General features: G+C 42.8%; 3 protein-coding genes and 2 non-coding genes across 5 annotated transcripts in view; 4 read left to right on the top strand and 1 right to left on the bottom strand.

Moving 5' to 3' along the window:
* Positions 1-1821: 1821 nt before the first annotated feature.
* Positions 1822-45807, top strand: eif4g1a (eukaryotic translation initiation factor 4 gamma, 1a). Its single transcript, XM_060906548.1, has 32 exons — positions 1822-2248; positions 4602-4676; positions 9099-9218; positions 9606-9689; positions 13194-13376; positions 13626-13725; positions 15597-15739; positions 16075-16167; positions 16596-16680; positions 16793-17433; positions 17584-17641; positions 27689-27777; positions 28115-28304; positions 28550-28683; positions 28852-28968; positions 29983-30351; positions 31089-31235; positions 31504-31740; positions 33299-33403; positions 33841-34083; positions 38001-38115; positions 38268-38373; positions 38874-39115; positions 39734-39855; positions 39936-40108; positions 40961-41086; positions 41239-41320; positions 41593-41691; positions 43881-44015; positions 44313-44394; positions 44484-44624; positions 44756-45807. The coding sequence occupies exons 3-32, from the start codon at positions 9144-9146 to the stop codon at positions 44935-44937; spliced, it is 4698 nt and encodes a 1565-aa protein (XP_060762531.1). The 5' UTR covers positions 1822-2248; positions 4602-4676; positions 9099-9143; the 3' UTR covers positions 44938-45807.
* On the top strand, positions 38710-38786 carry LOC132872003 (small nucleolar RNA SNORD66). The gene has a single exon (XR_009651368.1). It is a non-coding gene; the product is annotated as a small nucleolar RNA SNORD66 (small nucleolar RNA).
* Positions 40517-40592, top strand: LOC132872006 (small nucleolar RNA SNORD66). The gene has a single exon (XR_009651371.1). It is a non-coding gene; the product is annotated as a small nucleolar RNA SNORD66 (small nucleolar RNA).
* Positions 45808-52943: 7136 nt separating the features above from the next.
* fam131aa (family with sequence similarity 131 member Aa) lies at positions 52944-69128 on the top strand. The gene is made up of 7 exons (XM_060905450.1): positions 52944-52983; positions 59623-59834; positions 63992-64042; positions 64641-64728; positions 65432-65617; positions 67697-67834; positions 68631-69128. The coding sequence occupies exons 1-7, from the start codon at positions 52944-52946 to the stop codon at positions 69035-69037; spliced, it is 1122 nt and encodes a 373-aa protein (XP_060761433.1). The 3' UTR covers positions 69038-69128.
* Positions 69129-77018: 7890 nt separating this feature from the next.
* The window catches only part of clcn2a (chloride channel, voltage-sensitive 2a), a 99832-nt gene continuing 64329 nt past the window's right edge, over positions 77019-112521 (bottom strand). The window contains exons 3-24 of the mRNA XM_060906547.1: positions 109648-109779; positions 108058-108186; positions 107108-107241; positions 102237-102323; positions 100600-100623; positions 97741-97819; positions 96034-96159; positions 95288-95372; positions 94015-94116; positions 93759-93843; positions 93463-93618; positions 92934-93003; positions 90420-90530; positions 89101-89311; positions 84797-84930; positions 84091-84272; positions 82163-82271; positions 81764-81810; positions 81322-81360; positions 80393-80497; positions 79664-79750; positions 77019-79418 (exon numbers count right to left, since the gene is read on the bottom strand). Of these exons, the coding sequence (XP_060762530.1) occupies positions 79008-79418; positions 79664-79750; positions 80393-80497; positions 81322-81360; positions 81764-81810; positions 82163-82271; positions 84091-84272; positions 84797-84930; positions 89101-89311; positions 90420-90530; positions 92934-93003; positions 93463-93618; positions 93759-93843; positions 94015-94116; positions 95288-95372; positions 96034-96159; positions 97741-97819; positions 100600-100623; positions 102237-102323; positions 107108-107241; positions 108058-108186; positions 109648-109779 (2645 nt within the window). The 3' untranslated portion in view covers positions 77019-79007. The remainder of the gene's footprint in view (positions 79419-79663; positions 79751-80392; positions 80498-81321; positions 81361-81763; positions 81811-82162; positions 82272-84090; positions 84273-84796; positions 84931-89100; positions 89312-90419; positions 90531-92933; positions 93004-93462; positions 93619-93758; positions 93844-94014; positions 94117-95287; positions 95373-96033; positions 96160-97740; positions 97820-100599; positions 100624-102236; positions 102324-107107; positions 107242-108057; positions 108187-109647; positions 109780-112521) is intronic.

Raw genomic sequence — 112521 nt, 5'->3', positions numbered from 1 at the left:
ACCACTACACCACCGTGCCGCCCCTGTTCATATTATTAAACAGTATTTCAGTAGAAACCCCATCCACACGCAAAGTCGAAACCTGGAAGTGTGTTCTGTGTGTGTGTGTGTGTTTCTGTTTAAATTCACTGACCATTTTAGCATGAATAAATACCATATAGATATATCACTGAGATGCTTAGCACAAAGTATTGGCACCCTTCTAACACATGCATTTCCCAGTGGAGTTAGATCATCATGGAGCTCCACAGAGCAGATATCATTTAAACAGTGGTTTATTCTCAGTACAGCAGTGGTGTAGATTGGCTGAAATGATGATGATGGCTGAGATTAGCAGGAGGTTATTAGATCTCATTACTGTGCTAGTTAATCATGTGACACTTGTTATAAAGCTATTTTTACTTTGTAATTACAATCTTGTTAAGACTCATTTCGCTGTTATGTGAAATAAAGTGCAACTGTCTTAAAACTGAACTAGTTTTGGATGTAGTTGTTTAATAACTGGTGTTGTTGTTATAAATTGAACATCGTGTTCTTTTTTTCTGTCCAAATCATTTGTTTGCTGTCAGTTTTCAGCAGTCTGGCACAACGACACTGGTGATTTATTTACATTTAGATCACGTGATCTTATACAGAACTGTGTGGCGTTTATAAAAACCCACACTTTGTGAAAATCCGTTAAACATAAACTGAGTTATAAACGATTAAATCCGTAAAGAGCCGCATCTCTCTGTTCACGCGAACGGGTTTATGAGTGAGTTTAACCCTTTTCAAAATGGCGGATACGCTGACGTATAGGGGTGGCGGCAGGGGGCCTCTAACCCGGAAATGCTCATGTGACTTCCTTAACCTGACCCAAATAACCCGGAAGTACACATGCAGTTTATTCCGTCGCTTTATCTTATCTCCCACCTGCATTCTGACAAATCCCGCCCTGCTGTTTCCAGGATTGGCTGAGAGATCAGACGCACTAGGAGCGCGCTGATTGGGCGGTTTTGCGAAACGAACACGTTTTTAGCGATTTAAACGATTTTCTCAAACCTTTAAGAAAACTGGAGAAATAAAAGAATGTGTTGTTTTAAATAATAATAATATATTTCATTACAGTGTTTACCTGTATTTCTCTATATGATGTTTGATTTGTGCTCAATTTATTTATTATTATTATTATTATTATTACATCATAAATATATTTTTCTTTTCTTGCTTGTTTGGAATCTGTTTTGAAAGGTACTATTAATTAACATTTTATTTTTACTGTAAATCTTAGTAAATAATTTAATATTTATCTGATATTTTCATTTATTCTATTTATAAAATATACATTTTATTCCAGTATTTTGTAATATTTAATTTATCATGTTATTTATGTTTATTTTATTCCGAGTTTTGATGATAGTCACCTATATTCTAATTATATAATTATAACTTAAACACCTAATTTTTACTTTCTAATATTATGACGTAAAACATATATATGATAATAAAGAAAAGCATTCACTTTATGTTGATTATATTCCATATCCCTTAAAGCTCAGACGTTTTGTTAATATTTAAGTTATATTTTGAATTTACTTTCAACTCAGGATTTGAGAACATTTAATTATAAATTATACTTTATTGTTAATTATAAATTTCAATCACTGCATTTCGTTCTTATCTGATTTACTGACGGTCATCTTGGTTATTTTATTGCTGATTAATTTATTTATTTTATTTCCGTGTTTGATGACGGTTATCTTTATTGTCCAATCAGCGGAGCGCTCGCGATATGACCCACTAGCCAATCCTAGAGCTGGAGGGCGGGGCTTGTACGAATACGGGTGGAAGGAGTAAGCCAGCAGCTGGCCGCCCGGTGTATGTGTGGGATTGAAGGGGAGCGAATGGCTCGTGCAGTTCTGGGTGTTTGATCCGAGCAGCGTCTGTTTCTGTTTCCCGGCAATCCGACACCATCCGCGCCTTAAACATGGAGCTCCGGCCCACAGGTTCGCTCCGGAGGAACCCGACATGTTTGTAGCGACTCATGCCAACTGAATTGATCAGTTTTTTAAAACCACACCGTCACTTTTTGGCCTTTTCCCCTGCCAGTGATTTCGGGGATTTAAACGTTAAGTGGCGGTGAAGCTGAAGACCGGAGCGGCGGCGGCGGATTCTCTCTCTCGCTTTTTTTTTTTCCTCTCCTTCAACTCTGAAGCTTCGCGCCGTCCGTTTAACAACCGTTTGATCAGCGCGTGCTTCCCACACGCCGGTGAGTTCCTCCACACTGCGCTACACATGCTAACACATGCTAACTGAGCTACACATGCTAACTGAGCTACACATGCTAACTGAGCTCTCCTCCCGAGGGCCAGCTGGGCCCGAACCTCCTGCTCCACAGCCCTCTGGGCCGGTTCTGTCCGCTGGAGCGGCAGCAGGACAGACAGGCGGGTTTCATCGCATCCTCAGCCCCGGAAGGTTTTCTGCTCTAAACTCAAACCCGAGTCTCAGTTCTGAAAGTTGCGGCGAGCCGAGCCGGTGGAGTTCCGCTCAGAAACCCCGCCGGACAGCTGGTGTTATTAGTCTTATTGTTGAGAAAGAGCCGCAGGTTTTTCTCTGTGGAGTTCCGTGTGCACCGCCGCCTGAGTTCCGGTGAATATTGTTGACGGTGTGAAATGGAAGCTCGGCGTTCCTCGCTCACGAGTTCCCTCTGCCTCACGCGCTCAGTCCGCATCCACAACACGATCCAGTCCGCGGTTTGAGCCCGACCCGACCCGACCCGGCGCGCCTGCGTCATTGCGTCATAAAGGGTGTCGCGGTCCGCTGAGGCAAACGAATAAATAAACGCAACTCTTCTTACCGGTAAAGTTAGCTCAATAACAAAAGCAGATACTTCGCCTCACAAAACGCCTTTTTTGTTTTTCAATTTTGGATTCGACAGAACTGAAACCAAGTATCCATTAACGAAAGCGAAAATTAGCCGAAGGCTAACACGAGTAGTTTTGCCTTTTTAATGATTGGCAGCAAAATAGTTCTAAATGCGCTGAGGGTTGTTTTTTTTAAATACATATCAATAATGCAGAATATAACTTAAAAATAAGTATCTAGTACGAGCTGTACGTCGACTTGCACGCTACGGTTCAAAATAAAAAATGGCAGGGATCCACTTCCGTTGTCGACGTGACGTATAAGGAAATGGAAGTAGAAGTGGAACCTAAATACGGACTGGACTCGTAACCTCGACTGAGGTAATCGGTTTGCTAATCTGGGCTAGCTGATTAGCATTAATATGAATAAGGCAATAATGTAAAAATATATATTTAAAAATTGTACATTTTAAGGAGTTTGTGTTAGGATTCGTGCCAAATGCTGATAAACATGAGCGCAGGTGAGGGGCTGCCATTGAGCACAGCTAATCAGTTAGCATTAGCGTCAGCCCGGTGAGTCTGAGGCCTGTCTGTAGGCCGCGTCCTAATTTTTGACTTCCAAATGAGCGAAACAGCCACGTAGTGAAATGAAAGTGTGTGAAAGTTCGAGAGGGACATGATGTGGCTGTGAGTTCACCCCTCCGCCGCCTCACTGCGCGCTCGCTGATTTCTCAGTGTGAAATGTTCAGGAGAGTCTGCTGAGGGCCATATGGGCGCTGAGTGTAAAGTTTCTGTGGTTAAATCCCAAATGGATGCCAGCTCACTACACATGTGCACTCCGTAAAGCCTACAGATCCAGGCCAGCTAGTGCAGTGTGTGTGTGTGTGTTAATCCAGGGCAGAGTTCCCTGGGCTTTGTGGCGAATGTGAATAATTTGGGACTGTTTGAACCTTGAAGGTGACATTCTGGGACTTGAGTTTTGTTGAATTAAATCTGTTGCTGTGTTTTATTGGATTTTGGAGGTCGGTTTTTCCCCCTGTTTTTCTGTCTAATCTCTTGGTTATCAGAGAGAAATCTCAGTCGAGGTTAAATCTTTAGAGGGAAGAAATTTACTTTAGTGATTAATCATTGATGAACACGAGGCCGATATCGGAAACTTAAACACACACACTGTGTGTTTTTCCACCCGAACGCACCGTTACTGAGAACTGACTTTAAAATAAAATGATGGTGAAATTTACAAAACTCCACCACTGTGAAAGCCATAAACGCGCACACACTCACTCGATCATACTCTCTGCTTAAACAGCCACAAATGGGAAAAACTGAACAATTTCAAGGAGAACAAAATGTTTGAGGTAAAGAAAAGATGCACAAAAACCTTGTAACAGATAACGATCAGGAAAAATTGATGACATCTCAAAATATTGGCATCCAGTTTACAATTCCACTGTTTAACCCGGAATGTTCATTTTCTCAGAAATTATACGTCTGTCTTTATTAAAGTAAAATCATGTTGAATGAGCTGGTGTTCGATGTTCATGTGCTTCCAGACCTCATTAGTGTCGGGGGGGATACAGTGTGTGTGGACGCAGTGAGGGTGGGGTTTGTGTTATCTGTGCACACAGTAAACCCCACCCTCATTACTACAGTCTTGCATGTCTCTTTATTGTCCTACAATGACTGTTAATAATCTGTTTTTCCTTCTAGATTTAAATGTTATTAAAAGCTGTTTTTTGTTTCTTTTCTCTCCCTTAGAGTACGGATTAAGTGCGCACTACATAGGGTCCCTGCTGAGTCTCTAACGAAGAGATAAACATCACTGATTCACAGGTACTTCACCCCGTGGCTTTCTCTTCATTTCTACATTCTGTATCTTTCTGGTTTGTAGATCTTAAAATTTCTTGTTTCTAGATTCTGGATTTTCTACGTTCTGTATCTAGTGTTTAGTTTCTTCTTCTAGTTTCTGTATTTTATATTGCTTCCAGATATTATATTTAATTTTATCTTGTTTCTAGATTCTGTGTTTTATTTCCTGTACATTCTGTATCTAGGGCCTGAGCACTGCAGGTGAACCTTTTGGCTGTGTAAGCGCTTTTTTTTTTTTTCCCCTCCAAGACTTTACCATTTTTGAGGTGGTTCCTGTGGGTGAAAACTGAAATTTGGAATGCACACCCACCAGTGATTGACATTTACTGAGGGACAGAGTTTTGACCCAGTGACACTATAGCACCACCATCTCAAATTGAGTTATGTCCAGCATATAGTTAGTCTCTCTCTCTCTCTCTCTCTCTCTCTCATACACACACGCACAGAGAATTTGGTACGTGTGTATCCCAAAGATGAACACATGGTCTTAGCCACACCCAGCAGGAAATTTGGATTTTGTGAGTTTTGACCCGTGTTAAGTTTTGAAACCCTTCTCCAAGGTGGTTCATCAGTTCATGTGGGATGTGAAGTCGCAGGTTTCCTGATTTTATCTTGTGACGGGATTTTTGGGATGTGGATCAGTGGCTCAGTGTTGCCATGGAGACAGAATGAGTTTGAGGAGATTAAAACAGATTTTTCAGATGGTTTCATGAGTTTGGTGACTGACTGAAATGACAGTGCCCTACGTGACTATGCTGGTTATAGCATGTTGGCTATATGTGGGACCATAAGGTCACCTGTTTGAGTCCCTGGAGCAGCAGGAATGGCTGAAGTGCTCAGAGCTCCATCACTAAATGCTGTGAATGTAAAATAATATCTCCCCCAGCCGAGGGGGTTTACCTGCCCCAGAAGAGGGATAAAGCTCATAGGCAACAGTTTTAATTTTATGCACATTTGAAACTTTTATATATTAAAAAAACTCTCTATAATTTTCTTCTGGTCCCAAGAAGTATTGTCAATAAGTATTAATTAAAATGAGTTAGTGCGCATCGCAGCAAATTTCTGTTCGGCTATTTTCATGACCACTTGACGCATGATGTCATTTTAAGCCAAACAAACCGCTTGAGTTGAGTCCACTTCCGTTTATTTACATTGCCGTTCGGCTTGAGTGCAGACGTGCGTTCGGGAATTTCCAAAGAAAAACCCCCATGCCTTATTGTTGTGCAGTGAACTGTAACAACGGGACCGGTTCGGGAAGAAGTTTTTACCTTTTCCCGAGAGAGGAGAAGAGGCGGAGAGAGTGGATTGGCTTTTTCCGAAAAAGAAGAGGCGGCGCGAGAGGGTTGGTTTTTTCCGAAAAAGGAGAAGAGGCGGAGCGAGAGGGTTGGCTTTTTCCGAAAAAGGAGAAGAGGCGGAGCGAGAGGGTTGGCTTTTTCCGAAAAAGGAGAAGAGGCGGAGCGAGAGGGTTGGCTTTTTCCGAAAAAGGAGAAGAGGCGGACCGAGAGGGTTGGCTTTTTCCGAAAAAGGAGAAGAGGCGGAGCAAGTGGATTGTGCGTGTGAAACAAAATCAAGCAGTCAAAGAAGAAACGGAGCAGCAGCACTCAAGCAAAAAGAAGATTGGAGATAAACATTTTTACTTTTGCTTGCATTTGATAACTCGAATCCTGAGGGATCCTGTACAATCATTGTGGAAATGAGACAAAGGGATATTTTCTCGCTTAGAGTCGGCTATAAATAGTATAATGTCGCGGATGGCGGGCTAATGTGGCCTACCGGCGCACTGTCGTTTCCTATATCCACTACAGGGGTCGAAATTAACTTTTGAATGTACTTGCCCTCAAGGCAACCAACCCCAAAAATTTACTCGCCTGCATGCATGTATCAGTTGCCCTACTTTTTTGCAGGTTGACTGGGTAAGTAATTTGCATAAAAAGCAATCTGGATGTATATTATAGAGTATGCAATAAAATATTTCAACTTGTTTTGCCATTGTTTGATTACTGATTGATAGAAATAAAGTTATAACACTCATGTGTTTGGTGTTTATTTCATCATGATGAACAGTAAAACAACTAGGTATAACTACTAGTATCTTCTGTTAAACATGTTAAACAGTCAAAAAACATCATGTCATCATGGTCAAGTGTAACTGATCAAATCAGAATTAAAAATCAGTCCAAAAAGACGCTTCGTTCGTTCTAGCCTACGTGACAGTGGCGCCTCGTGTGAATCATCATGTAGCGCCATCTCGCGAATGGAAGCATCAACTACTGCAACGAACCAAAGTCAAGGACAAACGAAAGAGAAGACGGGGAAAATAAAGTTTTCGTTCTGTTTCTGTTAGGAATCACAACAACTTTAATTTTTACTGGTAAAATAGACATTCAAACAGTTGTCCGACGGCTAATTTTATTGTTGCCCGAGTATGAGAATGACTTGCCCATGTCCGTCGGTACATGCTTAATTTCGACCCCTGCACTAGGGAGGGCAGTTTAATTATTCTTAAAAAGGGCTCTTACGATGAAAGTAGGAATTTACGGCAGCACGGTGGTGTAGTGGTTAGCACGATCGCCTCACAGTAAGAAGGTTCTGGGTTCGAGCCCCGTGTCCGGCGAGGGCCTTTCTGTGCGGAGTTTGCATGTTCTCCCCGTGTCTGCGTGGGTTTCCTCCGGGTGCTCCGGTTTCCCCCACAGTCCAAAGACATGCAGTTAGGTTAACGTGGGGCGGCCTTGGGCTGAGGTGCCCTTGAGCGAGGTACCGAACCCCTGACTGCTCCCCGGGCGCTCTGGTGTGGCTGCCCACTGCTCTGGGTGTGTGTGTGTGTGTTCACTGCTTCAGATGGGTTAAATACAGAGGATGAATTTCACTGTGCTTGAAGTGTGCATGTAACAAAGATTTCTTCTTATCATAACTACCAGGATGAATCGTTTGGGCGCGAGTCTTGTTGAGGTCCGGGGTCATCGCGATCAGAGTCGGCCGAGTCACTGTCCGATTCCGAGGCCGCACGGTCAAACCAGTGAGCCACATTCACTGATTGCTTCGCAACTGCCATAGGGTCATACATATACGGTTTCACCTCTCGATATTCAATTTGGAGAGTTCCTACTTCAAAATCGCTCTCGCTTTCAGACATTTTACACAACCTCTCACGACCAAAGTCCGTACACGTGTGCTCGGTTCGCAGGTGAACACGGAGCTGCTCCCGGTTTGTTTGGCTTAAATGTCGTCATGACGACGCCCCCTGGCGGTGAAAGTGCGCATAAGTGAGACTTAAGCAAACCTTTGGAAATTGGGCAAAACAGTTTTTAACCGTTTTATTCAATTTTAGGGTGCGAATTAGACACCAGGAAGATTGAATTTGCTTTTTGGGTCGTTCTTCTAGAAAATAAAGTTGATATTCTACGTTTCACCTCCAACCGTTGCCTATGACCTTTAAGAGGCAAATGTTTAATTGTGGTGTTAATTCAGTAACTGTCAGGTAGATGAACTGATGTCTCGTGCTTAACGTTTCACAAGCCAGCTCTGAAAATTTAAACTATGCAAAAAATTTCCATTAATATTTATGACTTGAGTAAGAAAACAGTTCTGCCTTTGTGTCCCATTCCTCCCCACTCCCCAGAATACCTGATACTGCTAATGCTGAACACCTCAGGACCTTTCCTCCACACACCTAAACAAACCACGCACACGCGCACACCTCGATCATTTATCGCGCGCACACAGTTGAGTCTGCTGGATGTAAACATGGCGAGAATTGAAGCGTTCGCTGTGAGATGATGGAATGAATGTGGTGTGATGTGGCACATGAGGGGTGTTGGTTCGTTACACAATCGCTCATGAAGGTTCACTTGAACAAAGTGTTTATAATTTGAGAAATGAGTTCCACCTGAGCCGTGTCCTTGTAGTCGATGCACTGATGCAGTGTAACCGCGCTGTAGTTAGTGAGCTCCTCAGAGACGGGCAAATAGTTCGTTATACCGAAATGGAGCCACTCGTCACACCAAACACTCTTTTATGTAAAACAAGACCGACTGTGTGTTTAATTTATATTTACATTTAATTCACTTAAATATTTATGAAATGAATCACTTTTGCTGTTGTTTCCTCACAGTGTTGTCTTTCTTTTCAGCTCGTCATGTTGATTTGGTTCATAACGACAGTCTCGGAGCTCTCTTCTTCTTTTGCTTTAAAAGTTGAATTCTTTTGGACAAAATATTCTTTAGATAAATTCATTTCTTTCCTAATGCTGCATTTCCATCGTGGTCATGTGACCAAATCACTTTATCCATGAGTGTCTGAATCAGAGTCTAATCCAAAAAAAAAGTCAAAATATTTTATCAGATGAAATGTTAGTGAGTTAAAGTGGTGTGTGTGTGTTCTGTGCAGTTTGGCAGGCAGGTTCGAGATCCCCCTCATGCAGAACCACGGGAAATGAATAAACCGCCTCAGCCTATCACAGGACCGCCCTCTGCCCCTCACCCCGCCCCTTCACCCGGACTGACGCAGGTGAGAACCAATCACATTACAGGATTAAATTGGACTAAAGTGAGCATGTTTGATTGGCTGAGTATCGTTATTATTTTGCATTTATTAGAAGAAATTATCATTTCTTCTGCACGTCCAGCACATGATGTTCAGTGGTGATGATCTCCACTTGGATATTTAATTTGATTTAGCGCCGAATTAGCGCTTATTCCTTGTAGCGATCTGATTAGTATTGAAGATTAAATATGCTAGCTTGCTGTAACTATGGTAACAGCTCCTGGGAAGCTGCAAGTCGAACAGAAAAGGCTTGCTTTCCCTCGGAGTCGCTCGTGATACCGCTGAATATTTTATGGTCCGTTTTCCTTGTTCCTGCACCTGACTGACTTTTGTCCCTTCACCTCTCTGTAGGCTGTTTATCCCCCTGGTCAGCCTGCCTCTGTTGTTTTTGCCACTCCGCCTCCACCAATGAGCTCTGCACCTCAACCCAGACAGGTATCACTGAAATGGAACTGACAGGGTCCCCCCCCCCCCCCCCCCCCCCCCCTCTCTGTTTAATTGAAGGATGAACTAATAATCGAGATGGATCTGTTAAGTAGAACATCTGTGATTTAGTTTATCGTCAATTAACAATTTTTAGACTTGAGTTAACCAACTATTGATCACTAATTATTTATTTATTTATTTTTGTGAAAACTCTGTATTCATGTGTTTGTGTTATTTATGCTGGTCTTTAATATCTCTCAACCTTTATTTCTTTTATATTATTAGTTTTAATGTTTTTTTTTTTGTTGTTGTTCTTAAAGTCTTTAGTCAGTTATTTACTTTTTGTTTGGTTCATTCATTTACTTTCGACTTTGTCTTGATTTCGGCATCCTGAGTGTTTATCGGGACATAAAATGGCTGAAAAGTCCAATTTTTATCAGGCTTTATTTATTAAGAATGATTTACACTGAGGCTTTTTAGACTTTGAAGCTGTATGAAAATTATTTGCCCCTTTTTGTTTTTAAACTCAGTTTACGACGGTGAGTGAAGTCAGAACATTAATTTCTTCATTTGTCTTGTTTTTTGGAAGAAATGTCATGAGTGAATCAGGTTTTCAGCATCAACTCCATTTCACTAAATTAGTGTCTGGATTCCTTGGGGGGAAAAAATCAATTTAATTAGGTGTTGTTGTTTTTTTTTGTGTTTAGTTTGAAGGTTTTCATTAGATACACTCGTGTGTGTGTGTGCGCGTGCGTGCGCACTAATCAGCTGATGTTATGTTGCTAAGCTAACTGTTTGTTCTAACTTGTGCTTCATGTCAGAGTGAGAGACGTCACATGAGCTCGTCCTCGTTACAGTAATGATCGTCGTCTTCAGTGTCCTGTTCGACTTCCTCCTCAAAATAAAATAAAAAAAGGAACCGTAAACATGAGCATTTATTAGAGATGGAATGATGCCACTTTCATTTCTGATCCTCAGACTCTGAGTTTGTTTCCCGAAATGACTCGGCTTTAAGATTATTATTACCTGAAGCTCTTTACAGGTGAACTCTCTCACACTAAAATCACTGACAAATATAATAAAGTATAAATTATCATGAAGTTAATCCAATGAGAGAAAAGTCGCTTTTCTTTGCAGAAACATTTGCAGCTCCAGAAATTAATTTCTTTTCCAAATCCCATTCCAGTCTTTGCTGTTTTATAGCATCTGATGTCCGGTGTGTTTTCTCTGGTATCTGATCACACTCTTTCCTGGCATTGGGCCAATACAGGAACTGGGTATACTGGGTATCGATTTGGTGGCATCACTAGCCATTAAAACTAGAATAAAAGTCTGAGTAAGAACAGGAGAAATCAGACTTTTTTTTTTTTAAATCAATAAAACATTCTCGTGTTTGATTGCTGAACTAAACAAATAATTATGTAACAAAGTTAAACCTAATACTGTAATCAGGTTTGTAAGGTGTGTGTGTGTATACTCGTGTAAATCTGAGTCGTTGCGAGGACGTCCTCAGTCCGTTACTGGAGCGGGGGACTCAAGTCTCTCCTGTTTCTCTCCCCGTCTTGACCTTTGATCTCTTTCTCTCCTCTGCTGTCCCCCAGTTTGCACCAGGGCCTCGCGCTTTACATCAACAGGTACCAACACGTTTTAGTGATGCACACACTTGCGTGCGTGCATGCGTGCGCACACTTCACTTCAACTCGGTGTTAGTAATTCCATATTTGGGAAAAACAGTTTTGCTTCTCAACTATTGAGATGACTATGGATCTCGACCCAGACACTGTTCCTGCAGCCGCTCCTCCGTCTTAATGAGCTGATGAATTGGATCAGGACCTGATGTTCAATTATTAATTTATTAATCATGGGTTTGTTTGTTTTAAGTTTATGAAAATTGGCTATGAAATTGGAAACTTCATTTCACTTCTGTAATTTTAATTGCTTTAATCTCAACTATTGGAATTTCGTTGGGGAATAAATTGATTTTTAAAGCTAAAGTTTAAAAAAAAAATGCCTGGACTAAAGCTTGTTTTTATTGTACTCGTGGTGTTTTCATTTAAATGCCATTTTTGGTTACGTTTTATGAAAAATTATTTTTGTACTGTACTCATTTACAGGGTTTTTTTTTCTTGTTTTTTTTATTTTAAAAAGTGACCATTTTAGTTTGAAGGCGCGGCTGCAGGGTTACTCTTCCTCATCTACTCTTTGAAATTTTCTCAGATCAAAGGATAGATGTAGGAATTTCACTTGATTTGTAATAAACCTTTAAAAAAAAAAACTTCAAAAATGAAACATTTTGAAGTAAATTTGCTTGGATCTCAAGTTAAAGTGCTGATTTATTGGTGAGGTTCTAAAAACACGAAGGTGGTGTGTAAGGATTTTAAAAATGACACCAAAGAACCACCAAATCCAAGTATTTTTTTTTTAATATATTATAAATAAATACAAATCTGCTTGCTGAGCGGTTGCTGCTCACACAGCTCTGTAATTAACCGCTGCTCCGTGTTGTCCTCTCTCTCTCTCTCTCTCTCTCTCTCTCTCTCTCTCTGTGCGCTCTGTCTTCTGCTGTGTGGTTTGCGGATGAAGGGTGGATTCAGGTCACTGCAGGTAAAAAAACCAAATAAAAAACAAAAACCCCGCTTCCTTTCCTTTTTTACTTTCCTCTTGTCCCATTGACGCGGTGCCACGCCCCGGACGCTCGCTGTGACGGGTTTTGTGCATGCAGTAGAACTAGTGTTTACAGAAGCCCAGAACTGCAAGTTATGAAAGTGTAATTTCAACTTAACAGTGGACTAAAATTGATTTTAGAAAAAGTATTAATGTTTGGAGGAGTGGAGTGGGGGGGGTCGTGTTTCAGTCGGAGTAACGAGAGAACTCGGGAATGAGTCGATCCGTTTCTCTTGTGCTTCAGGGCTTCTGTACATGAGACCGGTAGAGGGAATTTATATTCAGGGTTACAAAAAATCAAATCTATATATTGTGATAAGTTTTGTGCTGTATTTTTTCCTTGAATGTTGCCGCCACCCCCCCATTTTTTTAAATATTAGATGATTGATGAACTCTAGCTAAAGACTTTACTACATGCTGTGAAGTTACCGCTGGACCGTACGGTGTAGATTTTGTATTTAAAAAAAAAAAAAAGGATCAAAAGTAAATATATTCCAGAGATTAAGATTGCATTTATTGTTTTGCATGGTTCTTTTGTTTTTTAGTAAAAATTCTTTAATTTACCTTTTCTGTAGTCTCCCTGTGAGCACAATGAAACGTCCTGATGTCTGCACTGAAAACATTTCATTTATTTATTTATTTATTAGGTACAGGTTTAAATTTATTTTTGTATTTCTAAATCCTGCAAATTTCTTTAAAGTGCAGACCTCCAGCTTTAAACACTTTTTTTTTTTAAATTAATTTAAAAAAAAGGGGTATTTAGACAGTTGATCAGATGTAAAAACCAACCCCCCCCCTTCTCTCTCTCTCTCTCTCTCTCTCTCTCTCTCTCTCTCTCTGTGTGTGCAGTCATATTACCCCCGGGGCAATTTACAGAGTAACACCCCACGGGTGGCGACCAGTAACCCGCCACGCCCCGTCCCGCCCCCTCACGTCTACCCCTCGTCCTCGCAGATGGTGATGATCCCCCAGCAGCAGCTCCCGTTCCCGCCCAACTCTCAGGGCCACACCTACTTCATTCAGTCTGGACAGGTAGGACACGCCTCCACATATATGGAGATTTGTGACCAGAGCACTCAGGGTCCTAATGCCACTTTTTCCTGCATGGTGCTAAAGTGAGCTAACCATCTAGCTCACAGCAGCTGAACCGTATCTTCAGGTTTCATGCATCTTGTGACATTTGTGTGCATCAGTTTCGTGTTATTGTGTAAATTAACCCGTCTCTCCCACTCGTACACCTGCTGAAATGGATTGTAACTTGGCGTTGTTTCCGTGTCGCAGTACCGCGCACCGTACGTTCACCAGACGCAGCAGTATTCGGTGGCCAGCGCACCGACAGGCTTTTACCCCGGAACCAACCCTGACTACAGCTCCACGTATGGTAAGAAGCTCTTCAAACCCCACCCCGTCCTTCATTCCTCTCATCTAAACCGGACTAACCAGCGCCGCCCTGCGCTCTTCTCTCTCTCTCTCTCTCTCTTCCTTCCTTATTTATTTCTTTATTTTTATTGTGTTTTTGTCTCATCTGTCTCTCGCAGGGTTTCTAGCCGCCGGTTGTGCTGTTGAAATATTTTTAATATTGTCATTCACTTTCTACTCTTTCTTCTATTCTCTCTCACCTTTCCGCTCTGGGCGGAGTTCAGAGGCCGCTCTGGGAGCGAGGGAGAGGCGGGGGGGTGGGGGGAGAGGCGCGGTTCGAGAGAACAGCCGTCTCTCTCATCACGCCGTTCCTCTCACCTCCCACCGCTACTCCGGTGAGTGTGGAACGCAACGCAGGGCTGTTTGGGTTTTGAGGATTTTTTTTTTATTATTATTTATTTATTTATTTATTTATATATTTTTAAATTTATAATCCTCACGGCATGGACACCAAACCCTAAACTACTGAAAATGTTCTGGCCGCATTCACCCGCCGTCTGACTCCCGTAAGACACATGAGGCTGCACTAATTTAAAATTTGAAGGTGTTTGTGAATTTTTGCGCTGATTTTAGTGACCCCTGCTGCCTGTGAGGTGAATTACAATTGCAAGGAAAACCCAGGCCGACCCGGTCCCATCCCCCAATCGTGTAAAAAAAAAAAAAAAATTCTACATATTCCTGTGCCTCATGAGTCATTGTTTGGAGTCATAGCTTTTATTTATTTATTTTCTATTTTATTTATTTATTGGCATGCTCTTGTGTATGATTCCTGTAGCCAGTTGAACCGGCGTTTTTGCAGATCAGACAAATGGGACTTTGGTGTATAAAGTCGTCATTTTCATCCTGTGACCTGTTGTGTGGTTTTGTTTTTTTTCGCACGCACGTTCCGGGACGTACTGTACAGCTTGGACTTCAAAACAACCCATGCACGTACTCCTTAAATATGTCTATTTTTCAAATTTGTATGTTTTAGATTCTTCTTATTTCTTACTCTGTTTTACTAATTGTGTATTTTAAAATTCTTTAAGCTCATTCACAGGGACGTGTACCGCAGAATCTCCACAGATAAAACAGAGTTAAATAATTGTTGGTGTTGTGAAGTTTTCTTAAAGTAGGGAGATGTTTGTTAGGTTTGTGGATGGAGTCTCCAGTGTCGGAGGTAAGGCTGGAACTAAGTTTTCTGACCTCTTGAGGATGGAGGAGCTTCCACTTCTTTATCCAAACGGGGTTTATTGGGTTCCTTCCCCTCCAAGACAGCAGAGAGAGACTGGTGAGGGAACGACTGTTTATAGATGCTATAACATGAGGGACAACAGGAACTAACTCGTTTCCCAGAACAGGAACTGTAACTATAAACGGATTAAAAATTATACTGTGTTCTTTAATAAATAAAGAATTGTAATTGTTCTGAAATCACTGAGGAATAAAGCGCCGCTGTCATGGGAAAGTCCTGCGATTTTTACTACACAGGCTGCGTTCCGGTTTCACTTCACTGGTACAACTGGCTACACGTTCTCTTTCACCCCCGACTGATTTTCACTGAATTGAGTTGAATCGTTCGACTTCGCCACTTGCATGTGGTTGAATCCATGATGCAGGTGGAAACAAACTTCTCTACTAATTAAAAAAAAATTAAAAATTGTGCCCCCAAACTGATTTTGAAAAGCGAATGAGCAACCCTGCATTGTGGACTTGGATTGAAGCTGAACCTGTGTAAATCTTGTTTATTTAAAATGGCACTGAGAGATTTTGGGGGAAATGGAACAAAACTGTCGTGTTTCTGATCCGGGATGTATGTTTTTGTTTTTCCTTTTTTCTTTCTCCCTTTTCCAGCTGGAGCGTATTATCCTGCTCAAGCTCAGTACCAACCTTCAGTGCCCACCGCACCTGTGATGATGAACCCTGCCCAGCAGCAACAGGCTCCACCTCCTCAGCAGCAAGTCCCGCCCCAACAGCACAAAAGGGAGCGCAAACAGGTAATGAATTTGTGTTATTTAAATAACTTATAATTTTAGATCTACTTCAGCGTGGATAAAAAATGAAAAAGGGCAAAATGTGCAAGTGCCAAAGGATAATTTTTACTAAGTTGGTCATTTCTTATTCTTTTCTCACACACTCGTAATTTAAAAAAAAAAAATTTTCCCACTTAGGAGTGACTTTAATACAAAAAGTCTGTTATCCTCTGAATAAGGGGCGGGGTTAAAGTAGAAAAAAAAAGTTGTATTTTGTAATCTAAACTTCATGCTTTAATTCCAGTGTTGTGATCCTGGATTATTTATGAATGCTAATAAAACGTTAAAATGTCCTCCAGATTAGAATACGGGACCCGAATCAGGGAGGACGTGACATCACGGAAGAGATCATGTCTGGAGGAAGGACCACGTCTACGCCCACACCTCCTCAGGTAAGATTAGATTTTAATCCACATTCAGCTTGCACTCGGGCATTTCTTCTTACATAAAGCCTAAAGTATTGGCACCCATGGCTGCTATGCTCAAACTGGACTCCTGCGTAGCTCCGCCTCCAAATCGTTTTTGAAAGTGAAAATGTGAATTTAGTATCGTATTTAAACCTGGCTATCGATCGTTTAATACAGTTCATCCATCCTGGAGCGGTTGGTGTTTAAACCTTGCAGGATGAAGTTTATTTGGATGTTAAATCTGTTCCATTTTTATTTAAATTTAATCTGTAAAATGTCACGTGTCAGTTGTGCACTTTGTGGTGCTTTGGTGAGTTTGATTTGTCCTGGAAAATGCAGCTCTTCAGGTTTGTATTAAACCAGAATCTTGTAGTAGAAGAGTGACGATTCCTCCCCAAATGTTCTCTCATCAGTCTGTAGGTGTCGAAGTCAGCAGTTCTGCCCAGACAAACGGTGAAAATGTGACTCCTGCAGCTGTTGCTCCGGTCATCCGATTCGGTAAACACGCCTTTAACGCTTTAAGAATAAATTCCTGCTCTTTAATTCTTCCTCTGGATTGCTTTAATCCAGCTCCTGTAATCCAGACTTTCTCCTCGTGTGTGTTGTTCAGATGATCATGTGAAGTCCTCGAGCCCTGCGGCTCGTGCCTCGCCCACTCCGCCTTGTTCAGATCCTACCCCCGAGCCTAAGTCCGTCCCGGATATCCTCGCTGCCCCGGCGGTTCCAGTGCCTCCAGGACAAAGCGAAGACGCTGTTTCCACCCCCTCTCCATCCTCATCACCTGCTCCTACAGCTCTCCCCACAGAGCCCACAACGAGTGACTGTGTGGACACCCCTGTGCTTCCTGAAACCACACCCCAAAAGGAGGTGGAGGAGGAAGAGGAGGAGCCTAACTCCGCCCCTGCTGAACAGTCCTGTGTTCACGTTGAAAATGCTGAGCCAGAAAAGGAGACCGAGCCATGCATCGACACGCCACTCCCTGACTCCGCCTGTATTGTTGTGCCTGCCGAGGAGGACACGCCTCCTGCAGCAGCAACCAACGGGGAGACGGACTCTCACGATGTCGAGCTCACCCCAACGGCCACACCCATTTCTGAGCCTGAGATCATCCCGGTGGTCAACGGTCTGCCTCAGGAACCTGAAGAGCTGCAGGATGAGAAACTCGAGGCAGAACCGGAGCTGATCGCTGAGCCTGAAGCAGCTGAGGTTCAGGAAATTGATGCAAAAACATCTGCAGAAGAGGAGGAAGAGGCGGGGAGAGTGGAGGAAGAGGCGGGGAGAGTGGAGGAAGAGGCGGGGAGAGTGGAGGAAGAGGCGGGGAGAGTGGAGGAAGAGGCGGAAGAGGAGGGGAGAGTGGAGGAAGAGGAGGGGAGAGTGGAGGAAGAGGAGGGGAGAGTGGAGGAAGAGGAGGGGAGAGTGGAGGAAGAGCCCGCTCCTGCTGAGGAGACGACTATGCGTGGTGAGCGGCCATTTCCCCCCAATATGTTTAAAATAAATGTTTCTTTTATTGCTAATTATGCATTTATCATTTTAATTATTTATAAAGCATCTTTAGAATGAAGAGTACTTCTTATATTAATGTTAATTAGATGGCAGTCTAAAGGGAGCATGAGAGACTGACAATTTTATTTTTAATTCTAATGCCGCTTTTCCACTACAAACGCGGCTGAGCCGTGCCATGCCGAGTCGAGCTGAGTCGAGCTGAGCGGGGCTGTTGGAGTTGCATTTCGACTACAACCGCGCTGAACCGTGCTGGCTGGAAGTGGGTGGACACATTGGGTGGAGTTAGCGAAAGTGGGTGGACGTCATGTAATGTCGTTAAGCAGCGCAAACAGTGACATCAGTGACAGTGGCGGAACAAGTCAGAGCCGGGCCGGGGGCGGGGCAAATGACCGGGCCCTTTATTAAAGCTTATCATAACATCATTTTAGGCTACAAAATGTCCGCAACTGCGGTGTTTACCAATTTCAACACTACCGGGTGCAACTATGTTATTTAGTACATCAAGTCCTTCAAACGAACATGTAACTCAGAAACAAAAAACATTAGGATACTGTACATGGCTCATAATAAAACATCAATAGCCTATACTGCGCACATTATTTGAAGGGCATACGAATGAGCGCTCAGAGGTTGCAACGGTGACAGGAAGAGTCAGAAATAAAAGGAGGGCGGTGCAAACCTCACTGAATGCACTGTGTTTACCAATTTCAACACTACGGGGTGCAACTATGTTATTTTGTACATTAAGTCCTTCAAACGAACATGTAACTCAGAAACAAAAAAACATTAGGCGACATACTGTACATGGCTCATAATAAAACATCAATAGCCTACTGCGCGCATTATTTGAAGGGCATACGACGAGCCTTGCGCTCCGCGAACTCGTCCACGATGCTCTGTATGTCACTGATTCAGTGATCTTTTCAGCGGTAGTCTCACGACCCGAATAGTAAACAATAAACATGGAGGACATGGAGTCGTTAGTGTTGCTGGTCTTGGTGCTGTGACTTGTTGTCACCGACAACGCGGACAGATACTGGCAAGAGCGTATAGATGAGGCGAGGCACATAAGGCTTCAGAAATTCTCATAATTCGTAATTATTATTTTTCCGGGTTTGCGGTGTTTACAGATCCCAGCGCGCTCGCGGGGCGTGTGAGGACACTCCTCCTCACCAATCAGTGCACAGGGGAGTGTCTGCTCACGCCCCCAGCCTCACTCGGCACGGCTTGGCTCGCTTCAGCCCCACTCCAAAACGGTGCGAGTTTTAGGGGCTAAGCAGGTCTGAAGCGAGCTGAGTCGTGCTGGTTTTTGGTAGTCGAAACGCGAGCCGTGTCGGGCTGAAGCGAGCTGAAGTGAGCTGAAAAAGGGTAGTGGAAAAGGGCCATAAGTGTGATTAAATGAATTATGCTAGAGGAAATTATGTTCATCTCCCTAAAGGAGCGTCTTTATAGTTTTTAGCTTGTACTGTAGGAATCCTGTTGACACCATGATGTATACTGGTGTGTGTATTTTAGTGCTTAATTACCTGTAATCCTTGGTTTGTGGTGTTTATCTGCAAATTAGTACTTGTATAACCAAGATGGCTGCTTCGGTGTGGCGTTTTGTCTTTTTGTTTGTAAACTCGGTTCACTGCTGCAATATTCAAAGCTCTTTCAGCAGAGAAGAGCTCTTGAACATCAGGGGAACAATGCCAGTGTTATTGGACACCTGGTCAAAGGTGGAGGAGAGGGGAAACGTGCTCGTGCACCTCCATCAATATGGACTTCGCACTCTGTGAGCTGTGATATTTCTCTCAAGCGTGTGGTCATTGTGCAACAAACTGTACGAACTCCAGCTGCTGGTGGGGAGGAACAGGGACTTTTCTACATCTTCTGTTTTATGCTTCGGCGGCACGGTGGTGTAGTGGTTAGCACAGTCGCCTCACAGCAAGAAGGTTCTGGGTTCGAACCCAGCGGCTGGCGAGGGCCTTTCTGTGTGGAGTTTGCATGTTCTCCCTGTGTCTGCGTGGGTTTCCTCTGGGTGCTCCGGTTTCCCCCACAATCCAAAGACATGCAGTTAGGTTAACGTGGGGCAGTCTTGGGCTGAGGTGCCCTTGAGCAAGGTACCTAACCCCTGACTGCTCCCCGGGCGCTCTGGTGTGGCTGCCCACTGCTCTGAGTGTGTGCGCATGTGTTCACTGCTTCAGATGGGTTAAATGCAGAGGATGGATTTCACTGTAAAGTGACGAATAAAGGTTTCTTCTTCTTCACGGAGGTGTGGCTATGCGGACTCGTACCGGGCTCTGCGCTGGCTGGCTTCCAACTTTTTCATTCGTTCTGGTCGGTGTTTATATTCCACTGCAGGTCAACGTGCAGGATGTGCAGTGTCTGACGTTATGTTAATGGCCTTTAGCAGACGCTCTTATCCAGAGCGATGTACCATTTACCCAGAGCAGCTGGGGGTGACCCAAAGCAATTGCCAAGATCAAGAAAACTGAGCCATTCCTGCTGGTCCAGGGACTTGAGCTAGTGACCTTCTGGTCCCAAAGCTGCTTTTCTAACCATTAGGCCATGCCTTCCCCATGATACTGGGTGTGGAGCAGATTAACCCAGATTCCTTAGTTTTTGTCCTTGGTGACTGTAGTAAACCCCGGTGTGGGTGGAGCACAGAAGCACAGCAGGCGAGAGTTGGTGTTTACACACGCACTTTATTCGGCTTTTCAGCTTTTTCTTATTCACTCACTCACACAAGTGTTGTGGTCGGGGAGAGACTCTTCTCTCCCCCTCCCTTTATACTCCATCCCTGCAAAACACACACACACACACACACACACACACACACACACACAAATTGACATCAGGTGTAATGACCTAGCCACTTACCTTCCCCGATCCCGCCCTCCATTCACAGACTGCTGCTTGGCCACGCCCCCGCTGCCACATACCCCCACCGCCCGACTCAGGCCAGGGAGCCGTCCGACCTGAAGCTGACTCCCACCCCCCACCCCCCCCAGATGGGCCAGGAAGTCTGCCACCACCATCTGTGTCTCCGGCCTGTGGATCACATCGAACTTAAATGGCTGGAGCGCGAGATACCAACGGGTGATCCGTGCATTGGCATCCTTCATGCGGTGGAGCCACTGGCTGGGCGCGTGGTCCGAACAGAGAGTGAAGGGCGCCCCAGCAGGTAGTATCGGAGTAGTCTGGCTAATGCGACTTCAAAGCTCTGCGAGCATTTGGTCTGGCAAAGATATTAAGCCCAACCGTTTCCCAAAGTGCGTGGTTGACCTGCCTCCCTGAAATGCCTCAGTTTGCTACTGGTCGAAGCCAGAAAAGGCTGTAACGAAGCTTAAACCAATCACATCACTCTTTCCTCTGACGTATGTGACGCGACGGGGCTAACTGGTAGATTAAACTCTTACCGAAGCCAGTCGGGAGCAAGGCGAAAATGGCCTTCCTTTCAATATATACCTCCAGGGCTGCTCTTTGCTCCGTTTTCAATGAGAACTTGCTCCATGTTTGTAATGTTTCTAGTGAATGAAGCGCTTCCGGCATAGAGTCTGTAAACAATCTATGGCTTCCGGTCGCAGTTCTACTACGTCACTGCCTTGAACACGCCTCTACCCAGGGCCGTTGGAGATGCTCAAAGTTGATTGGCTCCCGATTTTTCGGGAGCTTGGAAGAGCTGTAGATAGCTTGCCTGGCCAGACTAAGCTCGCAACAGGCCCTCGTGTTGCGTCACGCTTAGGATAGGCGGGCCCAGGCTAGTATCGGAGGGCGAGGACCGCACACTTGATGGCGAGACACTCCTTTTCAATTGTGCTGTATTTGCTCTCGTGCATCGACAGCTTCCGGCTGATGTACAGCACCGGGTGCTCCTCCACCTCCTGGGACAAAACGGCCCCCAGCCCCCTGTCCGATGCATCAGTCTGCAAAATAAAGGGGAGAGAGAAGTTAGGGGAGTGTAAAAGTGGCCCCCCCGCACAGTGCAGCTTTTACCTCCGAGAAGGCTTGTTGGCATTGCTCCGTCCACTGGACCGGATCTTGAGCCCCCTTTTCAGTGAGGTCGGTTAGCGGGCTGGTGACATCCGAATAGTTAGGTATAAACCTACGATAGTAGCCAGCCAGCCCCAAGAACTGCCTCACCTCCTTTTTGGTCTTGGGCCTCGGGCAGGCCGCAATCGCTGTGGTCTTGTTAATTGGGGACGCACCTGCCCATGACCCAAGTGGAACCCCAGATACTGTACTTCCACCCGCCCAATCGCACACTTTTTCGGGTTAGCTGTGAGGCCCGCTCGCCTCAGCTACTTTAGAACAGCTCTCAGGTGTTCCAAGTGCCACGGCCAATCATGACTGTAAATTATTATGTCGTCTAGATAGGCGGCCGCGTAGGCAGCATGAGGGCGGAGGACCCTGTCCATAAGCCGCTGGAACGTAGCGGGCTCCCCAAACAACCCAAAGGGAAGCGTGACGAATTGGTGTAAACCAAACGGTGTGGAAAAGGCCGTTTTCTCTCAGGATAGAGGAGTCAAGGGGATCTGCCAATATCCCTTGGTTAGATCCAGTGTCGAATAAAAGCGAGCAGCGCCTAACCGATCAAGCAACTCATCATTGCGAGGCATTGGGTACGCGTCAAATTTAGACACCGCGTTGACCTTGCTATAGTCCACACAGAACCGGACCGACCCATCAGTCTTGGGAACCAGGACCACTGGGCTGCTCCAGTCACTGTGGGACTCCTCGATTATGCCCATTTCGAGCATGGCCTTGAGTTCATCCCGAACCACCTTTTTCTTGTGTTCGGGCAAGCGGTAAGGGCGGCTATGCACTACCACCCCCGGGGGCGTTTCAATGTGGTGTTCTATGAGGTGGGTACAACCCGGAAGGGGCGAGAACACGTCGGAAAATTCCTTCTGCAACCTGGCTACCTCCGTGAGTTGGGTCGGCGAGAGGTGGTCTCCACAAGGGACTGGAGTGGTCTGCGATGTTATCTTTTTTTACCTCTGGCCCCAGCTCCGCCTTCTCTGGGATGGCCAACGCCACGGGGACCCCCTCATTCCAACGTTTTAAGAGGTTGAGGTGGTATACTTGCAGTGCCCCACCCCTATCCATTCGCTTTACCTCATAGTCGACGTCCCCGACTCGCCGTGTGACCTCGAAGGGCCCTTGCCACTTGGCGACTAATTTAGAACTCAACGTGGGCAATAATACGAGTACTTTTTCTCCCGGCGTGAATTCTCTAAGGCGCGTGCCCCTGTCGTACAGCCGACTTTGACGTTCTTGTGCCTGCCGTAAATTCTCCTGTGTTAATTGCGTGAGGGTGTGGAGTTTTGTGCGCAGGTCAAGAACGTACTAGATTTCATTTTTACTCAGTGAAGGTCCCTCCTCCCAATCTTCCCGCAGCACATCTAGAATGCCACATTGCTTACGCCCATATAATAATTCAAAGGGAGAAAACCCTGTGGAGGCTTACGGGACCTCTCGTACTGCGAACAACAGGAGTTCGAGCCACTTATCCCAATTACGCGCATCTTCACTAACGAATTTCCAGATTGTTTGAGTGTCTGGTTGAATTGCTCTACTAATCCATCCGTTTGTGGGTGATATACACTGGTGCGGATGGACTTAATCCCCAGTAACCCATACAGCTCGCGCAGTGTGCGTGACATAAACGAGGTGCCTTGGTCTGTCAGGATTTCTTTCGGAATCCCAACCCGGGAGATAATGCGGAAGAGTGCTTCCGCAATACTGCGTGCTAAGATATTGCGGAGAGGCACTGCCTCCGGATATCGCATTGCATAGTCCACCAGAACTAAAATAAAGCGATATCCCCGTGCTGACCGATCTAATGGCCCGACGAGATCCATCCCAATTCGCTCAAATGGGGTCTTGATTAGAGGAAGAGGGATTTACTAATTGGGATTCACGGCACGCCGCACACCACCGACGGACATCCCCGCGAATCCCAGGCCAATAGAACCGGGCCATTATTCAGGCTAGTGTTTTTTCTTGCCCCAAGTGTCCAGCCATGGGATTAAAGTGAGCCGCATGGAATACAAGTTCCCTACGGCTCTTTGGGATTAACAACTGGGTTACTCGTTCCTTGGTTTGAGTGTCCTGCGTCACTCGGTACAATCTATCTTTAATAATGGCAAAATAAGGGAAGGTTGGCGCCGTGCTTGGCTGAAGAGTTTGACCATCGATTACTCTCACTTGGTCAAACGCATGCCGCAGAGTCTCGTCTCGCGACTGCTCTAACAGGAAATCCCCGAGAGAGGGAGGAGGAGCGGAGTGCTCCTCACTCTGACGCAGTGTTGACGCAGACAGCTCTGACAGCTTCTCCAGCCAATGCCACACCAGGATCTTCCCGTGACCTACTAGGGCAGGACCCACTGCGTGTTAAATACCCCATTAATTCTTTAAATCCCAGCCAATCAGTACCCAAGATCAACGAGTGGGTAAGACGAGGATTAACCGCCACCTTCATTTTATGCGTTTGGCCCCGGAATAGAATATGGACAGACACTAGAGGGTAATGGTGAACATCCCCGTGCACACACACAACACTTTCACCGCTTGTGCTCCCCCCAATGCCTCACCTTGCACCAGGCATTGATGAATTGAGGTCTGATTGCAACCGGAATTCACCAAAGCGTGATATGTATCCCCTTGAATACTCACCGGTACGCGATACGTTCCGGCGTGTCGGGGATCCGGATGACAGCCCCCACCTCCCTTGTGGGGCTCTGATTCGGGAGACGCTCCAATTCCCCGCCGCGCCAGCACACCGGCCCAGGCTTTCCCTCTGCACTCACCTGAGGGGGAGACAACACTGACACAGAAGCGGGAGATGGGAGGACACCACGGGTGCGACGGGCCGGCTGGGGAGGAGCCAGCCGCCGCCTTTGTGGCAGGGGAACGGGGTGGGGAGGGGGACAAGAGACAGGAGAGGGGGAAGAGAAGCGAGGGGAGGCGCCTCCAGATGGTCCTCCGCCAGCTCGATGGCTCGTTCCAGCGATGCCGGGCGGTGACACTGGACCCATTCCACCATTCCTTCTGGAAGTTGAGAGATGAACTGCTCCAGTGCCACCAGATCGATGATCTCCTCTTCCGCCCTCAGCCACCGCCGGCAGGCGTCCCGGAGTTGCTGGCCGAATGCAAACGGCCGGCCGACCTCCTCCAGTGTCAGTGTCCGGAAGCGCTGACTGTGTTGCTCCGGGGAGCGGCTGAGCCGCTGCAGGATGGCTTTCCTTGGGTCTGCATAGACCAGCCGGCTGTCAGCAGGGAGCTGCTGCGCTTCGCCAGTTAGGAGCGGGAGGAGGTGCACCACGCGCTGCTCCAGCGGCCACCCCCACACCTCGGCTGTTTGCTCAAAGAGAGCGAGGAACACTTCCGGATCATCCTGCAGTCCCATCTTCGTGAGGGTGGCGGCGGCTCTGCTGATGTGAGCCGGTGCCGGAACGCCTGGCGATCTTCCCACTGGGCCAGCATCAAGGCTTCGAAGCGCTGCTGCTGCTCCTTCCGGAGGGTGATCAGCTCTTGATGCTGTTTCTGCTGGGTGGTAGCGAGGGCAAGGATGAGCTCTTTGAACAGGGAGGACTCCATGGGGCGGTTCCCTTCTGTGCGTCCTGGGTTTCAGCACCACTGTAGTAAACCCCGGTGTGGGTGGAGCACAGAAGTACGGCAGGCGAGAGTTGGTGTTTATACACACGCACTTTATTCGGCTTTTCAGCTTTCTTTCTTACTCACTCACTCACACGTGTTGTGGTCGGGGAGAGACTCTTCTCTCCCCCTCCCTTTATACTTCATCCCTGCAACAAACAAACACACACATGCGCGCGCACAAATTGACATCAGGTGTAATGACCTAGCCACTTACCTTCCCCGACCCCGCCCTCCATTCACAGACTGCTGCTTGGCCACGCCCCCGCTGCCACAGTGACCTTTAACAAAGGTAACCTCAGCCACGGGCTATCCAAATACAGACCATTTAAATACATGACCAGAGAGGAGAATATTTTGTATCGCTGCTACACTACAGTCAGCAGTGCCCATCATGTCGTCCCCTGTGCTGCACTGGGTCACACTGACCACGTCATCGTCCACCTGATTCTTGTGTACAGGCAGAAATTAAAACTGAAACTTGTAGTGAGGACATCAAAGATGTGGAGCAATGAGGCTGTGGAGAACCTTCAGGCGTGCTTGGACTGTACAAACCGGGATGTGTTCAGGACTGATACCAACAGTCTGGATGAGTACACAGAGGCTGTGACGTCTAACATCAGCTTCTGTGAGGACTGTTGCATTCCATCACAAACCAGGGTGAGTTAGAGTAATGACCAACCCTGGTTCACAAATCAGCTCCGACAGCTAAGGTTGCAAAAGGAAGTGTTCAGAAGTGGGGACAGGAACAGGTTTAGTAAGGTGGTGAGAGAGGATAAACGACTGTACTGAGAAAGTCTGACACCAGTTCTCAGCCAGTGACACTACGTCTGTCTGGAAAGGGCTCAGACAGATCACCAACTACAAACCGTCAACCCCCCACTCTGTTAACGACTTGCGCCTGACCAACCACCTGAATGAGTTCTACTGTCGCTTTGAGAGACAATGGTACTGTCCTGATCTCATCCCCCATGACTCCATATTCCAGCTCCTGCCCACCACCCCCACCTCGACTGCTGCCAGGGCTTTTTTACTATCTTGCAACCTGGAGGGCCCCCCACCCTCCACCACAGTATCAACTCTCTCCGTTCTGAAGAGGGACGTCACCAAGCTCTTTAAGGTGCAGGTTCCCCACAAAACAGCAGGTCTCACATCTGCCTCACGATTTACCCTGAAGCACTGTGCTGATCAGCTGTCTCCGGTGTTCAGACATCAGCACTTCAACTGGAGACGTGCCATGTGCCGGCCTGCTTCAAGGCCTCCACCATTATCTTCATCCCCAAAAAGCCAAGGATCACAGGATTAAATGATTACAGACCCATCACCCTGACTTCTGTGGTTATGAAATCCTTCGAGTGCCTTGTGCTTTACCACCTTAAAGCCATCACTGACCCGCTCCTGGACCCCATGCAGTTCGTCTACAGACCCAACAGATCTGCAGATGATGTCAGCATGGATCTTCACTTCATCCTCCAGCACCTGGACTCCCCAGGAAGCTATGCTAGGATCCTGTTTGTGGATTTCAGTTCCACTTTCAACACTGATCCTGGCTCTTCTGCAGGACAAGCTCTCCCAGCTGAGAATGCCTGACTCCACCTGCAGGTGGATCACTGACTTCCTGTCTAACAGGAAGCAGAGCAGGAATCTGGGGAAACACGTCTCTGACTCCCGGATCCCCCCCCCCCAAGGCTGTGTCTTCTCCCTGTACATCAACAGCTGCACCTCCAGTCATCAGTCTGTCAAGCTCCTGAAGTTCGTAGAGACACCACCCTCATTGGACTCCTCTCTGATGAGGATGAATCTGTTTATAGGTGGGAGACTGCAGCAGGATGCCAGATGGTCAGGCAGAACATCTTGGAGCTTAATTTCCTAAAGACAGCGGAGAGGATTGTAGACTTCAGGAGGAGCTCTGCCACACTCTCCCACATCACCCTGTTTGACTATTTATTTAACCCACTGCACAGATTCTCTTCCTTTCACACTTTCATGTCATGACTCTTCTTCATCCTGTGACCTGGCTGGTTTTTTTGCACATTCCGGGACACACTGTACAGTTTGGACTTAAAACACCCCAGGCACAAACTCCCTTAAATATCTCCGCTTTTCAAATTTGCATATTTTCATATATATATTTTTTAATTCTGTTTATTTTACTTTTTGTCTAGTTTTAAATTTTTATCTTAACTGCTCAATCACCAAAGCAAATTCCTCGTATGTGAGGACAGACTTGGCAATAAACTCGATTCTGATTCCGATTCTGATTTGTTGGGAGTCCCCGCCCCCATGAATTTATTGTGGAATATTTTTGATGTCGTTGTTGAGCTCCTGAAGGTCTGAGCTCTGCTCTTCTGTGTGTTCTCAGCTGTTCCATCCGTGCCAAAGAAGAAAAAGCTGAAGAAAAGTGATTTGAATAATAAAGCTGTCGGAGACGTGTTGGATGCCTATAAAGAGGTTTGTATGTTTACACTCTTCATCTTAGCTCTGTAAACAAAACAATCACTGATCTCAGAAATATTACATTTAAAGGAGTATTGAACTTGCGCTTTGTGCAAAAAAACGCCCACTTGAGAAGTGTGTTGATGAAACAGGCTTGAGATTCCTACCATGTGACTCTCTTCCTGATCCCAACACTTTTAATTGCTTGTGTTGTAACCTGAGAGGGAAAATGGAGACGTGGTGATGTTCGGAAAACTGAGGAAGCCCTGTGGTGTTCCGTATCTCTGCCGCAAAAAAATGATCAAAATCCCTGCTCCCAGTTGATTTTAACACTGATTCTTTATTTCCTTAGCCGGAGGAGAAGGAGCTCACTCCTGACCCGGCTCCTGTTGAGGTCCAGCCCTCGGAACCTCATCCTGCTCCCTCTCCCTCCCCTGAGGAGATGGAAGAGACGTGGGAGGAAAAAGAGGACAAACTGGATACCGAGAACATCGAACCCGAGACGGCAAAACCTGTGGAGCAGAAATATCAATATAAAGAGGGTGAGGGAGGAATTACTTATTAAAGTTGACAATGTTTTGATAGATGATCATATGGATTTTAATTGAAGCCTTTCGAAGGTTATTACACACCTGTGGTTTGTGGAAGTTGAGTTAGAGATCTTGTATCCATGTTTGATGTTTCAGATTCATGGTGTGTAGCTCCAGCTTGGGATTTTATCAACTCTGAGCTTGATTGATAGATATTTATTTATCTCTTTTTCTCCCTCCCCACTTCCTGTTTTTAGAGCACTGGAAGCCCATTAATCCAGAGGAGAAGAAGCAGTACGATCGGGAATTCCTCCTGCGCTTCCAGTTCATCAGTGTGAGCATGCACAAACCCGAGGGTCTTCCGCACATCACTGACGTTGTTCTGGACAAGGTAGGCGTGACCTGTGTTTGTGACGGAATGCTCTGTAGGAGCGCAGTGTTGGACTCGGTGTGAAGTGCCAGGACGATATTTAACTGCTGTTTGTGTGTGTTTATTTTTATAAATTCTCTTCCTTCCAGTCCTCATCTTTTTTTTTTTTTTCTCTCTTTCGCTCTTCAGGCTAATAAAACACCGCTGCGGCCGTTGGACCCGAGCCGCCTGATGAACTGTGGGCCAGATTTCACGCCTTCATTCGCTAATCTGGGCAGAGCTCCACTTTTAGGAGGACGAGGACCTGTAAGTGTCTCAGAGGAACTTTTTAAACACCTGTTAGTGTTGTTAACTCTCTGGAGTGTAACACTACGTTCAGACTGCAACCTGAAACGACCCATATCCGATTTTTTTGTTAGGCCGTTCACATTACCAATTATATGAGAGTTGTATGCGATCTCCAATATGAACGGAAAACGACCCAAAAGTGTTCCGCATGCGCAAATTGACACGTAATAAGCACATCTACGTAATACGTAAACAAAAAAAAGCGCACTCTTCAAGTTTGCAAGTAAAGCATGGAGATGAGGCGAGACCTGGCGATGTGGTTTTTGTGGCGGCGGTGGAACTCTCACAATCTGATTAATGTGGGCAGCAGACTAATGAGACCGAAGGTGTCAAATTACTGGAAATTTCCAGAACAATCTTATAATCTTGTAATACAGGATGGTTTAAGTTATAAATCAGTTATAGAAACTGTTTTATTTAATCAGGCTAACAGATCAACATCCAGGTCCCTACCAAATCCACCATTAGCTTGATCAATTCTATAAAAGTCTATTTAAATTCTGAAAACTGTACAAATGTTGTTTTCCACCAAAGAGGTGGGATTAGCCAACGCAGAATAGTGACGTTTGTCTCTTGTTGATGACGTGTAGGTCGCATGAATGCGACCTGTCCGGTCAGACTGCAGTCGCATGTGAAAATAACGGATATGCATCGGAATTAGGACCACATATCCAAGCGGCCTGGGTCGCATGTGAAAAAAATCGGATCTGTGTCGTTCCGATTGTCAATAACAAATCGGATACAGGTCACATATGGGCAAAAAAATCGGATATGGGTTGTTTCAGGGTGCAGTCTGAACGTAGTCTGCTAGTGCAGGTAAGAGTAGCTGTGCTTCTTTTATTTACACTGACTTTGGTTCAGTGTGTAAAACTAAGAGTTTGTCACCATTTTTGTTTAAATAGCTTTAGTTGTGCTGTGGATTATTTTCATTTATTTATTTATTTGAAACGCCTCATTTCTGGCGTCTCTCAGCCCCCAGGGCCGCGGCGGTCTCAGCCGGGTCAGCGCAAAGAGCCACGCAAAATCATCGCCAGCGTGTCTCTGAACGATGACGTGCAGCTGAACAAGGCTGAGAAAGCCTGGAAGCCAGCGGTGAAGAAGTCTCGCGCTGATGATGATGACCCCGAAGCGGTCAAAACTCGGGAGCTGTTCCGGAGAGTGCGCAGCATCCTGAACAAACTGACACCGCAGATGTTCCAGCAGCTCATGAAGCAGGTCACGGAGCTAACCATTGACACCGAGGAAAGACTCAAAGGAGTCATCGACCTGATATTCGAAAAAGCCATTTCCGAACCCAACTTCTCCGTCGCTTACGCCAACATGTGCCGCTGCCTTATGGGGGTGAGTCGCCTCACTCAGTCGCTCTCGCTATGAACTTATTGATTTAAGGTTTCTTTAATGTTTTATGTACTCTTTTAATCACATCCAAACCTACGCTTTATTCTGTTTTGCTCTGTACACACACAGGCATTGCTAATTTCTTCAAGAAAATTCTACCTGTAAGATCTACAACAGTGAATATAACACTACACACAGCACCCTCAGTTTTTGTGTCACTCGTGAGGACACAAAACATGGATCTATCGAGTATTGTCACTCCATCACACTTCTGACGTGATAGCGCTCCACCTAGTGGCTCTTCCTGATATGACACTGTCTGTGTGGTTGTGTGCTTGCACTGCAGCAGTCAGTGTTAATTTAAAAATTACAAATAAATCACTGATTGTTGAGGAAATTTTATGATTATTGATGTGTGAAAAAGCTTTGATCACAAACCTACTCCCTTGGTGATGGATGTTTGATATTCTTGGTTTGAGAGTATAATTAAGTTTGGGACACGACCACAGGGGCTGATGGTGTTGCGCTGCCTAATAGGGGTGTGTGTGTGGGGGGGCTCTGAGTTTTGTGCCACTGAGGATCTGAAGTGTTGAAGCTTTGTTTACACTGAACTGTGACTTGACCCAAAAAAAAGTTATTTTTTGGAAAAGATATGTTGTGAAGCTGAATGTGACGAGAATATTACTTACAAGGGGTGTCTTTTTTTTTTTAAGCACATAAATGTGTGTTCACTTTTCCAGCTGAAAGTGCCCACCTCAGACAAACCGGGAGCCACTGTGAATTTCCGTAAACTGCTGCTGAACCGCTGCCAGAAGGAGTTTGAGAAGGACAAGGACGATGACGAGATCTTCGAGCAGAAGCAGAAGGAGCTGGACGCTGCCACAGAGGTGCTACACACACTACATTTTCTCTCTCTCTCTCCCCAAAAATGGAAACATTTGAGTCTAAAAGGCAAATTTGAGTTTCTTTTCACTTGCAATGTGAATTTCTAGCAAAACAAATTTTCTAATGCACTCAAGCAGAGATGAAGTTTTTGTGTTGGTTCATGTTGTAACAGTGTGACTAACTTTATGACACCAGTATGGACTATCTATGGACAGTTGCGCTTATATCGTCATTAGTGTACCATAACTGAGCGCTGACGTTTTCCTGCAGGAGGAAGTTCGGCAGCGGTTGAACGAGGAGCTGGAGGAAGCGAAGGACCAGGCCCGCCGCCGTTCCCTCGGCAACATCAAGTTCATCGGAGAGCTGTTTAAGCTGAAGATGCTGACGGAGCCGATCATGCACGACTGCATAGTCAAGCTGCTGAAGAACCACGACGAGGAGAGTCTCGAGTGCCTCTGCAGGCTCCTGTCCACCATCGGCAAGGACCTGGACTTCGAGAAGGCTAAGGTAAAAAAAAACACCACACACTGTGCCTAATGTTTTTCAGTCATGTTAAGTGTTGAAGTTGTAGAAGTTCCTGCTCTTGTATAGATAGTTTTCACTGACGTCACGGCATTCCGGGGAACGCCCCCCAGCCGCCATCTTGGTGGGCAAACAAAACGGACCATTGCCACTACTGGCTACGTTATCTCAGACGAATTTATGAAGTTTTATATAGTCAGTTTTCTAAAATAAAGATCAATGTTGGCAAAATCAAGCAAACAGAAGTATATACATACACATCTCACGGTATGCAGCCAAACTGGCCTTGATTGGGGGAATTGACCCCTACGAAGTGGACAAAGATGCATTTTCAAGTGACTATGCAGGGCTGCCAAAGCCTGAAACTGACTTCATCAAACTTTAAAGGCTGTCTGATATATACAACTTTTATATATTCACAGCGCGCCTTTTGGCGGATGCCGCCTGAATCGCGCAGATCCGTTTGGTTTTTTTTTTTTTAGGGGGGGCGTTGGAGTGTCTGATTATAATTTCAAAGTAAATTCTGTATTAAAATTACTAAATAAGCAAATCCGTTACAGTCCATGAAACAGGAAGTATAAGGATGAGAAAAAAACAGTTTAAATCGGGAAGCTGCGCACATTTGCGCAGCGTGAGCGGTGTGCAGGACTGCGCAAATGTGCGCAGCTTCCCGATTTAAACTGTTTTTTTTCTCATCCTTATACTTCCTGTTTCATGGACTGTAACGGATTTGCTTATTTAGTAATTTTAATACAGAATTTACTTTGAAATTATAATCAGACACTCCAACGCCCCCCCTAAAAAAAAATCGGATCTGCGTGATTCAGCCGTGAAAAAGGCGGCATCCAACAAAAGGCGCGCTGTTTGCATCCCAAACACAAATCAAATCATACAGAATAGACCTAAAATGTTTTTCAAAAATGACTCTTGCATGAGTGAAGTGACAAGTTTCAAATAGAAACGTGACAAACGAGCGATATTAAGTGTACATTACAATGTAAACGTACACTCAGCGGTTCCAGTTAGGCATTCTCCAGAGATTGTTCACATGATGTTTTGGTTTCCAAAAACAAACTTGAACACAATTGATTGTTTATTTAAACAACTTACCACTTATAAAATGATCGGAGCAGACTTTGCTGTGTTTGGAAGGCTGATAATCCTTGCGGTTGATTCTCGCAAGCCATAGTTTTCTCCTTTGTATGCTGAGTTTGTTTGCTGCCTTCGTGCTCCCGTACAGTGGGAATTCCATAAAAGCTCCGCTTGACGTCATCTGACCTATTACGACAGCCGTGAATACAACAAGTTTGCACCATTGCTAGCTTTAAATAGTAGTAATGTAACTATAAATGTAAATAATATATAAATGAATGTAACTCGCGTGCTACAATGTGTGCTCAGTGACCCGTACAGTAAGCTAGCCCTCCAAGATGGCTGCCACCAGGGAATCCCCGACTCTGTGACATCATGTGAAAACTATCTATAGGCTTTGTCATTTCTGTAGTGTGTATTAATTGTGTGTGTGTGTGTGTGTGTGTTGTAGCCCCGTATGGACCAGTATTTCCACCAAATGGAGAAAATAATAAAAGAGAGAAAAACATCATCGAGGATTCGCTTCATGCTGCAGGACGTGTTGGACCTGAGAAGAGTAAAGTTTCATTTTCTTTATTTAACCTCGTCTACAGGGTTCCACCTTTTTTTTGTTTTAATTTGTCCTGAATGTCCTCTGTAATATAAGACCTTTTATTTTCTATATGATACGCATTAAATAATTTCAACGTATTAATTATTTTAAACTTGTGGGGTAAAAAGAGAGAAGAGCATGAGTTTGATTCTGTGATGGATGGAGAAGTTTGGAAAGAGGTTTTGGAATTGTAACTGTTTGCCTATAAAGAGATTTGATCGTAATGTTTTTGGATCGTGGCCGTACTTCAGTATCCGGTTTGGATTAATACTCCGAGCTGTAGGAATGGAATCTTTTCTCTTTAAATCCTAAAAACGTTTGCGTTCTGTTGCCGTCTGGTCCTCGTGCTGCTGTCGCTGCTGTCCTGCCTCTGATCCTCCTCGTCTTTTCCGTGTGTACAGAATAACTGGGTTCCCCGGCGAGGTGACCAGGGCCCCAAAACCATTGACCAGATCCATAAAGAGGCAGAACTGGAGGAACACAGGGAGCAGATTAAAGTGCAGCAGCAGCTTTTGTCCAAGAAAGACTCGAGTCGAGGAAGAGGAGGCAGACTGAATCAGCCTCAGGACGAGGGCTGGAACACGGTACCGATCACCACCAAGAACCGGCCCATCGACACGTCCCGCCTCAGCAAGATCACCAAGGTACTGAACGCCTGAGCACTGAAAAACAAAACCATCTCAATTTACTGCGAGCTTTAGAGAAACTGAAATGTGGAGATTTTAATTAAAACTGAAGACTAATTGCAGACCTGCCAACCTTTACGCATTTTGCGTAGCAGATACGCATTTAGACATCAAACTACGCTGCTACGATTTAACACTTCAAAATACGCAAAAAGCCATTGATGGCTTTGAGTTCAAAGTAGAGCCCTGCACTCCCGCGGGACCCGATGCAAAGCAGTGCGGTGCGGGGCAAATTTTGAAAGCTCACTGCGGGCGGGAGGGGGAGGTGATAAGCTGCAGTCCCGCTAACTAAAAACGTGTTTAAAATAAAATTCATAAATTATTAATTTATGTCTATCATATATAATTTGTGCTGGATATTTTATTTGGCATTAATAAAAACATTTTAAGATGCCTAAATTTGCGGATGTGGTCTAATCTCGCGTACGTTTCCGATTCCTTTCCGCTCTTCCGTGTTTGAGATCTCCGATCATGGCAGAAGAGCAGAGCTCCTCTAGTGAAGCTCACAGTGCTTCAGAAGTGCTGCTTTAAAAAGAAAGTGCAAGTGCGCAAAGTGAGAGCTGTCAATCATGAGCGCATGCAGCACTCAACTTGGAATGTGTCAGCAGAATGTCAGAGTCTAAACAATAAACTTACAATAAACCTAACAATGCCACCTATAAATACACAACATGTAGATCTACATAACGTTATCTGTGCCATCTCACAGCAGTTTGCTTAGCTATTTTTAATCAGGGCAAATAGCCTTATAGCCAAAACTAGTATATGATGCTTTAATTTATGGAGATGCCTTTTGTTTACACGTGATTTCCAAATGAGGGGTATTGCAATTTTATATTAGTCTAAATGAACATCTACACCAAGTTGCAAGCATCAGGGGAAGATTATGGACGCACCAAATTTGGCTTAACGGTCATTTAATGGTGAAATGCCGTTCGCACTGTCAGCCAACTTCGGGTTGTTTCTCTGAATTCCGACAATAAACGAGACCATCCGAACACATCTGAAAACATCGTGGTTTGAACTGTGTTGGTTCAGACCAAGTTGGTACTACAGCTTTGGGAAACAGTCGTTTTTTGGATGTTAGTTAGTTCAAACTTGCATCGTACCATATTGGTTTAATGCTAACTTGGTTGGTTGTTTGGGAAACGCAGCCCTGAACGTGAGCTGTAGATATTTATGCTCAAATCCACTCAAAGTAGGGGGCGGGGCACCATCACGCTGTGTCTTTAAATTATATTAATTTCTTATAGGCCTACTTGTATTTCCTAGAATGTAAATGTGAGGAGTGACATATAAGCTATGTACAATATTCTTAATATCCACTGTAGATGTTGGTAGGTGTGTTGGGTATCTCTGTAAAGCCTCAGCTGCGCTGCATGCCGCCTGGCAACGCGCACCCTCGCTCCGTGCGCTAGGTGAAGGATCGGTCAGTGGAGAGCTCAGCTAAGCTCAGCATGTTTAATTCCCCAAGCCAATGACAAGAACTTTCATGAGAAATAACGCGAACATCTGCATCATGCGGGATTTGCAGGCGGGAGCGGGACAAAATATGGCAGGTGGGAGCGGGACTGAAAATCATAATTCTTTGCGGGAGCGGGACTGAAAATTCTGTCCTGCGCAGACCTCTACAAAGATCTTTAATATTCCGGTTCAACTGTCTGTGCATTCGCGCACTAGGCAACTCGTCTGTGGGTGTAACCGCATTGACCAGCAACCTGTAGAGAAAAGAAGACTTCGACCAATCACAGCGCTAGTTTTAAACTCTTCAAATAGGCCTAGGCTATGAGGCGAAGCGGAGAGCCGAGGAGCCGTCAAAACGAAAGTAACGACATTGATTTTCATCCCTCTCGGTCGATCTTCATACTGTGACTGGTTTTACAAGGGAGGACGGTGCTAAACACCGTTTTGAAGGTAAATGGGCAGGGCAAGGGTATTGTGAATAAAGCAAGGACAACCGTTCTAACGTCAGAGTTCAAAGCACAGTGTTCCGCCTTATCTGAAGGAAACATTTGTTCCAGCTTGTTTTGATATTTGACCCAGGCTTCTCAATCCAAAAAATATTGCATAGCCTAAAGTGAAAATGTAGTAGCCTACTGACGTTTCCATCCAGTCAACCGATAGACGCGTTAAAATCTTCTGAACTAGGCTACTCGTGCATGTGAGAGTCAATGAGCAGCGCACGAAGTGTTTTCACGTAAGTGCGTGTAGTGGATGATGTGTGTTTCGTGTATGTGCGTGCCTTGCAGTTAATAATACACGTGACGTCAGATGAGGATACTGACAGAGAGAGAGAGGTTAGCAAATCTAAAAAGAAGCGAGTCTATGCCCCTCAGAAGTTCCTAACGAAGTATCAAGATCAATGGCCATGCCTCCGCCCCCTAAACTGCCTAATCATGCGTTTTGCACAGTGTGCAATTATGATTTTGACATTAGCCATCAAGGAAATACAGGTAATAATATTGCTAACATAGAAATGCTTGCATTTATATACATAGGCCATTATTTTTTTCCAAATTAGGCCAGGTCAGTGAATATTATAAAGGCTATGTTATTGGATAGGCCAGAGTAGCCTATAATTTATTTTCAGTAAGTTTTTCTGTAAGTGTGGTTATCAGTTTGCATTTACTAAATATTAATATTGAAAAAAATATATTTATATAGGTACTCTGGAATATTCACTTTCTATGTTTAGTGTAGCGAGGAGCAACAGAATCTCTTTTATGGTCAAAACTAAATTTATGAAAAAAGGATTTAGTGTGTGTGTGTGTGTGTGTGTGTTTTGCAGACTGCCGGCGTCTGTTTTAAAAGACATAGGCTATAGCCCTTTGGTTTTTCTGTTATCTATACAATATAATGCTAAATGTCAAAAGGGACATAGCATGCTATTTGGGATTCTTTGTTGTTTATAATTCCCAATGTATTTAAGACACAATATGCCAAAGGCAGTATATTTATCCCTTATCTTTAAGTTTAAGGTCTGTATAAAGGACATATTTTTGGGGCACAGTTGCCTTGTGCCAAATGTCTTGGTGAAAGCATTGGAAATATATTCATGCCTTTTCATTAAGAGTTCTTGTTTTCTTCATAGTCTGCTTGTATGTTGAATAACTAGATATGGTGGTGAGTGGGAACTCTGTGCTTAGTAATACATTGTTCACATGCTCCCTCATTACAATCAATACTGATCAGCAAATGTGCCTGACCTCACGCCGTGCTGCGCTGCACCGCCACGATAAGTTGCTACTCAAAATTTTTTTCCAAGGTTGGCAGGTATGTAATTGTGTCAGAGACGATGATCACATTCTTTATGAGAACCTCAACGACATTAATGGCCCACGTTTAACGTTAACCAGCACTTTACCTGAAGTTTGTGTACGGGGCATGAGGGTTCGAGAGTGTTTGACTGGACGAGTTTTTCCCAGAGTTAATTAATCATAAAAGAATATCTACAGTACATGCTGCGATTTAAATAAACAAACATTGGCTTGTGTGTTCATAAGACGTACAGAAATCTCTGGATTTCGGATTCATGATTTTTGGCACTTCATTTTGTTCCAGTTGTTTATCTGAAGGATTTTGACTTCAGGCCAAATGGCTCCAGTTACAGCGCCACCATGTGGCCAATCAGGGTAATTTTTCTAACCTGAGGAGCGGCTGAGCCGAGCACGTGGCTGCCAAGTTTGGCTCCAACATGCAGGTTTTGCCGTGCAAACACTTTTAGGGAAGGAAAAGAATGAATAATAAAATCAGAACAAGCGGAATGAGGTTCCAGCCGGTTCTCTGCTTGGACCCCAAAAACCGTTGACGGACCGAAGAGTGCAGTTGGTTTGCGATGTTTAAAACACCATCCTCTATTTATTTTACTCCCACAGCCTGGTGCTTTGGATTTCAACAATCAGCTGCTTGCTCCTGGAGGAAAGGGATCATGGGGCAGTTGGGGTAAAGGGAGCAGCGGTGGATCTGGAGTCAAAACGAGCACCGAACAAGGTCCAGCTTCGATTCGATCTTTTATTTGATGTGTGCTTGTGAGCTTTTATTTTTGCAGCTCTTGAATCAACACGACTGCTTGTTTATTTATTGTGTAACTTTAACATTCCGCAGTCCAGCGTGCTAACTTCTTCTTTTTTTTCTTTTTAAAGATACAGGAAGGCCGACGACGAGCACCCTGAACCGCTTCTCAGCTCTTCAGCAGTCAGGACCTTCATCCACATCTGCACTGGACTCTGAGCGCAGAGTTCCTCAAAGGCAAGTGGGCAAAAGTGTGTTTAGTGTGTTGTAACGTGCTGAGATGCTCCTGAGGGGGTGTGCAAACTTTGGTCTCTGGTTTCCTAAACTTCACACAGGTTTAAAGAATTCTAGCCTCACTCCTGGGGATAAACTTTCATCATAGATCTTGATGCTTAGCTGCAGTCAGACTCCATGTTAGTTTTAACACGTACTACTTCAGCTCTGCTCACTGGAGTGTGTGTGTGTGTGTGTGTGTGTGTGTGTGTGTGTGTGTGTGTGTGTGTGTGTGTGTGTGTGTGTGTTTTATCGTGCTGTAGAAGGAAAAAATAACATTTGAGGTTAATTTGGCCTCTGCTCTGATGATGATCTCAGTTTTGTGCCACGTGTCTGGGCCACTGATTAAACCCTGATGGAACTGAGGATCTGAGGAGCAACGAGTTTCATCTAATATTCACAGTTTAATTTTTAACTTCTGTGATTTTGATTTGAACACCTTTTTTGTGCGCGCGCGCGTACAGGAGCAGCTCGAGTCGAGACCGCAGCGAGCGAGACCGGGAACGCTTTGATCGATTGGACCGCCGGGACAGCCGCGAGGACCGAGACCGGGGGCTGGACAGGACGCGTGTCCCCGTAACTAAGCGTAGTTTCAGCAGGGAGAGCGAGGACCGGTCTCGAGGCGGAGATGTGCGCCGTGTCTCCAGCATGACGGACGAGAGGGAACGCAGGAGCCGAGACCGAACCGCCAGCCGAGAGACCGCAGGTAACCACAGGGCTTTTACACCACCTACTGTTGATCATAAATGCTGTAGATTATCATCTTTATCAAGGTTACACACTCTAATTTTATAATTACTCAACAATTTAATACAAACTGATTCCTGATAAAACATCAGGCTTTACTGCAGTTCCTTCTTCCAGCCACATGGTGGCGCCTGCTGTAGAACCTGTACTGTGCTGCTAAAACTGACCTTTAACAGCATTGCTAATTAGCATATGTAGAGTTGGTATTAATATCTTCGTCAGAAATTTATTAATTAAGCAGTAATCATCGTAATTCTGTAGCATGTTTTATAAAAATGTGATTTTAACTCGTTTTTAAAAACGTTGTGGACAAATTAGTTTTAAATAAATGTAGAAGATGTAAAATTTTTAGGTTTCAATAAGTTGAGAAAATAAGATTCTTTTTCTTTAGTTGCTCTGGATCATTAGTTATTTCAGTCTAATTAAAATAAGGTGGGGATGATGTCATAAATTATTATAAATGATTTATAGTCATGTGAGTCATAAAGGCACATTAATGTAAAATAAAATGTAAATAAATAAAATCCAGTTAGTTATTGCACGCATAATGGAACTTTTATTTATTTGTTTATTTTAGCGAAGCGTGAAACGGCTTCGACGCCACTGCCGGCTCCAAGCAAACCCGCCCTGAGCGAGGAGCAGCTGGAGAAGAAATCCACCGCCATCATCGAGGAGTACCTGCACATCAACGACCTGAAGGTTCATAGCGCAGACAAAATTCTATACAGCACTCAGTTTAAGTGGAGGAGTGTGAGACATTCTCTCTCTCTCTCCTGTAGGAGGCAGTACAGTGTGTGCAGGAGCTGAACAGCGCGTCTGTGCTCTTTGTGTTTGTGCGTAACGCCGTGGAGTCGACGCTCGAGCGCAGCACCATCGCCCGAGAGCACATGGGCCTTCTGCTGCACAAATTAATCAGCGCCGCCATTTTACCTCCTGAGCAGTACTACAGAGGGTGAGTGTTCCTCAAACGCCGCTGACGAGCGCGAGAGTCTGGCGTTTTACTTTAATTATTACTCGTAGGAGTGGACGATATAACGATATCTCACAATGTATCAGTTTGCTAATGTGCTACGCTCGCGAAACAGTAGCGTTGTCTTTTATAAATATCTTTATTTTTGTAGCTGTTAAATTACTGAACACGGAAAAGGATTAAATATAAAATCACGGGAGGAAAAAATAAATAACCAGTTTACCAAATTTGAGGACAGAATGTGAACATCTCTGTTTGCACTCGGAGTTCATCATCATTTTCAAACACGTTCTAAATGATGCACTTTTTCAAAATATCACCAAGGATCGTAAAATCTTTATCGCGATATCTCTTCTGTCTCCGTGTGGTCCAGCCCACAAAAGCGTGACCCTGCTCCGATGACCTCAGTTTTGTGCCACGTGTCTGGGCCGCTGATGATCGCTGATGGTGTTGAGGAACTGAGGCGCACTCGGCCTCCGTTTTTACCCAAACGTGACGTTACAGCAGATCACGCGCGTCTCTGTGGCTCAGACGCATCACCGCTTTATGAGCGAGAGTTCAGAGAATCGGCCTATAAAGCCGTTCCGCTGGACAGCGCGCACCTGAGCCTTAAAAATGACTTCCTTCCTGTTCAGATTTCTGCTTCACTTCATTCAGAGCGCTGATCCTGAACTCGGTGACTTCACTGATGAGTTAATTATAGCTCACGTATTGATTAATCACTGCGCATTAATCCCACCTCATTAACACTCGTTACACTGCGTTTGAGTGTTTACAGACACGTGCACAGAGTAAAAAGCATCTGTGTGTGTGTGTGTGTCTGTCTCCCTTCAGGCTCCGGGAGATTCTGGAGGTGGCCGATGACATGGCCATCGATATTCCTCACATCTGGCTGTATCTGGCGGAAATCATCACACCCATGCTGCAGGATGGAGGAATCCCCATGGGGCCGCTCTTCAGGTGAGCTGTGTGCCACCGTGCCGCCTGCTCTGGGCTTTTCACCTGTTTATTTGCTAAAGTCAGGACACTGCTGTGTTTTCATACGCAGCTTAGTTTTAAGAGTGAAATATAATCTTTCCAGGTAGTAAACGTGTGTGTGTGTGTGTGTGTAGGGAGGTGGCGAAGCCGTTGCTGCCGTTTGGAAAAGCTGCTGTGCTGCTGGTTCACATCCTCAACCTGCTCTGTAAAGGACTGGTGCGTCTCTCTCTCTCTCTCTCTCTCTCTCTCTCTCTCTCTCTCGTATATAAAAGTCCAAACTGATCTGAAATTATATCTGAACACTTGACTGATAAACACATTTTCGTGTCCTTTATTATTTAGAATAAAGTAAAGACGTGACCTCTGATCGTCTCAGTGCTGTTTATTAGTGCAGTTTTACTACTGACTCCACACTGTGTATAAAATAAGGTCGCATGTGAGGCGTGTTTGAAGTGTAAATGTTATTTTTGTCCTCGTTTCATGTTTAGAGTCACAAAAAAGTTGGCGCCCTGTGGATTGATGCCAGACTCAACTGGAAGGACTTCCTGCCCGAGGATGAGGACGTCAACAAGTTTGTGACAGAACAGGTACGGAGTATGTGTTTATATCCAGATGGTGTGTGTGTGTGTGTGTGTGTGTGTTCGTTCTTGCCCACACACAGTCACACTGAGGCGTGACTCAACTGGCAGGGTCTCCGCGGATCCTTAAAAAGTCTTAAAAAGTCTTATTTTTAATATGTGTTTTTTAAGGTCTTAAAAAGCATTATATTTCGCTATTTTTTGAGCTATGGTATTAAATTTCACATGGGAGGTATTAAATTTCATCCGGGTAGCCTACGGTAAATGGAAAAAAAAAAAAACATATGTCTGGATTTTTTTTCCGCGCTAACGTTATTTATTCAGCCAGTGTCGTTTGTTATCAAGATGCTGAACAAGTAGCACAAGAGCCGTTGTGTGTCTAGCACTAGTTCTAATAGCGCAGGAACCACGCCACTGGGGGCAGTGTGTTCTTTTATCCATGTAGTAGAACCATTGAGAGTAGAGCAGACGAGGAAGAAGTGGTTGAACTTGAACATGAGCGGAGATGGGGAAGTGTAAGTTTAGTAACAAGTGGCTTGAGGAGCCAAAATACAAAAGTTGGCTAACAACAGCAACTTCAGAATATGAAGCGAGATGTAAGGTATGTCGGAAAGACATCAAGTTAACAACAATGGGCCTTAAAGCCCTTGACGCTCACTCGAAAGGGGAAAAGCATATGCGCTATGCTGCTAGTCGGGCAACAACAGTCCCCATGCCAATGTTCGCCTCTACGGTCACAAAAAGTGCAACGCCAGCTTTAGCGTCTCCGGGTCCCAGCACAAGTGCTTTCGCGGCATTCGCCCCAACCGCTACGCTGAAGGCAGAAATACTGTGGGTTCTGCAGACGATTACCCGACACCACTCATACACTTCAAATGAAGGTGTGGGCGCAGTCTTCCAGGCAATGTTCCCCGATTCCGAGTATGCCAAATCGTTTACTTGTGGGAAAGACAAGACATCATATCTAGCGCGATTTGGTCTGGCTCCATTTATCAAACGTGAACTTCTGGCTACCGTCAATCAAGGCAGCTTCATTGTCATGTTTGATGAGTCTATGAATCAAACCACCAAGCGCAAGCAGCTCGACATTCACGTGAGGTATTGGGTGACGGATGAGACTGGTTCTCGAGTGCAGTCCCGGTATCTCGGATCACAGTATAGGGGCCACTCAACTGCTGAGGACTTGCTGGAAAACTTCAAGGTAGGCTTCCACCAACCTAACAAATTAAGATAAGGAGGTGGAACAAAAATGGCAACTCTAATAACAAAATCCAACACACTCAGACGTCGAGCCAAAGAAAAAAGGGAGGAGTTGGTTGGCCTGAAGGCTGACATTAAGGAGAAATCCGATGCACTGAGGCAGTTTGATCAGTAGTCAAACTTCCTTGCTTCCTCACTGTTTGTTCATGGCAGTACCCTACTATTAAAATATCAAGAAGGCAGTTAATGTTCTGTTTTGTTAACTGAAGATCAATTTGTTTCCTCACTGTTTGTTTACAGCAGTACCCTACTATTAAAATATCGAGAAGGCAGCTAATGTTCTGTTTTGTAAACTGAAGATGCACTTATTTATTAAAAAAAATGCTTTGAACTTAACCTAGAGTGTGCTTTTTTTTTTTTTTTACTGTACGTATTTGTTCCGCGGTAGTGGTCTTATTTTTTATACTCAGTGGTCTTAAAATGGTCTTAAAAAGTATTATTTTTGCTGGTCAGAAATGTGCAGAGACCCTGAACTGGGGAAAGTGATTGGACTCTAAATCGAGTCAAAGTGAATCAAGCGGGTCAGTGTGGCGTTCTTTTTTTTTTTTTTTTTGTGCTAGCTGTAAGCTGCCGCATGGCGCTGGAGCGCTGCAGAAATGCCATGTGTTTTTCTGGAGATTTGACCAATGAGAAGGAAGAATAAACTCTGGATGATGTACAGTGGGTGTGGTGTTTAGCGCTGCAGCCGTGTTCTCTAGAAATACACACACACACACACACACCCCCGGTGGTAATTTCTTGGTGTGCAAACCCCCCGCACACACACACACGCAGTATTTCTGACCAGTGAATGAAGGGTTTGTTCTGTTTGAGGACCCTTTCAGCTGTACTCGCTCCTCAGGCAGCATTTGTTGTTTGGGGATTCAGTGTGAACACGAGTCAAAAGAATCCGATTCAGATTGGACAGACGGACTCACGTGTGTGTATTGTGTTTGTAGAAAGTGGAGTTTACGCTGGGGGAGGAGTCTGAGAAGCCGAGTAAGAAGGAGCTGAGCGCTGAGGAGCTGAGCAAGAGCCTCGAGCGACTGATGTTGGACAAAGCCAACAACCAGAGGATCCACGACTGGGTGGAGGTAAACTGGGAGTTCTGGCTGTGTTTCAGTCCTCGTTAAAATATAAGGATTTTCCTTTGAGGTTTTTGGGGGCGGTTCCTCAGTTCCTCGACTGCCCCACCCAGTAGTTTCATCTGTACATGATGACTGATGCTGTATTCCGCTAGCACGTTATAAAGATGGCTAATTAGCATGCTAGTGTGCTTTTAGATGGTGGCATTTGAACAGTCAGTATGCAATTAACTGGTAATTGGAAACGCTAATTAAATCGTATCAGAAGCTGAAATGAGGTTTGCTCTTTATTATAATTGGTTCCAGGCGAATCTCGATGAGCAGCAGATGACCTCCAGCTCGTTCGTCCGAGTGCTGATGACCTCCGTGTGCCAAGCGGCCATCATCTGTGAGCACCGTCTGTTTTAATCGCGTTCAGTTTTAAAGTCTTTATCCACGGCTCAGAATAATTGTGTAATGTTTCGTGGCCAATCGCAGGCGAGAACCCGTATAAGGTGGACGTGGACCAGATTACCCAGAGGGCCAAGCTGCTGCAGAAGTACCTGGTGGACGAGCAGAAGGAGCTGCAGGCGCTTTACGCTCTCCAGGCTCTCATGGTGCGACTGGAGCAACCGGCAAGTGAGTACAGTTCCGGATTCTGATTGGCCAGAAACTGTTCTTGATGCATTTTCAATCACAGCAGTTCTCATGTGAGCAGTTTGGAATGGTGTGAGGTAACACTGTGCTCTCGTTTTCTCTCTGTCTCCCAGATTTGCTGAGGATGTTCTTCGACACGCTGTACGATGAGGACGTGATTAAGGAGGAAGCGTTCTACAAGTGGGAGTCCAGCAAAGACCCAGCTGAGCAAGTGGGCAAAGGCGTGGCTCTCAAATCTGTCACGGCATTCTTCACCTGGCTGCGAGAGGCTGAGGATGAATCGGATAACAGCTAAAAACAAGAGTGCCCCCTTCAGCCCGGAAGCTGTACTGCGCTGAAGGAAAGGACTCCAAACTGTACTGAACTTTAAACTCATGAAGACTCGAGACAGTTGATGGACACCGACTACAATCATTGCTCCTCTTTTCTTCCCCCACCCTTTCAATTTTGAAAATAAATAAAGGATTTCTTTTCTGAGGGGGAAACACAAATGATTTTTATGATTTTGCTTTATGGCAGCGTGCCACGGTTGACGAGGATTTTTTAATTTTTTTTTCTCTTTTTCTGGAGACAATGCAACCTCCCCTCCCCCCAAGTGCTGCTCTTATTAACCTGTCAGTGTAGATTTATACGCAGCGTTTGTAGACGAGGTGGTGACGTACATGACGCTCTGGAGGCGAGCGAGAGATCAGGCTGTGCTCTAGCTCTGCGTTAGGAACGCCTTTTCTCTCTCTCGTGTGTATGTGAGAAATGTTTTTTGTTTTTAACATGTAAGAAGGAGGATGCAGGTGAGGGTCGAGGATTTACTGATGGAGCTGGGGTTTCTTTTTTTTTTTTCCTTTCCCCCTTCCTGTTTGCTGTAAGAGCAGGCATTGATCAGATCAGGGTTCATGGGGATGAACTTTGACCTTTAACCCTTTTTAGCTGCTGGAAAAGGGTCACCATGCTTCCTTGTAAGTCTGCCCTGTGCCCCCCCCGGCCTTCATGACATTTCTGCTCCTTTTTATTTTTAATCTCTCGAGGGAGTTCCCCCTTGCAAAAGCCCCTCCACCCTGTTCAAGCAAAGCCTGCACCTTTTTTTCTTTTTTTTCTTTCTTTTAAATATAAGTAATTCGTTACAGAAGAAAACTTGAAGACTAGACAATAAAATCACCTGAGACAGGAATGATCTGAAAAGCCTTTTCTACTCACAGCGAAGTGGGAAACACATTTCAGGAGCGTTCTGTACATATATATAATATGAAAGGAGAAAAAAAAATTTTTTTTTCTCTTCAAAAAACTACGTTAGCAAAATGCCGTTTAATGCCATGCATTTTTCCCAAATAGAAATGGCAGGTTTTTTTCTTGTTGTATTCTATATTTAAGATTTTTTTTCTTCTTCTTCTTCCAGGTGAGAGGTGCTTAATAATCCATTGATTGATTTAGTTTTACTGAAAAAAATGTAAATATTTTTTTTTTTTTGCTTTATTATTTAAGGATTAAATGCTTCTTTCACGTCAAACTGGAAAATGCTGAAGAAACACATTGAAAATAAAAGACTATAAACTTGCTAATGGATGTGTGCTTTTAAAGCAGAGGTTTCTAGAAAACTTACCCTCACTGGTTTCATGTTTAAGAAGAAAAATCACTTGTAAGATTGAGAGATTCTTATTTTCTTCTTGGTTTCTGTTTTGGAGGAGCCGCATCTTCACCTGTGAAGGTAAATTTCCTCCTGTTCATGAGAGGAAACTGTACTTCCTTTACTTACTGCACCTAAAGGTCACAATGTAGGATAAATGATTTTTTTTTTTTTTAAAGATCCTATTCAGCTATTTTTAGTTGATGGAAGTTCGAGCGTATCTGGACACTTGACGTGCACAGACCCAATCACAAGTGTGTGTTTGTGGGGTTTTTATTTTTTATTGATTTTCACAAAAAGTAAGCAGGAAGTGAAAAATGCTTCTGTTATCAGTTTACTTATTTCGTGTCGCTTTATCTAGACGAACTTCATGAACCTTGGTCTTGTGAGCCAACAGAAATCCAGCTTCATGTGAGGAGGTGTGGCTACAAAAGACACACCCATCCTAACTAGTATTGTGATTGGTTGGTTTAGTTTGCGTCCTTGGTGTTCCCGAGTTAACGTCAGACATGTATCATGGGCTGTCAAGTTTGTTTGTATAGCACTTTTACCAACAGACATTGTCCCAAAGCAGCTTTACAGAATCGACATCATTAACCCTGGGGCGTGGCATATTTGATTTAATGAGCTGAATGTAACAAGAGTATGCAAATATTTAAAATATTCTGATTACTTCAAAAAAAAAAAGTTCTGCTACCGGGGAGATGCTTGTGTTCAGGGTTCTAGTAATAAGTGCAGGTTCCAGATCTGCCAACCTTAATGCGTTTAATGTCCGATCTTGGATTGACGTTTAACTCTAGAATGATTGATGATTGCCTCGGTGATGTAACTCTCTGGCGTCCCCTCCGTGGTGTCTTCCCACCTCATCCCTCGTGTTCCTGGGATAAACTCTGGAAAGTACTCAGTTAAGTACTGGAGTGTGAGCGAGAACCTGCGTTCAGTACGCTATACGCAGATTGTGTTCTAATCATGCCGATTCTTCTGCACTCCAAACAAACCTTGAACTCTAAGTGACAAACCTTACATATGTGGCCTAAAAGTATGTGCACCCTTAACCCTCACATCCATATATCCCTGTTAAATATATCTGTCCAGATGTATTCCCCTTTTCCTGTGATGAGCTCCATTCTTCTCTTCTGGGAAGGCTTTCCACTAGATTTTGGGGCATGGCTGTGGGGATTGGTGTTCATTCAACTCAACTACAAGAGCAGTAGAGAGATCAGACACTGGTGTTGGGTGAGAAGGTCTGGGGTGCACTCTCTCAGTGGGGTTGAGTTCAGTCAGGGCTCTGTGCAGGACACTAGAGTTCTTCGCTCCAACCTTCACACACCACGTCTTCATGGAGCTCACTGGGTACAGGAGCATCATCATGCTGGAACAGGTTTGGACTCTTGTACCCTCTTTCCATTGACATGAACTAGGTGCTAGTTCTGATTCTGAGATGGTTCAACTTGCAAATCCTCGCAGACCCAGTTTGTGGTTGGAGATCCACCACAGATTCATGTCCTTGCTGTATGCGACTCCGTTTTCCCAGCAGTGCCGAGCATGGCGATGGTAGACTATTGGATTATAGTCGGGCTCCACGCTACACTAGCTGGGTGTTTTTTTTTGTTTTTTTTATTTTACATGTTAGTCACAAACTTCCAGTTGGTCTTGTTGGTTAAAATAATCCCACCCCCAGCCCCTGATGTAAGCCAGATTTCCTGACAGCTGGTTCTTTGGCTGTCAAAACAACATGAAAAACTGGTTTGAGATTCAGCACTGGCTCTGACCCAGCCCTCATACTGCCCAATACCTCTTTTTCCACCAACAGGGAAGGGTATCAGTTCTGGTTCATGCACCAACTTTTGAACCACTCGGAGCTAGAAATCTCTTGGTTCCAAACCAATTTAGAGCTGTTTTTTCCAGTGCAAACTGTGATGACATCAGTGGGTGTGTCATTAGTTTGGACAGTTTCTCCGTTTTATCATTTGTAGTTGGTCTGTGCTTGTGTTTTGGTTTTTAGGATGAAAACAGATATCTGCAGTGCAAGTCATTGCTGCATTCTGCCATCTTGCTCCTACTGTTTACTTCTGGTGTGTATTATACAGTGCCCACTGTTCACAACCCATCCTTCATTTACACTGATGCTGCTCAAAACTGGTAGAAATGTGGGCTGGTTCACTACCTGACACCAAGGCTCAAAGAATCCTGACCGGAACTGGGTCAAGTCAAGTTTATTTGTATAGCACTTTCAACAATAAACATTGTTGCAAAGCAGCTTTACAGAATTTGAACGACTTAAAACATGAACTAATTTTATCCCTAATCTATCCCCAATGATGTGGCAAGGAAAAACTCCCTCAGACGACTTGAGGAAGAAACCTCGAGAGGAACCAGACTCAAAAGGGAACCCATCCTCATCTGGGCAACAACAGACAACATGGCTATAACAGTCCTAACAAAGTCAGCTTCATTGATGCTATAAACCCCCCACCGATGGAAACCCGAGCGCAAAACCGTTCACGACAACCGCAGTCCCAAAGTCAGCAAGTCAACCGCAGTCCTAAAGTCAGCAAGTCAACTGCAGTCCCCAGCCACAAAAGCATCACTGCAAGAGTCCAGAGCGTCCTCGAGGCGCGACCCCCAACTGTCCACATGGGGCCGTCCTCCACAGGAGCGATGCGATGAGACACCAACCAGACACAGGGCACCAGGATGGACCAGGCAGGTCCGAAGAGCAGAAGAGGTTCAGCATCTCGATCCCAGGACCGACATGTAACTCAGAGGGACAGATTTGAGGGAAGAAGAGAGAGAAAACGCAGGTTGTTGGGTATGCCCAATGTTACCTGAATAAGTAGGAACAGTATACATATTGGGGAGAGCCAGAAGGTAACACAGGCATGAGGGGCCCCGGGACATAAAGCAGCAGCCACTACACCGTCAACAAACTCGAGTGAGCAAGCAAGTGGGGACTGACAGCATCCATACATCTCAGTTTACCAAAACACTCTGTCTGAGGACCCTCCAGATCTACACCTTTACCTCATAAACACCATTAACACAAGGCTTGACTAAACAGATATGTTTTCAGCTGAGACTTAAACACTGAGACTGTGTCTGATTCCCGAACACTACTTGGAAGGCTGTTCCATAACTGTGGGGCTTTGTAAGAAAAGGCTCCGCCCCCTGATGTAGCCTTCACTATACGAGGTACCAGCAGATAGCCTGCACCTTTTGATCTAAGTAGGCGTGGCGGGTCATAGAGGAGCAGAAGTTCACTCAGGTACTGTGGTGCGAGACCATTCAGTGCTTTAAAGGTCAATAGTAGTATTTTATAATCAATACGAAATTTGATTGGGAGCCGATGCAGTGTGGATAAGACGGGTGATGGGGTCATATTTTCTAGTTCTAGTAAGGACTCTTGCTGTTGCATTTTGAACTAACTGGAGCTTGTTTATGCTCTTATTGGAACATCCAGACAGTAAGGCATTATAATAATCCAACCTGGAGGGAACGAAAGCATGAACTAGTTTTTCCGTGTCATGTAGTGACATTAAATTTCTTATCTTAGCAATATTTCTGAGATGAAAGAAAGCTATCCAGGTAATGTGATTGATATGAGTTTCAAATGAAAGACTGGGGTCAATAATCACCCCGAGGTCTTTTACTGCTGCATGTGAAGAAACAGAAAGGCCATCCAGAGTCACTGTGGAATCAGAAAACTTACTTCTAGCTGCATGTGGTCCGAGTACAAGTACTTCAGTCTTGTCAGAGTTAAGCAGAAGGAAGTTAATAAGCATCCAGTGTCTAATGTCCTTCACACATTCCTCAATTCTATTAAGCTGGTGTCTCTCATCAGGTTTTGCAGAAACATACAACTGTGTGTCATCAGCATAACAGTGGAAACTAATACCATGCTTACGAATAATATCACCCAGAGGGAACATATATAAAGAAAAAAGCAGTGGACCCAAGACAGAACCTTGTGGGACACCAAACTTTACCTCAGTATGTCTAGAAATATCACCATTTACATCAACATACTGATAGCGATCAGTTAAATAAGAGCTGAGCCAGGAGAGGGCCGTTCCCTTAACTCCCACAACATTTTCTAGTCTATCCAGGAGAATGGAATGATCAATGGTGTCAAATGCTGCACTAAGGTCAAGCAACACAAGCAGCGAGACACAGCCCTGATCAGACACCAACAGTAGGTCATTTACTACTTTAACCAGAGCTGTCTCTGTGCTATGATGAGGTCTAAATCCTGACTGATACATTTCATGGATGTTATTCCTATGTAAATATGAGCATAACTGCTGTGCCACAGCTTTTTCAAGGATCTTGGAGATAAAGGGGAGGTTTGATTTTGGCTGATAATTGGACAGCTGACAGGGATCAAGGTCAGGTTTTTTAATCAGGGGTTTCATAACTGCTAGTTTAAAGGATTTTTTGTACATAGCCGATCCTAAGAGAAGAATTTATTATTTTTAGAAGCGTTCAAGAACCCATTCCCTGTTGGTGGAAAAGGGGTATTAGTTCCAGTGAAGGGAAACTGTAATGCTTATAAAAATAATCCCATCAAAGGTGTGTAAGCATACAATTGTGGAGAAGAAGCACTGGGGGGATGACTGATGGTCAGGTTTCTGAAAACCTTTTGGCCATTTTGTGTTCTGTTTAACCTGTAAGGTGAGCGCGGGCTGTTCGGATAATTAACATATTAAAATGAGTGTGTTTTGTATAATACCAGCATTGGTGTGTAGGATATTAATGTGATTGATGGTGTATAAGGGGTTAAGGGTGTGTGTGATGGAGAGAAGGTGTTGCTGGAAGGACTGAGCATCACATCAGTGTGTTGTGTCTTTAAGGAACAGGTGGCTGTGAACAGTGACGCGTTTCTGACTCTCACAGAGGACACATGAAGCCTCTCTGAACCTTCACCGCGCTCAAAGCCCTCATTAATGCTTCCTTCCCAGCCGTCTGGACCTCAATCAGGATTAACTGTGCTGTTTGGAGCCGTGCGTGTGTGTGTGTGTGTGTGTGTGTGATGAGTGTGTGCGATGCTCCTGACCGCTTTACCCCAGCTCAGTTTAAAGGTACGTGCTCGTCTTCCATCTTTCTCTATTTCATTTTCTTTTCTTTTTCCCTATCATTGTTTATTTCTCGTGCTCGGTGATTCATCTTCATCACCATCATCACCTCTATCTCCTCCTCCTCCTCCTCCTGTCCCTGGTGTTTCTGTTCGGCTCTGGATGAATCCGCGGCTCTCACACACCTCTGATGGGATTATTTTTATTAGCATTATTATTAATATTAGACTGTGTGTGTATATTTATATTTTTCCCAGAAGGCGCAGTTTGTTCGCCATTAGATCAGAGAGATGATGCGACAGCGGCCGCCTTGTTGCCTGGATACAAACCTGCGGCCGCGTCTCAATCCGCCGTGCTGTAGGGCTCTGAACACATCAGCACTGCTTTATCAGAGGCTTCTGATTTTGATTTCGATACCTGATATAGTTCCACTATACCTAATAATAATAATAATAATAATAATAATAATAATAATAATAGGTGCATGCAGAATTCTCCCTGGTGGAAAGGGTTCTAAGTTGAACCCTTTGTAGAAAGCTAGAACCATTATTCAGGGAACAGAGTCTTAAATTAATCATACTCGCAAAAATATTTAAACACTGATATACTGTGTGTTTAGCTGATATATTACATTTATGTATTCATACAGTGGCCTGTTAAATTTCTAGTCCTTCAGGGGTTCTTCAGTTGTTCCTCTGGGGAATGGTCCTCTGTAGATCATCTACCAAAGTGTGTTCTTTTCTTTTCACTAAGATTTCCAACTCCAACCCATTTCTGGTACCGAAGTAAACCTTAAATATTCAAAGAACCCTTTTCTCGAACAGTGATCCAAGTACCAAGAACCTAAATGTTAAACTCCAGACAGGTTCTAGATATGAAGAAGAAAAAAAATAAGCAATAATTTGGAGTTTGTACTCCATGAACACATCTGCTCCAAAAGTAGAGCCCCCCCCCCCCCCCCCCCCCTTTATTTTTGGATGTTAAGAACCTTTAATTATCCACTGAAGCCCTAAACAAGTGCATGTTTGTGTATGAACTCCAAATTATTACATTTAATATTGCATTTTATCGGGGATTCTTTTGATCTTTCATTGGACAATTAAGAGTTATACTGAAAGGGAAATGTTTGATGGGGAAACAAACAGAACTTCCTTGAAGGGTTCTGCCAGTGAGATGATTTAAAGAGCCCTGGAACTGAGTTCCTTTGGCAAGAAGGGTTCCAGTTCAGAGAACCTGTAATTAGGTAATCCAGTGAAGCCCTGGAGAACTTTTTTTTCCTCTATAAAAATGTGTAAAATGAAAATGGTTTCAAAAAGAATGACTACGGTTTATAAAGAGGAATCAAAGGTTTTATCTAGAAGGTCATGTGATGTTCCAAGTCCCAGGTTCTCAAACTTTTTACGGTCATGGATCAGGGAAAGGAAAGAAAATCATGGACTCTAAGGACAGATTGATTTTAAGAAAATGTATTTTAAAAAAACAAGCAAAATATTTCTGTACAATAATATTTTTCAATTTTTTTTTATTCTGAATTTTCCAGCCTTAAACCCTGTTTTTATTCAAATTGTCATCAGATTGGATTTGACATTATTTACAGGTGTAAATTTACTCATGGTGAGTTTCTTCACCTGCACCACACCTGAGAGAACCTGTTTGTGTTTGTCTCCATGATGGTGAGATCAGGGTTCTATGGAGATCAAACCATCTGGAGCTTGAGTTGTTCTTCAGCTGAAAGTTTTGTTTCTGGTTGTAAAACGAAATTAGTTGAATCTGCTGCTCATCTGTTTTAGTTATGATGTTGACATGTTTACATCAGCACTTTATTATGGATTACAGGAAGCTACGTCACAGTTTTCTGCAGAAATCTGATCAGTTAAAACGATCACTTTTATTTAAATAGTGTTGTGTACAAAATAATCAACATGTCAGTTCTAATAATTTACAATCACTTAAATAAAATAAATGTATTATTAGTTCACTGTCACGGTTCCAGAAATGATGTCAGGAAATAAAGTCTTCAGTAAAACTCTGAACACGTGATCTATTTTATCTAGTTATTGTTTAATTATAGATGTGAGATGCTCGTGGTGTTATGGAGTGTTACATTATTTACATCACACTAATTATAGAGCGCCTCATGTAAGAGCATTCTGTAAAAGGAAAGTGTTTCTAAAAACCTTTAGTGTCCAAATTCAAACTAAAAACAGACGAGTGGCAGCTTTTTCCTCTAAACGGCTGATGGTTACAGTGAAATCCTGCACACACACGCACGTGGACTATAGGATGCCAGTCCTGACCATTTCATAACCGTATTTTTCCCAGACTTCCGGTCTGATGTTGACTCCGCCCCTTCATATGACCTTAGAACTCATAAGTCCAGTCATTTCTTTAATTCACCCTTTACACCCGTGTGGACTGCGCTCTCTCTCTCTCTCTCTCTCTCTCTCACACACACACACACACACACACACACACACACACAGGGTGCTAATACTTTTGCACAGCTCTGTATGTAGAATCCCATATAAATATTAGCTCATGATTTATTTTTGATTAGCTTTATCTGTTCCTTTCTGAGACCCGGATGTTTATTTGGTGCCCCCCCAACATGAAAGCAGAGCCGGATGTCGTGCTGTTGCTCCGCGCGCTAAATGGAGGTTAATGACGTGTTTTGCAGCAGGACCAGCTGTTTCAGCTTCTCACCTGTTGCCATAGCGACGCTAATTGCATTGCGAGCCGAGCTCAGGTGGCGGCGCGCGCCGATCTCAGCCTCATTTGAATCCCAAAGCCGTCTCATTTTTTTCCCCCCGCCAAAACACACACACACACACACACACACGCGCATATATACACACGTATATACAACCCCGATTCCAAAAAAGTTGGGACAAAGTACAAATTGTTAATAAAAACAGAATGCAATAATTTACAAATCTCAAAAACTGATATTGTATTCACAATAGAACATAGACAACATATCAAATGTCGAAAGTGAGACATTTTGAAATTTCATGCCAAATATTGGCTCATTTGAAATTTCATGACAGCAACACATCTCAAAAAAGTTGGGACAGGGGCAATAAGAGGCTGGAAAAGTTAAAGGTACAAAAAAGGAACAGCTGGAGGACCAAACTGCAACTCATTAGGTCAATTGGCAATAGGTCATTAACATGACTGGGTATAAAAAGAGCATCTTGGAGTGGCAGCGGCTCTCAGAAGTAAAGATGGGAAGAGGATCACCAATCCCCCTAATTCTGCGCCGACAAATAGTGGAGCAATATCAGAAAGGAGTTCGACAGTGTAAAATTGCAAAGAGTTTGAACATATCATCATCTACAGTGCATAATATCATCAAAAGATTCAGAGAATCTGGAAGAATCTCTGTGCGTAAGGGTCAAGGCCGGAAAACCATACTGGGTGCCCGTGATCTTCGGGCCCTTAGACGGCACTGCATCACATACAGGCATGCTTCTGTATTGGAAATCACAAAATGGGCTCAGGAATATTTCCAGAGAACATTATCTGTGAACACAATTCACCGTGCCATCCGCTGTTGCCAGCTAAAACTCTATAGTTCAAAGAAGAAGCCGTATCTAAACATGATCCAGAAGCGCAGACGTCTTCTCTGGGCCAAGGCTCATTTAAAATGGACTGTGGCAAAGTGGAAAACTGTTCTGTGGTCAGACGAATCAAAATTTGAAGTTCTTTATGGAAATCAGGGACGCCGTGTCATTCGGACTAAAGAGGAGAAGGACGACCCGAGTTGTTATCAGCGCTCAGTTCAGAAGCCTGCATCTCTGATGGTATGGGGTTGCATTAGTGCGTGTGGCATGGGCAGCTTACACATCTGGAAAGACATCATCAATGCTGAAAGGTATATCCAGGTTCTAGAGCAACATATGCTCCCATCCAGACGACGTCTCTTTCAGGGAAGACCTTGCATTTCCCAACACGACAATGCCAAACCACATACTGCATCAATTACAGCATCATGGCTGCGTAGAAGAAGGGTCCGGGTACTGAACTGGCCAGCCTGCAGTCCAGATCTTTCACCCATAGAAAACATTTGGTGCATCATAAAACAGAAGATACGACAAAAAAAGACCTAAGACAGTTGAGCAACTAGAATCCTACATTAGACAAGAATGGGTTAACATTCCTATCCCTAAACTTGAGCAACTTGTCTCCTCAGTCCCCAGACGTTTACAGACTGTTGTAAAGAGAAAAGGGGATGTCTCACAGTGGGAAACATGGCCTTGTCCCAACTTTTTTGAGATGTGTTGTTGTCATGAAATTTAAAATCACCTAATTTTTCTCTTTAAATGATACATTTCCTCAGTTTAAACATTTGATATGTCATCTATGTTCTATTCTGAATAAAATATGGAATTTTGAAACTTCCATATCATTGCACTCCATTTTTATTTACAATTTGTACTTTGTCCCAACTTTCAAACAGGGGAGGCTGGTCAGTTACGATATTTCCAGATTTTAAAAGAAAAAACACATCAATTTTGCCCATACTCTTGCCTCTGATCTGGCTGATTGTTGGCAGGGTCACAAACTGTGAAATAACAGGTTCTTTTGGCCCATTAGCCTACTGTCCAATATACATGATGGTGGTGTTGGGGGGGGGGGTATATTTTAACATTTTATATTTAAAAATTGTGGCATGTTGTTTAAAAATTGACCTCGGCTGTGTTTTTGTTTAAAAATGTTTTCCAAATTGTAGCTGTGTTTAATTCATATCCAGAGAAATATATATTCCAATATAATATACTCAGCATAAACATTTTAAATAGATTCTATATTTTTGGTCCATCCATGACATATTACTAAAGTAGCCTATTTACTGTTGTTGATGTGGGTCACTTGCTGTTAGCCAATTCACTTTCTCGTACCAGGAGAGCTGAAAGGAACGAGTATTATTCCCTACCTTTTTCACCAAGTCAATTTGAGGCGTTGGTCTACCCTGCTCTTTAATTTTAATTTTTTCCTCGAAAGGAAGACTGGCAAATGGCTTCGCCAAAATTAAATCAGCAATGCTTGGCATCCGTGCGCAGCTTTCTTGCTAGCTGACTAGCCCCCTCAAGTTCAAGTTCAGTCACTCAAATAAACAAAATTTCTGGAACTAAGATAGCAAACTTGACAACACTATATTTACACTTTATTTACAATGAAAATATATACAAACTAAAAAAGCTGGTAGAAACCGTATGTAATGAATGTAATCGAAATGTAAGCTGATCTCTTACAATACACCACAGCACTTGCAAACCCGCATGGGACTGAACTGATGTTGCCAGATACTGCTGACGTTATCCAGCCCAAAATATGTTCAAAACCCGCCAAAATGCACTTAAAACCGCCTAATTGGGCGGGAAACCGCCCAATCTGGCAACACTGTACCGCTGCCTGTCTATAGTTGAAACGAGCTGTCAATCAAAGAAAATATCCGGCCGCTTTCACCAATCACCAGTCTCCTCGCGGAAACTGCCATGTCCCTCCCATGTGAGGCTCGGAGTCCGTGGGCGAGCATTTTCGCAGTATTTGTCCAATAACCGTCTTGCATTTTGAGATTGAAAAGCGCATCGCTCCCAAATGCCGTTGAAGTCCATTGAGGCTGGGAGTCCGTGAGACTCCGTGGGCGGGCGTTTTCGCAGTATTTGTCCAATAATCGTCTTGCATTTTGAGATTGACAAGCACATAGCTCCCAATCCACTGAGGCTGGGCTGCATCGCGCTGTCACGAGGGGGAAAAACTCACGCACACATTAGGCGAACTGGGGAAAGTTATAACGGAATGATTTCGCACTGTAGTTGGGTTGAGCACATATATTTCTATGATTCTGGATCTGAAATAGCAATGTTATAAGGTCGGCTATAACATAAGCCTAGCGCAATTCATCCTACACGATGTTCGTCATTTTTAGAGGAGGCTGAGCCTCCCTCGTTGTCTTAGAGCAATCGCCCGTGATACATACACACACACACACACACATACATATATATACACACACACAGAGACACACATATATATATATATATATATATATATATATATATATATATATATATATATACACACACGCCTCGTCTTTAATCCCCTGATCGCAGCACATCTCTCCTTCCCCTCCAGCTGAAACCCCACGGTGTTGCGTGCGTGAAAATGATGACCGGATGCGGTTGTAATTTTCCGTGCTTCAGATTTTTCACATGACGATTTCACACAGTGATTTAGTGTTAAAATCTGAAATTCATGTAAATATTTCAAAGATTCTAATTTTCACTGAAATTATAAATAATATAATTTGTAACAGAAGTCGTATTAAATTAGAAAAGAAGGTGAAAGGAAAGCATTTTCACTCAGACACTCAGGACTCTCAGATACTCACTCAGATTCCCAGACACTCGCTCAGACTCTCAGACACTCAGACTCTCACTCACTCAGGCTCCCAGACACTCAGATACTCTCTCAGACTCTGGCACTCAGACTCCCAGACACTCACCCAGACTCTCAGGCACCCAGACACCCAGACTCCCAGACACTCACTAAGACACCCAGACTCTCAGGCACCCAGACTCCCAGACACTCTCTCAGACACCCAGACTCCCAGACACTCACTCAGACTTTCAGATTCTCAGGCACCCAGACTCCCAGACACTCACTCAGACTCTCAGATACTGAGTCTCTCAGACACCCAGACTCTCAGACACTTACTCAGACACCCACTCAGACTCTCTGGCACCCAGACACTCAGATACTCTCTCAGACTCTGACACCCAGACACTCACTCAGACTCTCTGACACTCAGACACCCAGACACTCACTCAGATTCTCAGACACTCACTCAGACTCCCAGACACTCAGATACTCTCTCAGACTCTGACACCAGACACTCAGATACTCTCTCAGACTCTGACACTCAGACTCCCAGACACTCACCCAGACTCTCAGGCACCCAGACTCTCAGACTCCCAGACACTCACTCAGACTTTCAGATACTCAGACTCTCAGACACTCATCCAGACTCCCAGACACTCACTCAGGCACTCAGACTCCCAGACACTCACTCAGGCACTCAGACTCCCAGACACTCAGATACTCACTCAGACTCTGACACTCAGACACCCAGACACTCACTCAGACAACCAGGCACTCAGACTCCCAGACTCCCATACAATCACTCAGACTCTCAGATTCTCAGGCACTCAGACTCCCAGACACTCACTCAGACACTCAGACATTTAGACTCCCAGACTCCCAGACATTCACTCAGACTCTCAGGCACTCAGACTCCCAGACACACTCTCAGATACTCAGACTCTCAGGCACTCAGACTCCCAGACACTCACTCAGACTCCCAGACACTCAGATACTCTCTCAGACTGACACCCAGACACTCACTCAGACTCTCAGATTCTCAGACACCCAGACTCCTAGACACTCACTCAGGCACCCAGACTCTCAGACACTCACTCAGACTCTGACACTCACTCAGACTCTCAGATACTCAGACTCTGACACTCACTCAGACTCTCAGACACTCACTCAGACTCTCAGACACCCAGACTCTCAGGCACCCAGACTCCCAGACACTCACTCAGACACCCAGACTCTCAAGCACCCAGACTCCCAGACACTCACTCAGACTCTCAGACACTCACTCAGATTCTCAGGCACCCAGACTCCCAGACACTCACTCAGACACCCAGACTCTCAGGCACCCAGACTCCCAGACACTCACTTAGACTCTCAGATACTCACTCAGATTCTCAGGCACCCAGACTCCCAGACACTCACTCAGACTCTCAGGCACCCAGACACTCAGATACTCTGACACTCAGACTCCCAGACACTCACCCAGCCTCTCAGGCACCCAGACTCTCAGACTCCCAGACACTCACCCAGACTCTCAGACTCCCAGACACTCACTCAGACTTTCAGATACTCACCCAGACTCCCAGACACTCACTCAGACACTCAGATACTCTCTCAGACTCTGACACCCAGACACTCACTCAGACTCTCAGATTCTCAGACACCCCAGACTCCTAGACACTCACTCAGGCACCCAGACTCTCAGGCACCCAGACTCTCAGACACTCACTCAGACTCTCAGGTACTCAGACTCTCAGGTACTCAGACTCTCAGACACTCACTCAGACTCTCAGATTCTCAGACACCCAGACTCCTAGACACTCACTCAGGCACCCACCCAGACTCTCAGGCACCCACTCAGACTCTCAGACACTCACTCAGACTCTCAGACACTCACTCAGACTCTCAGGTACTCAGACTCTCAGGTACTCAGACTCTCAGATACTCAGACTCTCAGACACTCACTCAGACTCTCAGATAGTCAGACTCTCAGACACTCACTTAGACTCTCAGACACTTAGATACTCAGACTCTCAGACACTCACTCAGACTCTCAGGTACTCAGACTCTCAGGTACTCAGACTCTCAGGTACTCAGACTCTCAGGTACTCAGACTCTCAGGTACTCAGACTCTCAGACACTCACTTAGACTCTCAGACACTTAGATACTCAGACTCTGACACTCAGACTCTCAGACACTCACTCAGACTCTCAGACATTTGGCTCTTGGGTTGTTCCAGTATTGGAGAACCCTTAAAGATTCTCTGTAGAACCCTTCAAACAAAGTGCTTCCCTCTCCAAAGGGTGTCCAGTTAAACCGTTTTCCCTCCCGAGGACGTTGTGTTTTCAGTGCAGTTTGTTTGTCTGCCTGTACGCAGGATTTCACAGAACCTACAGATTCCATTTCCATGAAACTTGATGGATGTGTGTATCGCGGGCCAAAGAGGAACCCGATAGAGGATCCGAGTCACTGTGAAACTGTGAACTGTTTGGTCTTAGTGGAAGTCTGCACTCAACAATGCCATACATCTTAAAATCCAGTAGATGGCAGTAAAGTTCAGTGACAAAACGTAGCCAATGTAGAAACACGACAACTCCATCGTATCACAGTCCACATTCACGGGTCCCACTAATCCTCTGGGATACACACACTGCACATCGTTCTAATAGTTTTGGAAATACTGTATATCCAGAACCGTAAAGTGGTTCCGGCTACAGATTTGCATCTCATAGAAGAGTCGACCTGTTGTCCTCGGCGGAGGTCTGCGCTCTCCGAGTTCCTGCTAGTTTTTATGGACACTCAGACCCTTAAAGAACCCTTTAAAAGATGTGAATGTCCAGCCGGGTTCTAGGTATTAAGAAGAAAATAATGACCCTTGAAAATTCTCTCTCTTTATCGGTAAAGATGAAGGGTCATATGTTCAGAAATAGTGACAGAAATTAATCTCCAATCAGAATCCGTGTGGAGAACAGCACCATTATTAACTCTGATCTGACAGTTTACATTTTTTATAAAAGTGAAACAACACAAACCCAAATTCGAGGCCGAGTCAAATGACAATCTCAAGGGAATGACACGTTAGCAGGCTGAAGACATTTTTTTCTAGAGGAATCTGGAAGCTCGCTAACTTTTGGAACACTAGCGTTGAAGGCACTGGAGATTCTGTAGAAAAATGCTACACGTTTGTGGTACTTATTTAAAGAGTAAAGCTCCAACATAGAACACATACCTCACATCACTTCACATGTGTGTTCAAGGAGAACCCTTTCAGGAGGCTAAGAACCTTTGATGGATTCAAGAACCCTCCAGAACCCTTGAGGAGTGAATCAAGAACCAAGAGCTAAACTGTAAATCATGATGATGTCTGAGTGAAGAATAAATTAATGACCAGTAGTTTAAAGATCTCAAAGTAGAAAGCTTTTTAGTAAAATAACATTTGTTGATCCAAAGGACCGTTTTTTTTCACTTGATCACTTTGTGTAATAAAATCCGAATGTGAATGAAATAATGTGTTTTACAGAAATGATGTTCAGAGTCATTTTAAAGGTAATATAAAAGTGCTCATGTTCTGAGGTTTTACGGCTGTTTTGCTCGAAGTTTCTTAGGTTTTTTTTTTTAGGTTTTTTTAAACATCTGTCATCGTTCCAGCGTCCGTATCAGCCTGATTGGAGCAGTCCGTCGTCCCTCGATAGTCGTCCTAAATAGGCTACAAATAACGTTCAAACGATGTCCACGTGTGTCTCGGATAATATTAGCAGACCCCAATATGAAGAGGCTTTTATCCCAGTTGGGGCAGGACGACCACACGCTGCGATTTGGGTCAAATAATACATCAGATTGAACCAGTGACACAAATGACACAGAAATCTCAGTGTTTTGGGTTCAGTGCCTCAGCAGTGCTGATTTAAAGCACCACATAAAAACCTCTTCACTGCATCTGTGCACTGTTTTGGTTTTGTGGAGCAAAATAAATATTTTAAGGGTTATTCACTGTTTATGCATATTTGAGGAGTCTTACTTTTTTCTTTTTTTTTAATTGAATGTCCAGATCTCACAGATTGTTGAATTGTTCAAGAAATCTTCACATCTTGCACAATTCTTCTTCTTCTTAATAATAATAATAATTTACAGTCCTGTGTAAAAGTCTGAGGCGCATGTAAAGAAATGCTGTCGACCAAAAATGACTTAAAAAATAATGAAATTAAATGTTTCGACATTAAACAGATACTAAACAGTAATCAGTGAGCCATAATAAATGAAAAAGTCAGTATTTGGTGTGAGATGACTCTTTGCTTTAAAAAAAAAATCTCCGTCTCAGGTCCAGTGAGGTCAGTTTTATGTGGAAATGATCTGTAGGTTTTCCTGAGCATCTTACAGAACCAGCCACAGTTCTTCTGGACACTTTGACTGTCACACTCACTTCTTCATTTTACACCAAAACCCAGCAGCCTTCATTATGCTTTCTTTTTTCATCTGAAAAGTGCTCTCTGATGGAATACGCTGCTCAGATACAAACTTTTTTTTTCCTCTAAAGTTTAATTTTGTGCTGGAAAAAAATGTTTTGACTCTAAAATGTTTTTGTAATGTTGTGACTCGATAATGTAGAAGCCATAAAATAGAAATTTATAACAAAGTTTGTATGAAAAAATAGGGGGGCTAAGACTTTTGCACAGAACTGTCTATATCTCATCTCATTATCTGTAGCCGCTTTATCCTGTTCTACAGGGTCGCAGGCGAGCTGGATCCTATCCCAGCTGACTACGGGCGAAAGGCGGGGTTCACCCTGGACAAGTCGCCAGGTCATCACAGGGCTGACACATAGACACAGACAACCATTCACACTCACATTCACACCTACGCTCAATTTAGAGTCACCAGTTAACCTAACCTGCGTGTCTTTGGACTGTGGGGGAAACCGGAGCACCCGGAGGAAACCCATGCGGACACGGGGAGAACATGCAAACTCCACACAGAAAGGCCCTCGCCGGCCACGGGGCTCAAACCCGGACCTTCTTGCTGTGAGGCGACAGCGCTAACCACTACACCACCGTGCCGCCCAACTGTCTATATAATAATAATTATTATTATTATTTATGTGGAAGAAACAGTTCTGTCCATCAATGCTGTGATTTTAAGAAAACTGTGTGCTTTAAACTTTATACAGTATATATTCTTGACCAATACTGTTCTGTGTAAAAGTCTGGTGTTTAAAATAAAATTGCCTTGGATACAAAGAGCAGCTTTCAGTTTTCCAATTATTTTTTTGATGTACTGCATTATAGAAGAGTTGCCATTTCTGTAAGAATTAAACAATGGAGTCTTCTGAGGATTTTCCTCTAACACCGTGTCCCTAAGTGTTTTTTATTTCTCTCACATGACAGCAATTTACCAACAATTACCATTTTTATGAATTAAAGAAGGTGTTATACTGTACTTTTTATCCATTTATAGTTACATTTAGTGCTGTGGAATGTCAGTGTTGTGAGTTCCTTCCTGTTGTCGCTTATGTTACAGCAGCTATAAACACTGGGTCCCTCACCAGCGTCTCTTTATTCTCTCTCAAAGTTAATAACATTAAAAACATACAGCTTGTCATGTGACTGAGAAACTGCAAAGAAACAGAAACTCCTGATTTTCAGCTGCGCTACCGTCAGAGCTGCTGTTATAGAAAACTAATAAGAACCCAGAACTCAGCAGCACTGTGCGATTATTACACCGATAAAACTTTACGATCCCTGATGCATCTTCCGTTTTTCCTAATGATGAATAAATAGAAACGATCCTGATGGACGTGGAAATAAAACCTCGCTGCTACAGAGGAGTGGAATTAAATGATGGAAGAAGGTCAGTACTTTCAGAAACAGGATGATTTTTGAATAGCTTTGCTGTTTAAGTATTTAAATGATGGACTCTGGAGCCATGTGTCTCGTTCCTCATGCTGATTTATCAGAGCGATCACATGGTCAAACACCTTATTAAAGGATCTACCATCTGGTTCAGATCTGAGAGTCCAAGTTCAGGTGTATGTCAAAGTTAACACAACTTCAGCACCTCTCTTTATCCATCCATCCATTATCTGAACCGTTTCTCCATCAGGGTCGTGGGGAAGCTGGAGCCAATCCCAGCTGAGTTCAGGTGAGGGGTGGGGTTTAACCTGGGTGGGTCACCAATCACTCACACTCTCGCACCTCTGGGGGTTTTGAGGAGCCAGTTGACCGAATCCTCATGTCTTTGGACAGTGGGAGAAACCCGGAGAACCAGGAGGAAACCCACACAGAAAGACCCCAATGGGCTGCGAGGCTTGAACCCAGAGTCTTCTTTCTGTGAGGTGACAGTGAACCTCTTTGGTCTTTTAATAAAACCCTCGAAATTGTTGCAATGAACTCTTTTTTTTCTCTTCACTCTTTTTTCTTTTCTCATTAATACACTCTGTGTGCTGTTTATACCTTTAACCTTTCATTTATTTTGTTTTATTTTCATTGTCTTTTATTTTACATGAGTTTAATTCCATTTACTTTTAGTTTAGATTGTTTTCATTATTTCTTGGGTTTTATTTTTAGTGTCAGTTCTGTTATTTATTTTTATTTAACTTCATTCTTTTATTTTCATTATAGTTTATTTTAATGGTCAATTAATTCACTGAATCTCTCTCTCTGTTATTTTGTTAATTTGTAAATCAATAAATATTTAAAAAAAGACAAAAACACAAAATGCTGCACTTTATATTTAATGCGGTATTAGAGTTAACGTTGTGGAGCAGGAGGTGGATGAAGGTTGAGGAAGTTCCTCTGTTCCAGCAGCCACAGGTGGCTCTTCACTCACTTCTGGATGAAATGTTCCTGTAACGTTGATAAAGTGTTCTGAAGGTTTCCGAATGTGCTGAATGTGGTTACAGCAGGATTGGTGTGTGTGTGTGTGTGTTTCAGGTTGATGAGCCTGTGGAAATGCTCCCAAAATCCAGAAAAGCGCTCAGCATCCAGGAGATCGCAGCTTTGGCCAGATCATCACTCAATGGTGAAGATTCACCACACCACACTTTAATGATACAAAATTATCCTCAGCTTACAGCTTTCATAAGAAAACACACATTCTTAAGGTCAGTTTGGATTTACTGCCAAGTTTCACAACACACACACACACAGGGATAGATATCAACACCACAAACAGGTTATTCCAGGCATTGTGTTCCAGGTGTTGTGTTCCAGGCGTGTTGTTCCATGTTGTTCCAGGCATTGTGTTCCAGGTGTTGTGTTCCAGGCGTGTTGTTCCATGTTGTTCCAGGTGTTGTGTTCCAGGTGTTGTGTTCCATGTTGTTCCAGGCATTGTGTTCCAGGTGTTGTGTTCCATGTTGCTCTGAGACTGAAAGCTCGTGCTCAGTGTGGATTAGATTTTGACGTTGAGGTGAAAATTGACTTCCAGTGGCAGAAAAAATTCACATCATGCCGAGTTTCACTGAATTTAAACAGTGCAAGCATCAGCCAATAGGAAACCAAGGGGGCAGGGCCATGGGTTCTTATTTCTATTCATAATATGATAAACAGACAGACAGATTGGCAGACAGACAGTTGGATAGATCCTTTAGATAAACAGACTTTTATTCCATATAAGTTGCTGCTTAAATACTAAATGTCTCTTGTGAATGTTCTGTACTGGACTGAAAATCTTCCTTTTCTTCCAAACCCTACTCCTCTATCTCCTCCTCTTCCTCCTTCCTCAGGCATCTCTCAGGTGGTGAAGGATCATGTGACCAAACCGACAGCGATGGCTCAGGGTCGAGTGGCTCACCTGATCGAGTGGAAAGGCTGGTCCAAACCGTTAGAGCCGTCGGCTGCTACGTTGCAGTCGCATTTTAATTCCTACTCACACCTGAGTGAGGGAGAGCAGGAGGCCCGCTTCGCAGCAGGTGTGTATCAGTGCCAAAACACACACACACACACACACACACACACACACACACACACACACACACACACACACACAGAGCTCTTCTGTAGAGTCAGACCTGATACACTCCTGCACACACTCACAGCTGTTTAAATCCAACACCAAACCCTTCGGTGTCCTGCTCGTGTGTAAGATGGAAAGCTTCGTGTTTTTGTTGATTTGATCTTTTTTAGTTGCTGAAACCCGTGAGCACGTCTCCTCTCCTCAGCACACCACTTTATTACAGGTGGAATTTATTTCCCCCAGGTCTCTACTGGCTCCTGGTTAGTTTTTGTAATAGTCCGTTATAATTAATAATGTGTGTGTGTGTGTGTACAGTATTTTAAAATATGTTTTAAATCTCAGTACATGGTGCTAATGGACAGACAGGTGAGATGTGACTGAGGCCCTGTCCACACGGCAACGGAATCAGGTGACTCCGATACAATTGCTTATCGTTTAGGCCTGGCGTCCACACGGCACCGGCGTTTTGGGTGCCCAAAACGCAATCTTTTTGAGAACGGGTTCCAGAGTGGAAAGATCTGGCAACGTTGCCGTTGTGAAGTCGTCTGGATGAGTAGAACGGATTTGTTTACGATGACATCACAACCACATGACTGTGAGTGCTTCACGCCGGGTAGAAGTGTAACGAACTCGATGCGAGTTGTCAACAAATCCTATAACTTGGTTCATGAAACGCGCTTACAAAATATTTTCACTGTGAATATTTATTGTGTAATGGTGCAAAGTGAGAGAGAGAGAGAGAGAGAGAGAATAGCCCTTAGGGCAGAGTCAATCCCGCCAGCAAAAATAGGGAAAAAAAGGAGCGATCTCACCTCTTCAGATGTGGGTTTAAGTCCGACAATACATTCCTCAAAAAGGGCGTAGAAGAGCAAATTAATCCATCAACGTGCAGCATTCAATTTATTCCGGACCATTAAAGACGCCGCCTTCCGCGTAGAATCATACGTCATCCTCGCCGCCATATTGGATAGGTCAAAGCGGAGAATAAAGATTAGCTGCGTTTAACTGTACCAACAGGTTTGCCGTCCAAACGAGATCACATGGGATTACCTTTCACAGGTGAGACTGGAAAAATACTTTTCATTGTATTTGGTCATTATAATGTAATTTTACGAACAGATTTTCCTGACTTTGTGGCTAATATGAAGTCTCGCGCGTAATAGTTTGTGCATGCGTCCTTACTACTTCTATTGTTCTGGTGTCTCCGAAGGGACCGTCTTACAGCACCCCTAGAGGTGTGGCATGTGTATTGCATCGTTTTCAGCAAGCGTTGCGTTGCCATATGGACCTGATATTTTACTGATCGTTGCCCATTTGGACGCGATATATTTTTAAATAACATCTCGTTGCCGTTGTCGTGTGGATGTAGCCTGAGGATTTGGTGTGTTTCATGAGTTCCTGTGAGATTCCTAATGAGGTCCAAAAGGATTTCAGTGGCTTCTGATGGTAGGAAAAAGAAGGATAGATAGATAGATAGATAGATAGATAGATAGATAGATAGATAGATAGATAATGAGCATTCATTGTTGGCTGAAGAATGAACATGTTTAAATGAATACTGAAACACTGACACTGAGTTTACTGTGTCACTGTTCCAGAGTTTTCTCACCTTCTCTCTCTCTCTCTCTCACACACACACACACACACACACACACACACACACACACAGCACTTACCTCCTGCAGGCACTTAGTGTCAGCAGATGGTGTTCGGTAAGAACACACACACACACACACCTGGAGCTGCAACCCCTAATCCAATCCAAGTAAGATGGATAGCAGACAGAAGGACAAACCCAGTGTGTGTTGGGTTTAATGAGCGTGCGTTGGGTTTAATGAGCGTGCGTTGGGTTTAATGAGTGTGCACACCTTTACACTGATAACTTTAATTATTATTTTTATTAACCCGGAACTGTTCCTGAGTCAGGTATGGGTGCTAATCATCACCTTCTGACCACTCACAATCCAGAATTCATCAGGACTGTGGGGTGTAAATGTATGTGTGTGTGTGTGTGTGTGTGTGTGTGTGTGTGCAGGCGTCGCAGAGCAGTTTGCTATTGCAGAAGCTAAACTCCGAGCCTGGAATTCTGTGGATGAGGAGGATGTGGAGGAAGACTGCTCTGAGGAGGAACTCGCTCACAATAACGAGTTAACAGTCACCACCCAGAGCTCCAGTACGTCCACGAGTGGAACATGAAAACAGAAGCACACATTGTTTTATTTTTATCATTTTCTTTCTGAACACTTCTTTTAGATTGACTGACTTTTTTTCCCCCTGACTTACACCAGAGTCATAAGTTTGCACACCCCTGCTCATGGAAAGTCTTAATTTTTACTGGTTTCTACTATTTTAAAATAATAATGAACACATAACTACAATGAAATTACTTGTTTGGAATTATGCAATGACCAAGAAAAGCTAAGCAAATCTAAACTAGTTTATATTTTAAAGCGTTTTAAAGGCCTTCCTATATAGGCCACACCTCCTTTACAGCTTGTCCTAATATTCAAAAGAATACAGAGGCCACGCCTCTTTCACTTAGACAGAAACACACACATGCCACGCCTCCTTCACAGCTTGTCCTAATTTAAAAAAACAAAACAAAAAAGACTTCACTGACAGAGGCCACGCCCCTTTCACTGAGACTGACACACGCAGGCCATGCCTCCTTCACTAGGACTGATATCCACAGAGGTGAAGCCACGCCTCATTCACTGAGACTGACACACACAGAGGCCACGCCTCCTTCACTGAGGTTGACATAAATATGCCATGCTTCATGATCTGAAATTAAGTGTTGTTGTCCTTCATAGTTTTTTTGTCTGTTCATTATCCTCTTTTTTGTTTATTTCACTTCATTTTTTAAAAAACTTCTTTTGTCTTTTGTTTCCTTTATTTTTGCCCCACGTCCTTTTTTCCTATGATCCTCTCTGTTCTTTAGGTTTTCTGACTCTTTGCTCCTCCCCCAGACACCGTGCTGTCCAATCAGGAGAGCTCTACGCGATGCCAGCCTGAAACGAATCAGAACATCAGTGAGGAATCCAGCGTCATCCTGAGTCACTCAGACGGCCATCAAAATGCACAACAACAACAAAGAACCATAGAAGAAGTACAGATCCCAGCAGAAGATCTCCAGCTGTCATCAGACGAGATCCAGAAGCTCAAGTGCAGGTCCTTCTGGAGCAGAGGTGATTCTTGCTACCACTCCGCCTCCTACTCCGAGTCTGGGTTATCTCCAGAGGAGGAAAGGGAACAGGAAGTGGAGGACAATGTCTTTCAGGAGGTGATCTGCTTGTACAGCATGTCTGATACGTCAGGAGCTGTGTCCTTCGATGATGAGGTGGACGTGGAGGACGGTGAAATGTCCAGGCAGTGATGATGCTCTCCTCTCTTCATATCTGGATACGTATTGTCCCTTTAGTGTCCCCTCGTTCTGTCAATCATCTGGACACCTGGTGAACAGATTAATGGACACATTTATCTTCTCTTTCATCTCTATTTCTTCTTCTCCTTCTCTCTTTCCGATTTCTCCACGCAGTGACCGTATCGTCATTAAAACAAGGGATCGGATTAAGAGTTTACAAGGCGAATAGTCTGAAAAAGTTGTGGTATCTGTGATGTCCTTCTATTACACTGTAGGAAATCAGATCACATGGCGGAGAAATGGCTGCTACGGATGTTACGTTGGACAGGAAATGTACAGTGGGACCGCTGTATCTGCAGACTGTGGTTTCAGTTATCCGCAGTTTATCTCCGTCTGAAAATATTAAGCGGAAATAACATCTCGTTCATGAGAGAGAGAGAGAGAGAGAGAGAGAGAGAGATCACACTCGCATGACCTTTATTATAGTATAGTGTTATCATTGTTTTGTTTTATTATTAGTTCCTGTTGTTGTCATTCTGTGTGTAATTTATGAATGAAACTTTATCATCAGTATATACAGGACCAGTCAAAAGTTTGGACACGCCTCCTAATTCAGTGTTCTTTCTTTATTTTTATGAATTAAAAGTCACCTCTTCACCTCTTAAATAATGATGGACGCCATCTGTCTTTACTGAGTTGTTTGGTTCTGGATGTCATACTGTATGGATTACTGCAGCTGTGGTGTTGAATAGGGCTGTTTATTTATTTATTTATTCATACATACATACTGTTTGATCTCAAATGCATTAAGAAGGCAAGAAACTCGTCCACTAATGGCCTTTTGACGAGACACAGCTGTTAATTGAAAAGTATTCCAGGTGACTCCCTCATGAAGCTGGTTAAGAGAATGACAATAGTGTACAAAGCATCTTCAAGGTAAACACTGGATACATTGAAGAATCTAAAATATCAAGCATACTTTGTTTACCACATAATTCCCTATATGTTCCAGATGTTATTTCAGAGTTTTGATGTCTTCAGTTTTGTTCTCCAGTGTAGAGAATAATCAGAATACAGAAACACCTGTCAATGAGTAGAATAGGGGTGTACAAACTTTTGACTGGTGCTGTGTGTGTGCATGAAAAACAGCCTTTATATATGGTTCTCTACTTTCATTGGATTTGATCTGGGAACATGTCCCCTGTGGTTATGGCCGTCCCACTGTATACTGAAAATAAGAGCCAACTCGACTTTATGGTGTGTTGGAAATGAGTGTTACAGATGTTACGATATTTAACAGTTATTCCACAAAATCGAGTCGTACATGAGCTGATGGGTGACGAGGCGCGTAGCACCGAATTATCTATAATCCGTGTATGGTGAGATTGAGTGGAATAATGGTTTTATTCTCTCCACATTCACTGGATTTTGAGAAACAGAGCATGTTTATTTTTAGCAAATTCGATAAATAAAAACTTTTTACAAAACGTCCAACAAAATCATTTCCGCTTAGAATGTAAACAAACCGGCAAAATGACAGGAGCAAATTGTGAGAAATGCAATAATAATAATTCTTGAAAAATAAAAAAAGATACATTCTTACCATCAAATACTTTTATTCCATATTTTGTTGCTTTTATTTTTTGGTTTGTTTCTTTTTGTGGTTTTGTTTTCGAGTAGAATTTTTATTTCATCCTCGGTTGGTTCAGCAACACGCTCCGCCATTTTGTTTTTCTCTACTCATAGTATATGAGCTGATATCCTAGTAGTAGAGTAGCCAATCGGAGTGTGCGATTGCTCATATCCAGTGAATGTGGAGAGAATAAATTGCCTATATTCTGAGTCCGGCACTGTCCACGCTGCCCAGTCCTGCTTTAACACTTGCAACATTTCTTACAAATTAAAGTGTGAATTTGCAAGTGTAATGTATAATTTCCATTAAAATATAATTTAATTTTTATGTATAAACACCTGTGCGTGGCCCATTTTAACATTCACTCACAGAGAATTTTTAATTTGACCTCCTGTACATCTACTTCATCACCATTTTGACTCAACGACCCAAACTTTCACTAAGTTTATTTTCTGTACATTTTCCACCACTGAGTTTATCGTATCATATGGGCGGAGTGGAGGACTGTTTGAGGATTTTAAGCTTTGATGCAGGAAATCTGAGCCGTATGGAAACGCATTACTACGATCACTGTGTGATGTCGTACCTCAAGAAACCGCTACATTCCTTTCCTCCTTTCTCTCGCTTCCTCTCTGTCCTTCTGGCTTCCTTTTCTGCTCCACTGTGATGTGAAAAGTTTCCTGTCGGCTGCTGAACGAAAAGGTTTCCGAGGCCACGTGTCTCTGTGACCCCGAGACGCAGCAGGTCTACAGCGTGATTTTGATGGAACACTCTAGAACACGGGCAGTAGAACCTCATCGACGTGCATGACGCGCCACAGTGAAGTTACACTCGTGATTCATAATCGACGTGGCATTATTCTGTAAATGTGGCCTGGTGACGTCACCGTGTGTGTGTGTGTGTGTGTGTGTGTTCGTGAGTGGAACATGACGTTCAATGTGCAATCTGTGTTTGTTTGTTTTTTAAATCCTTTGTATAAGAATCTATTTGGGAATTGCATTGATCACGATTGCATTAAAGTGGATGAGTGTGCAGCTCTTTCACTTCCTGATTCCTGATTTCAACAGAGCGAGAAATCCAAGACAAAATTCAAAGTTGAAATTTAATCTTTTTTTTTTTTGCTGATGTAAAAAAACAAACAAAAAAACCCCAACAACTTCAAAATTTAATATTTTTCTGAAAAATAATGGCAACTGTTGATTCCATATGCATATCCTCTGTATGTACAGGCCACGTATGCTGGATTCATACACATTTTTACATCATGTCATTTCTGTACAGGCTTTCAGGGTTCAGGGACACGAGTGCAGACTTATTGCTTAACTCTACGTTAATGTGCAGTAGATTAGCGTTCAGTATAATACATGACAAGCCTGATTAATTAGCACATAAACAGCTGAATGGAGAACAGGGAAGATTTTTTCCCCGTGAATCTGCAATCTAACGGTGACACAGCAGACGGAAACAGCAGGATCTAATCAGTGATGTCCTTGATAATGACTTTGCACAGAAAGACAAAACAAGCATTTCTGTTAGAGAGAGAGAGAATCTGTCCACAACACTAGTGTTTAAAGTTAAGTTATTAAAGGTCATTCAAGCAAATTATGGTTGAAAATTTAAAGGTGCGGTTTGTATATTTTAAAAATGTCTCTAGACTGGTAACGATCAGGTGATTTTAAAGGCTCCTTCGGAAAACTGTGATTTGCGAAATTGCATTCACAGTTCTTGTGTCATTGTAGCTGGTTTTAAAGCTTCTATTTAAATGTTTCTGAACCAGAAATTAGCCAAGATTTGGCCCAGAGCCAAAAAACCCCTGCAACTTTAAGAATACATTTTTTTGGAGATGGTGTCAATAAAAAAAAAAAAAAGTCTCTATTGTCAGAAAATGTTCCTAAAACCAAAGAACCTTTGAAGAGGAACCCTTTATCAAAGAGAAACCCTCACCTGTAGGGTTCTACACAGAGAAACCAAACCAAAAAAGCTTTTCAGATACTAAGCGGACCCTTCTTCCCCCAGGTATGTTGTATGATCAGTTTGCTAGCTGCTTGGTTAAATGGTGTGCAAGTTAACACACAAGATAACTCAGGGATACGAAGCCCATGTGATCTTTAGCACTGTCACAGATAACGTAGCTAGCATAAAATTGTATTTGTTTCAAAAGTGAGAGGAATGTTATTTTGCAAAGTCTTGACATGAATTCATTAAACTAAAATGCTCACAATGCATTGTGGGTAATACACACACAGTTGCTTGGCTAGCAAGAATAAGAATGTACAAATGTAAAAATTAAATAAAATTCGCCTTTTCTTTTTTAAAGAATTCTTGTTAGCTTTGATGCATCTTACTACATTTAATCTTGTACAGTATATGAGTTTCAGTTTTATTTCTTTAACTCACCTGGGACATTTTTGACATTTCTCAGCTATTGACAATCAACAACTGGCATGTGTAGTAATAATAATAATAATAACTAGAAAAGCACTCGGAGAGCGCAGACCTCCTCCAAGAATCCTTTAAAAAATTCCAGGATCCAGAAGGTGATCCGGATCACCGCCAAAATTTAATGGATTGTTACTTGTGCCCAGTCACACCTCTGGAAAAATTTTCAGAGCAATCCGTTCATAACTTTTTCCATAATGTTGCTAACAGACCAACCAACCAACCAACAAACAAACAAACCAACGCTACCGAAAACATAACCTCCTTGGCGGAGGTAATAATTTAAACTCATGCTCTTTATGACTTAGCTTCTATGGACACCATCTCAAATGATTTAAAAATATGTTCTCCACTTGTGGCACGATTCAGTAAAATGAATCCTTAACACTTCTCGTAAACACTAGCGTTTGGGACGTGTCCTCAATCTCATGTGTGGGTAACACTTTATTTTAAGGAACACACATAAGGGGCTAATGAAACTCTTGTGATAGTTGCTTAATACACTTAATGATAGCTAGCTAAAGTTATCACAAGTGAGAGCATTGCTAACAAGCTAACATCACCTCAGGAGGTAACTGCTCGCGAGATAAAGTCGTAACATGAGGGAATTAATTGTTAACTCAGAAGCTAATTCCTTGCAAGCTAAAGTTATCGGAGAATGATATTGCTATTGAGATAAAGTTATAACATGAAGACATCACTAACTGTGACAGGAGATTAACGATAGCGAGCTTAAATATTGCGCTTAAAGTAAAGTGTTAGCCATCTGTGCGTGAGAAATACACACAAACAGGAATCAAAAACAACATTCGAAGACTTGATCTTATTTGGCAAGCATTAGTTGCAGGAATATAAATGATTATTGCACAGTTGGTTCAAGAAAAATGAAATAAAAATAAAAATAAAGCTTTGCAGCTGAAATTTAGTTCTAAAATGCAAGCTGCAATCAAAGTGCATATGAAGGCAGGTAAGATACGAACGATTAAACACGACCCACTCCAGGTGAACTGTACAGTACAGGTGAGGGGTTTAATGGAGAATGTTAGCAGCAGAGCGAAATATGGCCGAAAAACATCATTACAGCTGCGAGTGTACTGTAGACATGTGCCGATAGCTTGTTTCCGTTCTATTTACCTTTTAACATGCTGGTTATTATTATTTTTTAAAACAGCTAACTAGCGCTAGCTAACTGTTTGTCATACCAAAACGTACAAAGAACAGACTGCAGCTTCTGTGAAAAATGTTATCGTCAAGTTAAGTTTCTAAAAACAACAAGGACACGTTAAACAGAAATACTCCTGAGTTTGAGAAGCGCTGCAAGAGCGCATTTAGTGCTAGCAGCTTCAAGTTAAAGTTACCACACAAGGCTAATGCTAGCTCGGTAAAGTTAAAACAGAACAGTATTACTAGCTAGCTAAAGTTACCACAGAAGGTTTTTACTAGCTAAAAAGTTACCACAAGAAATTATTACTAGCTAGCTTTCTATTTCACACTTTTTATCTGTTGTTTTTTTTTAAAGAATCTAATTTTATCTGTTTCTGTAAACTTGATAAATTCCTCTTCTTAGCTCAACACAGACAGAAAGAATGATAATGCTAACTAGCACTAGCTAGCAACAAATCCTGTATGGCACGAATGTAAAGAACACACTTGTGTTTCTGGGACGAGAGTGTGCTTGTTGAGTTAGCTTGTAAAAATAAACATGAGAACTTCTAAAGTAAACATTTGCCAGCTAGTTAACACAGGAGAATATTGTAAGCTAGCTAGTGTTACCTCAGGAGGTTATGGCTAGTTAGCACAGGAGTTTATTAGCTAGATAAAGATATCACACGAGGGCACTGCTAGCTAGCAAAAATAATTACATGAGTATTACTAGCTAGTGAAATTTAAAACAGAAGGGCATTACTAGCTAGCTAAAAGTTATTCCAAGAGGTTCATGATAGCTAACTAATTACCATTGATTATTGCTAGCTAAATAAAAAGTTTTATAATATGAGGTTATTGCTAGCAATTTAAATCGCTAACAGAAACCTGACACCTGACAAACATCAGAACAAACTTCTCTGTTTAGGTGCCGCTTGTAGGGAATTCGCAGATACTAAATGTTTGTGTACCAATTTCTGAAATTTTTTTCTCAATAAAATGTAGCATACCGCTTCACTGACAAATGCCAACCAGTATTTCATCAACGTTTGTACCAGATCAGATCAGCTCAAGATCACTTTGCAGCTTTTGCTTTCTTCAGTACTGGAACTCAACTTAAGCATGAGGATGAAGATCACGTCTGATTTCTTTATGTTAACTTGCTTAATGTCACCGTGGACACGACTTTTGGCAAAACCAAACACAAATATGGCTCTTAAAACATTATCAAACATCAAGAAAACATGCTAACTATGAGAGATAATTATCAACAAGTACAACATCATGCATTTTGAATATTATAATTATCGGCACATGCCTACTGTACTGTTTGGTGCAATTTACAGTGTAACTACAATTGCTATTAAATACACACTGCTTTAAAGGAACTGAAACATTGCAGCTTTGACCGAATCCGGCCTCGGAGGTAAAAAAGTTACGGTATTACTTCAAGTACCTGATGAGCTTTTGCATGTAAATAAAGTTAGGTAGCACATCTCATCCAACCTAAGACCTCAGCGTACATAACGTCTGTGAAGGCTGCAAGAAGATCTCACACGTTCTCTTCATGGGGGTCGTATCAGTGCTCCAGTGCTGTAGATGGCACTGTTAAAGTGTAAGACTGGCCATTGCAAAGGGGTGTGGCCAAGCTGATTAGTTTCAAGATGGACGATTTTGATAAGTGGCAATCTTTTGTTTTAGTCATGGAAATTTTTATGAAATTTTAACAGCACCACCTGCAGTCCTGGAGCACTCGTACTCCACGGCTGACATAAAACCTCAGACAGTTTCCAATCTTACAGGCTCATGAAGGTAGTTTTTTGTCTTCACACAAAACTCGCAGATTTTCTCTCCACGTTAAATATGCTGAGGCTTTCACTAACAGACTTAAAGTGGACGTCCTGTGATTTGGGTGTCTTCATGCACATGATGAGTAATCTGTCTGGTTCTTGTTTGTTCAAACTTTTAAAAATGAGACTTCCAAAATCCTAAATTTAACCGCTTTGCATGTGAAAGTGTGTGTATGAGGGAGTAAAAACTTTTGCACAAAGATCTAGATATATAAAACTGTGCTTTTTCAGTCAGCCATCGCTCCATGTCCTGAATGATCCAGCAACTGGTTTTGGTTCCAGCTCAAGATCGGCAGGAACAGAAACCTATATAATGGTATTGGGGGCGAAGCTATCAGTACGACACAGTATGCTAATGATTTGTTTGTTTGCTCAGGTTTTATTTCTCAACTTGCAGAAATGTTTGTGTTTTAATTTCAAAAAATGCCAACAAAGAAACAAATTGTATTTTTTTTTCTTCATATAGGATGTGACTAACGTGTGTTTGGTTAAGGTACAGTTACGTTACCACGGGAGACGGTTAGCTAGCTAGGAAAAGTTAGTGCAGAAGGTTATTGCTTGCTAGCTTGCTAACTGAGAAAACACGAGCCTACTCCTGACAAAACGATTAAAAAAACCCTCAAATATAATATTCATAAAACATTTAATACTTTTGATAGTGGCTTTATATTTTTGGCATATCAACAATTTTCTTTTCATATTGTCATATTTTGGTTAAAAATTAGTTAACTTAAAGTTACAACAGTAAGTTATTGCTTGCTAATTAGCTAACAGCAAAAGATAAAACAAAATTTCAAATTACGTGCTGACTGGATCAACAGTAAATTTGTAGAAACACAGCACAAACAAAAATATGCTTTTTTATTATACAAGTAGTATATTTATTACATTGATAACATCTTTACAAAGTTATTCTCATTTAATTGCCTTGTAATTTTGTTAACAATAAATTAACTTCCTGTTAGCTAGGAAAATTTAGCTAGCTAACATAGCAAACCTGCTGAAAAATGGAACAACTTTGAAACTGTAGCACAAAGATAACGTTTTCATTAATTGTATTTTTGTTGACGAGCAGTCGTCGTTAATTACTACGGTACTACGGGGGACGTTGCTAGTTCACCTAAGTTACAATGAGAGGTTATTGTTTGTGAGCTAACCTTAACATTTTTTTTGTTCTTTAATCATAAGTTTTTGTGTGTTGCTAAAAACCACAGAAGAGTGTCACTAGCTTGTTAACCTCACCAGGTTTTAATTGAAAGGATTTGTGGTAATTATGTAGTTGAACAATCACAGATTAAATAAAATAATTTATATTTTTACCCACATTTTTTCTGCCGATATGAGCTGGCGAACCAAAGAGCTGTTCCAATCAGACGAAGGAACAATGTGACTCTGAGTGCGTCTACTACAAGTGACTTAAATGTTGATAGTGAAGTTGTGTTGCAATGATGACCCAGGTGCTATGGTAATGGTGAGAAATGATCTAGAACTCTGTTCCCGAGATCTGTTGGTTCCTGTCTGGGCCGGTTCCTGTGGAAATACATGCAGTGCATGCGAAAGGTCCTTTGTAACATCATTCGTGTGTGTGTGTGTTAATCATGTTTCATTAAACTGCCTGATTTACGCCCACTCTCTGCTAGTGTGTGTTCCGTTGACCACACGCTAATTACAACGTGCTGAAAAATTTCTGTCCTTTCACCTTGCTCGCTTGTTGTTTCTCTTTTGTTCCATCTCTCCTCTTCCTCTTCACGCCGTTCTTTATCTCTCCGTCTGTTTCGTTGCATCTTTTCTCCTCTCTGATCGTCACTGCACCGATTAAGTGGCTAAATTTAGAGACAAATTGTAGCTTAGCTCTCCGAGACAGATGAAAAGTGTCAGCTCCAGATGGGGGACGTGGGTTCGGTGTGCAGCTGAGTCACACACTTCAGTTACCCACACACACACACACAGCTCTTTTCATAATCTGATATTCATTCTGATGCATACACATAGCCATGCTCCGATAATCAGTTGTACGGCCTATTGTAATATTTGTCATCGTAGCTGCTTAAAAATATTGGCACCCGGCCTGGATAAGGCTGCTTTTTTTTTTTTTGGGCCAGCGTTTGTGCTCTTGAAATAAAGCATGTCCAATTGGAGAACAGCCCAAGGACAGCTGAAAGGTAGCAAGCCCATCATTCTGGTTATCAGCTGTGTCTCCATTATGATGTTGTGATGATATCTGATAACATCGGCACATGCCTATTAAATATCATTTATGCAACAGCATCTATACATTCGGTTCTCACTTGGACGCGAGCGGGCTCGGTGTACTGAGTGTGCCTTGCTGTTTATACTTTCATCCTCGACCCTGAATTCACCCAGCATTCACACTGGAAAGCGACAAGATGCTCAGGTCACGCCCATGTGGTTTTAGGTTATATTACTGTGGGTTTTTTTTAAATTTATGTTTAACTTATTTGAATATTGTTAATATTACATGATGTTACATTAACAGCTGTGAGCGCCTGTTATCATTAGCATTTCTTCATGTTAGCCTTTAAACTCCCAGATTGGTGAGTGTTCCACCACACAGCTATTTATCCATATGAAATATTAACCATCTGCTTTTCCAGTCCAAAATCAGTTAGTTATTAATTTTCAGTCACTTTTATTAGTAACAGTAACAATAGTACCTGCTGGCATTCTGGCCAATTTCTTAGCATTATTGGCACTGGAAAAGAATCCAGTGTGACACCACCTACCTACAGGTTTAGACTGGAATTCAGCAATGCTAATTATTTAGATTCTAATTATTGTAACATGAAGTGGCGATATCTTTCCATTTTGTCGCTTGTGAGTGTGAAGGCAGGGTCGTGTGCATGGACGTCCCAGTACATTTGACTCGTTAGTGCACATTAACGAACAACAGCAGCTGTCATTCTGGCTGGTCCTCCGTGTTTTCCGGATTAATCTCGCACTTTAGTTCCTCGTTTTGTCCCGAGCTGTTTTCTTCGGTCGGTTCAGAGAAGTTTTCTGAAAAGTTCTCGAGCTCTGACTGGGTCTCCTCCTCCACGGAGGCTTCTGTTTGGTCCTCGCTGTGTAGGACCTCAGTGCAGTCTGTCTCGTTCAGCATGCTGCTCTCAGACGCATGCTCCAGCTCATCGCAGAGCTCAGCAGCTGTTTTGGGTTCCCGCGGCAATGACAGGCTCTTGTGGCGACTCCAGAGCTTGTGGAGCTCGGTTACCTCAGAAACGCTGCTGCTGGTGCCGCTGTCACGGAAACTGGCCAGAGGGGGGCGGACCTTCACGCCTGTGACTGTTACGGAGCCCTCGATGGCTTTGCGTAGCTACAGAAACAGAAAGTCGTAAATATGTGCTTTAATTTCATGTCGCATCAGATGGATGAGCTGCAACACAAAGCATGTTCTGTCAATGTCAGTATGGTGTGCATCAGCAACATATGAACAGTTTCAACTGTCTTTATGACAAATGTTAGAAAAAATTGGATGGCGTGAGTAAAATGTTAGATTCGTGTTTGATAATTGATGAAATAACTCGAATTAACCTTTTTTTGTATTAAAAGGACACGCACCTCTTTTAACGAGACGACTCCGACGAGTCTCCCGGTGCTCGTGACGTAAGCGTGATCCAGACCGAGCAGCGAGAAAATGGTGTGCGTCTGCAGACAAAATAACAAAACACAATTTAGGAAACACCCACTGAAACTCACACCAATGCTGTTAAACAGCATTTATTAAAAAAAAAAAGAATTTCAACACAAACAAAACTAACACTTACGTTTGTCTACATAACTGCACAAAAATGTCCAAAAAAGGTCAATAAAACAATTATGGACTTAGTTTACTGTCATGAATGCAATGCTGAGAATCATAACTTCATGAATCATAGAATTTATATCATTTAGTAATAAATTTTATGTATTCATTCTTCTTTTACCCATTAATCATTGATGTTAATTCTCTCCACATGTTTACATTCTCTTTACACGCTGAGTTCTAACAGCCTGTACAATTTGTATAGCTCTTTGTTTTGGCCCTGCCTACTTGGCTCATAGTCCCACCTCCTCAAAAGACTACAATAGCAGGATGTTTCAATGCGCTGCCATTGTAGCAGCGTAAAACTAACATTCGTTGTTGAAGCGTAAATTACCAGGACTGTACTTACGAAACTTCGGGAACAATCCAAGCTAAAGATTTGTACCATTATGACATCATTGCGTTTACGTACGAAACACAATACAACGGAGCATTTACATTTATATTTACATACTAACTTACATTCCAGATACAGGCGAGCTTACTTTGTGTAAAGACGTGCGTTCGACGAGCTGGAAGGGGGCGGGGTCTATCTTGCAGTTGTTAAAACAGACGGCTTCTTCCAGCTGTTGCTCCTCCCACTCAGCTATCTGGGGTAAAGACATCTTTATGAAATTAAAAGTCAGAGAAAAGTGGGTTAGTTTAAAAAAATGTAACGGCTCTCATGCAAATTTGCTCTTTTGTGTGAATTTGTGATGAATTTTCAATGCGAGAAGGAAATCACTCAGGAAATCCACTCACTGAGTTCGTCTTCTCTTAGCTACTTAGTGTTTACTTGTTAGGCTAGCTTTGGCTTTCTGTGTTAGCTTTTTCTAGCTTGATTTTACTAGCCAGGTTATCTTTCTTTCATTAGCTTTTGCTAACTAGATTAGTTTTTGATTGCTAGGTTTGCTGTTTTAGCTTTAGCTTACTAACTAATAGCTTTTTTATTTTAATTTAGCCAGAAGTTTTTCTCTATTTCTTTTCTCTGTTTATCTGTAATGATGCTGCTGGAATCTCAATTTCCCTGAGGGAACCCTCCCAAAGGGATCAATAAAGTCTAGTCTAGTCTAGTCTAGTCTAGTCTAGTCTAGTCTAATCTAATCTAATCTAACTAGCTTTCAGTCTCCAGGTTTGAACTTGCTTGGATAGCTTCTTCTTACAAGTTAGTTTTTGCTCACTATTCAGCAAATTATTCTGACAGACTGAGTGGTTTTGGTTCTCTGGGACAACATTCTAGACATTTATTCATTTTCCTCAGCAAATAATTAAATCCTGCTAATCTCTTGTAAACCATTTCTGATTGGTCGATGACTGACTTCTGAGAATTTGACTGTAAAAGAGCATACGCATTGTAAACAGAAGAGCAGGTTTGCATGAGAGTGGAGTTGCTTTAAATGCTTATACATATTCTGTATTAGCTTGAGACGCTAACCTCTGTTGTGGACATGTCATCCTCAACATTGGGGGCTTCCTGAAATCATATCAATCAGAGGAAATAAAATAACATATACAACCCAAATACAACACAACTCGCTTTATAAAAGATCACAAACTGCAAACAAACTAGCGAGAGCAACACAGATGATATTAGCATGTTCATACAGTGTTTATGTAGCTTACAGTTTAGCTTGTACATGAAAGCTAGATTAGCTTTTGATTGCCAATGTAGCATTTATTTTTGATATCTAAATGAATATTTTCTTGCCAAGTTAGCTTTCGATTGTTGGTTAGCTCCGAATGTGTAGCTAGCTTTCACTCACAAAGTAAACAATACTGTGAATCAGAAATGTGTTGTTTATTATTTACAAAAATCAATGAAATTAGCTTTAATCACAGGTGTGTCATCAGCTGCTTCTTCTAGAAGACAACCTTACCTCCACCTGCTCCTTCACCGGTTCTCCACAGGATGGACTTGGAGAACCTGAATCAAACAAGAGGAAAACTGAAGGCACTACAGAGTCATTGAGGGAACGATGACGTGTCGACAAGAGTTCTGTAATGTGCTGACTCATTACATGTCCTGAATTCTGAATTCTGATTGGTCAGAAGGGATGTTGTTGATTAATTTTCTGTGACAGAAGCTCTGACAATAGTGCAGCAAGAGCTTATACTAGTGTTCTCACTCTAACACATTATAGTAACAGCTCATTCACAGGGTATGACATTTTCTTATTTAATTAATCAAAAACTGTAATTGTTAGCAAATTTCTGTGGTCTAAGGAATAAAACTCTCGGGTATATGGTGCTACTTCAGGGTGGTGGTTGTGTCGTACTGTTCAGGGTGTCGGTGTTGCTGATGGACGACACGGTCTTCAGCGCAGACTTGAGGGGAATCTGGGAGTTGGTGAGCGTCGGACTGAATGAGGATTCCTCTGTGGAAATCTACAGAACAAAATCAAAGTCGATTGTTAGCATCAATGCGACACTTAATTCACTCGCTGTGTTAAACACACCAAAAATGATCAAGAAGATGAAAGGGGCGGAGCAGGCCCACCGACAGGGGGGGACAAACGGGTATGTTGTCCTGGGCCCAGGAATGGGGGGGGCCCAGAACTGGGCTCTCATGAAGTTGCGATTATCTTATTTCATTTCAAAATGTGTTGATTTGGGGGAGAAATGTGCTATATTTGCATTCAATAAATGATTTCTAGATCTTTTGCCTTTATTGTCTTTGAAAAAGGCGTCAAGAACCCCCTACCACCCCTAATGCAAAAATGGTTTGGTCTGACTCTTTCAGCCCGTCCCTTCTGTGTGTGTGAGAGAGAGCGAGCAGCCCCTCCCCCAACCCGCGCGCTGCGAGCAGAGTGTCACAGGATATTCTCAGTGCGCTCCCTCCAAACAACGGGGATTTACACGAAAACGGAAGGAGATAGTCACAAAATTCTTTCACAGTGAGCGCCACAAGGCTCTCCTGAACACACTGATTTAATTTTTTTGTCTGTAGTGTAAAAAATGAGGTCACTAGAGCGAGTTAAAAACGAGTGACTTTTCTGCCAAGTTTATAATGGCAGTCTATGGGGCTGCGCGCCTGTCCTCTCCTCACTTTCAGGCTTCTCATTCAAAAACTGTAAATCCTATCGTGTAGGTAGACACATTGTGTGAATCAGGACAAGTGTGGCTACTACTTTTGAGAAAATTATGTGTGTGGAGTGAAAATTGGGGCTGAAAACACAGTTTAAGCGAGAAAGTTTGAGCTATTTTTCCAAGCTCTCTCCACTCTAACTTAACGAGCTCCACTGGTGTGTAACGCAATAGACACCCATTATAAAGGCTGACTTTCTCAGGCTTTATAAGGGGGAGGAGGGTGGAGATGCGGGGGGTGGGAGCATGGCGAGGGCGGGTGTGTTTCTTTTCAAAATATGGCTTGCGGGAACCGTTATTCCAAAATCTCATACCCCACCTTTAAGGGGAAAAAAACGACATCATTCGATCATAGCCCTTCGACAATCAGCGTGCGTGCCATTTGCCAACATGCACAAGTCAGGAGCACAGAAAAGAAAAGAAAAGAGAAAAAGAGAGGAAGAAACCAAGAGACTCAGGGGCTCACTGCATAAATATTTTAAAAAAGATTCGGATGATGCAGCAGGTACTAGCAAAGGCAGTGGGGCAGCTGAGCCAGGTAAGACACAGCCAACTTTTTCCAGCCCCGTAAAGTAAAGTAACCCCAACCAAGGCACGCGCCGCACGCAATTCATGTTACAAACGAGGGGAGAGCAAGTCACACTGAACACCATATCAAACGCACAGGGCATTGAATCATTTCATAACCACAACGGCTTAATAACATTGTGTTTCATATATCTGACTGAAGCTAAGAATATTCACATTAGCTCGCAATCATATCCCGCCGTTTCTCGAGCGGTGTGTTCTTCTCTGCTTTTCACACTGGACAGTACGCACACACAGTATACTATGTTCGCCCCCAGCCCTGCCCGAAATCCGCCGTCCATCGCTGCTCCTTCAAGAGCACCCCAATCGCGTGATTAGATACTGGGATAAGAGAGGTGTGTGTGTGGGGGTTGGCCCGGGGGGGGGGCATTCAGAGCATTTTGTCCCGGGCCCAGCCAAAGCTGTCAGTGGCCCTGGGGCGGAGCTTTAGCCCTCACTGTCTCTGATTGGTTCACAGACCTGCTTTAATTTTGCGAAAGACTTTGGAGCAATTTGTAAAATCCCAACTTCGTCTTTTCCCAACACGTCTTACCAGGAAGCGAACGCCGCGACCAGGTTTCGGTGAAGAATTCTGCGAAAGCGACGAGGGGACGTGGGCGCCGTTGTCCTGCGCTCGTTCTCTCAAGTACTCCAACCGTCGGCCGCGACCGAGCTGCTCCGAGAGCAAAAACTGGAGCTGAGAACGCTCGATAGAGCCGAGCAGGATCATTGACTCTGAATGTAAAGAGGAACCAAAGAAAAGTACAAAGAGATGAAATGAGAGATGATGCAAAAAAGTTTGTAAGAGTAACAATACACTTTGAGATACAACAAGGTTCTTTAAATTTTATTTTTTAAATTAACTACTTTTACACACACAGTCTGTTTGAAATCTGGCATAACATTAAGACGAAATAATTCATAGCTATGTAGCTATTAACTAAAAAACCATTATTTCTGTATTTGTATTGACATTTTATAAAATAGATATTGAGAAAAAGAGATGCAGATTTGGAGGGGTGTGGTTTTCCAGAACAACCTAAAAAATAGTTTTTTTTTCATATTATTTGCACCAAAGTGCTCACATTTTTGTCCAACTTTAACAGTGATTAAACAGTTAAATCATTGATTTGTTTCTCTCCTTGACACAGAATTCTTCATGCTATCATAGCAACCAGGCTGGAGGCGTGGCCAAGATGATCACCGAGCGGACACACACAACCATCAGGACTATCATCACTTTGTTAGTGCAGTCTCACCTTTCGACTCCACGAGAGCGAGAGTTTTCAGCTGCCCGGTCACCAGGGCCTCCTGCACGTCCCGGTACGTCGAGGACAGCGTGATGTAACGTACGTCTCGCACCATGATGTCCTCCACTCGGATGTTATACTTCCTACAGAAGGAGGACACAAAACCGGAATCGGTAATCATCTCACAAATCACCATGGCGATGCTGAGCTCTGGATTACGATTGGTCAGAAGAGAAGGTGTTGATTAATTCTCTGAGCAACAGCTCATTCATAGGGATTATTAAAAATGTTTATAATTGTTGATATGATGACGTTTTCTGTAAGGAGATGTTTATATCCCAACATTCAAGGACAGACGACTCCACTTCTCCTCGGATGGATTTCCCAAATAGCATGAAAAAACTGTTTCCTATGGCTACGCTCTCTTTTTCTAGTCCAAATTTGTCGCGACAAGCAGTGTACCCAGTTCATCAAAATTGTGTTCGTCCAGGACTTTCAGCTGGCTACAAATCTTTTTCACCATCCAAAAGATACATGTCATCTCCAGTCCTTTCACCCTCAAACCAAATGGAACATTTAGAAAGTCTTGTTTGATGTACTCTGGGTCCCTGCAAATGGATGTAGAAAAAAGCAGGGATCCGATGTTGACACTATTCCTGTGTTGATAAGAAACAGAAAACATAGAGCACATTTAACCCTGGGGGTGAACCAATCTAATCTCCTTCCTGTTTTAAAACAGCATCAGAGTGCACAACCAAATATTACTGTAAAACTAGCCCTTCTGAATATTAGATCACTTTTAAACAAGTCATTTTTAATTAATGATCTTATTTGTAAACACAATCTTGATTTTTTGCTTCTAACTGAAACCTGGCTGGATCAAGCAAATAGTGCTACCACCCTTATCGAAGCAGCTCCCCCAAATTTTAATTTTTTGAATGTTACCCGACAAGGGAAAGGTGGAGGGATCGCAAATATTTTCAAAGTCTCTTTTCAATGTAAACAATCCTCACTTGGTGATTTTATGTCCTTTGAACACTTATGTGCACTTGTTACATGCTCTCCTAACATATTATTATTAACTATTTACAGGCCTCCGAGACATTCAGCCAAAGTCTTTCTTGAAGAGTTTGGTGAATTGTTATCAGTCATTTGCTTAGAGTTTGATTGTCTTATTATATCTGGGGATTTTAACTTACATGTAGATAATACTGATAACATTTATGCCAAAGAACTATTTGCAATTATTGATAACTTTAACCTAGTACAACATGTACAGGGGCCGACCCACTCTCGTGGTCATACTCTTGACCTCGTCATCACAAAGGGTCTTACTGTTTCTTATACTGTTGTTGACCTGGCCTTATCTGACCATTTCTGTGTTTTCTTTGAAGTTTCTATGTCTCCTCACATTCAGAATAGCTCAACGACTATAGGCAGGAGAGTCATAAACGACAACACATGTGCTCTTTTTAAGCAAGCTCTCTCTCAGAACTCAACCAAAATGTCAGACTCTGTAGATGATTTACTGGAATTTTTTAATTTAAATATGACCCAAATTATGGATGATATTGCTCCATTCAAAATCAAAAGAATCAATGATAAGCAGAAAGCACCATGGAAGCAGTACCCGGCTGTTAAACTGCTAAAGAGAGAATGTAGAAAGACTGAAAGAAAATGGCGCAAATCTAAACTTCACATCCATTATCAAATCCATAAAGAGATGCTTTGTAATTATAATTATGAAATTCGTAAAGCAAGACAGTCTTTCTTCTCCAATATCATCAGCAGGAATATGAACAATGCCCGTGTGCTATTTTCAACAGTAGAGAAGCTAACTAATCCCCCACCACAATTAGCACCTGAACTTCTCTCAGTTAATAAATGCAATGAGTTTGCATCCTTCTTCAAAGGTAAAATTGATAAAATACGGCAGAATATTTCTCATAATATATCTCAGTTGCAAAAAATTGAAAAACTGCAATCACCAATGACACAGATAGATAACTTTAACACAATGTCAGAATTTTGTTTAATTGATTATGAGACTCTTGAAAAAACTGTACAAAATCTCAGTTCCTCAACATCTGAACTGGACATTCTGCCCACCAACTTTTTTAAGTCTGTTCTTCATCTTATAATTACAGATGTGCTTCAAATTATAAATACATCCTTGGAGACTGGTGTTGTTCCTGTGTCCCTAAAAAAAGCTGTTGTAAAGCCCCTTCTTAAAAAAAATAATCTGGATCCTTCAGTGTTAAATAATTACAGGCCAATATCAAATCTACCATTTATCGGGAAAATCCTGGAAAAAATTGTCTTCAATCAATTAACTGCCTTCTTGATATCAAACAGCCGTTTTGATAATTTTCAGTCAGGATTTCGTGCCAATCATAGCACTGAAACAGCGCTGATTAAAGTTATAAATGACATACGTCTTAATACTGATGCAGGCAAAACATCGGTCCTGGTATTACTGGACCTCAGTGCAGCTTTTGATACTGTTGATCACAACATACTGCTATATCGACTTGAACACTGGGTTGGATTGACTGGTAAAGTTATCAATTGGTTAAAATCATACTTAAAAGATAGAAGCTTCTTTGTTACCCTGGGAAATTGTTCCTCAACATCAATGCCCTTGACCTGTGGTGTCCCCCAGGGGTCGATTCTTGGACCATTACTTTTCAACCTTTATATGCTCCCACTTGGGCAAATTATCAATAAAAATTCAATTTTGTATCACTGCTATGCAGATGATACCCAAATTTATTTTGCTCTATCACCAAATGATTATGCCCCCCTTGAATGTCTCTACCAGTGTATCGATCAAATCAATAGCTGGATGTCACAAAATTTTCTTCAGCTGAACACAGATAAAACAGAAGTAATTCTATTTGGAAAAAAAGATGAAAGACTCAGGATTACCACTATTCTTGACACAAAAGGGATTAAAACAAAAGAAATGGTTAAAAATCTTGGTGTTTTCATTGACAGCGAGCTAAACTTTGACAGTCACATGAAAGCAATCACTAAAACGGCATTTTATCACCTAAAAAACATTTCCAAACTAAGAGGACTTGTGTCAAAACATGATCTGGAAAAACTAATACATGCCTTCATCTCTAGTAGGGTTGATTACTGCAATGGCCTTTTCACAGGCCTGCCAAAAAAAGACCATCAAACGACTTCAGCTGGTTCAAAATGCAGCGGCGAGGGTTCTCACACGAACAAAAAGAACAGAGCACATTACTCCAATTCTAAGGTCCCTTCACTGGCTTCCAGTAAGCTACAGAATTGACTTTAAAGCATTGCTGCTGGTGTACAAATCTCTAAATGGTACAGGGCCCAATTACCTCTCTGATATGTTGCAGCGGCCTAACCCAATCAGATCTACCAGATCGAAACAGCAAAATTTACTATTAAAACCAGTTGTTAAAACAAAGTGTGGTGAAGCAGCTTTTAGCTACTATGCAGTACAGCTATGGAACCAACTGCCAGAGGACATTAAAAATGCTCCTGCTGTTGGCAGCTTCAAATCTAGGTTAAAGACCAAGCTGTTTTCAGATGCTTTCTGTTAAATAATTAATATTTTACATTTTTTATAATCTTTTTCTCTGCATGTTTTAAATTTATTTTAACTTTATTCTATTTTATTCTGCTAGGTTGTTTTGGTTTTTTTTTCCTCTTTCTCTTTCTCCTTTTTCTTTTTGGCATTTTAATATTTTATTTCTACTATTGTTTAATTCTTATTATTTTCTTTTAATTCTTTTAATTAATTATTTTAGAATAAAGATAAAATTATTTTATGTAATTTTATTTCTCTATTGTTTACTGTTTTTGTTTTTACTTCTGTAAAGCACATTGAACTGCCATTGTGTATGAAATGTGCTATATAAATAAACTTGCCTTGCCTTGCCTTGCCTATATACTGTAGATGTTTACGTATCAGTTCTGGAAGGAGTCTCCAGTGTCAGTGCTGTGTATCGGTCAGAGGTGAAGCTGGAACTTTACGTTTTCAGACGTCTTCAGGACAGAGGAGGAGTTTACACGTCTTTACTTGACTGTTTATAGCTGCTGTAACGTAAGTGACTAGAGGGACTAACGTGCATCACAAACATTCCATTTTAAATATAATTATAAACATATTAAATGTTTGTTGGTGTTTTATTTTAATAAATTAAAGATTGTAATCATTTGGCAAATTGCTGTGGTATAAAAGAAATAAAACACTTTGGGACGTGTGCTGTTATAGGAAAACAATCAACACACTTTCAATTCTGACTCGACAGAGAGGCGAGGACAACACTCACTCCTGGCCCCAGCCCAGTTCCGGGAGGTACGGAAGTTTCTGGATCCTGATGATGGAGTCGTACAGCGATGGCTGGAGGCTCTGAGCCACAGCGTTGGCCAGAATCACGGCGATCATCACGGGCAGGATGTGTGAGATCTGACCAGTCAACTCGAACACGATCACTGCTGTGGACACGGTGTGTGTGACAGCTCCGGAAAGTGCTGCAGCACCTGAATGAACACACATACACACACACACACACACACACACCAAATTACAGAACAACCAGGAACCCAACAGCTATTTGATTTCCTGTTGTGGTTTAAAAAGTGATCCCAGTGTAGCTGGTTATCTGATTCGCCTTCATCTAGCTAAAAAGTTTAGCTTTACTGTGTGCGCTTGATAAAGCAAGCTGGTTCATTGTTCACCAAGCTAGATGTACGGAATCATGTAATTTAGCATGTTAGCATGCAGTTCTCTATTAAAGCTGTACTGCCTTTCAAATTTTTCAAGTGTAGGTCATAAAAAGAATTTTCCCGACACCCAATTATTTTTGTTTAGTGGCCGAAAGCTACTGAATTCGAATCACAGGCTTCTAATTTTATTCATTTTTTAAAAAATAGAACAATTAATGAGTTTAGAGCCACATGACCCTAAATTCTCTGATATTTTTTCCTGCTTCACCATGACCCAATTCAAGATACTATGTCATGCATCACGTGGTGGACTTTCCCCGTTCACGCAAGGCATTGTGGGATACAAATTTGAAACAGGAGAGAAAAATGGAGGACGTGAGTGTGCGAATGAAACGTGAAAGAGTGACTACAGTAACGGAAAGAAAGCAAGAAGAAAAGACGTTATGTTCTATACGAAGGAAAGGAAACGCAGGACCAAACTAATAAATATGGGCGCTCAGCGAGCACCTCGGTGTGATCAGCTGTTCGTTTAGCGACAGAATGATGGAACTGTCAGTGCACGCTCAAAGGGAAACCTGTAGATGGCAGTAATGCAACACTGTGGATGCCAGCTGCTGTAAAACCCAAAAGAAGAAGGTAAACCTGCGCATGCGCACACAGACTTCCTCTGTCTGCTTGACTGCGCCAAGCGAGCGATTTCATGCACATTATTTGCTTTAATCCCCTCAAATTAAATAACTTCCCAGCCACAGAATGGCCTGATATTTTGTGAGATATTACAGAAATAAACAGATATCACAATCACCACATTTCAGACGCAACTAAATTTCAAATTTCACCAATTTTATGAAATCAAAAGGCCGTATAGCTTTAAGTCCACACTTTAAAAAAAAATGCTGATATGATGTACCACAAATCGTACCTACAACAGCGTAGCCGCCGGGAACTATGGGATATACGGTGCTGTCGCTGTGAATGCCTTCAGGGAACATGGCTGCCATGCTTTCACCCACCAAACGACCAAAAGCAGCACCTGGGGAATGCATTCACATCATTATATCTATCTATCTATCTATCTATCTATCTATCTATCTATCTATCTATCTATCTATCTACAGTACTGTGCAAAAGTCTTAGCCCCCTGTTTTTTTCATACAAACTTTGTTACAGATTTCTATTTTATGACTTCTACATTATCGAGTCACAACATTACAAAACATTTTAGAGTCCAAACATTGGGGTTTTTTTCCAGCACAAAATTAAATGCTACAGAAAAAAAGTTTGTATCTGAGATCTGAGCAGCATATTCCATAAGAGACACTTTTCAGATGAAAAAAGAAAGCATAATGAAGGCTGCTGGGTTTTGGTGTAAAATGAAGAAGTGACTGTGACAGTCAAAGTGTCCAGAAGAACTGTGGCTGGTTCTGTAAGATGCTCAGGAAAACCTACAGATCATTTCCACATAAAACTGACCTCACTGGACCTGAGACGGAGATTTGTTTTAAGTAAACGGTCGTCTCACACCAAATACTGACTCTGTTTCATTTATTATGGCTCACTGATTACTGTTTAGTATTTTTTTTATGTTGAAACATTTCATTTCATTATTTTTAAGCCGTTTTTGGTCGACAGCATTTCTTTACATGCGCCTCAGACTTTTGCACAGCACTGTACCAGTCAAAAGTTTGTACACCCCTACTCTACTCAGTCACACATTTCTGTTCTATTCTCTACACTGTAGAACAAAACTGAAGACATCAAAACTATGAAATAACATCTGGAACATATCCGGAAGTATGTGTTAAATTAAAAAAAGTGTTAATAAATAAAATGTGTGATATTTTAGATTCTTCAGCATATCCAGCATTTACCTTGATCATCAATAGCTTTGCATGCTATTGGCATTATCTTAAGCAGCTTCATGAGAGTCACAGGACTGACTGGTCAGACACTGATGGTTGCTTGGCAATGAGGATGAAGACGGCATGGAAAAGAGAAACACAAACGATGAGCTAACAAAAAAAAGATGCAATCAACTGAGCAAATGAGTGAGATGAGTTTGCTGATTGTACAAACATTATTAAAAACAACAATAAAATGGTATAAACACATGAAAGCAAAATGACAAAAAGACATTAAAACATACTGAGATTCTGGATATCGCACTTTCATCAGCTTCCTCTGGTGAGCCCAAGAGTGATGCGAAAATACAGGACGTTTATTTTAATGTCTAATTTTATTTACAGTGTTGTTTCAGCTTGTTATTTTACACTCCGTCATCATTCAGTATTATATTTTTAGAAGCAGCTGAACATTAAACCTTTGTTTATAACATGAGTTAATAACATGCAGTAGCTTGTAGGAGTTCAACTTTCGCCGAAATGTTGTTAAAGAGCAACAAAATTCAGCTTGCTGCCTGTTTATTATGTCTAAAATTTTGTATTATTTAGTAGCTAAACTTTAGCTAAGTGATTTTTATTTATGAATCTTATAATTTATGAGGGCAGCACGGTGGTGTAGTGGTTAGCGCTGTCGCCTCACAGCAAGAAGGTCCGGGTTCGAGCCCCGTGGCCGGCGAGGGCCTTTCTGTGTGGAGTTTGCATGTTCTCCCCGTGTCCGCGTGGGTTTCCTCCGGGTGCTCCGGTTTCCCACACAGTCCAAAGACATGCAGGTTAGGTTAACTGGTGACTCTAAATTGAGCGTAGGTGTGAATGTGAGTGTGAATGGTTGTCTGTGTCTATGTGTCAGCCCTGTGATGACCTGGCGACTTGTCCAGGGTGTACCCCGCCTTTCACCCGTAGTCAGCTGGGATAGGCTCCAGCTCGCCTGCGACCCTGTAGAACAGGATAAAGCGGCTACAGATAATGAGATGAGATGAGATGAACGTGACCTCACTGTAGCCTCATCCACGGCAGGTGGCGCCACCTGGTGAACAACTCTTTTTGGAATATCTCTACAGAGTCTTCTGGGTGAGTTTCAGTGAAAACGTCCCAGCAGTTTACGAACAGTAGTGTTTAATGTGACGAGTCACCCAAAATTTTCAGACGCCCATAAAATTGGAAATTTGACAGGTGGTGTCACCATCTTGACAATTTTTTATGCACACCCACCTGAGGAACACTGTATGTGAGTTTGATCGGAATCCGATCACTCCTGTAAGAGGAGTAGCGATTTTTGTAAACTGTGGATAGATGATGACGGACAACAGACGACGCGTGATCGCATAAACTCATCTCGCCTGGCCTACGGCTGCATGGGCTAATCAGTGGTGGTGCCTTTAAAGGTCCTGAAGTCCATAGCGATACTGAATCGATCTTAAATATCTCACGCTCGTGAGGATCAGTATGGAGTGAGGATGAAGATAAACAGAGCGGAAGTGTATGAGGGTGCATTCAGAAGACATGTGGGAACACGGGGCTCAACTCGGATCACACACCTATGAGGAAAACAGGCATGAAGGCGCCGCACGGGACTGGCATCGTCGTCGCAACGGCTGACATCCAGAACTGCGGGGAAAAAGAAACAACAACAACAACATTCTTCCGAATCACTTTCCCTCATCACTTTAATCCTTTGTACAGTTTGCAAAGACAGAATTATTGAACGAAGAAACACGTTCTTAAACTTTACATTTAGAATACGCAGTGTCAGTGCTGCAGTCAGACTGCATAGTCACGCTGCATAGGATTTTAATTTTGAGACAACTTCATTAAAATAACTGAAATTTTAAGATAAATAATAAAAAAATCCACTTAGTTACATAATTCTGCTTTTAAGAACAACCCTATAAAGTGCCCACTATGGAGGAAGCAGCCTTCCCAAGATCACTCAAATCCAGGCCACGCCCATCACCCCTCCCACAAACACGCCTTTAAAACTCCCTTTAAATGGAGGAAAACTCTGAGACTTTCTTCCTTTACGTCTAAAGATTCCTGCCATTGTACCTTCAGAGAGGAGGACTTTACCTTCATGATGATGAAGAGGAGGAGGGTGATGAAGACGCTGACCTGCGGGTGTTTCCAGGCCTGAGGCTGACTCGAGAACTCAAACTCCTCGGACATGCCCTGCTTGTACCACGTCTGGTTGTCGAACAGCGCCACTAACGACTCGTGCTGCGTGAGCTTAACATCAATACACACCACGTCATTGTTTAATCATCTGTTACAGCAGGAATACTGAAAATATTTCAACTTTACACGATTATACGAAAATAAATCCTGTTTATACGGATTACTGCTCAACAGAAACGAGAATATCGGACCTCTCCGGCCATGAACTGGCCAAATCCTGGAGGGAAAGTGAGAGTCGATATGAGAAGAGTGACAACTGCAGGATACACCAACCGCCTGCACAGACAGGAAATATCATCAAATCAATCAATACTATTATTATCATCAAAACATTAAGAATAATGAGTGTATGTGAAATTAAATAAACAACAAGCAGAGAAGATAATACAAGACATGTCTCAGCTGTTTGTGTATACTCTACATGCTGCATTTAGTAAGAAGACACACTTTTTTAGCAAAAACTTATTGATGGTTTTCTGTTTCCTCATCGACTCGACGATCAGCCTGTTCAGGTAAACGTACAGCGCGCCTCCGAATCCACTCGCAATACTGAGGAGGGAAAAAAAGCTTTTCAGATAAATCTGACACAAACTGATCAGTAATATAATTACAAACCACGTTAAAGCAAAATAATGAGTATTATTCTATCCACATTCACTGGATATGAGCAATTGTGCACTCTGATTGGCTACTCTACTACTAGGATATCAGCTCATATACTGTGAGTAGAGAAAAACAAAATGGCGGTGCATGTTACTGAACCAACCGAGGACAAAATAAAAACTCTACTCGAAAACAAAAACCCAAAAATACAGCAACAAAAAAAGGCAATAAAATATGGAATGAAAGTATTTCATGGTAAGAACGTATCTTTTTTTCCCAAGAATTATTATTATCGCATTTTTCACAAATTGCTCCTGTCATTTCGCCAGTTTGTTTACATTCTAAAGGCCAATTTATGCTGACAACCCAGTCCTCGCAGACGGTGTCGCAGATGGTGTCTGCGTAGCCCCCCCACCTTCGCAGACGCTCTGCGTGCACCTCCCAAAAATTGTGACCACCGCAGAAGCCTCGCAGACAGCGTCGCAGACAAGAGGGCTCTGATTGGTCCACTCTACATCCGCTGTACACGCACTTCCGCTTCCCTACTTTCCCGGTTTGTTTTGTTTTCACGACCGCCATTTTTAAAACCATGAGCGAAGATGGAGCAGCACAAAGAGCGGTTGATCGAGGAAGCGAGCAAGTACGTACATCTATACGACTCCAGTTCTAGTCATTATAAGTAACCAGAGGATAAACACTCCACTAACCACACCCACCAACTACTCCTAGCGATTTCGCGACTTTGCGCCCCCTTGCGTTGTGGCGGTGAATAATATCGCGCATGCCTATTACTCCCCGCTCAATGATAAATTACAACTGTCTGCGAAAAGCTATCTGCGAAAGCCTTGTCGCAAGAGCATGCAGAGGCCTTAAACAGAAATGATTTTGTCGGACGTTTTGTATAAAGCTTTTATTTATTGAATTTGCAAAAAATAAAAATAAAAATGCTCTGTTTCTCAAAATCCAGTGAATGTGGAGAGAATAAAACCGTTATTCCACTCAATCTCGTCGTACACGGATTATAGACAACTCAGTGCTACGCGCCTCGTCACCCATCAGCTCATGTACGACTCGATTTCGTGGAATAACTGTTAATGGAGCAGCGTGAGGTGAATACCCCAGAACAGCGAAGGCTGGGAGTTCCTGGAGATCGAAGGGAAAATCCAGACGAAATCGCGTTTTGAACAGAGCCGTGATCGTCTCTTTGAAAGAGAAAAATTTACAAGATTAGTTTAGATTAGTTTCATGCCTGAGGGTATGTTTTACTTTAAATACAATTTAAACCACAGCGCTGCTGAGTTCTGGACTCTGATTGGTCAGAAGAGAAGGTGTTGATTAATTCTCTTGAACAGCAGCTCTGACTGTAATGCAGGTTTATATTAATGCACTCGTTCTGATACGTTATGGTTTCTATAGTAACAGCAGATACTCCAAGTACACACTCCATGTGTGTGTGTATCGTCCCTGGAAGGAGTCTCCAGTGTGAGTGCTGTGTAACAGTCAGAGGGGAAGCTGGAACTGTCAGGACAGAGGAGTTTACACTTCTGTACAGTTTCTCAGGAACACGATGGAACACACTGAGATTATTATTTTTCTGATTAACTTCATGAGAGAATAAAGAGAGTCTGGTGAGGGAACGAGTGTTTATAGTTGCTACAACATAAGTGACATCAGGCAGTAACTCGTTTCACGGACAAACCAAAATATCAAATGTTTGCTGTTATGGGCTGAGTGCACTGCTCAGGAGCGTAGAGTCAGTGAAAGGGTTAAAAGGACACAACTGCTGTCTGTAGTGATGTAAAACTACTATTAATAAGAAGAGGAAGAAGAAGAAGAAACATGGGTGTGACTCTTCTGTCTCACCTTCATCTTTGTTCCATACGGCCAGCACTCTGAAGATGAAGGCGCTGAACGTTGCTGCGAAAAATCCTCTCCAATAATTTCTCACAGCAAAAAACGTAGACGTCACTTCAATACTAAACAGCACACCTGTTAAATACAGGACAAAAACAAAATTAAAACACTTTATAAATTAATTCTGTGTTTATATCAATCAGACAGACTTTAGAATGCATCCACCCATTACTGTTTGTCTTCTACATACATAAAAGTCGTAGTGGTACAGTGGTGCTTGAAAGTTTGTGAACCCTTTAGAATTTTCTATATTTCTGCATAAATATGACCTAAAACATCATCAGATTTTCACACAAGTCCTAAAAGTAGAGAAAGAGAACCCAGTTAAACAAATGAGTCAAAAATATTATACTTGGTCATTTATTTATTGAGGAAAATGATCCAATATTACACATCTGTGAGTGGCAAAAGTATGTGAACCTCTAGGATTAGCAGTTAATTTCTGAACCAGCAGTTAATTTGCAAGGAGAAAGCCACTGCTTTCCAAAAAGAACATTGCTGCTCATCTGCAGTTTGCTAAAGATCACGTGGACAAGCCAGAAGGCTATTGGAAAAATGTTTTGTGGACAGATGAGACCAAAATAGAACTTTTTGGTTTAAATGAGAAGCGTTATGTTTGGAGAAAGGAAAACACTGCATTCCAGCATAAGAACCTTATCCCATCTGTGAAACATGGTGGTGGTAGTATCATGGTTTGGGCCTGTTTTGCTGCATCTGGGCCAGGATGGCTTGCCATCATTGATGGAACAATGAATTCTGAATTATACCAGTGAATTCTAAAGGAAAATGTCAGGACATCTGTCCATGAACTGAATCTCAAGAGAAGGTGGGTCATGCAGCAAGACAACGACCCTAAGCACACAAGTCGTTCTACCAAAGAATGGTTAAAGAAGAATAAAGTTAATGTTTTGGAATGGCCAAGTCAAAGTCCTGACCTTAATCCAATGGAAATGTTGTGGAAGGACCTGGAGCGAGCAGTTCATGTGAGGAAACCCACCAACATCCCAGAGTTGAAGCTGTTCTGTACGGAGGAACGGGCTAAAATTCCTCCAAGCCGGTGTGCAGGACTGATCAACAGTTACCGCAAACGTTTAGTTGCAGTTATTGCTGCACAAGGGGGTCACACCAGATACTGAAAGCAAAGGGTCACATACTTTTGCCACTCACAGATATGTAATATTGGATCATTTTCATCAATAAATAAATGACCAAGAATAATATTTTTGTCTCATTTGTTTAACTGGGTTCTCTTTATCTACTTTTAGGACTCGTGTGAAAATCTGATGATGTTTTTTAGGTCATATTTATGCAGAAATATAGAAAATTAAAGGGTTCACAAACTTTCAAGCACCACTGTATTTTTTTTAGTCTAATATCTCACTGTTTTCAAGCTAAACATCTTCCTCATCTTTAACAGGCCTGAAGCAGGTTGTGTAATTTATCACATTTAATATGAAATATGAACAAAAATCCCTTTTTAAAGACGTCCTGAACACAGCAGGTTCATCAAGATGTCTCGAGAAGATCTTTGAGAAATTTGTTTTCCCTCTGTTTTTTATTTTTGCTGCAGTTTGTTGGAGGAAGTTGAGAAGTGAACGTTTCTGTCGCATTGCAAATGGAATAAAGCGATTCTCGTGGTGTTGCAGTGCATTTTACCTCCAATAGGAGCAGCAAAGCAGCAGCCGACTCCAACGGCACACGCCGCAGAGAGCATTTCTGTGTTCCTCAACTCATTCTGCAACACACACACACACACACACACACACACACACACACACACCATGGAGTAACACACTCACCACAATGCTTTCTTGGCATCTAAAGAGATGAAGTGAACAGAAATATGAGCAGAATAAAGCTAAGGGAAGTGAAACGCCACAGAAACAGATGTGTAGAGGAAAGAAAAATCAACTGAAACACACACCGACGTTATAAATAAACAGTGATGTCATTAAAGATGTTTAAAGAGTGAAAATGTACATGAAGTAAAATCTTTGTACCACAATCACAGTCATGTGGGAAAAAAATTACACATCAATCTAAATAATTACTCATCTCATAATTACAGTCCAGAAAATAAGTCAATCAATCAATCAATCAATCAATCAATCAATCAATCAATCAACACATTTATTTGTGATCATATATGAAGGAAATAATTCAGTCAGACCGAGAGCGTCCCTTTACCCAGAATACACACTCTTAGAAAAACATGTTCGAAAAGGTTCCTTGAATAATGAAAGGTTCTTAGCTTCCTGAAAGCATTCTGATATTTTATCGTCACAGCTCAGCTTTACCCCAACCTTAAACACTGGTTCCTTCAGAGTTCTTTAAATCTTCAGTGAAAAATTAAAGGTTCTCATCTTCCTCAGTGTGTTCTAATTGGTGTACTATCCAACAGCATTGGAAACACTTTGTTGTAGGGTTCTTTAAAGAACCTTTTACCTTTGCCATGAACTCTTTGCCATGAACTCTTAGACATTCTGATGTTCTTGAAAGGTTCTTCAGAAGGTTCTTTGGCTGATTAATGGTTCTTAGCTTTCTATTGGCCCTTTTCCACTACCCTTTTTCAGCTCACTTCAGCTCGCTTCAGCTCACTTCAGCCCGACACGGCTCGCGTTTCGACTACCAAAAACCAGCACGACTCAGCTCGCTTCAGCCCTGCTTAGCCCCTAAAACTCGCACCGTTTTGGAGTGGGGCTGAAGCGAGCCAAACCGTGCCGAGTGAGGTTGGGGGCGTGAGCAGACACTCCCCTGTGCACTGATTGGTGAGGAGGAGTGTCCTCACATGCCCACACACGCCCCGCGAGCGCGCTGGGATCTGTAAACACCGCAAACCCGGAAGAAGAATAATTATGAATTACGAGAATTTCTGAAGCCTTATGCGCCTCGCCTCATCTATACGCTCTTGCCAGTATCTGTTGGCGTTGTCGGTGACAACAAGCCACAGCACCAAGACCAGCAACACTAACGACTCCATGTCCTCCATGTTTATTGTTTACTATTCGGGTCGTGAGACTACCGCTGAAAAGATCACTGAATCAGTGACATACAGAGCATCGTGGACGAGTTCGCGGAGCGCAAGGCTCGCCGTATGCCCTTCAAATAATGCGCGCAGTAGGCTATTGATGTTTTATCATGAGCCATGTACAGTATGTCGCCGAATGTTTTTTTTTGTTTGAGTTACATGTTCGTTTGAAGGACTTAATGTACAAAATAACATAGTTGCACCCCGTAGTGTTGAAATTGGTAAACACAGTGCATTCAGTGAGGTTTGCACCGCCCTCCTTTTATTTCTGACTCTTCCTGTCAGCGTTGCAACCTCTGAGCGCTCATTCGTATGCCCTTCAAATAATGTGCGCAGTATAGGCTATTGATGTTTTATTATGAGCCATGTACAGTATCCTAATGTTTTTTGTTTCTGAGTTACATGTTCGTTTGAAGGACTTGATGTACTAAATAACATAGTTGCACCCGGTAGTGTTGAAATTGGTAAACACCGCAGTTGCGGACATTTTGTAGCCTAAAATGATGTTATGATAAGCTTTAATAAAGGGCCCGGTCATTTGCCCCGCCCCCGGCCCGGCTCTGACTTGTTCCGCCACTGTCACTGATGTCACTGTTTGCGCTGCTTAACGGCATCACATGACGTCCACCCACTTTCGCTAACTCCACCCAATGTGTCCACCCACTTCCAGCCAGCACGGTTCAGCGCGGTTGTAGTCGAAATGCAACTCCAACAGCCCCGCTCAGCCCGACTCAGCTCGACTCAGCACGGCACGGCTCAGCCGCGTTTGTAGTGGAAAAGCGGCATAAAAGTGTTCCTGATAGGAAACACTCCATTGTAGGGTTCTACATTGAAATACGTATTTAAGGTTCTCGTGCAGTGACAGAATGAAGAACGTTTTAGAGTCCTAGATTTTTTTTTTATCATCATGATGTTATGACCGCTTGGGTCACATGCTGATTTTTGTCCCATATCATCAGTTCATACAAAACAGGGTTTTAAATGTTCATTGGATAATTAACAGCTTTTAGCTTCCTGAAAGATTCCTACTTGGAATCCTAGAAGATAGAGATTTAGAGGTAGAACATTTAAAGGTTCCAGGTGTATTTTTTTTTCTTTGTGCCACTTTGCTGTGACAGCTGCCATAAAGTTTGAAGGTTCTTTGCCTACTTAAGGGTTCTCCATGGAAGCCTTTCTGATAGGGAAGCCCTCTGCTGTCGGGTTCTGCAGGCACCCTGTGAGGGTTCTCCAGTTTCTGAGAGTCAGTAAAATTTCAGCTGTAGTTTTGTGCTGAAGTTACAAGGTTAAGTTAGAAGGTTACAAGGTCACTTCTAATGGACCATCTGTGCCTCAGGCCACGCCTCCTACCTGAATCTAATCCTGGAGATCCACTGTGAGATGATTAACACATGCACATGCTTCACTTGTTAAAACCTCAGACACTGACCATGTCTCGACTGATCGACTTTACTGGGGTTAAAGAGATAAAATGTGCATTAGATTCTTACCTTGGTTCCCTCGAACGGTTCTTCCTTCAGCAGTAGGAAGTAAAAACAGACAGGGATAGAAGTGAACACCTGGGTCTTTAATTCCATGGTAATTAATAAAACTGGATCATTGATCCAAAGCCACCTCCATCCACACTCACATGGTGTTTATTGCTTGCTACTTTCCACACGTGCAAAAAAATTCCCAGAAGCTGACTGGTCTTAATTTAAACACTGCATTGATGCTAAAATTGCTAAATGTGCGAGTGGATAATTCTCTGGAGCTTTCAGGCAATTACCATCTGACACAACATTTTTAAAATGTGCCTTTTCTTGCTGACTTTAATCTTCATCTACAAATCAGGACACGTTCCACGTTAAAATAAACTCCTACTGATGTCAGAGCTGGGGTTCACCCCGCAGCTTCAGCGTCCATTATAATGTCACGCTATTGACATTTACACTTTGCTGTAATCAAGAGTAACAGCCAGAGGTACACGAGTGTCAGAGAAATAATTAGCAGACCTTTTAGTCTCTGAATTTAAACAAGCAATCGAGTGTTTTAATAAATATTGTACAGACGAGATGACAGAGGAATTCTGTTAAGGGTCTGCTGTAAAATGCAATTGAAAGGTTTATCACTTCGAGTTTTTGGCGTTATACATGGCATTAGGAGTGTTACGCATGTGTTTTTTTATTGTATACATGGCTCTATTCACTATATGCACGGCTTTATTCCCTACATGCATGCACTATTCACTATATGCACGGCTCTATTCACTATATGCACGGCTTTATTCCCTACATGCATGCACTATTCACTATATGCACGGCTCTATTCACTATATGCACGGCTTTATTCCCTACATGCATGCACTATTCACTATATGCACGGCTCTATTCACTATATGCACGGCTCTATTCACTATATGCACGGCTTTATTCCCTACATGCATGCACTATTCACTATATGCACGGCTTTATTCATTATATGCATGGCTTTATTCACTATGTGCATGGATGAATAAATACATATGCATGTCTTTAGAATTAGTTAGAGAAGGCCACTTTGGTGCATGTCGTCCATACTACTGTATATGAAAAGGAATTCTGTTAAGGTTGTGCTGTAAAAGTTGTCATGACAGGTTTAGTGAATATTAAGAGCTCCTGGGTAGTGTGAAAAGAATAGATCAAAAGTAGTCATGAAGTTAGGTGTGGCACTGTATGACATTTGTATCATAAAAATGTAAGAAATTAGAAGTAAAACAGTTAAAGCATTAATCTTGTGCTGTACGGATTTAAATAATGAAGTTGAAATATTCTCTAGAATTTTTTCACCTGCATTTTCAAACCTTCACAGCACCATCTCATTATTATTATTATTGTAATACTGTATAATGACATCCCTGTGGGATGAGGGAAAATACCAGAGCAGATATCATGAAAACGTCGTGTACCATAGTGAGCTGAAGCATTCTCATACCATGATCTTGCTGAACTGCCCACTGCTGAGTGATGAAACATCTTCAGTTCAATAAACAAATAAAGTCCAGTCATGCTCGCTTACTACTGTTCCACATTCCACAGTGAGCTGGATGATGCACAAGCTTTATACACAAAGCAAATATCGATTGGAGCTTTTTATATCAATAGAAAACGCCTCTCACCATGTAGATTCCTCCAAACAGGGCCATGAATTTGCTCAGGAGGGCCGCACACAGACTTGCAACGTGGACAAACGGACCCTGAATGGACACACGGACACACACACACATCAGTTTTATCAGCTGTGTGTTTTATTTCAAGGTTGTCATTTTTTTAATCTGTTAGGTTAAATAATGATTTTTTATGTATGTTATTTTTTGGTTTATTCAATATATTCATAGACGTAGCTGTTCTACTACATGCTTTATTTATTTACTATACACCTGGTATTATTTTATATCAGCAACATGCATGACTTGTTTAGACGCTATATACAGTGGTGCTTGAAAGTTTGTGAACCCTTTAGAATTTTCTATATTTCCGCATAAATATGACCTAAAACATCATCAGATTTTCACACAAGTCCTAAAAGTAGATAAAGAGAACCCAGTTAAACAAATGAGACAAAAATATTATATTTGGTCATTTATTTATTGAGGAAAACGATCCAATATTACATATCTGTGAGTGGCAAAAGTATGTGAACCTCTAGGATTAGCAGTTAATTTGAAGGTGAAATTAGAGTCAGGTGTTTTCAATCAATGGGATGACAATCAGGTGTGAGTGGGCACCCTGTTTTATTTAAAGAACAGGGATCTATCAAAGTCTGATCTTCACAACACATGTTTGTGGAAGTGTATCATGGCACGAACAAAGGAGATTTCTGAGGACCTCAGAAAAAGCGTTGTTGATGCTCATCAGGCTGGAAAAGGTTACAAAACCATCTCTAAAGAGTTTGGACTCCACCAATCCACAGTCAGACAGATTGTGTACAAATGGAGGAAATTCAAGACCAGTGTTACCCTCCCCAGGAGTGGTCGACCAACAATGATCACTCCAAGAGCAAGGCGTGTAATAGTTGGTGAGGTCACAAAGGACCCCAGGGTAACTTCTAAGCAACTGAAGGCCTCTCTCACATTGGCTAATGTTAATGTTCATGAGTCCACCATCAGGAGAACACTGAACAACAATGGTGTGCATGGCAGGGTTGCAAGGAGAAAGCCACTGCTCTCCAAAAAAGAACATTGCTGCTCGTCTGCAGTTTGCTAAAGATCATGTGGACAAGCCAGAAGGCTATTGGAAAAATGTTTTGTGGACGGATGAGACCAAAATAGAACTTTTTGGTTTAAATGAGAAGCGTTATGTTTAGAGAAAGGAAAACACTGCATTCCATCATAAGAACCTTATCCCATCTGTGAAACATGGTGGTGGTAGTATCATGGTTTGGGCCTGTTTTGCTGCATCTGGGCCAGGACGGCTTGCCATTAGATTAGATTAGATTAGATTAGATTAGATTAGATTAGATTAGATTAGATTAGATTAGATTAGATTAGATTAGATTAGATTAGATTAGATTAGATTAGATTAGATTAGATTAGATTAGATTAGATTAGATTAGATAAAACTTTATTGATCCCTTTGGGAGGGTTCCCTCAGGGAAATTAAGATTCCAGCAGCATCATTACAGATAGAGAAAAGAAATAGAGAAAACTTCTAGATAAATTAAAATAAATTAAGTATTTACATATACAAATATAAAAAGAATAAGATATGGGGAAGAGAGGAAGGGGGAAGGAGGGGGAAAAAAAGGTGGGGAGAAGGGGGGCGGCGGTAGGAGAGATATTGCACTTTATATTGCACATTGTCCAGTATTGCTTATTGTTAGGCTAGGCTACTGCTCCTTCCCGTCCTCTGTCCTCCTGTTACCCCTCCTCCCCCCCAGAGAGGAGTTGTACAGTCTGATGGCTTGAGGGACAAAGGAGTTTCTGAGTCTGTTCATCCTGCACTTGGGAAGGAGCATTCTGTCACTGAACAGGCTCCTCTGGTGGCTGATGACGGTGTGCAGAGGGTGTCCATAGACCTCTTCTCTGCCACCGTCACCAGAGAGTCCAGCTTCATGCCGACCACAGAGCCGGCCCGCCTGATCAATTTGTCCAGCCTGGATGCGTCCTTCTTGGATGTGCTGCCCCCCCAGCACACCACGGTGTAAAACAGGACACTGGTGACCACAGACTGATAGAACATCCACAGGAGTTTCCTGCAGATGTTAAAGGACCGCAGCCTCCTAAGGAAGTATAGCCTGCTCTGTCCCTTCCTGTATAATGGTTTGGTGTTGCAAGTCCAGTCCAGCTTGCTGTCCAGCCAGAGAAGAGGGGCCAGCACCGTGCCCTGGGGTGCTCCGGTGCTGCTAATCACAGTGTCAGACATGATGTCCTTCAGCCTGATGTACTGTGGCCTGTCAGTGAGGTAGCTGGAGATCCAGGTGACCAGGCAGGGGTCCACTCACATCCTGTTCAGTTTGTTCTGAAGCAATAGGGGCTGGATGGTGTTGAAGGCACTCAAGAAGTCCAAGAAGACGATCCTCACTGTGCCATTTCCCTTATCCAGATGCGAGTGGGCTCGGTGTAGCAGGTAGAGGATGGCATCTTCCACACCAACACCTGCCCGGTACGCAAACTGCAGACAGTCCTGGGCATGTTGTACCTGGGGTCTGAGGAGGCTGAGGAAGAGCCGCTCCAATGTCTTCATCAGATGTGAAGTGAGTGCCACCGGTCGGAAGTCGTTCACCTCACTGGGCCAATTCTTTTTGGGAACTGATGTCTTCCAGAGGGTGGGCACTCTCCCCAGCTGCAGGCTGAGGTTGAAGATGCGTTGGCGTGGTTCACCCAGTTCAGCAGCGCAGGTCTTCAGTAGTCGGGGACACACCTTGTCCAGGCCTGCTGCTTTCCTGGGGTGAAGCTTCCTCAGTTGATCTCTGACCTGGTCTGCAGTAATGCATGGAGGAGTCTGTGTTGAGGTGGGGGAGGAGGGGGCTGCTGTGATGACTGGGAGGAGGTGTGTTGAGGGAAGAAGGAGAGATGGCTGCAGTGAGGGAGATGTGGGGGGGACGTGGGCTGGTTGAACCAATTGAAAAAGTCATTCAACTCATTCGCCCTCTCCACTGTCCCCTCAACGACTCTGGTCTTTGTATTGTGGCCTGTGATGGTTTTCACACCTTCCCAGACCTTCCTCATGCTGTTCTCCTTCAGCTTCTGCTCCACCTTCCTCCTGTAGCTGTCCTTAGCTGCAGTGTTTTACCTCCTGCTGTGCTGCTTTCATCGCCTCCCTATCCCTGCTCCTGAAGGCGGCCTTCTTCCTGTTGAGGACAGCTTTGACTTCCTGTGTTACCCATTGCTTGTTATTAGGGTAACACCGTACAGTTTTAGCGGGGGAGACCACGTCTGCACAGAAGTTGAGGTAATCTGTCAGACAGTGTGTCAGCCCCTCTATGTCCTCACAGTGTGGGCTAAGCAGCACATCCCAGTCCGTGATGTCATAGCAGTCTCTGAGGGCATCTTCCATTTCAGGGGACCACCTCCTGATGGAGCTAGTTGTTGCAGGCTGCCTTTGAACCAGGGTGAACTTTGGGGTGTACTTCGGCTGTAGAAGAACCAGGTTGTGGTCAGACTTCCCTAGTGGGGGGAGGGGTGTGGCTCTGTATGCATCCCTCACATTAGCATACAGCAAGTCAATTGTCCTGTTGTTCCTTGTTGGACAATCCACAGCCTGGTAAAAAGCAGCCAAAGTAGAGTCCAAAGTAGTGTGACTAAAGTCCCCAGAAATGATGATAAATACCTCAGGGTGCTGTGTCTGCAGCCTTGCTGTGACAGAGTGAATCCTCTCACATGCAGCGGTTGCATCTGCCCTTGGACGGATGGAAACACAGATGGTGATCACGTGACTGAACTCCCTCGGCAGATAATATAGCCGCAGGCTAATGGCTAGCAGCTCCAAGTCCGGGCAACATAAAACTGTCTTATGGAGATATGTCCCGGGTTACACCAGCGGTTGTTAACATAAATGATGAGTCCCCCACCTTTGCTTTTCCCGCATGTGTTAGTGTCTCTGTCGGCTCTCACAGCAGTGAATCCCCACAGGTCCACGTTAGCATCCGGTACAAGGTGTGTTAGCCATGTCTCCATAAAGATAAATAAGTTGCTCTCCCCGTAAATCCGCTGGTTGTTCAGAGCGGAAAGCTCGTCGACTTTATTCAGCAGCGAGTTCACATTCCCCATGATAATGGAGGGAATGGATAGTTTGTAGCACCGCCGGTTGTCCGCTAACCTAGCCTTTAGCTTAGATCATTGATGGAACAATGAATTCTGAATTATACCAGTGAATTCTAAAGGAAAATGTCAGGACATCTGTCCATGACCTGAATCTCAAGAGAAGGTGGGTCATGCAGCAAGACGACGACCCTAAGCACACAAGTCGTTCTACCAAAGAATGGTTAAAGAAGAATAAAGTGAATGTTTTGGAATGGCCAAGTCAAAGTCCTGACCTTAATCCAATGGAAATGTTGTGGAAGGACCTGAAGCGATCAGTTCATATGAGGAAACCCACCAACATCCCAGAGTTGAAGCTGTTCTGTACGGAGGAACGGGCTAAAATTCCTCCAAGCCGGTGTGCAGGACTGATCAACAGTTACCGCAAACGTTTAGTTGCAGTTATTGCTGCACAAGGGGGTCACACCACATACTGAAAGGTTCACATACTTTTACCACTCACAGATATGTAATATTGGATCATTTTCCTCAATAAATAAATGACCAAGTATAATATTTTTGTCTCATTTGTTTAACTGGGTTCTCTTTTTGTACTTTTAGGACTTGTGTGAAAATCTGATGATGTTTTAGGTCATATTTATGCAGAAATATAGAAAATTCTAAAGGGTTCACAAACTTTCAAGCACCACTGGACATAAATTAATTCCTTTATAGTCTACAGTAGGATTTAACTCCTGTTTGCGTTCTGGGTTTGTACCCGACCTGCACGGCTCACTCACCTCTTTGCCCAGTGGCATACCGCTACCAAGGGCACAAGTCAAACCAATAACTTTTGCCACAAAGGTTTTAAAAGTCAGGTATTCTTTCAGCACCACACCACGAAGGATCGTCTTCATCTCTGGAATCCCAGACCCTAGACAAAGAGGAGAAGAAGGACGAGAGGATACACAAACAGATGATAGGAAGGTGGACAGATAGAAAATTAATTGCGAGATTTATTTATTTATTTAATTTAAAATGTTGTCCAATAAGAACAGTCAGGTTTACATGCACCCGTTTAAAATAATATAATAACTGACTACTATCTTCTCTAGTAGTTTTTATAACTAGCAGGAACTCGGAGAGCGCAGACCTCCACCGAGGACAACAGGTCAACTCTTGTATGAGATGCAAACCTGCAACCGGAACCACTTTATGGTTCTGGATATACAGTATTTCCAAAACTATTAGAACAATGTACAATGTGTGTATCCCGGAGGATTAGTGGGACCCATGAATGTGGAATGTGATACGATGGAGTCATCATGTTTCTACATTGGCTATGTTTTGTCACTGAACTTTACTGCCATCTACTGGATTTTAAGATGTATGGCATTGTTGAGTGCAGACTTCCACTAAGACCAAATGCTGTATCTCGTAATGTTAATGAAAGAGAAATTAATTTCGTAGATCCGCTCCATGACTCGGATCCACTCCAAAATTTAATGCGTTTGTCTTTTGCCCATGCTACACCCTTCCACCAAGTTTCATGGAAATCTGGTTGGTAGGTTTTGCTCAATCCTGCTTACAGTCAGAGAAACAGACATATGGATAAATAAACTGCACTGCAAACATCACCTCCTTGATGGAGGAAACTATTTAAATACATGCATTTAAGTGTGTGTGTATGTGTGTGTGTGTGTGTGTGTGTGTGTGTGTATATATGTGTGTGTGTTTGTGTTTGTCTCACCCACTGCTTGAGGTGCAAGAATTTGCGTAAACCCTGCCGAGAAGGTAATGAGGACCACAGGATATGCAACCCAGGCCAGGTACTGCAGAAGCAGGTTACTGTCCAGTCCTCCGTACATCCACTTCTGTGCTACAGACACAACGACACACACAAACACTCATCATACTCCAACACACACACACACACACACACACACACACACACACACACACACACACACACACACACACACACACACACACACTTCATTTTACCAAGCACAGTTACCATCCTGAAAGGGATTATTCTCCTTTAGCAGCAGGTCCCCAAATATGTTATTCACCTTAGATAAACAACAATTTGCCAACAAATACTGTATATTATTCCATAAAAAGGTTTTAAAAACTTTTTACTGCACAAATTCTTGGACATACCCAAGCTTTCAACTCCTTCAGGAGCCTTCATCAGGGATGGGAAGTGACATCTCATCTCATTATCTCTAGCCGCTTTATCCTTCTACAGGGTCGCAGGCGAGCTGGAGCCTATCCCAGCTGACTACGGGTGAAAGGCGGGGTACACCCTGGACAAGTCGCCAGGTCATCACAGGGCTGACACATAGACACAGACAACCATTCACACTCACATTCACACCTACGCTCAATTTAGAGTCACCAGTTAACCTAACCTGCATGTCTTTGGACTGTGGGGGAAACCGGAGCACCCGGAGGAAACCCACGCGGACACGGGGAGAACATGCAAACTCCGCACAGAAAGGCCCTCGCCGGCCACGGGGCTCGAACCCGGACCTTCTTGCTGTGAGGCGACGGCGCTAACCACTACACCACCGTGCCGTCCCATTCCCAAATATATTATCGTTTATTTGTTACATGCATTACGTCTGACTTTTTAATCCATTTATAGCTACATTTAATGTTTGGGAATGTCTGTGAAACAAGCAAATTACTTATTCATTTTTTAAAATTTCATTTCATTAGCTTCGCCATTAGCCCTAAAATTAATAAAATAAATAATTGGTGTGAGCCAATTACTGTTAGTCCAAGGTATTTTTTTAAACTATATATTATAAACAATGTAGTCTACTGACACCATAACACAAGATGTGCGAAGACATAAATTCCTGTTCTCACTGAAATTCTAACCGTTCCCTCACCAGCCTCTCTTTATTCTCTCCTTCTTGACATTAATCAGACAAAAACATGCAGCTTGTCCTGTTACAACCTCCTTCCATAAACGTTAATTAAATATTGATCTCCTTACAGAAACCTTCACCTTATCAAAGATGTTTAAAAGTCCGTTTATGCGGCGTGTCTGCTGTACGAGTCTCTGTGAACGAGCCGTTACTTTAGAAATGATAATGTTCAGAATGAGAGCATTAATTATGTAAAAACCTGTGATTTGTAGCTGCACTACTGTCAGAGCTGCTGTTCTAGAAAATTAATCAACACCTTCTCTCTGACCCAATCAGAATCCAGAACTCAGCACATCAGTGGGAGAAACATAAGTGCAGCCCATTGAATGAGATGTCCAGCGTCACTGAGGAGACCAGTGTTCGTCTGTTGTTCCCGTCCTCCAGCTGTTCTTCTCACTCACCTTGCTGACAGAAGGCGATGGTGTAGTCCATCACCCAGCTGACCATTGCCATCACCAGCCCCAGGAGGATGAGGAAAATCCAGTCCTCACCTACACGGGAAATCAGGAACTTCTGACACCGCGATGTGCACACTGTGGACACAAAACACGGTTAGTGTGTACTCGCTCTTCTCAACGACATTATCAACAATTCCGTTATCAGGAGTCTCAGCGTCAACCCACCGTCTCCCAGGGCATCTTCTGTTCATCTCAGAGTCAGGATCATTATCATGAGTGTGTGTGTGTGGGAATGTAGAGAGGAATGGCACAGCATGAGAGACTTATATTTTGTGAAAACTAGTTTCCAAAAGCAAATTAAGTTACAGTTAAATCTTCTTCTTTTCAAGATGATCTATTGTTATGTCATAACCCAAACCCCTCCTGGTACATTATACCAAACCCAAAGGCTGCCATTTTATGACTGTTGCTATGGTCGCATCTCTAAGATTACCATCAACTCACCGTGTTCATTTCACTCAAATATTTTTCATTAAAAACATTTACACACACACACACACACACACACACACACACACACACACACACACACACACACACACACACACACACACCACACTGCAGCTTATATATCTACATGAAATCTACAGGAGAAACAACCGAACGCAGTCAGCTCCACTATTATTCGCACCCATGGTAAAAAATGATTATAATAAAATAGACTTAAAGGGAAAAAACACCTACATACTACAATTATTGGCACTCCAGGCAATTACATCACATTACATGCAGTTAGCAGACGCTCTTATCCAGAGCGACGTACAACACACCCAGAGTAACCTGGGGAGCAGTTGGGGGTTAGGTGCCTTGCTCAAGGGCACTTCAGCCATTCCTGCTGGTCCAGGGATCCAAACCAGGGTGTCTCCCATAACCCGGTACAGAAAGTATGAACCAGAACGGGACGGTACATTACAATAATGTTACGTTTTCTAAATATTCAGGGGTTTCATACTTAACATCTTGTACTCACATGTATCACTGTCATGTATTCTTTGATTATCCAGTATTATTATATCCCGTCACATTGTATTACAGTTTTTTCTGATTGATTAGGCACAGTTTTTGAAACCTTTGGCTATTCTTGCAAAACTCTTCACACAAATCGCAAAACCTTACATCCAATTCGCAAAACATCATAGATTACTTGCAAAAGCAAGCACTTTTTGCTAAACTGTTAACACTCTTTTCAAAATGGTATTTTTGTACACAACAGTACACACAACGCATAACATTAATAAGCACACGAAGCAACAACTGAACACTGACAGTAAGAATGGAAAACACATCTGGCTTTTGCTTTCTCTGTGCACAAGGTAGTCTGTCAGTTTGAGGTCATACTTTTTGTTATAGTTCTGTACGCGTAAACACACAGGGATCCAAATTTCAAGTATTTTCAAGTATTTTTATTCAAGGTGTTTACTGTATTTGCTGTAAACACATCAAAACAAACATAAGTGATAAGTGTTTTTACATACAGTTATTTCAGAGAGGAAAAAAAAACTCAGTCGTGTCGTCTCTCTGGGTCCGGCCACAAGATTTCGTCAACATCGCATGCAATGTCTTCAAGTCCAAGGCACCGAGGAAAATACCTCCTGGAGTGTCGTATCCAGGCCTGACATGACGCCTGGTCAATATCCCCACATGCCTCCTCCATTGCCTGTAAAAGGGCTATACATTGATGGGGATGACGGTCATAGACCTTCCAGCGCCAGGCAGAGAAGAACTCTTCGATAGGGTTCAAGAAGGGAGAGTATGGGGGGATGTCGAGTAGAGCGAAGAGTGGGTGATCTGTAAACCATTCGCGGGCCAAAGCAGCCCTATGGAAACGAACATTGTCCAATATGATGACATACCTGGTGTGCTCTGGTCTCTGAACATTAGTGAATATGTGATGTAAGGTGTCCAGGAATGTAATAATGTGTGCAGTGTTATATGGGCCCAGCACGGGCGATTGCTCTAAGACAACGAGGGAGGCTCAGCCTCCTCTAAAAATGCTCTTATAACTTTAATGTGCGCCTGAGTTTCTCCCCCTCGTGACAGCGCGATGCAGCGCAGCCTCAGTGGACTTCAATGGCGCTTTTCAATCTCAAAATGCAAGACGATTATTGGACAAATACTGCGAAAATGCCCGCCTACGGACTCTCACGGACTCCCAGCCTCAGTGGACTTCAGTGGCATTTGGGGGCTATGCGCTTTTCAATCTCAAAATGCAAGACGGTTATTGGACAAATACTGCGAAAACACCCGCCTACGGACTCCGAGCCTCACATGGGAGGGACATGGCAGTTTCCACGAGGAGACTGGTGATTGGTGAAAGCGGCCGGATATTTTCTTTGATTGACAGCTCATTTCAAATATAGACAGGCAGTGGTGAATCTCAGTTCAGTCCCATGCGGATTCGCAAGTGCTGTGGTGTATTGTAAGAGCTCAGCTTACATTTCGATTTCATTCATTACATACGGTTTCTACCAGCTTTTTTAGTTTGTATATATTTTCATTGTAAATAAAGTGTAAATATAGTGTTGTCAAGTTTGCTATCTTAGTTCCAGAAATTTCGTTTATTTGAGTGACTGAACTTGAACTTGAGGGGGCTAGTCAGCTAGCAAGAAAGCTGCGCACGGATGCCAAGCATTGCTGATTTAATTTTGGCGAAGCCATTTGCCAGTCTTCCTTTCGAGGAAAAAATTAAAATTAAAGAGCAGGGTAGACCAACGCCTCAAATTGACTTGGTGAAAAAGGTAGGGAATAATACTCGTTCCTTTCAGCTCTCCTGGTACGAGAAAGTGAATTGGCTAACAGCAAGTGACCCACATCAAC

Source organism: Neoarius graeffei, chromosome 23 (assembly GCF_027579695.1).
Source record: "Neoarius graeffei isolate fNeoGra1 chromosome 23, fNeoGra1.pri, whole genome shotgun sequence".
Classification (NCBI taxonomy): Eukaryota; Metazoa; Chordata; class Actinopteri; order Siluriformes; family Ariidae; genus Neoarius; species Neoarius graeffei.
This window is presented reverse-complemented; position numbering and strand designations above follow the sequence as displayed.

What these genes read in the sequence shown, in the direction of transcription:
- eif4g1a (XM_060906548.1), top strand. Translation starts at nt 9,144, where the DNA reads ATGAATAAACCGCCTCAGCCTATCACAGGACCGCCCTCTGCCCCTCAC. An exon ending in GCCTCAGCAAGATCACCAAG is followed by an intron (nt 34,084 to 38,000) that starts GTACTGAACGCC and finishes TTACTCCCACAG; the next exon opens with CCTGGTGCTTTGGATTTCAA. An exon ending in CCTGAGCAGTACTACAGAGG is followed by an intron (nt 40,109 to 40,960) that starts GTGAGTGTTCCT and finishes GTCTCCCTTCAG; the next exon opens with GCTCCGGGAGATTCTGGAGG.
- fam131aa (XM_060905450.1), top strand. Translation starts at nt 52,944, where the DNA reads ATGGTGAGTTTCTTCACCTGCACCACACCTGAGAGAACCT. An exon ending in TCAGGTACTCAGACTCTCAG is followed by an intron (nt 59,835 to 63,991) that starts GTACTCAGACTC and finishes AAACCCACACAG; the next exon opens with AAAGACCCCAATGGGCTGCG. An exon ending in AGTCACCACCCAGAGCTCCA is followed by an intron (nt 67,835 to 68,630) that starts GTACGTCCACGA and finishes CTCCTCCCCCAG; the next exon opens with ACACCGTGCTGTCCAATCAG.